The sequence below is a fragment of the Pelmatolapia mariae genome, linkage group LG13 (assembly GCF_036321145.2).
Source record: "Pelmatolapia mariae isolate MD_Pm_ZW linkage group LG13, Pm_UMD_F_2, whole genome shotgun sequence".
Taxonomy (NCBI): domain Eukaryota; kingdom Metazoa; phylum Chordata; class Actinopteri; order Cichliformes; family Cichlidae; genus Pelmatolapia; species Pelmatolapia mariae.
Window position 1 is genome coordinate 7,343,645 of NC_086238.1, and position 134,106 is coordinate 7,477,750.

At 40.3% G+C, this 134,106-nt stretch overlaps 2 protein-coding genes across 6 annotated transcripts; both read right to left on the bottom strand.

Moving 5' to 3' along the window:
• Positions 1 to 840: 840 nt before the first annotated feature.
• On the bottom strand, positions 841 to 87,980 carry adam12b (ADAM metallopeptidase domain 12b). Of its 2 annotated transcripts, none has more exons than XM_063491819.1 (23): positions 87,492 to 87,980; positions 74,873 to 74,994; positions 71,723 to 71,796; positions 51,245 to 51,323; positions 48,386 to 48,462; positions 47,548 to 47,737; positions 46,758 to 46,823; positions 45,914 to 45,985; positions 45,336 to 45,505; positions 44,771 to 44,855; positions 40,711 to 40,859; positions 28,439 to 28,616; positions 23,504 to 23,593; positions 20,840 to 21,035; positions 20,607 to 20,715; positions 19,964 to 20,162; positions 17,804 to 17,881; positions 15,882 to 15,990; positions 15,351 to 15,489; positions 14,503 to 14,611; positions 11,969 to 12,223; positions 5,075 to 5,250; positions 841 to 2,700 (listed from the first exon to the last, which is right to left on the bottom strand). In XM_063491819.1, the coding sequence occupies exons 1-23, from the start codon at positions 87,607 to 87,609 to the stop codon at positions 2,649 to 2,651; spliced, it is 2,892 nt and encodes a 963-aa protein (XP_063347889.1). In that variant the 5' UTR covers positions 87,610 to 87,980; the 3' UTR covers positions 841 to 2,648. The 2 variants fall into 2 exon arrangements, with proteins under 2 accessions (XP_063347889.1, XP_063347888.1); XM_063491818.1 differs by having other exon boundaries at positions 15,351 to 15,537.
• A 3,006-nt stretch (positions 87,981 to 90,986) lies between these two features.
• Positions 90,987 to 108,946, bottom strand: LOC134640025 (uncharacterized). Of its 4 annotated transcripts, XM_063491585.1 has the most exons (8): positions 108,768 to 108,946; positions 107,195 to 107,252; positions 103,174 to 104,287; positions 101,386 to 101,549; positions 97,727 to 97,907; positions 96,161 to 96,224; positions 95,542 to 95,641; positions 90,987 to 92,092 (listed from the first exon to the last, which is right to left on the bottom strand). In XM_063491585.1, the coding sequence occupies exons 3-8, from the start codon at positions 103,922 to 103,924 to the stop codon at positions 92,063 to 92,065; spliced, it is 1,290 nt and encodes a 429-aa protein (XP_063347655.1). In that variant the 5' UTR covers positions 103,925 to 104,287; positions 107,195 to 107,252; positions 108,768 to 108,946; the 3' UTR covers positions 90,987 to 92,062. The 4 variants fall into 4 exon arrangements, with proteins under 4 accessions (XP_063347655.1, XP_063347656.1, XP_063347657.1 ...); XM_063491586.1 differs by lacking the exon at positions 107,195 to 107,252; XM_063491587.1 differs by lacking the exons at positions 95,542 to 95,641; positions 96,161 to 96,224.
• Positions 108,947 to 134,106: the final 25,160 nt, after the last annotated feature.

Genomic DNA, 134,106 nt, shown 5'->3' on the forward strand with positions numbered 1-134,106 from the left:
CTAACTTGGTTACAACCAAGATTTGCAGAAGAACATCTCCTTTTAAAGCAGATAGGCTATAGCAGTAGAACACCGCACCGGTTACCACGCCTGTCAGCTCAGAACAGGAAACTGAGGCTACAGTTTACACAGACTCACAAAAATTGTACAATAGTAGAAAAATGGCAAAATGTTTCCTGTTCTAATGAGTCTTGTAATTTCTGCTGTGACATTTGGATGGTAGGAACATAATTTGGCATAAACAAAATGAAAACATGGATCAATCCTGCCTCATATGACCCCTTCAGACTGCTGCTGGTGGAGGTTTAATGTCTTGGCACACTTTAGGTCCTAAATGCCACAGCCTGCCTGAGTATTGCTGTTGACCACGTCCATCCCTTTATGACCTCTGTGTACCTGTCTTCTGATGGCTGCTCCCAGCAGGTTAATGCGCCATGCCGTGTTAAGCTCACATCATCTCAAAGTGGTTTCTTGAACCTGACAGTGAGTTCAGTGTACTCAAAAGGCCTCCACAGGTACCACGGTCTCAATCCAATAGAGCTCTTTTAAGTGGTGGAACAGGAGATTAATTTTGTGGATGTTCAGCAGACAAATCTGCAGCAACTGTTCGATGCTATCATGTCAATATGGATCAGAATACCTGAGGAATGTTTCCAACACCTTGTTGAATCTACGCCATGAAAAGTTAAGGCAGTTCAGTTGCTAGTTGGTCAATCGGTTTATTGCATCGTCCTTATTGGTCATGGTGGCTTCTTTGTGGATTTTAATGTGATGGGTTGCATTCTTATAGTCATAAATCAAAGTATGAATGAAATTAAAACACCGTCTTGTAAACAGGGGACATTTAATTGGCTCTGATGTCTTCTCACAGCTTAAATGTAATCCTTACACCTTTGTCATTGTTTTAAAATGTTGGAAATCGTCCAACATCATGTTTTCACCTCCTAATGTAATAGGGGCAACGTCTCAAAGCAGTTCTTTACATTTCTGTGCTTTAAAAAAAAGAAGAAAACAACAAAAGAAAAAAAAGAAAAATTGACATTTACACTTTACAATGGTTTTTAAACATGTTACACTTAAAATTTAATAAACACAGTACATTTAGGTTTTTACAGATGGCATAAACATTGAACAGCTAATTGACACAGCAATAAGACATATTTTCCAGCAGAGCGGTGACTCTGTTGAACACATCTGAACACATCCAAAACAAGGGAAATAAAGCATCATTTAGATACTACAAAAACACAATGCAGGTATGCAGGGAGTGACTGGCTTCAGTTATTCTGCAGCAGTGATAGAACAAGCACTGCATTCGGAAACACTGCAAGTACAAAATGCCTTATGCAAACACTGACACGTTGCGCTGTGAAGTTAACAATTGAATCCCTCAAGTCAACAAATAACACTGAGAAAAAAAAAGAAGAAAAAGAGCCTGACTCAAGCTCTGGGGTGCAATGAGCGCCGCTGTGAATGAGTGAGTGAGCTCGGCGTTCGACAACAGTGAAGTCATAGAAACTCCAAAAGGAATGTTGTGAAAGCAACAAAAAGAACAGGACGGATACGGTAAAACATCTCGCTGGAAAGCTCGTGGCGCTGAAGTCATCCGGCTTGGCTCGCCCTCTCAAGGACGAGGCGAGCGCAAACGTTAAACATACAAACGCCAGTATTGATGTTGAATTATTCGGTGTTGGTGTAATTCTCTGGAACACAGTCAGTCTGTCAAGTCTGTTGACACTCCACAGCACTTGCCAGTATCAGGAGAAAACATGTCTAGAGTCCAACGCATGCCCCGAGCAGTATGTCAGAGGCAGGCTGAGGTGTGTGAAAATTATTTTTTCTCTTTGTACTTTCCTGCAAAAATGAACTTATAAGGAATAAAAGAGCCTGGTGCACAGACTGTAAAGTGAGCAGATTAATGCCACAATAAAAATGTAGTCTACGTCTTAAAAGGGAATCAAATTCTTTTTATCCAGCGTTTAGATGATTCATGAAGAAAACAGCCGTATTTTCACAAAAATAGGAGATTTGAGTAATACGTTTTTTTTAGCACTGAGGCAACAAGGACATAGAGGACTTATTTGGTGTTCAGAACGTAATAAAAAAAATGAAAAAAACGGAGAAATAACATTGTGCCAAGGGCCACCAGCTATGTGGACTACTTACTGACTCGTCCTCTATTTCCATTTATCATCATCCAAGTCAAAAAAAATGTTTTGCACTTTGATCATTCAAGCAACGTGACGAGTTATAAAAAGACTTTATATTTCAGCATTTTGTTTAGAAGAAAATGTATAAAAACAATCACAGAATGCAAAAACGAAGTGTCCGTAATGACGCCTCGTGTTCGTCTTTTCCTCGAGTTTCCCACGAGGAGAATCATCCCTCATCAGAGTCCTCTTTGCACAAACCGGTAGTATCCTAGTTAAATAGTTAAATAGATAAATAGTTCACTGGTACCTGAGCAAGGATGACAAAGCACCTTTTAGAGGCGTAGCATCAAGGTTTGATGTTAGCCCCCGTTTTTACTGGGAACTCTGTGACACTTCCAACTGTCCCAAAGGTCTAACAGAGTCTCAGAAATTAGTGCAAATTAAGAAAGTCTCCATCTATTAGTCGGAGATCTACATGTCCGTGAAGTTGAGAGCTCAACAGTCCTTTTGAGTCTTTGGTGGTCTGTATGGCAGTGCCGGTGCAGGTCTGAAGAGTGAACACAAACACAAATAGATTACAACATTACAATGGTAATAATAAGTAACTACATAAATATCTCCTTTCAGACAGGTTGGTCTCATTTCTGAAAATGTATATAATCTAAAACATGATGATAATCTGTCCAGTTTGAATGGATCTCTAAATTCAGAGAGAAGTCAAATGGAAAGCATTTTTGCTTCAGCTTATCAATAATAGATACACGGAGAGATGAATGACACCATTAGGTTCTCTTTAAGCGTCTCTTTCACTGTGCACTTCAGCTCACCACCAGGTGTGAAATCTGCTTGAGAAATGGGAGCCTGGATTGCTCAGACCAGACTGGAAAAGGATAGCGCTTTTGTTTTGTAGGGTATCGTTTCCAGTAACTAAAGTGGTCGATGCTGGAAACTGGACTGACTGTGAAAATGTAACTCGGCAAAAGAAGAATAATCTCATTGTCGAAAATGACATCACTCAGAAAGAGATAATGGCATTATTTTTTACTAGATTGGAGACAAGAAGTATATTTAGGTATATAAGTTTTGAATAAAGACACAGTTTTTACAGTTTTTGTAGTTTTGCCTCTGTACAGCACCAAAGATTATTTTAAATCAACCACACACACACTCGATACGCACTAGACAGTTGACTTGACAGGCAGTTTCCTGACCACGTCTTGTTCCCTGGTTGTTTTGTGACAAGTGAAGCAGGCATATTATCTGAAGTCAATTCAAAGTTTTCAATTTATATTTTCCACTGTAATTTTAAATATGAGGCCCAAAGAGACGTCAGTGTAAGTGAAGGAGGCCATCACTAGGTTAAAAAACAAAACAAATCTATCAGTGAGACAACAAAAGCTTTACAAGTCGCCAAATAAACAATCCGGGGTACTCAGAGCTCAGTAACACTAAACCAACACAAACTCAGCATCGCTGTACAATCAAGAGATGTCTTCATGAATAGAAATATAGAGTTTACAACAAGAAGGACAGATTAGACTTTGCTCGAAAAAATATAAGAATCTGCAAAGTTAAAAAAAAGAGTCTTTGATCGAAATGAAAAGAAACAAATTCAGCCAAGCTGAATTTGTGACTCGTGTTTATTGATGATGTGACTGCCGATAGAAGCAGCAGGATGAATTCTGAAGTGCTCAAGGCTATACTCTCTGCTCAGATTCAGCCAGATTGGACAGTGCTTCACAGTGCAAATGGATAATGGCCCAAAGCATACTCCAAAAGACTCCCAAGAGTTTCTCAGGGGAAAGGAAATGGGACATTCTTCTTCTTCTATTCAACAGCCAGCTCAGTCACCTGATCCCAACAAAATAGAGTATGCTTTTCGGTTATTAAACTGGAGGAAGAGAAAGCCACAAACAAGAAGCAACTGAAACCAGCTGCAGTACAGGCCTAGCGATATTAGAGTTAAGACAATCATTGACTGCAAAGGCTTTTCATCAGATTATTAAAAACTTTCCTTATATTTAAAATTATGTCAGTTTGTCCAATTCATTTTGAGTCTCTCTCTTAAATTAAAGCTTAAAGGTTGCACTTCAATAAAACAGTGATTGTTTGATTTAAATTCCAGTGTGGTGGTTTTCAGAGGCAAAACTGCAAGAAATATGACTTTTACTAGTAAACTATGGGTCTAACTATAAGTAATCCAGAGGAATGAATAAATCCAAACTAGTGTTTTACAGATACTTATGCATTCTGCATGATGGTGACGTACAACTGAAATTTAATGCTGTTGCGTTAAAAGCATGCTTTGTTTGCTTCAGTATATCAAATCCTCCGCTTCACTGCTTTTGTGTACAGCGATAATAAAAGTGGTTTAATAAACCAGCAAGCATCACAAATGCCAAAAGTTTATGCAGCGAAAAACTATTTTTTATTTGCCCTCATGCTTTGGAACAGAAGAGGTAATAATCCTTATATAACCACCGTAATAGCCAGGCTAGCACTCCCAACTATAAGGAGGAAGTTATGAATATCCAACAGCATACTTCACACAGAGCGCGTCAGCAAAGCTGAATTTAATGAGTGTTGTGAGAGTTGAAAATGATGAGGTTGGTGAACAAATTTATCAAAAGATTCACAAGTAAATGAGTGTCCCTCGCGCTCACAACAATCATTAATTAGCCTTTAATCACAAAATAACTTGAACTCCATTAGTGATGCAGCCTGTGACAGAACAGATGACATTACTCTTTTCCCGAACTGCTACGGCTTCTTCTTAGGTGCAAAATGTCAAACAAGAACTAAGTCTCTTTAAATAAACTACCAAAAACTAAGTGACAAAAAAAGCCATCAATTTAACAGAGAGATGAAGATGTCTGAAAAGGCCTTTTAAGTAGTGTATTTTTTTGTCATGCTCCACAGACCTGCTGGGTAAAGGGATGGAGGGTGGAGGCCTTGGCACAGTGGGGATAGGTATGGGTAGGGCTGCTTTCCCGGGGATGTGCCCCCCTGCTGTTGCGACACTGTTACCCAGTCGAGAGCTCCTCCCAAGTGGGTCTGCAGGTAGGGGCTTCTGGGGTGGACTGGGTTTCTCAAAGTCCTATAAAAAGAACACAAAAAGTACCAATTTAGTTCATGTACTAATTTAAAAAACACCACAAAGCACGTCAGTCTTATCTTGAGTCAGTGCACAGAGCAAGTGACCTTCTAAGCTTTTTTTCAGTATGGATTAGTTGTGCAGCAGCTATCTGAACACAGACGCAAATGCGTTTCACTAGAGGGCACTGTGTTATCATTATCTCCTCTGAATTCCCACAGCTAACATGAGATGAATCCCAAACCTCCCCCTGCTCGTCTCCACCACCTCTGTGGCAGTGCTGTGAGAGTGTAGAAGGTTATCTGGATGAGGTGTCATCATGTGGTACTAATCTACACAGAGGAAGCGTGCAGTTGATAAACATCTGCTACCAGCTGCCTGGCTGCTATCACACACACACACGCAAACGGACATGCACAAAACCTTCCCACGACTGCCCACGCCATGGCACACGCACGCAGGTTTACATGAGCAAACTTTAAGTAATCTGCACGCAGAGGGAAAAAAAATCCCCACATCATGCAAGGATAAGACTCAGAAAGCTGGATGGTTTGAAACATTCATGAATGCAGCCAAGATGTGACCGAGTTTGTCACATCTACATGCAAGAGTTATAAACCTGTGTGTTCACTGCTGCGCAACCCAGGCGCCTCAAATGTGACAGTCTTTCATGGCAACACTAAACCGATATTCATTATTATTTAACTGCATGTATGCTTTTTTTTCTTTTCTTTTTTTTAGATAAATTGCAATAAAGAAATTCAAATGCAGTGATACTTTAAACTCACCAGACACAGTTAAAGTTTAAACTGAGCATCAGAATGAGGAAGAAAGGTGATTTAAGTAACTTTGATTTTTGGTTTCAGACAGGGTGGTCTGAATATTTCAGAAACTGCTCATCTGCTGGCATTTTCCCACGCAAACATCTCTAGGGTTTACAGAGATTAGTCCAAAAAACAAAACAAAAAACAAGCAGCTGGGTGATTGTTGATTTCAGAGGTCAGAGGAAATGACCAGACTCCTTCGAGCTGACAGGAAGGCAACAATATCTCACAAGTTACAACCAAGGTGCGCAGAAGAGCATATCTGAACAAACAACATCTAAAACCTTGAACAGATGGGCTAGAGCAGCAGAAGACCAGACTGGGTACCACTCCTGTTAGCCAAGGACAGGAAACTGAGGGTGCAATTTGCACTGCCTCACCAAAACTAGACTAAATTAGAAGACTGGAAAAATCAGGTCTGTCTGGTTTGATGTGTCTCAATTTATGCTGTGACATTTGCATGGGATTCAGAAATTAGTATAAATAAGATGAAGTGTCGCTGCATCTTACCCTGTATCAAAAATTCAGGCTGCCACTGGTGGTGGTGTGCTGCGGTGGTGTGCCTACCTGAGTATTGTTGCTGACCATGTTCATCCCTCTATGACAACAGAGTAACATCATTTGATGGCTGCTTCCAGCATGTCACAAAGCTCAAATCAGCTTAAACTGGTTTCATGAACCTGACAAATGGCCTTGAATAGAAAAGCTGCTCCAGTAAATTTATGCTATCGTGTCAATACGGACCATAAGCTCTGAATGTTTCCAGCACAACTACCACAAGGGTAGTTGTGAAGGCCAAAGGGGGTTTATCCTGGTACTAGCAAGATCAACCTAATAAAATATCCAGTGAATGTTTATATAATAGAAAAAAACCCCACAAAGTTTATGGCATGATTGAGGGGAACACACGATCCATAAAAATGATGTGAATAGTTTTGTGTGTGAGAACTGACTAGCCTGTGTATCTGTCCCTGACCTCAACCCCATCCACCTTAAATGGAGATATGAGTCAGACCTTACCTTGTCTAGTGTTAATGATTGAATGGAGGTAAATCTATGCAGGCAAGCTCCAAAAATCGTGTGTCTATTCTTACTCACCCTGCACTTTGTCCATGGAGTGTATGTTAGTGTGTTGCTGCAGGTTGAAATAAGCAAGGGGAAACTAATATTACAGCAGCAAATAACAAATGTTTTCATTTTCTGGCAGAATAATCTGCTGTTTAATTTCTGGATAAAACCAGAAATTAAGCTGGTCCATAAAATGTCAGAAAATAAATAAAATTCTCCTAACAATTTTCCTTGCCAGTCTTTTCCAACCAGCAGTCCAAAATAAAAGCTTTACAACAGCTTTACTGACATCTGCTCGGCCACAACAAGAGTCATGTCTGCAAGAAGCAGTTAGAACAAGAAGAGCTCTTTTCATTTACTGCATGTTGTTAAAGACAGTCATGTGAAAAAGGAAGTCTTCATAGGACATCATGCAGCCCTGTGAAAAACACACCCTATGGCTCAAAAGCTTATAGAACCACCTTTAGCAAGAATGAAGTGAAGTTATCTGTGTGAATTTATCAATCTGTCACATTGTGGGGAATTTTGGTCCACTCTTCCTAACAATGTTGCTTCACTTCTTTAAGGCAACTGCAGTATTTCATTCAGGCTAAGGGTCTGGACTTTGACTGGATCACTGCAGCACTTTAACTTTTTCCTTTTCGGGCATTCCGCTGCTGTGCTTGGGATTATTTTCCTGTTTTATGACCTGGCCAAGCTTAAGCCGAGAGACAGATAGCCTCGTATTTGAGTCCACGGTACTTTGGTATACGGAGGAATTCATGGTTGACTCAGTGACTGGAAGGAGCACAGGTCACGTGGCTGCAAAACAAGCCCAAATTAATGCTGTGTTTGGTTTTTGCCTAACGTGGGGCGAGTTATCATGGCCAAACATCGCCTGTTTGGTCTGGTCTATCCAAAGGACACTGTTGCTGCAGTCTTGTTGTTTGTTCAGATGCAAGGCTTTGTCTTGGCAGCCCTTTCAAACAAACTGTACTTGTTCAGTCTTTTACTAATTATACTCTCATGAACTTTAACATCCTAACTGAGGTCTGTAGAGTCTGAGATGCAGCTCTTGCGTTTTTCTGAGCTTTGGACGGTCTGAACTTGGGGTGAATTTGCTGGGATTACCACTTCTGTGCATAATCAAGTGCATTTGAATAGCACCACCTGGCTTCTACTTACCGGCTTAATTCACGTGGAAGCAGTAATAGTATACTTAAATTTTCACAGGACTGCATAGAGTTATGTGTGAAAGGTGCCCTTTTTTATGTGCTTCAAATTTAACTCCTTTGTGGCCAAAGCAGGTCACTTTGAGCAAGCACTAGTGCTTGCTCATAGGGGGTCATATGATTGTTGGGTTTTTCTCTGTATGTATTATTGTAGAGTCTACCTTACAATATAAAGTGCCTTTAGGTGACTTTTGTTGTGATTTGGGGCTGTATAAATAAAACTGAATTGAATCAAATTTCCTTAATTATGTAGTGCTTGTGGTAATAACGTGTATACAGTGGGATTTTTATGCGATCCAATTTGAGATATCTGTGTGAATATTGTGTATCACCCACTGTCCTTTCCTGTGAGTGTTGTTCCCCTACTGCCAAGCCTCTACATGAAGTTAAGTTTAAGTGAAGACCAACTCTTTAAGGGAAGAAAATCAGGCTGTTTTCCAGGGAAAAGCAGAAAAAACTAAGATGTAAATAGACAGATGCATCCACTGTAATGCAAGATTAATCCAAGACCCATGTGCATTGTAATACCACTCTTGGCAGAAAACCTCAAACTGTAACTGGAAACTTGGTGGTGTTCACATGTCTTAATTCACAATGAAGGATTGCGCCGTCCTCTGTGGCTTGAGAAAGATCTATGAGCCCTGAGCCTACAAGCACCTTTCAAAACTCACCGGAGGAACTGAAAAATGCGCGGTCGTCTTGCCAAAAACAAAACTATTTTTCTAGGTTCCTGAAAAGATGACATTTTGGAAAGGCACGATTTTCACTCCTCGCCAGCGTGACGCTGCAGTCTGCTTGTGCAGTGCAACAAAACTGATCTGCTTCATATTTATTGGACTCTACGGGTATCTGATTTGTATTTTTCCTTCAGCAAGACTAGATAAAAACTAACAGGTCCCACGCAGTTTTGTTTTCATCGCAACAAACATGGGATAGAATTTATTGCCCTGGAAACACCTTGATATTAATGGACTGCGCTCGGCACAAAGAGAAACACTGCAAGAGAAAGCGCTGTTTAAAATAAGACATACTGGCACAGAGAGCGGGGGTTGGGGTTTGTGTCAAGTCTTACAATAAACTTGTTAAACGCTTTCTCTTTAAGGACTGATGTCCTGTTCGTCCTTGTTGGCCTGCTATTAAATGCCAGCAGAACCCTGTCTTCTGTTTCTGACCCACATGTGCCATCTCTACTTCGCCCATCTGCTTCATTGCAATGAAATGAGCTGACAGATATTAGCAGGTAGCGGGATTTCACTGTTTTGGCAGGCAGTGAGCAGCCAATTTATAGAGCAAACAGTGGCCTTTCAGCTAAAGTACATCTTTAGTTGGCACACAGTCATTGCAATCAAGGGTAATATGCTGCAAAGCTTAACATGGACACCACAAAACCATCCAGAAGTGGATGCGATGCCAGGTGTTTCTGCTGCTCACTAATGCAAAAGTAGCCAATGCTTTAATATATATTTAAAATACACTTACATTGTATAAAGTAATTTACATATGTAAAAAAGCAGAGCATCTCTTGCACGGTCAGGCATTATTATGACTGAAATATAACCGTTAGTACAGAGTCATCAATGTGTAAGTGGCAGTAATAGATATTGATGGTTTTAACTACTACCCCACATAAAGTTGATCTAATAAAGGTAGTAGCTCCTTTGATTGTATATGATCATCAGGTGATTTATGGCAGAAATTTATGAAAGTTTTGCTACAAAACTTTTCTCTCGTTTTTTGCTCTTATGTGGGATAATTGTATCTTTTTGGGACAGCAAATACAATACTTGAAATAAAGTGATTTAGGAAGCCTACTGGGGATATTCCTCTATTATAAAAACTGCAGAAGGAGGCATTTGAAAGTGTTTGGCAAATCGCTGCATTTTAAAAACCTGATCACATTCTTGAGATAATCTATTTGTGTCTACTAATCTCGAAAAAACTTGAGCACATATGCTCATTTAATTTCCACCATGTTATCCTCGGAGGTATACAAACCGGACCTTTCTTCGTGGTCTGCTTTAACATCTGGGACTATGTTCTAACGCAAACAGAGAAACAGACGCAAAACGAATGTCTTCCTCCTCATTTTTCTTTTTTAAACAGACAGACACATCTGCCAATTTCCCTTGCACCCCGCTGTGGCTCACAAAGCGCCGTCATCCAGCACAGCTCTCCTCGCTGTGCTACTCCGGGAACAAATCGGGATTTGGATCCACCACCAGAGCGGACAGATGGATTTACTATCTCCACCGCCTCTGATTCTGCCGGCTCAGCAGAAAGCAGCACCTTACTCAGGAGCTGGGTCACCGTGAGGGAGACAGATTGAATTTGTTGTCGATATGTGGGCAGGCGAACCCACTGCAGTGCAGAAATCCAGCAGGTTCTGTTATCCAACATTTAGCTACAGCCTTTAAAAATGACGACACAGGTGGCTGTTCAAGTTATAGGCCATTAGCTACAATTTGCATATATTTTACATTACTGCGGAGCATTTTTTAAGGGTACATAGCTTTTCATATTCATTTTTACCCTCCAATCCATTGGTTTCTGTTACTTTTAGTAGGTCCTGAGACTTAAAATGCACTTTTCATCTGCCACAGCGAGCTCTATTTTGCTTTATTTATTGTTGAAGTTACATTTCTATAAAACGTATCAAGGAAACTGCGACATCAGATAAAAAAGTAAATCATCATGCATAACAAAATCATGCATAATGATTTCATAACACCACTGCTTCTGATTCTGATCTCCTAGCACACACATATTTATCTCAGCACAATATCTGGACCTTTCAGCTGCACCACATGAATCTTCCTCTGCAGATGGAGTCTGCCCTGTAATCATTGAACTGTGGATATTCAAATTAAGGACCGTAAGGACTTCTGATCGAGTCAGCGACTTTTTTTCCAAGGTAAAGAATGAAGCTTTTACGGATGAGGTGGGCTTAAAGTGCTTAGAAAACGTGAAATTTGAGCATCTGCTATTCCATAAATGCAAAGCAAACTTCATCTGCTGAGGAAGATTGCTATTTTTTTTTTTTGCAAGCTGACTCAAATCTAAGATGTCACAGTGTCCTTAAATGCCAGGGATTCATTGCAATTGACTGAGGATGTAACTTTAACAAAAAAAAAATACCTGAATGTTCACTGTGACCTATTTCAGGGAGGCTTCAGGTCTTGGCAGGTTACTTTGGCACTTTACTGAAATGAAATAAAATTGATGGCGGCCTAGATATTGTGGAAAATAAGTGTAGAAATGTGTGGCGTGGTTGAGAATATAGTCTGGAGTAATGTAGAGGAAAATATACACAACTTGAATTTAATGGGCTGTTGAGAATGTACGGTCCATTAAAGCTGTGGTCAACAAAAATAAATTGCAATTTTAAACTTTACAGTAACAATTTAAGACGAAGGCAAAGATAAAGCTCGTGAGATCAAAGGAAGTCCCATAAACCTGTTTCACGACAGCAATTATGCCATGAAATGGCAGGTAAACAGAAGTGTTAGTGATGATATTAAACACACTTCTGTGTGAATCACGCTGCGCTGTGAAAAAAGGGTCTGTCAGTGTTTAAATAAATAAAAGCATTTATCAACAGTTTGTTTTTTTCACACTAACCTGGTCCACTCTGTAGGATGACTGATGGCGTGGCAGGCTGAGAAAAGGTTGCACCCTAGGCGGCGGGGAGCCGGACGCGTGCGTCGGCAGGACTTTGTAGTGTGCTGGCAGAGGAGGCAGGGTGGGCTGCCCCACACTGAGAGACACCGGCATGGGCTGACTGATGTGGAGGGGCTGGTAGAGGGGCAGCCTGCGCAGGCTGTGAGAGTGGAAGTTGTGCGGTGGGAGAAGAGGCTCTGCACTCAGGAGAGATGGCTGAAAAGAGATCGCGGATGTTATTTCCAGTAATACGTAAATAGTAGTGAGCTGTGACAGGTAGCATACATAATAAAATGATCCTGAAACTAAAACTTAGAAATCAAACTGATTTTATACATTATGTTCAGGGACTGCGGCCAAATCTGGAACAAGGCATCTTTTCTCTCATGAGATCACAGTTTTTTATATTTAGTCTTTGACAGATAAAGAATGAAACTATAACTAAATTAAACTTTACCTGCTTTTTTAAATATAACATATCAAAATGTGAAAATCCTCATCTGACAGGCTTTTACCTTCCACTCTCCCTTACCAAGATTACTTTCTAAACCCCTGCATTTTAATCTTGTTGGTGCTAAAATAATTAGAATGTGTGAACCGCAGACAGGCATTTTGATGATTAATTTTCTCTTATTAAGCAAAATGTCCCAAATATTTCAGCTGTAGCTTCTGAACTGTGAGGACATTTCCAGCCATCCATCGACGTTCTCGGGTCAGCCGAGAAACGTAGCCTCATTTCCTCCCACTTCTACGACACGCTGAAATGACCTCACCTAGGAGCCACTTCGGATGAATCCAGATCCTCGCACCAGCTTAACTGCCTCCTTTTGATAAACATTATGTGTTGAAAATCTCAAGCAGCAACTGAAAGTATTTAGGAATGGTTGCCACATGCTGTATCTGGGTCAGGTTTGTATGTTAATTCTGGATCCACTTGGACTCATTAGCGAGTCTCACTGCATACAGAACATCATCAAAATATATTTCTGAGGTGACACAAAGACTACAAAATGTCTCACACACTTTGGATTAAGTCTTACTACCCTCTAGACTATATTAGATGGTGTCTTATGGCCTTTCGGCTCATGCCTCTCTTTAAAAAACAGTTATTGATGTCTGGCCCCGGTTGGTTTCACAGATCCTAAATTAAAGGTCCCATATTACACCCCTTATTAACCAGTTAATTCAGGTCTCACATGTCCCTAGAAGGTGTCTTTCAAGTTTCAGCTTAAAATACCACACAGATTGTTCAGTGTGCCGCTGCTGCGTACCCATTTGTTTAAAGTCTGCTCCAAAAGGACTGTTTGAAGCAATGATCTGTTGCTGGCCAATAGCTGATGGTTTGACGGTTATTTTCACTATATTCTGAAGCTTTCAGACCCTTTCAGACATGAAAATAATCAAACACACAATCTGCACAATGAAGTCATTAGGTGCAGCCTAATTTTGTCTAATGGTTATAAAAGCTGAAGCCTGTGATATTAGGGTGAAACTGAGGTAAAATAAAAGTAAAACCCAACTTTAGTCATAAAGTCTCATTAGCGTCAGAAAGCTGATGTCAGAATCAGCCATAAAACTGGAAAACAATATTATTAGATGTGATGTTGTGAAATTGTAAAAGTCTGACAACATGTCCTGACCAGCTGTTCACCCTCCGCTCCAGAAAAAACGAAAATAAAAAACCCCCAATAACACCAAAAATGGCCATAAAGGATTTGGCTGCTGGACAGCACACATGCACATTCACATAAAGAGAAAATGCAGATGTGTTCAAAGACAGCTGACTGACATCTGGACTTCTGACAACTGGCTGAAGTAATCAGAATAACGAGAACAGACAGACAGATCAACCTCACTCAGTTATTATATTTAATATAACAATTTTTGCACATTTTTTGCAGATACTGGTGAGTGCAAACACAAACCAGATCCACATACCCACGATAAATAAATGCATGTGCCTTTATTCTGGCACACAAACACAAGTGATAGGCAATCTCCTTCTGTGCTTATCGTTTCCAACAACCAAATCAAAGCCTATTTTCTTCCTCTGCCTGAATCAATCACCTCTGCTTCATTCTCATAGCGAAACAAACAAACAAACAACTATTAAAGAGGCTCAAATAACAACATTACAATCTCTTATAGATAGTGTAATCTTTCAATTAAAGTTTCTCCGCATCCTCTCAACAATGACACTGTAATTAATACTGCTTCGAGTGAGAGATAGAGTGAGGCTGAATCGATTAGCTGGCATGCCATCATCTTGTTTTGTCAACGAGCATGGAAGCGTTACGGCTCTACGCCGAGGCCTGACTGCATGTTAGTGAAGTGCTCTAAGAAAATGTCATCATTACAAAAGAAACCAAACGGCCTGTGACAGAAATGAGTGCGCACACCCTCATATAGAGGAATTTTACGGTTGTATGAAGACACGGTCTAGGCCGACACGCATAAAGCAAGCTGTCTGACAGACACATTATGGAGACACTGACCTTAAAAATGTTAGCCCCGGAGGGTTTGGGGGGAGGCTTGCGCTGCGGTGTGGGTCTGTACATGGACTCGCTTCTGATGGGACTGGTTGGCCTGGTAGCTTCCACGGATCTATGAGCACAGTTTAAGCAGTTTTTTTTAATTTAGACATTTATATTTATATTTCACTACATGCCTCCTGCTATGATATGATATAGGAAGGTATAGCACATTAGAAATGAAGCCTTTTCTTGTTTCTCAGTGCAGAAATATTACCCATATCAACAAAAAAAGAGCAAAAAATGATAGTTGTCTGCCTATTTATACTTCCACACTCCTGCTACCGCTACTGTATTTGTATCTAACAGTGCGATCACACCCCTGATGAAGCAGATCAACTTAGAAAATCACAGTTTCAAGTTTGTAAATCTGTTACTCACTTGCTTTTAGCTCTGCTGGTGCTTTAAAAAACTCCTGAGGGAAATATCAGCCTTGTCAGCAGTGAAATGATTTATGACATTTCACTGACTGCGTTTGTTTGAGGTTTGGTGACAAACATGTGGCATGGTGGGTAAACTGTCCAGAAAAGATCGGTGGCTAAGTTCAAATATATGCACATTAGGTTAATTGGGGATCGCTTATTGGCTGTAGGTGTGACTGTGAGTGTGAATAGTCGTCTGTCTCTCTGTTTAACCCTGAGATGGAACAGACTCTTTGCCCACATGACCCTGAATTATATAAGCAGTTAGGGAAATTGTCAACTATGTATATTTTGTGTACAAGTTTCCCATAAATAAACTTGCAAGAAAACAAGAATGCAAATTTTTATGAAATTTTCTTCTTCTTACGGGTTTTCAGAGGGAAATGTTACCTGAGTTTCTCCAAGGTGCTCTTCTTATTGGTGAAGAGGAAGCGCAGCAGAGTCTTCCTCTTCAGAAAGATGATTACGGTGGCTACCAGTAGGCTCACCAGGGTGACCAGGATTGCCACAGTAATCAGCACGCTGTCAGCTGATGCCATATATGACAACACGCACATTAATACACACACACGCACATCTACAGCACGGAACAATGACAGGACATAACGTAAAGACCGTTACAGCTAGGCCACGGCCAGCAGTTCACACAGTTCACATTTCTCTGCTCATTTCTGCTTCTCACTCTATTCCTTCTTTTTTTTTTTAAATAAAAACTGTTCACAGTATAATGTATTACAGGGTGGAAAGGGAGTTGTGTTGCACTAGGAAAGTTACACTTTAGTCCAAACCACACATTAATCCAGAACTGACTCTGCAAGAAAGAGACGTATAAGGAGCTTTGTGTTCCTGCTTATTTCTGAGTTAGTGTTGTTGTTTGTCTGCCTAGATGAGTGACGATAGAAATTAAACTGTCCACACTACCTGCAGCTCTCATTGGCCCGCTGTCAATGCTCCCACCAAAGCCGGCTGTCTCGCAAAACGGCGGGGCCCAGTGTGCTTCACAGTGGCAGTTCTTCTTGTTGTTGCAAACCTGTAAACAAGGTACTTTTAGTGTGTATTAGATGCAATATTGACTATTTCTTTTGTCTCCGGCATCAAATAGTATCAAACGGCCTTAGATCTAACAGCAAAATAACAAGGTGCAAACTAAATTGGTCATAAACCATTAAATAAAGCAATCCAACAGAGCACTGACTGTGCTTGTGTGTGTACACTTATAATAGATAAAGCATGTGGAAGGGAGAGACTGTCCCCTAAAGCCTCAAGTTTCCAGTGCAGAAGTTTGATCCAGGAGGATTCCCTGGTGAAATAACGCAGTCCAGCTGTCAGGTGGATAGAAGAGGAGACAAATAGAGAGGGAGCTGAGCAGCTGTAGGGGATTAACATAGCACAGACGTACAGTCCAGAGACTTCCCTGCCTCCAGGCCATGGACACTCCTTTGCATCAACTGATAGGGTTAAGAGGCACTTGGGGGGTTGAGAGGGAGTTATGGATTGAGCGAGATTTATATTTGTGCGAAGGGAAATGTTACCATAATGCGTCATGAATAAAAACTGAAGCAGATGTGTGAAAGATCTGTGAAATCTAAGTAGGCATCAAATTCTTTAAAACTCTGTGGGGCTGAAGATGGAGGCTCAAAAAGTAGCTATAGAGAAATGGATTACATCTCCTATTTCTGCACATGTAAAAGCCATAAATAACTTTTAAAAGTCTAAGAACATCTATGTGCTTGAAATGGTAATTAGATGGAACCACAATCAGCTACTCTGGTGCACACAGACACACATTTTGATCCGATTATTTATAGAAAACGTGGCATTCATCTGCGTTTAAAAGGTGCAGAAAAAAAGCCCCCAAAGTGCTTTTTACCTGCTAAATAAGTAACAAAAATAGATTCCAGCGTCAATACAGCGCATGCATTGTGAGATAAAGCAAGAGGACTTGCAGGCAAGCTCCTAAGGTAAATTCAGAGCATTACTACTTTCCCAGTCAGGTCTCGTACTGTGCGAGGTGTTTGACAAAATGGTAGGCAAATTATTCTTGGCAGATATTTCTGCAGGAGGGGAGATGCAGCTCTACTTCGCACAGTGGGAAAATATTTTTCTCAAATTCCCCCACAAAGTCATTTTTAATGTGATTATTTTTGAGCCAATCAACACGCAGCTACAATATTTTGTTTGTTGCTGTTATTTTCCATTTACAAGCTAATTTGTTTCACAGACATTTAGCAAATTATAAGAGGATAAAAAAAATATCTCAGAATCATAGCTTTGATTTCTTGTTGCACAAAATCTCGGTGCTTTACGATGCCGTAATTGAGTTGGTGTCTGTAAATTCATCTCGCCTGCGGTGAATGTTTGATTCACAGAACTAAACAACAAACTAAATAAATCATAAAAGCACCCTTTGCTGAATTATTGATAAGAGAAAAGGGTGATCATTTTAGAGCAGTTCGAGCTGCTTTTATGCTGCAAAGAAAATGACTATTGTGTGCAGGTGGACACCCTGACATGCTGCACTGGCTCTTCTCCCTTTGCGTAGTAAAAAAGATGATGGACAACAATTTAAGTAGTCCCTAAATGATGCTGTAAAAGTGATTGATTTAACCTCGGTGGAACAATGAAGATTGATTGTGCGTAATAGGAGAAGCTGCCATAAGTCAAAGGCTGTATCGTAAATACATTGTTGCTCTGCTGTTGTTTGCAATTACGGGGTATATGTAGTTGTTCCAAATGCAACTGAATAGATAAATACAGAGTTCTCACAGGCTTTTGACACTGTTTCAAAGGCTACGGTGTATAATTTAACACTAAAATTTGAGCTAATAGGTACTTGCACTCACCCCACGTCCACTGCACTTTCCCGAGCACTCATGCACACCAAAGACGCTGACATTCTGGCATTGCCGATTCAGGCACACCTATAAAGAGAAAAGCACCATTAAATATTTCAGGAGGTGCTGAATTCAAGAGTCCATGAAGATGAACAGAAATACTAAGAATAAGAAGAAGGGTTTATACTTCTGCGGAACAGCTGGAAAATATCTTATTTATGGCCATCATAAAGGAGCATCATTGATGCCTGCTGCTAACTCAAACAGAAGAGTGCAGCTGCCCTGTGAATTTTTATCAAACGGTCTTGAAGTTGAAATTAACATGATCAATTAAAACTACAAATGCTGCATATAAATGTGATGATTAGCCTAACATCTGAAGAGATGTCTGTGGGAGATTTACAGCGAAATAAGCAATTTCCCACTCAGGTGGAAGTGCTGAATGCTGCTCAGGTAGCTGTAATGCGGTGCGGGGCTGAAGAGGCAAAAATCACAATAAGCTTTCTATTCTTTAGATCAAACAAAAACATCAGAATGTAAAAAAGACGGTTGCTTTTATGTAGAAAATAAGGCCCGCATTAGGCAAGCAGCTCTCATCTTATTCAACTGCTATTGCTGAGAAGGCCGTGAGCTGCTAACTTAATACCCTGATTGACAAGGAAATACAAATCCTTTTTTCAGAGAACAAAGGCCCATGACAAACAGCCACCTCCAGGCCATCAAAGTTTCCAGGGCGCTAACTCATGACTTGGGAGACTGTAGCCAGGAGACAAACTAACCTGGCTGACGTCCATTTTGCACACACAGCTCAATGGGGTAGGTACAAAGGCACCAAGGTAAGTCCCCGGAGGCAACTGAAAAAGCACACTTGTAGACCCTATTATTTAGTTCCACTGCTTGTAAAAGAAACAGCCATTTGAAACACTCTTTATACGCAACCTTATGCAATACAGTAAATGTCTCCTATTCTCCTGTGTTAAGAACAACCGTGTGAAACCTGGTTATTTTCTTTTGTGACACAGCCCTCACACGTTTAGCCAAATTTCAATCACAAATGACTTTCACAAGTCCAAATCCACAGCTCTGGGGGGATTTGGTAAATGCAATCATCTAAAAATGCCTGAGAACTCCCGAGCAGGCATCAAGAATATCTGCAAGGATTTAATGCTCAACGACCTATTCTGACTTGCAGGAGCTTCACCAACCAAGTCAAGTGATAACTCCAACACCTACTATGTCCATAAAAATAATTTCAGATCATGCATACTGGCCTTAAACCCCCCCCCCCCCCCCCCCCCAAAAAAAAAACCCCAAAACAAAACAAAACAACCTGATATGACTTGAGGATCAAAAGGCATGAAAAAGGCATCGTTCTGGGGTCCAATGAAGAGTCCATGTGGTCCCAGCATGTCATTCAAAGCATTTGCTGCCAGCATCTTGGTGCCAGAAACCATGGGCCAAGCCCAGCATTTGTGATCCTGCCCCAATGGGTCAAAGTTGTTTTGGCAATATGGAAACAGATCTACTCAATAATAGGCAGGTGGGTTTAATGTCCTGGCTGATCAGTGTGTGCTCCCTCAACCGATTATCATCAAATCAGCAAATGTTGTAGATTGAAGAGGCAGTTAGGTCGGTAAGTTATCCATTCGAAAGCTATTAACCTCCTACTTGGCAGGAGTAGGGACTGATGTCAGTGATGTGGTGAGAGAAGTTTGGAAAGGAACAAAAAGACAGAGAAAAGTTGAGAGACACACCTAATAAAACTAAGACCTCAAAAAAAGTCTTATTCAGCCCTAAGCAAGATGTGCAAAAATGCATCAGTGGATTCACTCAGTTAGCTTTATTGGCCATTTTCTATAGGAAGTGAAAACCTTGCTGTTCGGTCTGGTACTCCTCAAGGGAATGCAACTTCAGGTTCATACACTTGCGAGCCTTTTAGCATCTCTAGAGAACATGAATTATAAAACTGCATCCTGTTGTTATAGGACAGCAAACAACAAGCAAACCGATACTGTAGTTAATGAAAAAAAACACAGAACAATATTATAAAATTCTGCTGTAGATACTGGGGTATAATGTTGAGCAGTACTCGATTCATTACATTAAATCTTGAATATAAATAAAGTTTTAACGGTTGAATTAAAGGCCTTTACATTACTGATCACTCACCATGTTGTCTCCACACTTTGTGCCAGCCAGCACCAGTCCAGGGTCAGGCATGTCATCGCCCAGGTAAACATGTGTTCCTCGACACAGAATACGTCCTCCTTCTTGCAGAGGGATGTTAGTTTCAATGGAAACGGCATTTGTTCCGATCACTGGGCGGTTGGCTCCACCCTGGCACTGGATTTTACCACACTTTGCATCACTGCACAGAGCACATACACATATAGAAACACACACACATAGTACAACTTAAAAAAAAACCCATAATGCTGCTCTGTCAATCACAGTTGAAGATAAGTAACTGCAGAGGAGGATGAAAGAGTGCTGAAGGGGCCTGCAGTGATTCAGTCCTCCGGTCATCAAAGCAATTACATCAATTAACAAAAAGCTTGATTACAGAATTTACCAGAAGGGAGAAGATCTTAAGAACAATTAGCTGACAAAAATAGAATAAATTGATTCATGAATACTTTCTTAATTAGCTGCTATCTTTCTGAAATTACATTATTCAGCCATGCAAACTTTAGATTGAAGATCACGTCACAGCATAATGATGATTGCCAATGACACTACGTGAGCTAATTAGCTTTGTTTTCCACAGTAATTTCTCTTTACCTTTACCACATCAGTGCAGCCGCAGCCTTACCTTGCATCACATTTGGCAAAGGAGCCTTTGGAGTCCTTCCCGCAGTTCCCGTAAGGATCGCCTGCAGAGTTGACTCTCTCAAAGCAGATCCCAGGGGCGGGCTTTGCTCCTTTATAAGAGACAAACAAGAAACCACCCCCCCACAATGTAATCATGAAAATGAAACAATGCTTTACCTTAGAAAAGCAAAGATTATGCATAAATTTCCAGCTTGCAAGCATCCACTGATTTACCTGCTCCCCACAGAGTGATGCATTGCTGCTCGTGAGTCTGGCAGATGCCATTGTAGCAGTAGCCGTCAACGTTGTGGCAGGCATGTCCATCATGTAGATAAACGTTGGCTGGGCAGTGAGGGCTGGCGCCAGTACAGAACTCTGGCAGGTCACATGAGTTACTGGTTTCCCGGCAAAGGGTGCCAGCAGGTTTGAGCTGTGAATAAATAGAGTGCTGTACATTAGACCCCCTTTTACAGTAGATACAAAATCAACACTGGCTCATTGAACAGCAGCTTTATTTAACTGTTTTTTGCTTTTGGGCTTTGTAAATGTTCCGCATAGCTATGGAAGTGGTGGACAGGAGGGCATTTCAATCTATGAAGGTATGCCACCCTGCATCAATAAAGGGTTTTAAAGGTGATATTTGCAGGTTAAGGCTTAATTAATGAAAAACGTGACCATAAACCCTGGCTTTTCTCTTGTGGATCTGCCAAACGCAAGATAATCTCTAAAAGGAATTTAAAGAAGATTTGAGGTCGACTCCAATTTAATTTGTTTTTGCTCCCATCTATTGTGTTGCGAGTTTCTGTTTTGTGCTGTAATCAAAAGTTTTATCAAGTGTTGGAAATATTGGGATGATCACTGTTATTACTGGTTGAAAACATCAAAGCTTTTGGATGCTGAAATAAAAACAGTTGTTTAACAGTTTAAAAGTGTCTGGAGAGCTTAAATCTGAAAATGAAATGAAAAACTACAAAGTCATATACATGCCCAAAAATAGCTTCTAATATAATACTGTGCAAGAGTCGTGATTAGCCCCTTATTTCTTTATATTTTACCAGGAAAATGGGAAATTGGTAAAACAATTTAAACATGTGAAAACATATATGAAAACTTAGGAAAGCTTTCTTGTAATATCTTCAAGTAGTCTTCAGGAATAGTTCTCCAGGTTTCTTGTAGGACATTCAAAGCTTTTCTTTGGATGTTATGTTCCGGGTCAGGATGATCCCACACTCCTTCAATAATGTTGAGGTCTAGGCTCTGGGGAGACCAATCTATGACTGATAGTGTTATTTTCCTTACCCAGGTATGCTTTTACTCCATTGGCAGTGTGTTTGGGATCATTGTCATGCTGGCAGGTGAAGCCATTGCCAACCAAATACTTTCCAGATGGTAATGCATGGTGGTTCACAGTCTGACGATACTTTTCTGTGCTAATTCTTGCATCAATTTTAACAAGATCTCCAACACCACATGCTAAAATGTGAAATGCAGTCCCAAACCCTGACAGAGCCTCTCCTGACCTACTCCGTCCACACTGATGATGAGTTAAACTAAAAATTTGGATCAAATATGGATTTCTCAATGACTTTAGTTGCCTCTAATTTTCAGTCCAGTTCTTCTGTAATCTGGTCGACCCCAGCCTTTTCTCCATGTTTCTGTTCCTGAAGAATGGCTTCTTAACAGCCACCCTTTCACTGAGACCATTTCTAATGAGTCTTTTGGTGAACAGTAGATGGATCAGCTGAAAGGCCAGAAGCATCTCTTGCGTTCTTAGTCAGGTCTTTGACGAATCTGTTCCTATTTCTTAAGGACATGATTTTCAGATACTGTCCATTTGTTGTAGATAGATTTTTTTGGTCGTCACTTCTTTCGTCCTCCATTTGTTTAGTTCAGGACATACTGCACACCATACGGAGGTATGCCAAGCTTTCAGCTAATAGCTCTCTGGGAATCACCTTGTTGGTGTAAAAATGCTATTTTATACCCGTCTAACTGAGATATCTTTGGCATTTGTGATTGATGTAAGTAAAGAAATAGGAGCATATTGTTTTTTTTGTGACAGGCTGCTGGTAACAAAGTGACTAAAGGTATTTGGTTAAGCTGTCTGTTATGTGCAAACACAACACTGATTCATCCTTTGGGTTGGTAACTTTTTATGCTTGTAATAATTCATAGGTCAGTGTTAAGTGGCTTAACAAACAACAACAACCACAAACATTCCTCTGAAAGCAATTAGGTTAAAGGAAGGACTGAAAATAAGTGAAAAAGCAGACGAGGTTTGACGAAAAACTTTGAAATACCTTTGGAAAGCCAGAAAAACTATTGCTCAAGACCATTTAAAAAAGTAGCTCTAGACTATTGTACAGTACTGTACTTATGCAGCAAAAACACAGAACATTAAGCTGTTTCTTGTGAATAACACTTTGCAGTACTTATATCTTAAGATATATAATTCTGCAAGGCCATCATTGGCTCTCTAAATGCAATCCTTGGAATACATTTTCAACAAGTACTTTTTTTGAAAAGAGACGACCAAAGATGATATAAAATGATTTCCATGGCAAACAAAAACCATGAATATTTAAGACGAAGCAAATCTTAGGCTATCCAACTTGAACTTGAATTCAATTGAAACCTTCCTATTATACAAATAGATATACAAATTTGGAATAAAATCACCCGAGATATGAAATTATACAAACAAGCAGACTCACAAGTCTCTAACCAGTAATAACCTTCTGCCGAGAATTAAGAGTTTTAGAAAGTTTTTATAAAAAGTGAAGCTCTGAAAAGCTATTACAGAATTTATTTGGCTCTTAGGAACATATGAGTGCATGTAAATTAAAAACAGTTGAAGGACAAAGTGAAAAAGACCAAGAACTGCATGAAATCTCTTACTCTGCAGCCTTCACAGCACTGTCCGTGGGCACACACAGCATCTTCTTTCAGGGTGCATGTGGTGGCATTGCAGCACGGGTTCATGCATTCCTGGAGGAAAAGAAAACAAAATACTTAACAACATGTGGACCTGATCACTTCCCTGAAGATCCACTGCTGGCTGCTCCCTGTCAGATAAAGACTTCCAGGTCAGGGGAGATGTCCGGAGATTCCTACCCTGACCTGCAGACCCTCAAAGGGACACATATAAACTCAGGCTCATATGTTTTGAATTTGGCAAATTCTTTAGACATTTAGAGTAGTGAAAAAAAAGAAGAAAAAAAAAGGAAAGGAACGTGTTTAATGCAATACGCCCCCTCAAAAAAACAGAAGACAAGTAAAAGATAGAAATCAGGTGAAGCTCTTAAGCGGGCGTGTGTTAAAACCTCCACTGAGATTTGATGCAGATAACAGAAACGTGTTTCAGAGTTGACAATTAGGGCATCGTGGCCAGAAGCAGAAACGGGACTTGAAGATTGTAGACACTTTACCACAATGACAAGATCAGCTTGCAGAAAATGAGCCGATAGAGCATGTGTCAGGAGGAGCTGGATGGGGAGTAACGCCGTAACAAAAATCCCCAGTGAGGCGTTTATCTGTCGATGTTTATCTTTTATTGAATCCCAAAACACATCAGCTTTGTGCAAGCAGTGCCAGAAATCACACTATTTCACAAAAACAAACAACATAGCTGTTTAGCCTGTGGGGCCCTAAGGTAATGACAAGATGTGTAGAAGGTGGAAGATGGAGGCAGGCGAGTTGTTGGATGTCTAATTTTCAGTGTATGTGAGGTTTTATGATTATGGCTGTTTACCTCTTGGCTCTGATGTAGGCCTTTTTTTAAGAGGGAAGAAGAAAGTTGCTTTCATCTCTTGGACTAAGTGGGTCGGCAGATCTAACAAGCACAAGCCCGTGTGCTGACATCACGGAGGTTACAAAGAGGTAAACTGGCAGAGATGGAACTACCAAATGGAAAATTTATGGTTAGTTTGTTGGTGGTCAAACATAACGACTTCACCCAAATACAATCTGCTGCCATCTAAATGATGGAGAACACAGTAATAACAGCACTTATCGAACAAACGCAATGTTGAGTCAGTCGAAGTTCAGCGAGTTGAAAACAGAAAAAAAAAGCAGTAATTTAATTGGAAAAAACATCAACTCGAAGACTGTCCTGGCGATTACATCGTGTCAACTTCAGTAAAAACTATTTGAACTTTTCTGCTTAACATGTCAATATTTTAAGCTTATCAGCCTAATGGCTCTATATTTGGATCTCTAGAGTAAACAGAGCTTGCGAAAAACAAGGTATAAAATCCACTAGGCAATAAATGTCATTTAAATCTACCAGATTACAGATTGTTATCAACCATTCATATCTCATTTTATAGCTACAGTTGGTAAATGTTAATTAAGCTGCCACAAAACTCTACACTGCTTCTGGCTTTTCAGCCAACTAAAGGTCAAAACTCACCTGAATGTTTGAATTTAAGTTGAAATTCTAATTATATGCAAATGTAAAGGCAAAACATATAAGCTTATGCATAAGTTCCGTAACAAAAAGAAAAAAACAAAAACAAAACATCTATATTGACTCGTCTGCCTTGATTGCTGGGAATTTGGGCTGCCAGTCTATTCTTTGCATCATTCCAGCCTTCCCACGCAGTCAAACTAAATTCTGTCGTCATCACTCTGGTCCAACCGTTTATTTCCTGTCTTGAGCCAGTAAGCCTCCACCTCATCTCCAACTGCATCAAGTCTGCCACCACCAGCTTCTGGACTCCAGGGGTTCCTGTCCCAATCGTGTAGTATGATCAGAGTTTAACTGCCAAACAGTTTACTACTCAAACTCTGTCCTTCAATAAATCACTCTGTCCAAATGATCTGTCCTTACTGAAATCCACACTGCTCAAAGAAATTAAAGGATCACTTTTTAATCAGAGTATAGCATTCAGTCAGTTAAACTTCTGGGATATTGATCTGTTGAGTTAAGTAGCAGAGGGGGTTATTAATCAATTTCAGCAGCTTTGGTGTTAATGAAATTACCACAGGTTGATTTTTTTAATTTTGGATTTGCATTTGTCACCACTGGTAACATGAGGATGGCACAGTAATATTAGATAAAATTATTAATCCCTCGGGTGGGTTCCTCCGGGAAATTCAGTAATGTGTCATTACTAGAAGGTTTGCTGTGTCTCCAACAGAGTCTCACGATCATGGAGGAGGCAATTACTCTAGGGGAGCTAGACAGGGCCGTAGAAAGTCTGTAACTCACGAGCAGCTCCTCCGTGAAAGGAGGAAGAGGAAAAGCATTGCCACAGCTCTACAAAATGACCTGCTGCAGGCTGTTGTTGTGAGTGTTTCTGATCAAAAAATCTGAAACAAACTTCATGAAGGTGGACTGAGGGCTTCATGTCCTTTAGTGGGTCATGTGCTCACTGCCTAGCAGCATGGAGCCTTACTGACATTTGCCACAGAATCCCAGAACTGGTAGGTCCACCAATATTGTCCTGTGCTTTTCACAGATGAGAACAGGCTTACTATGAGCACCTGCGACAGATGCGAAAAGGTCTGGAGAAGCCGTGGAGAGCGTTATGGTGCCATCATTTAGCAAGACTGGTTTGGTGGTGGGTCAGTGACTTTCTGGGGAGGCACACCCATGGAGGGATCCACAGATTTCTACAAGCAATTTAATAAAGTTATAAAAGTACATAACGGGCATCAAGGTTGTGGAACGGTTAGCACCACCGCCTCACAACAGGAAGGTTAGCGAGGGGATCATGTCTACGTTGAGTTTGCATGACCTCTCTGTGCCGGTCTTCTCTCCAGTTACTCTGGCATCCTCCCAGAGCCCAAAGTCATGCATGTTAGCTTAATTGGATGTAGATGTGAATGTGACCTGTACATGTACCCTCTCTCTTAAACTAAGTAAGTAATTTTTTTTTTGTAAAGTGCCTTTCACAGAGAGGCAGTCACAAGGTAAATTAAAGTAGACTAAAATACATAAAAACCACAATAAAATACAGTAGAGTACAGTAAAGTGTCACTGACAGCAAAGCAAGAACAAATTAAAGTGCAGAATAAAAGAAAAACAAGTTTGAAACTGCTTTTTAAATGAGTTATTTGTAGTAGGAGACTGTTTTCAAGTCTTGATGTCACAGACTGAAAGGCACCGCCCCCTCAGTTTCTGATTTTATGCGAGGAACAGCAAAAAAAATTCTGAGCCTGCGTTCAGCGCTGGGATCAACAGTCTGGAGCCTGTCCAGTTAATGCTCTTTATCCGAGTACAAGAATTTTAAATTTACGGATCCTAAATGCTACTGGGAGTAATATGAGCTCGCTTATTAGAACATGTTAGCAGTCTGGCAACGAGATTTCGTACAGCTTGAACATGTGAAAGAGATCGTTTATCTAAGCTGGACTAACTCATAAATCATTTTCTCCAGTTAAGCCGAGGAGAGCATTGTCACAATTTATAAGGGAATTCCTTAAGTGAAAGAAACAGGAATGAAACACAGATTTTACACGGAAGTCGAAGCCCAGAGAGAAATCAAATATTACGCTAAGATTTTACAGCAAAAGGAAGCAAGTGTTTTTTAGGATATAACTTGGAAGAGGCTATAATCACGGTGTCAGTCTGATTGGAGTTTAAAACAAGCTAATTGTTGGAGAGCCATATTAAAGGCTGGGGTAGACTCCAGCACTTATGCAATCCTGAATTTGATTAACAGTTCAGAAAATGGATGACTGAGAAGTACATCATTAAATATGGGGCAATAATATGTGCAGGATGTAGATACGATAGTTCATTTATAAGGAAAGTGCCAAGCACTTAGTGGTTCCAGCTTCTCAAGATGACTTTCTGCACTGTACAAAGATAATTAATGGACTTAGCAAATGCCTCTGAAGGGCATTTGTCACTATTTTTATTGTATATTGAGCAGGAATTTTGAGTGATATATTCCTCACTATATTTCCTGTGATTTCCAAGCAGCTGGGTTGGCTACAACAGAGTGTTACCTGCTTCCCACATGCGATTTTCACTTCCCTTCACAGGGTAGGGCATCCTGCCGTGCACACGAGAAAGAAACAATGTGTGCACGGATGCGTGCATCAGACTTCAGCTGGTACAGCCAAAGAAAATGTGTTTCAGCCTCGACCTGATTTGTTTGTTTCCTTTGTCACACCGTTATACAGTGGTTTGATTAATGGGCCTTCAGCGGGGATATGGCATCACCCGAGCGGCCTGTCAGAGCCTCGCTCCACACATGTGGGAAATCAAGAGAAGGTGTGATGTAAATAAAACACTTACACTGGAAGCCTTGGGTGGCTTGCTGGTTTTTGGGTTGGTATTTTTTTTCCAGCTTACTAGATTTCTCTGCTTTTAAGTCATAAAAACACATTTCAGGGTCAAGAGAAAGTTTAACTTGGAAGTTTGTTGTGGTTTGTTTTAGGGGTCTGAGAGCGTGGCTGAGACTTTCAGTGGTTCTGGATGATTGCTTATAGGACAGTAACATTGTTTCCATTAAGCACAGTTTGCAAGGGAAATGTCAAGTAAGACAAGTGCGCAAAAGTTGTTTTGTTTTTTTGCATTATTCATTCACACCCAGTCATTTCTTACATTTGGGAATAAACATATTGATTTGAAGACATGGTTTACTATAAGCAGAGAATATTTTGGGAGGTTTTTGGGCATCTTGGAGAAAGGGATACTCTTTTATTTTTCTGAATTCCGATTCTCCAAACTCACCAAGGGGAAGATTGACTGAAAACATTTGCTTTCTTAGCACTTTCACATTTAGCTTTACATGCCCTGTTCAGTGGTAACCACACAGGTGGAGATTGATCCACTCCAATGGTGCAGGTGTGGTTGAATGCCTTTTGCGTTGACCTTACCTCTGGCTCCCCGCAGTCACACTCTTCTCCCTCCTCCACATAGCCATTGCCGCATTTTTGGCCTCCGTAAAGCACCTTGACCTCGGGCATGTTGTACAAACACATTCCCACGCCTTTCTCCAGACTGGCGGCAAGGTCCTTCTTACTGCATGTGCTGAACACGGTTGGAAAGGGATACCTGCAACAAGAATGTAGGAACAAGGCTGAACAAAATTAAAGAATGGAGAGCATTTATACAAATTCCACAAAGATAAAACTCCTTGATGTGTGCCTTTAACAGAAAATATGTCAAGAAAAGTGAACTCAATCACTCTACTGGGCAAAAAAACACAAAGTCTTCACTGCAGCCTTTGTTCAATCTGCTCACTCGAGAGGTCTTTTCACACAAATTTAATGGTCTACTGGCATTGTATGAACTCCATCTCAATGGATTTTCTATCCTACATGATACATAAATGGTCCTTGAGATGTCCAATATAAACATTTTCTCTGGCAGCTACATTTTCAAGAGTCATATCCTGGTTAGAGAGGGACAATTTAAGCAACTGATTGGATGGAAGAGGTGTGGTGTGCTGGGATGTGGATGATTTGTGTCTGAGCATGTGCGCATGTGAAACCTTTATGAAATACCAAGCCCGAAACCATATCATTTCTACCGCATTAATTTCATTCCCTAGTATCACTTACCTGAAGTGCTGACTAACGTCTAATTTAGCGAGGAAAGAAATGGAATTTCTTATAGAAAGGAAGAAAATGTTATGACTTTAAAGATGAAACTGCATGATATGCCAATAACAGCTGTGAAGCCCGGGGAAACGGCCCCTCCTGTTGGAGTGAGTTCCTGCGACTCCACAAACCAAAGAGATAAATAGGGCATTGAAGGAGGTGAGGGACTGACACTGAAAAAAAAGAAAATAAATAAAATGCAGAAAAGTAGGACAGAGGAAAGGATTCATGCACAGTGTTGCCAGAAACAGACCAAAGGAGAGTGGACAAATAGTGGAGAAAAAAAACTAGAGGGAGATCAGGAATAAATAAATCGTGGACTAGATAGAAATATGGTAAAAATCTTGCTGTTTGGACAGGAGTGGGGACAGAGATTTGGTCAGGAGTGGCAAAAAGCCTACAAAGAGGCAGCAACCAACCATGAAGACACAAAGAAAGTGACATAAAACATCTAAACAGATCCCAAATGGCTAAAAAAGAAAAAGGCAGGGAATGACTAAAACGGGACAAACCAGTTGAAAATGACCCTCAAGATTTGCAAAACAATAAAAAATAGACATTTTAATCATTTTATATGCCCTGTGTCAAGTTTGGACTCTCAGTTAAGGCTTGAATAGTAAACATGCTAACAGAATAAAACACAACCCAGAGGATATATTGCATTACAACCCAGCATACAATAGCAACATAACCGAGACTCCAGCTACATTCTTCATGCCAGCAAACAAACAGGAACAGCATCACAAAAACACTCAGAGAAAGGCAGGCTTTGGGGTGTAAAATGGATATCTCAGAGCTCACACAGCTCATCGAGGGACACACTCGAGCTTCAAAAAAAGAGGACGAGAGGAGGATATGGGGTGGCAGGGAGCGATGGCTAGCGGAGAGGATTGGCAGACGTGGCACGGAGAAAAGGAGCTGGCATTGGATGCTTGAAAAGCTTGACATCAGAAAGAAACATGTCACACACGTACTTATGCAGCGATAGACTGACTGGGGTCTTCAAACGCAACGGGGTGTGGAGGCTGTCTGCAAAGCTTGAGGCTTGACAGGGCAGATTTGTGAAAATTCAACATTACACAGAATATGTTTGTGGAGCCTGGCAGTGGACAGAGGTGGGGGGTAGGGATGTGTGATGCTTTGCCTTTGCCTAAGGGGGATTTAGCTGATGCAACTGCATGGATATTTCACTGTTGTTAGTTGACTACAGTGAAGCTCCTCCTGAGGGGGCTTGAGATAAGGGTGGAGGCATTCAATGGAAACGGACTCTGCATATAAATATATATATATATATATATGGACACAAATATTTCTGAAGAACACAGAAAAACAGTCAATCCTGGGTGAAGCTGCTGCTTTCCCTACACTCACACTGTTCACCTTTGAATGTCGACTGCTTTCATTTCTGACACACCAGAAGCCAATCAGCCTGTCTCTGTCCACCCTTGTCTGCTCACATAAGCCACTTGTTAGAGTCTTTTTACCGCCATAAGGTACTCAGAAAACAAGCTCTGCTGTCCTGTGTGTGGATAACCATGCATGAAATCAAGGACAGACAGGCTATGCAGTTCAAACCACACAGCACAGTGCAGACCAAGCCCCCTGTAAATAGCACAGTCTGCTTCTGATAACAGAACGCAGGCTTGCTTCAGGAAAGGAGACGGAGTGTACATGAGGGGTAAGGAGAGCCTGTTCTCAATAAATTGGCATTAATGGAAAAAGCTGGGACAGTTGTCAGCAGCATTTCTTCATGGAGGAAAATACAGCTTCTCTGGATCAAATTAGACCCACATGGAAAGTATTAGAAAAACCCAGAGGATAAATGTAATGTCAAGGAAATACGAGTGAGAACCAGCGTGTCTACAGCTATGCTTTGTCTGAGACAAAAGCTTGATCACTGATTATTCTCTTAACCGAAAACACACTTTATTATCCCTGAAGCCTAAAGCTTGTGTCTGCTATCATTACTAAAAAACACTGATTAGCCCTCCCACTGGTTAAATAATAAAATAGAATAAAAACTACACAGTGAACGTGAGCTAGAAAGAGAGCCTAATGTAATCTTATTGATGGGGGTTAGAATAAGTAGAATGACATTTAAGCCGCTTAAATGCAACTCTGTGCAAGATGCGCTCCGTCACTTATAAGCTCGACTATTTAAAGTAAAGGGCACCTCGAGCGGCCATAGTGGGAGCCAAGAAATTGCTCTAAATGATCTGCCTTTAAGTGATGTCTAACGCGGCGAATGATGTGTATCAGCAGGGCTTTGATAATTGAGCTGTGACGCTAATCTGCAGCTGACATTCCTCCAGGTAACAGCTGCCCACTCCATCCTGGCAACAGATGCAGTGTCAACCCGACAGGGTGCCCAAGGATGCTGTGAGAATATCTCTGTCACCCACGGCCCGATGCGGCTCTTTATGACAATGAACAGAAACAACAAAGCGGCATCCTGTCCAGACGCAGATGAGCACGAATGCACAATCAAAGACAGAATCTGTGGCGATGCCTCTCAAGTGTTTCTGTGCCTCTGGGTGAATGTCAGCGACTTTCAACCAGAGAACGGAAATTAATTTATGTGAACAGGAAAAGAAAACATTAAATTACTGTTCACTGGGTATGTGATGCAGGCAAGAAGCAGAGAAAATGTTTCAGTGCAGTGGCTCGCTGAACTTCATGTAAAACTCCTAAAAATGTGGTTTCAAATATATTATTTCTCTTCAGTGTTAAATAAACTACGCTACATAAGAAAAAATCTAAGATCAAGTTGAGAGGAAAAAACCATCCTTAGTGAAGTTTTTAAGGCTAAAATCTCTGCTGAACTAGCAATAAATTGTTTCTTCATCTATACATTTTTTGTGCACCCTCATTGCATCTGCAGCTCTGTGTAAAGAGCACAGTAAAAAAAATACTTCAACAATAAGAAATCGAACCGAGTAAGGTCAACAGAAGCATGCAAGTAGTTTTCTGTAAACCTACTCTGGGAATGGCTCCAATGAGCACATCTTAGATTGCAACAGATCCACATCAAACGTATGCATTATTACAGCTGAGACCACGCGGCTGCTCCGCTGTCCAAGAAATTAGCCGAGCAGAGAGTGTAGGTTTCCCTGGACAATACTGGTTTGAAGCCCTGCACCCTCTCCAGGTGTAGTTTGCTGGGGTGGAACTAATTTGGCTGCTCATAAGAGTTCTACAAAATCTAATTAGTCACATGCTTTCTGGCTGTCATTACTGTTTGAAAGGCAAATATGTCACTTGCAATGTGAATACCACACACTGTTAAAGATCCTAATCTCATCAGTGTTGTACAGCCTTATGAATCTTTGCTTCTGACTGAGGAAAATACATCTCACTGACGAGCAGTAGCAGTGTCATCATCAGTGAGAGGGATGAAAACATCTAGTATTTTTATTGTGGCAAAGCAGTTACGGTTAATCTAATAAAAATCTAATAACAACACGTATAATGTTCTGTCTCATGCTTCTTTTATTATAAGAGAGGATTTGTTTATTTCTCAACTTATAGCTTTTGATTTCGGAGCAGGTAGAAGGGTTAGAAATATGCCCCCCTGGTAATTTACTAACAGGAGTCTTTAGTTGTTGCCTGGGCTTAATTGCTATTTGTTCAGATCTAATCTATGGATAAAGGCATGCCTGGGGTAGCTTTGCAGACACACACCACTTTTGCTAGACCTCATCATGCTCTTCTACCTGACGTTTTGACACATTGGTGGTAGATTATGAGATTAGAAAAAATTGAAATAACACATATCCGTCTAGCAGCACTCCAAAGACACTAACAGCAGCATCTTATCTGTTCACAGCCTCGAGATTTGAATTCTAATTTTATCTTTTGCAATTTATTTAAAGTCCTCTGTTACAAGAGATTACTTTAAGATGAACATGAGGTGCAATCTGGGATCTTCAGGTAGGTCAGGGATGTCAAACTCATTTTCCATCATGGGCCACATACAGTCCACTTTGATCTTAAGTAGGCTGAGAAGTTTAATGTATAAAGACGTTTAACTACACATTAAATCCTAACTCATATAAGAATAAGAAATGCAGTTTCAACAGTGTATCTCAGTTTTTCTACATGCTAAAAATAAATCCACTTAACATGTGCAGTGACGAGGAGCTGATTGAGGTTTTAATTCTGATGAGAACTTACTAAATGCTGCACCTGATCCGTTCTGTTGCTTTCCATATTGATCAAACTAGCTAACCTCTCTAAAACATCAGCAATTACTTTACTGTATACCAACATTTTTTGAATAGCAAGCTGGATGGATTTGTTTTTAGCAAAAAAATGTCTTTCATTACTTTATTCACTCAGGAGATTTTTCCACTTCTCTTCAAAACATTTTCTGAGCCCAGGTCAGAATAATAATTTATTTCCCAGTCCACTGCTTTTACTTGATTGTTATCAAGTTCGACTGAATGGCAGCCAGTATATTTGTGCTGACTGTACAGGTCTTTCAAGCATCCTGTAATGGTGAAATTGCCTTTTCTTTTATTTTGATCCTCCACAGTCACTGCAAATCAGATATGACAAATTAGCAAGACGGTACACAGTGCCAGGTGACTGCCATGGTCACACGTGTTACTCTACTCATTTAAAAGACTGGAACTAGCAAAGATCATCTTAGTAATCAAGGCCAAGCTAAGTAAAAGCCAGTTTATGCAATCGGCCTTTTAACTCTTGCCCTTTGACTGCAGGTAAACAAACTGTATATATAAACAAAGCATTGAAAGATTAGAAGGTAAAAAAAAAGTAGCAAATTAAGATTTTCCCGTTTCTCCAGGTGGTAACAGTTTATCTGCAGGCACTAAATGTGTGAGCATGCTGTACATGAATAAAGCATGAATCTAGTGCAGAACTTCTTTACCCTTCCTTCCTCCACTCATCAGTGTTCAGTCACTCGGTACTTAGAGGACTTAATGATGTACGTGATCCAGTGATCTGCCTTATGCATAACATGAGTGACAGACCCACTTATCAAGTGAAACACTGGATTGACGTAGAGATGCACCACAGTGATTTAGTGTTGCATTTCTAAAAAGCCTGGGGAATAAACTTCCCCCCTTACTGTGTGGTCTAAGCCTGTTTGAAGTGCAGGTTTTCATTCGTGAGAGAAATGTAGCAAAATCTATGGCTGGAAATCCAAAACAGCGACTCCTGATTACACTGGAAGATACGTCCAAGGATGGCTGATTTGCTGACTAAAGACAGCCTGCAGCAAAAGTCAAGACGCAGTCAGAAATTTAGAGCCAAATAATCCCAATGTGAATGCTGCTACGCTCCATGTCTACAAACCATCCAATCAGAACACAGCGTAAAACGACCAATTACAACGACAGACGACGCTGCTCAGCATAACGGATCATAAGCACCACGTTTTATATAAACCAAACAGATTCAAAACTGGCAGAAAAATCCATGTCTTCACCACTTCCTCATTATTTCTAGCACAATTCGCCATGTCATTCACCACCGCACTATCTGGTAGCACAGTCTGACACAGATTTCATGAGACTGATCTTGCAGAGTGTCAAACTCGATGAAAGTACAGAGAATTGTCAAAACTAAAGCAGCAAATTGACACGACAAATTGACATGTCACATTTTTTTTTAACCCAGTAAGGCTCTAGCTCCAAAATGAATAAAGCCTACTTTCCCAATAATGCAACTTAATAGCACAAAATTGGTGCTTCGAAATTAGCCAGGCCAAAGGATTCCTGGCGACCGCTGCACAGTGCATACCGATTAGATTTCTGTCGGACTTGAGCAATCAGGCTGGCTGATTTATACATGGCTGCAAAAATGATATGATTGCTACTTTACATGAGAATTCCTGAAAAACTGAGTTTACTGATTGCATATAAAGCATTTTAAACTACCCTTTTATAATTAAAAGATTCCAAAATGGCACACAAGCTGATTAGTCTAAGAAGATTTTAATCGAGATGAGATCTAATACGGTGTGAATGCTTGCCTGACTTCCAGTAAAACCTGCTGGAAACCTTTAACACAAAAAAATTGCTCACTTAAAAGGCAAGAAAAGGAGCAAAAATTGCAGCTTTTTTCATTCTGAGTTACAAAATGGTTCGACACTGTAGTGAGTTAAAGGTAGACCATCTTTAGTACATGAAGGAGCTTTTTTTGGAAGGTGGTGAGCGGATGATTCCTGCCTGATCATGTAAGAAGGTTGAGAGGATGAGGAAATGTCAGTCAGGTGCTGGACTTAGGAAGGTCTGTAGATGGAAGAGGCACTGATTAAATGAAGGCTATGAAGGGCTCTACTGTTTATGGGGCCTTTGACTGACACTGGACTGTCTCTGCTGCTCTCCTAAACTGCATTGCAGACTGACATGCATTTAGCCCAGGCTAAACAGGAGAGACATGTTTGACCTTTTGGGAAATGTTAAGCTGCTACTCCAGACGGAGCCTACTGTGATTAAAAATCCCGAAAACAAACAAAGCACAAGCCACACTTCCTACATTTACCCACTAGCACTCTTACCAGCTTTCTCTCTCTTTCTTCAGATTTTCTGTACTGTCCCACTTCACCCCAGTTTTGGACTCTTCTACTTATAAGAGAGTGACAAAAGTCACACAAGGTCCTTCGTATTATCTTGACAAAGCAGTCACCTCTTGGCCTCAAAATCCAGCCACAGTACCCCTGCTGTGCTTCATCAGTCTACCAAGTTACACATATAGACACAGGAAAGTACTTCTGAGCTTTCTGTCCACGTTCATATGATGCAACTCTTGGCTCAATTTCTAAAGAAGACACCCCTGCTTCAAAACGTCCATGTAAAACTCTCCTCTCCTCAGCACCTCAGAGTTTCACTTGTTAAGACACAAATCTCCCACGGCCAGTCTCTATGGCTCAAAAGCCCGTCACTGGTTTTCATGTTTACCCAAAATAATTCCTTCATTGTCATCTTTTTAATGTTTGTCTTTTGAGCTCACCTCTATCTCTTTTTGTGCTTCCCTTCTTGCTTTGCCACTGAGGGAGATAAAAGACAAATGAAACCGCAGCTCTCCTGCTCCGCCCGTCTATCCATGCATAAAGCACCTCTCTGCGGATCTCTCTCTGTGTGCCCTGGCCCTGATTGCAGCTGGCAGCGTCACTGATAATCACGTCATTTAGATGCAGCCTGTCTTCTCCTCCATTAGCAAGTCTAACATGAGACTATCCCAAACACACAGTCAAACAGCCTACACTGCTTTACAATGATGTGCTTAACATTCTGGAGGCATATGAACTAAGGGTCAAAGGAGGCTGCTAATATTAAAAAACAAAACCAGATCTTTGATGGGGGGAAATGAGATCTAGATTGGTTTGTGAAATTATTGGTTTTGTCAACAGGAAACTGAATTTGGGCTGATAGTTTAGGAAATTCAATTTAGGAGATAGCCCGCTAAGTCAAGCTTGAACTTGGGTAACTTCATCATTTTTATATTCGAAGCAGGCTCGCAAACGCTGGCAAAACGTTTCCCATGACAAACTTCAGACTACGAGCAGAGACAGATGCTGCAGAACAGATACTGTCGGGACAGAAATGCTGTGTAGGCAACAGAGTTAATCACCCTTAATATTACATGCAAATTAATTGGAGTCTATGTAGAAACTTTTTATGAGTTTGAAGCACTTATGCAGTTTTGGTTTTGGAAGGAGCAGAATAATAAGAAACACAATACTGATGATCCTAAACATTTCTAGCCAGCACGTGGAGAGCAACATTTATTTGGAGAAGGTAACAAGGCGACTCAACACGTCCTCTCCTTTTAGCTAAAGTTTGGTCTCCACCAAAAATAGGAGAATCTTGAGCTCTTTAGCTAATAGTTAGTTCTTTACTTTGTTTGGGCAATGAATTCACATTAAATTAGGCAGATAAGGTGAAAGCTGGTTAATTCAGGTTTTTTATAAAATCCTATAAAGAACACAATTTTTAACTTTTTAGGAAAATTTGGTTGTCATTTATTTTAAGATGTATTTTGGGGTAATTTTTGCTGAACAGGACAGTGATGCAAAAAGGAAAGGAAGGGTAGAGAGCAGGGGAATAACATGCAGAGAACATCTCAGGGCCTCTGCGGTGGCCTTGTGGGATTTGGGTTGCCTACTCGGCCCGGCAAACTAAAGCGGCACCCTGGGATGTCTTCTTTTAGAAGTCACGTTTTAACCTAATCTCATCTTTTTTTTGGTGGCTGAATAGATTTAGCCCAGAAAATAAAATAAACTACAAAAAAAAATTAAGTGAACACTTATGAGCTTGATCATCACACAGAGTCAGTTAAACGTCTGGGGCATCAGCCTGTCCAGTTGGTAACACACCCATTTAATCCGTTGCTTTGGTGCAAATGAAAGTACCCCCAGACATACAAAGGAGCAGATATTGGTCCTTCTCTGGGCTCCTCATGCAAGGGTCTGTCTCCTGGTGTCTCCTCCTCATGCGTAAGATTAGACTGGGAGACACAGCAAACCTTATTTCAGCATGTATAGGTGCTTGACAACTTGTGCAACCTGAATGGGCTCCAGGTACTATCTTATGCTACGACTACTGACAAGGACACTACCAAAAATGCAAAACTAGAGAAAATCAGTCAGAAGAGATAAGGAGAAAACATGGTCTGTAAAACCATTTTCTTTCTGGGGTCTTGTTGTTGCATGTCCAGCGCACCTGCTGTCACCTTCACTTACACCAAAGCAGATGAAATAGGTCCCTGCAGTTTAACTGGCTTTGTGTTATCCTGTGATAAACTGTTCCCTTAATTTTTTTGACAAGTGTTCATGGACACGCTTCATAGGGCGCCACTGTTACATTATTATTTTTAAAGCTAAATATTGATACATTGTGTCAGTGTATCAACACAAAATCGGCATGCAAAATGTCAGCGGATCAAGGCGTGTGCATTTTTTCCACATGGTTGGCAAACAGAGGAGTGGGTAACAGAGTAAAAGGTCACTGATCATCACTCTCAACTACTAATGTGTCTAATCTCAGAATTAAGTAACAGAGTGCTGATAAGGGGGCTGTGCTTAATTAAGTTATTTATTTTTTTAGAAAATGCGGTATGCTAATTTTCTGAAATTCTCTGCATGACATCACTAGAAGATGTTGTCAGTATGCTGGGGTCTGGCATGACCACCCTACAAAAATGCATTGATGCTTGGATTGCATTAAAATGTTTCGCTCTAATAGATGTTGTAGCACGAAACAGCAGGATGAGGCCAGAGGTTGCACGAATGCAATGTTTTTGACAACTTCTCCCTCCTTTCAATTTATATGGTAAGAGGTCATTCAAGTTTTCTGGGAACAGTTCTGGCAAACATTATACAAGTTATATTATTTGTTTGCCTGTTATCAGATTTCATGTATTTTTTTGTCTGTAGTTTGTTTCTTCTTGTCTGCTTAGTTCTAGAAATTATTTGAAATACTTTTTGGCTTAGTTTTTAATGACAAAAGGTCAAAACAAGTGCCAGTAAAATTATATAGACAAAAATTCATCCTAATGTGCTTGTTGCTTGAAACTCAGATCCCCAGTTTCTCCTGTCTTAGCACATTGCTGTTAATGCAATTTGAAATACACGACAAACTGCAAATAACTGTGTTTACTTAATCTTTCTGTTTTATGTTGTCATCCATTTATCCACCTGCAGTTTTTATTCAATTTCTTGACTTTTCTTGTGTTTATGCTGCCCTTTGCTGCAATTGTTAGCTGTGATTATACCCATATTAAACCATCCCTTCCTAATGCCCTTTCAGTGTGAGGTAATGGGGGAGGGCAGAATATTGCTGTTCTGTGTGCTGTAAAAAAAGCATTTCAAAGTTTATCTGAATCTAATTTTAAGCTTCAACAGCACATGTTTTATAAGGCTTGGCAACCTTTCCTGCAATATTCTCCACGGACAAATCCACAGCCCCATGTGTGTATGATTTAACTCCCCCAGAGATAATGTGTGCAACAGATTGGGTCATTGTCGGCATGTGGGTTTATTTTAGTTTTTTTTGTTTGTTTGTAGTTTGGAAACTCTATAAGAATATTTGAATAATAACAGTTTTGATGCATTTCAGGGTTTTGTCTTCTTCACAGTGTTGTGGAATTCATGCTGATTCATCTGTGGCTTGCGGGATTCACCATCAGACAAACCAGACTGGCACCAGACCAAGGGTGAAATCTGGTATTGAGCTCTGGGTTCGCCTTATCTACTCGCTGTTTACTAACAGTCACAGAGTCCATCTCTTGCAGCAGCTCTGTTATCTCAGTGACCCAGGCAACACGAGCAGAATGCTAGAGCAGCTGCTCTAGTCTCAGGCCAAAGTGTGTGCATGTGTGTCTCTCTGTGGATGTGATTTAAACCTTTTCTCATTCATCAACTTATAAACAATGGAGCATCATGTACAGATGAAAACGATCCCACCCATGCAAGTAGTGCAGTGAATGCTTTGTGATTGGTTCAGGTACAAAAGAAGTTAGGCTGATAAACATTTTGATCTCGTATCCCAGCCGTGGCCACAACAGACAGCAAAAACCCAAGTCCCAATTTTAAAAGTTTATCTAAATTTGTGTTTTTTCAAATTAAAAGCCACGTTTTCAAAAACTAATTTGTCAGAGAACACGACAGAATGAACACTTAAACTGTAAGTGGACAGTTAAACCACAAATCAGTTTGACATATTTTACCTCCTGGCCTTTAACAATATTTATCCATTTAGATTATTTTGGTGTCAGTTGCCCAGCTTTGAGAATATCTGCTGTGGAAATGTCTGCCTTCTCTTGATACTATTGAACTAAATGGGATTCAAAGTTGTGGTGCCAAAAATACATGAAAAAAACCACCACAACACAAACCCTCAGCAGCAGGGCTTATTTCCAGAAATCATGACTCGGTTACGAAAAAATAAAATACACAAACTTTGCTGTGAGGAGCTTCATGTCGGAACCGTTTTCTCTTTTATTGAACAATACGCCAAACATCACTGTGCAGAAGAAAGAGCCCATATCCTCACGCTGAAAGGCTCTTCCTAGTTTAAGCGTGACAGGATGTAAACATTAACCCCCACTCCTCGCCCCCACAGCCGAGCGCTGATGTAAGCTAGCCCCAAACTTCTTTAGGTTGGTGTATGTAGACAACAGAAAGAAAATAGTTCCTACATGAAACTGCTCACGAGTTTTCTTTTTTTTGCTTTTTGAGTAACTAGGTCATGATTTCTCGAAAAAAAAAAAGACATTGCCGCTGAGATGTTTAAAAGTATTTTTATTGGCACTTGGTGAAATACAAGGCAAGTACTATCTCTTTCCATTACACTCAAGAGAAGGCAGACATTCCTACAGTGAATAACTGTAGAATAACTGGGCTTCTCAAGCAAAACAGTCTAGATGGATAAATGCAGGTGCAGGGGAAAAAACATGTCATATGAATTTTGGCAGGACAAATCAGCTTAAAGCTACAATCTAAATGCAAGTGTAGCATTGTAATACAACTGAGGATTAAAAAAACCCAATTAAAGTAAAAAAGGTGGCAAAAATCTTACCCTGTGGAGGGGGTCATGATGCAGCCTCCGCGATCAACGGTCATCCTGCAGCCGCAGCCGCGCTCTGGGGTGTCATGGTTCATGCCAAAATTGTGACCCAGCTCATGTGCTAAAGTCACGGCTGCACCCAGCGGGTTGTCGGAGTGATCCTATAATGGACAAAAAAAGTGAATCCAACATGGTAAATGTGTGCAATTTCGTGCGTTTGACTATGCGTGAAGTTATTTAGGGAAGCTATAAGCGAAGAAAAACAACAAAAAAGTGAACTGAAGTGAATTATCCCTCACAAAAAAAGCAAAGAAGAGAGGAGAGTTGTCAAAGAAGACCGTTTTTAGGCTGCAGATTCAAAAAACAGTAACTGTCCACCTTGCTCCTTTTGTCCTTCTCCTATTATTCATTCTCCTCATGGAGGCCTGAATTCATCTGCCATTCCACTACCCCTGCAGACCCAATCATACCTGCTGCCAGTGGAGACAGCTTCTGCAGGAAGCCCCTATAAACCTATCTCTGTATGACTTGGTGCTGCATTGATAAGCGAGACAAGGGAGACGGAGATGGAGAATGACACGCGCGAAAGAGGGGGAAGTTTCACTTTCTGCTAGTTTTATAGACAGACTTGGTGGGAAGAGCCAGACAGAGATGGGGGGCATTTGGAGGGTAACCGAGATATTAAGTCAGTGTAGTGTATAAAGCATGTGTGCCAAGGTGAACGGGAATGGTAGTAAACAATGACAAATGACTACAATCAAAATGTGTTATTATTTTGCCAAACTTCTGCTGTTAGATAAAATACATCATTTTCAGCAAACTGTAACAAAATAAAGAAAAAAGAAAATCACTAACAGGTTTTGACAATCTCCTTTCATTCAGCGCAAAACAGACACATTTTCATACACAGACTAATGAGCAGCATACATTTCTCACAATGTTATCTGAAAAATGAAACTGATATTACCATTATGTTTCTTTCTGTTAGAAAGAGTTACACAAAAGAAAAAAAAACACTGATATCAATCTCATGAATGTATAGTACACATGATATAAGCAACAGTAACTCATAAGCTTTATTTTGCATAAAGAAGGAAAACAAAGAGAAAACAGTTCGCCTGACTCTGCCCAAAGGTAGAAAAAATAAGAGAAAAATCACCGACTGTATCATGCATTTTTTTCCAGCTGTGACTCTGAATACAGATTCCTCACTGCATGCCTATGTATGAGTGCCACTAATGCCAAGCAATACATTAACCTCTCTGCAGGTTTACACAGAGATAAGTAATGTAGGTGACTGCTGGCTGCAGATGAGCCTACGCACAAACCTCCAGTATCTCAATATGCTGTGCAACCAGAGAATTGAGCAAGCAAATTGGTTAATCCAACTTCTGCCATGAGGAGTGCTTGAAATGGGAAAGAAATGTTAGGATAAATGTTTAAACTAAAAGAAAATACAGAAATATCTGTGACAACAGATAAAACACCAGCGATGAATTTTGTAATATTCCTTGAAATGTCTGTGTGTTAATGTGCAAGATTCAGAATTTGTAATTAAGCAAACCTCAAGGAAAAAATAAGGAAGGAGAGAAAGGCTGCCCATTTACTACTGTGCATCTTACCATGGTTCTCTGCCATGCAGCTTATATGAGAAAATGTCATGCTTCCCTTGAGGACAAGGTCATATGTCAATGTTAAGGACAAGACGAACCACTTCCTGCTGTGATTAAAGATCAGCATCGTGGGGAGCTGCACCCTGCTTTTTCACAGCAAGGATGGGAAAACTTTCCTTTGCTACTGTCATGTTTACCAGTGGGTTAGTGCATCTACACTGTGTGTGTGTGTGTGTGTGTGTACGTGTAATTCATAGCTGAGTGCTCCCTCACAAAAAAAGTGTAATATCAGAGTTAACAGCCACAGCCATTACTTTGAAGCTGCTACGAGCTGCTGTTGTGATGGTGAGAATTTGTGGAGATGGTTGCAACCAAGAAATGCTATGATGGGCGTGAAAATAACTCTCAGACGACAATACTGTACCACATAAAAATCATTTACAAAAAGACTTAGGAAGAAAAAAAATATAGCATTGTGCTAAAACAAAAAAGTGAGGCTGCACTGAGGAAGATTAATACATTGTAGCGTACGGTTTGAGAAACAGTTCATCTCCTCTTACTGTCCCCTAACTGCTTACGTGGCCCTTTAATCTTGGTCCAGACCATCTGCTGTATGTAAGTGATGGGGAAACCAAACATCTGGAGAATCCTCAGTACGGCCACGGCCAGAGGAAAACATCTCCATTAATGGGGGACACATCTGGGATGAGGCATAATGGCACTGGGATGATAACCGCTTTGTGATTTGGCGCGGATATCAAGTGCTGTAAAAGGCAGAGGAGCCTAACAGGCGGCTAATTTACTACGTGTCGAAATTCAGTGCACCAGGGGTGCGACACAGTCGTGGGTAAAAATGAATTTTTGATTCAAATGCATGCTGTGCAAGAGCTGACATTCACTCACAGATAGATCAATTCATCACATAAAAATGTAAATGCGGTTCTGTTCGAAAGTCGAGGTCCTTTGATTTAATCCTGTGCCCCACCAATTCTACTAGCAACTGGCTTCTCTTCATTGGCACCCTGTTAGCTCTGGAAATTAATTTAAAATCCTTCTCCCCACATACAAGGCCTTGAATAATCAATCAACAATCTTAAATACCTCTTAGTACCGTATTACCCCAATAGAGCACCTTGCTGTCAGACTGCAGGCTTTCTCGTGGTTCCTGGAGGTTTTAAACGTAGCTATCAGGCCCCTCTCCTCTGGAAACAGCTCCCAGTTTGGATTCAGGAGACAGGCACCCACCCAAACTTTTCTTTTTGATAAAGCATATAGTTAGGGCTGGATCAGGTGACCCTGACTCATCCCTTAATTAGGTTGCTATAGACTTAGGCCTCCTACGATACACTGAGCATTGACTTGACTCCACTTGACTCTTTTCATTCCCCAGGTGAGAATGCCATTAAGTTTTTTCTTTTCTCTCACATAGTTTGTATTTTGTCCTGTCTCTTTATGCTATCCTTTGTTTTTTCTCTATCCCATCACCAACAGTCACAGCAGATGGCTGCCCCTCGCCGAGTCTGCTTCTGATGGATGGTGTCTTCCTGTTAAAGGGGAGTTTTTCCTTCCCACCATCACCTAATGGTTGCTTATAGCGGATCACCTGATTGTTAGTGTTTCTCTTTAACAGAATGATTCACAGCACCTTGTGGCAAATGCTGTTGTGATTTGGTGCTATATAGATAGAAAGTGAACTTTCAGCCTGCACTGGACTCATTCAGGAGTGACCCCTGCTTGTCATTGCAAACAGAAACTCCACTGTGCTGTAGCTCCACACACATCACTGATAAACTGGAGAGTCACACTGAAAACGTCTAGTAATTACCACATAAAAGAGCAGCATCGGTTTAACCTTCTGCCCACCTTTACTCATGTTCCCTCATTGATAACTGTCCTCTCTTTCATTCCAGTAGCTGAACTGACATTTAGCCACTGGTATCACTGAATTTCTTTCCATTTGTGATCGAAACACCAGGTCACCAAAGCTTGCGGTACCTGTCCAGCTTTAGAAGAATTTTATGACGGATTGTTGTTTGATGAATGCTGACCTTGACAGAAAGCCAGTTTAACATGTGGGTCTGAAAGAGGCATTTGAGTTGCAGTGCAAAAGATTGATTGCACGACTGTTAGACTTCAAATAGCAACAGTGTGCGTGCCTGCAGAGCAATCCTTCTAAGAGTACACATTTTACATATTGTTATGTGCAAGCTGATGTTTGTGGTAATGTTAATGTAAGGGAGGGCCAACACAAATGTCATTATGTTTTAAAGCAAGACTTCCTGGCAGGCCTGTCTGCAAGTGCCCTTCCAGCAAACAATGAACACCTTTTCTGTGTAAATCGGGGCTGGATTGTGTTAGCCTGCTGAATCTGAACAATGTCAACACTGATACAATCAGGCTACGCAGAGGAAAGGGAGGGTGGAGGCATGCTGGGAGTAGTAGCAAGATTTTACACTCACCATGACAATACCTCCAGACTGCTCAGCAGTGCACATACTCATAATGGGTGCCATGCCAATGGTGGTGCCCTGGAAGTAAACCCCACTGCCAAGGAGAGAAGTAGGAGACAGAACTTTTAGAGGAGAAAACTGCTGTTACATGTTTATAGTAATGGTATAAGTGAAAAGCTTCAATTTTACCAATTCGTTTTTCAAATATCAGGCCAGATATGATTGTTCAATCATATCACACCTGTCAGGAGAATATGTAATTGTTTCAGTTTGTCTTTTTGTTAGCAGCAATGTTAAATTCTACTAACAAATTAAATGCATTACATTTTCAATCCAGGAATTTATGCCCTAACATAACCAGGTAGGCTATCATATCTTCTTAACCACCAAATGGAAATAGTAAAAAAAGGGAAATATAATCTTGATGTGAAAATATGAAAGGATTCAGATGAAAATCTCAATCCTGATTTCTGTTTGGGTCCATGCCCTGGTAGATGTATGTGGTCTCACCCCTACATCATGCAGTCTAGGTGCAAATATTGGACTGATTACATTTAATAATTTAGATGTCCACCTTATAAGCTGAGCATTGTCGTGAGGTTTCTGGGGAAGCAGTTTGACTTTCCTCCAGTCTAAGAACTCGTGCAGGGTGGTGAAGGGATCTTGGGTGATGGGACATTTATCAGAGTCGCTCCACACCTCCAGACCCACAAGGGCCACCCGGATGTTCAGGGCCCTGTAGAACTGCACAGAAGATTTTAATAAGAATGGAAAAGCATGGAGAAAACACAAATGTCCATAAGACTGTTACATAAGTGAGACTGTTTAATGGGGTTTTACCCTTGTTCACTCAATTAATTGATGTATGATTCTTTTCATCCTAGCAAGCCTAATCAATCACATGTTGCCTTATTTTTTTTTACAGTATAAGATCATGTCTTTGCCATTTCCTTAAAGTAAATCTATCTGCCTACGCAGCGTGTAAGCTATAGAGACACAGCTCAGGCAGTGGTGTTAGGCAGACTAAAGTCAGCTGCTTTAGTAGGAAATTAATATATCACGCAGACGTGCCATTAATCTCTGCTGCCAAAAATATTTCTATTTTAAAAAGGTGATTTATCCCTCCTGTGCAAAGGGGGGAGGATGTTTTACCTTGTCCACATAATTGGCTATCTCTACCAGTCTCTGCTTCACCTTCTCCAAGTCCTTTCCTTGTTTCTGAAACTGAAAACAAAATTGCATGTAATCAGTGGAAGAAATTACACTCGCAAATTGTGAGTGTTTCATGAGGACATAAGAGACCATCATTTCCAGAACATAGAAAAAAAACCCTCAAACCACAACAAAGGACACAGAAAAGCAGTGATTTGTATGAATGAGTTGCTTGAAATATTCACTGGCACTACATTTTTCTGCGTGTTGGGCAGGTTGTCAAGCTGTGACCATCTGGATCTAGAAAAATCTCCTAGTGTTAGAGAGGCGAATGGCATGGCCACAGGGAGCAGGTATGCTGGCAGATACGACAGCTTGCAAAGCTTTGGATCCAAATTGCAGCTCAAGTCAGACCTTCCAGTTTTACCCTTCTGTGCATCCAACTGCACTGATGCTGGACTGCATATCTAAGCCTAACAACATACTTGATCCCTTATCCTTCCTTTCATTTCCTTTCCTCCCATTCAGGTCAGTGGCATTAGCAGAGGGCTGTCAGGAGGAAGCCCCACAAATAGCTCCTCAGTGCTTATGGGAGACTATTCACTATCCACATGGTTTTTCCCCGTTTCCTGTCTGCTCTGCTGGGAAATTGAAAAAAGAACTTCCTGTCAGAAAAGAGACCACACTGCTTGTCGCACACTCATCCCTCTCTGCAGCTCCAGTGGGATCTATTCCATAGTTACTACAGCTCATGCTTATGCCACAAAAGGATTGTGGGCTTTCAGTGTGTCGTCTCTGCTGGTCAAAAACTGCATTTGTGAAGAGAGGCAAGTAGGTGCATTACCTCTCTGTTGTCTGCAACAATGATCAGCTCGACATATTTGGTTGTCTTCTGAGCATGCCTTTTATGCTGTGATAAAAACAAAGATGGGAAAAGTTAGACAGTTATTAGGAAATGCGTAGAAGATCAAGACACTATTTCTGTCATTTCTTACCGCTTCTACTTAAAAGACTTAAGACGAACCTTTAAAAACTGCAACAGCTAAAAAAAGGTATTTACATTCTTGCCAAGAGATAGATGAGAAGATAACACTTAAACGTCTGTTCACTAAATATAAAGATATAGCCTGGTATCTATCCTGGTATCTGGTTTTAGCCTGCAGGCTAAAACACTGCAAATCAGGCTTTGTCCCAACTGATATTCAGAACTATTTCCTTTAAAAAAAAAACCAAAGATGAGATAATCTATCACTCAGGGGTAATTAAGTACTGTATATAGGTAAGTTTCACTTCCTGAGTCAGACAGAGTTCTTAATGCTTGGAAATAGGGGCAGATGGATGCTGCACCTGCTCAATGCAAAGCATTGGCCAAACCTTCTGCGTGAGCCCTTGACTCTGTGCTCTCAATGCTGATAAAATGAGTGTCAAACCCAAGGCAACACCCTGAGGGAACTCATCCAGACAAGAATGCTTGCCAATATACTCATCTTGGTCAAACGCCCATTTATCTTTAATCAGTTCAATGATAGGCCTAACCTTCAGACTCGCTTAATGGTGAAAAACTGCAAACCAATAATGTAGCACTGAGCTGCTTTATCCAGTGATAAAAAAGAAAAACCCAGTAATAATCTCACCCTTGTGTGGAAGGACTTGAAGGGGCTTTCAATGTGGTTTTCAGAGGCAACTGAGGACGTGTTGAAGCTGTGGCCGCAGGCTCCGGGGGTCAGTCTGAGCTCTTCCACTCGGTAAATGAAGTGAACTCCGGTGTCATCGCCAGACACAGGCTCGATGATAAATGTCTTGTTTTCAAGTGCGATGAAGCCTCTGCGGAGACAACAGGATAAGTCGCAAAACAAAACCTCAAAGCATGACCAGTCTCTCAAATGCAGAGTTTGATTAAATGGGCTCTCTCTAATGGAATACATAACAACTGGGCCAGCTCTTTTCCTGCAATCCCACTTTTACTAAAACCAGATGTTGTTTTGTTTGAGAAAAAGACAAAAAAATTTTAAAGACTCACATCTTTTAATGTCAGATCAGAAATATATACCACACATTAATAACCTAAACAAATCTAAATGGTCCTTATGGGGAAACTTAACATTTTCTATTCCCAAAATGCTTTCTTGTTGTTGGATTAAGCAGAATAGATGAAAATGTGCATGCTTAATACTTCAGTTTAAATAAAACTTTGGATTGTGGTTCATTTTGTAGCAACAGCAAGATTATAATTACTGCCCAAATGAGTCCAGACATTTACTGGATCCCACCGTGAGTAAAGACAATGAGGTGTGACATTTCACCAATTCCTACGAGTCACACCAACTCACTGACAGCACGCTTAAGGGCTTAAGAGAGATGGGCTGCTGTGCTGAGCGACTTAAGTAAATATAAACATTGGAGTGGCAAATAGCACTTAAAGGGCAGTGTAGTGATGCTGCTTGAATGCAAAATGATGCCTGAGATTCTTACCGAAGGCCTGAGCAGGTACTGAGGGTAACGTCAGAGCTGGGATGCGCCTGCACTTCCCCGTGGTAGTAGCAGTGATTCTAAAAGAGAGTTTTTTTTAATGTGAACAAAAAAAAAAACCCTTTACATGTTAGAAATAAGAAACACTTTTAAAGAAACAAAGTGTGATATAAAATGTGTCATACTAAAAAAAGCAGAAGAAGAAAGCAGCTTGTCACATTCCTCTCGCTGTACTGAAGCTCTTACCTGACTTCAAAAGAGCAATACAGTACAAAAGACACTGGGACTATGCTGATGCTGTCCCAACTCATGTTCGTTTAAATTAGCATGCTCTGAAGAAATCTGTCTACACTCCCTCTCTATAAAAAACAGGCCATTTAAAATTAATGCAACCTATAAAGTTGAAGAGAAAGCAGAAAAAATTGGTACGCATGGGAGGTGACAGTAACATGGTAATTGTTCGCCTTTCGTTAATCCATCAGACTGCTCTAGTGGAAGGAAATGGGGACATTTAAGGCTCCTCAGAAACAGTGAAAACGCTGTTGTCTGACCACAAGGAGAACAGAGGAAATGACTCTCATTAAGAGGGAATACAGACCTCCATTTACTGTCTAGTAGCACTCCAGCCCTTTTAAATCAACTGTCATTCCCCACTACACTGACCATTTCTCATTCCCTATACTGAACTCCAGTAGGAAGAAATCTGGGGTGGGATTTTTACAAAAAGATGAAGTGAAGCAACTCCCATTTAACAAGTTCACTACAAGGTAATGAACTAGGTGGAAATGGATTTGAGAATCATTAGATTAAGGATAAAAATAGAACAGCTATAAAGGCTCTGTGCTCAGGCTGTGTTTGACCTAGCTAGGTTCACCTTTTACAAAGGATAACATCAGGTACAGTTAGTGACTGTCTCTGTGTCTCTGACGTTTTTACAGCTGTAGGCAAGTGTTGAGTGACTATTACTCAAATGAAAATACAGAACAGATAATACGGTCATATGAAAAACAAAGTTTTCACTTAGTTTTTTAACTAAGCTTTAATTTGTATCATATTTCATATATCCAGGATTTTTTTGGCAACTTATTCCTTAAAACTGTATTATTTCATTTATTTAGGTGTTTGGGGAAAAAAATAACACTGATGATGCAGATATCTAAAAACTGATGCATTAAATATAATACGCTGAGCATTAAGAGGTTAAAAACATGGAACAATATCCTTTGGACATCTGAAACCAAAGTGGAGATGTTTTCTTACGGTGTTTGGTGAAAACCAAACACGGCATATCAGCACAAACACCCCATAGCAGCTGGCAAACAGTGGTGGATGGGTGATGATTTGGGCTTTTTTTTCCCACATGACCTGTGCGCTTTGCAGTCGCTGAGTTTAGCATGAATTCCTCTGTATACCAAAGTGTTCTAGAGTCAAACGTGAGGCCATTTGTGTGACAGCTAAAGCTTTGAAAGTGGGTCATGCAACAGGGCAGTGATCCCAAGCAGTGCAGCAAAGCTACAACAGAATGGCTGAAAAAGAAAAGAATCAATGTGTTGCAATGGTCAATGTGCAGACCTCCACCCGACCTGAAATGCTGGGGCAGGACCTTAAGTGTGCTGTGCATAAACCAATACCCACGAACCTCAATGAACTGAAGCAAGACTGTAAAGAAGAGTTATTGCTGGTTCTACAAGCCTTTGAATCATGGGTGTACTTATTTATTCACAGTGCTACATAAATCCCTGTGAAAACTTTCTTTTTCACATGACTGTAAATCACAGTCAACCTCTTGGTATCTAAGTTATTCATTTCCTTTAAGTTGTTAGCTGACATGCACTGCATTGTTCCGACTCTTTTCTGAAGCTACGAGATGTCCAAATTGAGTTAAGTATTCTAACCAAAGACAGACAAGAACTGAATAATGTTTTGTTAAACAGCATGAAATAATGACCCACTGCTAAGCTGCTTAAGGAGTCAATTTACATCCTAAATTAGAGGTCAGGTCAGGTTTGTTTTATAGGTGTGGACTTGCATGCTAGAAGAGTAGCAAATGTTTTTAAATCATTTGCATATGAAAAATATATAGAAATGCAGGTTCAGTACAGCACATTCATTGGCACTGAATCATGGTTAACACTTGTTCAGCAGGTACTGTAGGTCTCCAGTCTGTTAGAATTCTTCTTACATCCACCAATGAAGGATTAAATGATAAAAGTTTAAACTGTGGGGAAGTTGGTTAAAAAGTCTCCCCAGTGTCCACAATCCAACTAGGCAGAAAAAAGGGCAAGAGGCTGTGAACTATGTTAAAAACAAAACAAAACAGCTTTTTATAAAGGATCAGTTGTGCTATTTTTTTCCCCTGAGCCACATAAACTGATTTCAACCATCCATGTGTCGCACTAAAAAGCCTTGAGAAGTACTTTCTCCGTTTCCAAAGACTAGCGAGCACTTCGCCTCGCACAGCTAGCATGAACACAGCATAAAACAAGCAGTCAAGAATAAACCATCTGCTAAAAGGGGATTCCATAATAAAATCCTGATGGCAATGTTGGCTGAAAAACTACCAGCATGAAACACAGCTTATCATCAAGTAGGCCACGGGATAGAGTGTGTTCACCAACAGTGGGAGGCTTTCAAATACACACTCGACCACATGGAAGCAATAAAAAAAAAAAAAAACGACAACAAAACTCTCATTTCTGTCCTAGATTTGATTTTAAATGAGTAAAGCTGATTCTCTGCAAGAAGAGAAAACTCATCTGTCTTTGTGAGTTTTTAAAGGGTCACTTTTTACAACGTGACTGTGCAGCATCGCTGAACATCAACTTGACCATAAATGTCAAAAGCACTCCAACGCTGCCCTACCGTGAAGTTGTGAGCACCGGTGACTGCACTTCCATCCTCCCGGTAATGTGTCTCGGTGTAATGGCTGGCAAAAAGACCCCTAAGAAGAGAACATAACAAGAGCATAAAAAACCCATTTATTTACTCATCGATTAGAAAAAAGAAGACTTTGTTTTCAGACTACCGAGAGGCCTTGACCCTCAGTTGACTTTATATGTAGATTGCTTGTAAGGATTTGGGGGATGATGTGGATGAAACACTTAGCAGTCCGAGGCAGGGAGAGACTTGATTTTCTGTAAATTTATTATGTGATTCATAAGTGTCCTTGAATCCCCTGGCATTCAGCATGAACAAGTTGAACCAAATGTTGATGTAATTTCTCAGCATGCGTGAGTGTGTGTGTCTGTGCATATCTTTTCAACTGTGTGTCACTTGTGTGTGTGTGTGTGAGAGAGAGTGGGTGTGCTTTCCTCTACAGGCCATGAGCAGATGGACATGGAGAGACCCACCCTGAGCATTGGCAAAGGAGCAGCAGGAACACCCATTTTTTGCAGCTGTATACTCAGATTGACATCAGGCAGGATGATCTCAGGATGTGTGTGTGTTAGAGTGCATTAGAAGAAGAGAGGGAGGTGGAAATACCCAGAAAACCAACAATACGTTTTGCAAGTCTGACGTGTATTATCCTAAAGGTATGGCAAAAAAGTAACAGAGGAGACTTAAAAACTAGATCACACACATACCCCACAGTGCTGTGCCATCTCACGCAAATCGCATGTACCACAAACCAGAATTAGATGAGATGAGTGGCAATGGTGAGGCAATAAGCCAATAGTGTGTTTTTTTTCTTCCATTCTTCAGGTCCATTTAATGTCTTATCTGGATATTTACAGTTAATTATTTTATCACCCGTTTATAGGAAGATCAATCCTCTGTGCCCCGAGCCTGACCACATTTAAACTTCATTAAATACTTATTATCGCTTTAATGTGCCTTATCACGCCATTAGCAAGCTCTAAACCAAATCTGATAAGCCGAGCGGCCAGTAATCACTTTGAAGAGCCCGGTACGTCTCATAAAAATTTGATGACACATCAGAGGATGCTGCATGCTTCTCGGAAAAGCCCAAAATATGTATCTTAATAGTGAACGTTTAACAGTGGCGCTCGGAAACAGCCACAGCACAATTATAGGAAGGCGCACTGAAACGGCTCCGTTTGCCGTAAAGATGGGATTTGTGTCACGTGAGCGGTAATTCCAAGCAAATGCTCTCGTGCTGTATTTTTTTGGGACATGTTGGGAAAGCCAGCTTAGGGGCAGTGTGGCCGCTGGGACTGAGACACACGCTGCGGAAAAGCTGCAGGATTTACATGATGGAATCTCCCTGTAATCAACTTGTTGGCAAGAGTACACAGAGTTTATGAGGCCATGAATGTTTACTGTGCATTTGCAGAGAATTTCCTCACTGGTTATCTTGCAGCTCAGTTGGTGCGTATCTGTGTATCTTACACTGCTGAAGACTGTTTCATGCTTCTGTTTCTCACTGTCGCAGCGCTCTAATGTTGTGTCGTGTATCTGACCCAGTACGCAGAATGTTCATGTTTTTAACTAAAACACAGCTACCTAAGGAAGAAAGTGTACACTTCCATATAATTAAGCAATTTTTATTGGCGCCAACAGCCCACCACCGTCGTCAATCAGTTTTCCATGATTATGCTGCAAAAGACAAAGTGTTGACATTTTTGAATCATGTGGAAAGTAAATACATATTTTACTTGTGCTTATTCCACATGAGAAAAATGACGGCATACTGTGAGGATTGATAATTTATTCCGTAGCTGTTACTGATGAATAAGTTGCAGGATGTTTTATGCTCTGCGGGATGACTCTGTGTCTACACCACTATATTACACCTCCACAAAGAAAAACACATTTTCTTTTTCATTTTCATTCCTGTAATTGTTTAAGTCAATAACCACAGATTCTGTGGTCCTAACTGTGTGTTGCGATTCATTAGACACAGTGTAGTATCTAATTAACAGCTCACTAATGGCCGCCCAGGTTAATTGTGATAAATGACGGGCTGTTTAACAGCACCCCTGGGAGGCAGAAAATAATATTTGTCTTAAAGAATAATCTCCCATCTTACATGCGCCTCCTTAGATTTAATTTAACTTTTCTGAAATAACTGCATGAATTATTGATTGTCTCTAAAAAGCCAGATGAATAGCTTTCCACAGCTGCCTTTTGAGGCTAGAGTGCTGCTCATGCGTGTGATGTTTAAATATAATTAGGAGCATGATTCACTATTTGGAAAGGACCTTCCAGTAAATCTAAATCAAGACTCCCACATATGTTTGCAAGAACACTCATTGTGTTGCTGAAATAGCCGATCTAGCCTTCGAAATCTGACGTCCCGCGACGTCTCTGATGAACATACAGTACATTTGTGTTTCCATTCCATCTGCTGGCATAAGTGGAATGCTACACTATATCATACACAACAACTGAGGCTGGCGGAGATACGACTAGCACAATGCAGGAACAATACAGACAAGGACAGCATAAAAACTCATTACGGCAGACCACAGAGGACCCTTCTTCATTTTAGAGGCATAAAACAAACTGGCAGATGTTATTTTCTGCCATATCTGAAATTACAGGAGATAGAACTGTTGTTGTCTCTGAATTGAGCAAGTATTTTGATGAGTTTTATTTAAAAAGAACAAATCGAATCAAACAGACAAAGAGTCGCTACAACAGTGTGATCGATGAAGCTGAAACTAAATGCATCACTCGCTGTTTACACAGATCGATGTTTATAATAACATCTTTCTCTCTTGATCCAGCCAGTACGACGTTCTGTGCAAGTGCAGAAACTCATTTACATACATGTGACTGTGTCTCATGTAATAATTCACCATTACACAAATCCCCTTGAGCATGGAACCATTTGAGAGCAATGTGGCTCCTCTTGCAGCCTCTCTACTTCCTTTGAAGAGTGCTAACTTCAGTGATTTCTTTTAATCCCCTCTCCCCCACAAGCCTAACCCCTAAGCCTTCCTATAGCTGCTACTTATGGTAGCATATGCTAAACTCCAAAAAGAGCAGACTACTACAGAAGCAGAGGCAGATGAAGACGAGAGAGGAACTAAAGAGGTGTGGCTGACAAGTCTAATTCTATTTCCACATACGGCTGCGTTCCAAATTGATTTACATACAGCTCAGTGTGCCTTCAGCTAAGGCTTGGCTGTGGCTGTAGCTGTGAGTGCACCGGAGTGTACAAGCCAGCAAAACCAGAGAAAACTAGGGAGAGACAGTGGTGAGGGTGGGAGGAGTGAGGGAAGCAAACAAACAAAAAAATTCCCTGAACTACATAATTAAAGAAAAGCCTTCCTTTAATCTTCTTTACTGGCTTCATAAAAGAGTCATCGTGTCCATTTCTGCATTACTTTCATCTTTGTTGTCTCACTGAAATTTAAGGTGTCGGGTCAAAATGTTAGGCAGCTACACAGCTGAGGTGGGTGAGGATATCATTAACGTTGAGGGGTACGGAGAAATTTAAAATGGCATCTGATGATAGCGGCTGATAAAAATTCAGAAAAATGCCAAACTTATTACATATTCAACTTTGGGGAAGAGGACTGTCTGTTCAGAAATTGATGTGAGCCATGTAATAGCTGTTGAGACATTTCACACTGAAATAAAAATGACCTAAGCTGATGTGTGGGCAACATTTGTGCAGCATTTTAGAACTGTGTAATAATCTTAGTTTGTGTGTTTCCAGTGTTATTGTGATAACTTTACAGGTGCTGCTACTGTAGGTCGAATATTTTCTTCTTTAATTGCAGATCACAATGGCAGCTAATCTAATGAACTGGTACTTATATAGTGTATTTCTAGCGCTTTCTTACTTCACGCCTCATTCATCCATTCACACACACATTCATAAAAGTGCTTTTTCCTAACCTAACATTCACACACTCACACCCTGATGGGGTTCAGTATCTTGTCCTTTCCTTGGAAGAGCCAGGGATTGAACCACCAACCTTCCGATTAGCAGATGACTAAATCAAACAGACAAAGACTCTAAATCCTGAGTCTGAGTCACCCCAATCTAATCTCATTTATAAGGATTCATCACCAGGGAAAAATAAATACCTGTGCCAAACTTTGTGCCAATTCAACAAGCAGCTGTTAGGATATTTTGATGCCAAGAGGTCATTTATATGGATCAATATCCATATAGACTTTCATGACAAACTACCTTATAATTCTTAAAGTTATTAAACTAAAAAGATCCAACCAGCATACGTTGAGACTCTTACCAGCCGGGCAAAGGATTGGGTCTCATAGTAACACTTACAGTACCACCATTAGCGAAACTAAAGAGTCACATTCATGGATGAGCAGACTAAGATTTTCCATTATATATGCTCCAGCAGGCACTGGATGAATATCAAACATGCTGGCTGATGGGGCAGGCCTATTTAAATATTGACTGACCAAAGCAAAGATAGCTCCTTAATGAGTCAAGATCTCTCTTTGCTTAGGAAGAAGTCACAGAGGGAGCAGCTGCTTGACTATTAAAAAAATCCTGCAGCGAGTCCTCAGAGGTCCGCATGATGACACTTTTTCCTAAAATAAAGTGCCCCTGCACATACAAATGATTAAATCTCCGAGTGGCCGTGTCCACAACGTACAAGCAAAGTTGATTTTTCATATCCGAATACTCTTTCATCCCTCTCCGTCGCCAAGACGGTTCAGCTTTCGTTCAGACAGCCCTGTCTGTCTGTCTGTGTCCCTCACCTCAGGCTTCATGGCATTGTGTGCTCGAAGTGGCGCCTAAGGCAACTGAAGTCATCACATCAGTAAAGTAAACCTCAGAGGGAAAAACATTGTTCCCTGTGCTTGAAAGCAGAGGAGAGTGATGAATCATGGCAGGGGCACAGTTAGTAAAGGTTGTCACTCTCGCTCTCACACGCTCTAAAAATAACAGAAATCACAGGTAAAAAACAGAAATATCTCATAATAAACTCTAAGAAACTTTTTCCTGAACATGACACTTCAATGGCCATACAGTTTCTTTCATGACTGTTTGAGTTGTTACCTAAGAAAACGAGGATTGTAGGCTGCATAAATGAGGAATATCAGACATGAATAAGAGGAAATAATGGTAAAGCTGTCTTATCTGTTTCCTTGGGGAATAAGAGAAGTCTGGGGGGTTGGCGACTGATGGGAAATGGAGAGGCGCTTTAAAAAAAATGTCTCTGATCACACAAATTCATGCAGATATCCATACTGGATTGCCCCACTCTCCTGATCACTTTAAAGCATGAGTGAAAGGTGATCGTATTACTGTACAGCAGGTGAGGTTTTTAAGCACTCAGTGATAATGGAGTCACTTTCTTCATTCTGAATAAGCCTTCTCCCTCTGAAACCCAGCATGTCCTTTTCAACTCTAAAGGGTTTTATTTTCTTTTATAGCCTGATGAAGGTAACCTTATCTTTCATGCTTCCGGATATTTCTTCTTTTTAACCACCCATTGCTTTTTTTTTTCTCCTTGGCATTGCTTTTTAATGCTACAGAGTCTTAAGAAATGATAACAGAATTTGGATAAAAATGAAAGGCTGCAGGTGCAAAACAAGGATTAAAATGGCTACGGTGTCAAACCCCAAACCTTTTGATATTTCTAATGAAAGCACACTTCAGTTTGGGTGGGAAACATTGCAATTTCTGCTGAAGCTATATCACTGTTATTATTTTTCCTCGCTTGTGAACATAACGCCAAGCACCAGAGCTAACAGCGGTGAGGCACAGCAGGGCTGTTAAAGAATGAACTGTTTCATTGCTGCTGGCCCACACGTTCGGAATTTTTAATACCAAAAAATAATTCCCACACTAAACATATTTTTCCTCATAACTGTACAAAGAGCATGATGTCATACTCTCCCTGCTCCCATTAAAGGGGAATACATTTTCAAATCAGTGTGAGGGAAAACGTGCTCATCTACAGCACAGCAAGAGCGAGCCCTGTGCACAATTTTAGGGCAGTCCTCTAACTTGTCTCTGGCTATGGTTTGCTGCTAAAGTGCAGGCCCGACCTGTCCATCTTGTGCAAAATTAGCCTCTGGTGTTTGCATCTTCTCTACATATCGCGCCACTGAGGCTGTTTGTTGTAATTAATGCTCCGAGTTCACGCAGCTAAACATTAGACTGCTTGTGAAATGTGCGGCTAAAGGAGCTCATGAATTCTTTATAACCCTAACAAAGGAGTACAGATTATTTCTGGGCACGAGATGATGATGGCACAAACTCAAAATGCTTGGAGGCAAGATCTGCGCCACCAATGAGCAGCGAGCCATAAACACTTTATATCATAAGATGTTAGCAAAATATGCTTTCAGTGGAAGAGCATATAGAGATTACATGTTAAAAATCCAATCTTAACATCCTTGTGACCAGAGGATTTGAAGTGTTTTGTGCATTTAGGGAAAAAAAAGTAATAACTTTATAATGTTATTTTCATTCTACTATTTTTCATTCTGCTTTTATTTTTCCTGCTTATCCAGGTCTATGATTCAGGGGGTATCAGTCTAGGCACAAATGCTCAGACCTCCCGCTCCACAGCCAGCTCTTGCCAGCAGAGCAATATAATCTCTCCAGCGTATCATGGGTCTATACTGGGATCATACCCCAGTTGCCTGAAACACCTCATCCAGAACGTATGCTAGTCATATCCCCCCAATTGGCTCCTTTCAGTGTTGAGGAATGGCAGCTCTAATCTAAGCTCCTCCTGAATGACTTTGTTTCTCTCTCTATCTCTAAGAGAAATCCCAGACACCCTCCTGAGCAAGTTCAGTTGCCCTAGTTTAAGTCACTACTCACACTCTGTAGCAATAGTTGAGTGTAGAAATGTAGACTGACCACTGGATGGACTTGTACAGCATCTACATTAGTGCACACCCCAAAATACCCAAACTCTTCTACTTAGCGCAGCAAGTCATTCCCAACCCAGAGAGAGATCTCCACCCTTTTCCAACTGAGAACCCAGAATACAAGCTGGAGACCACCTGTCAAAGAAGTCGACAAAACTACATCATCTGGAAAAGCAAAGACAAAATGCTAAGACCACAGACACCCTCCGCCTCTTGGCTGCACCTAGAAAATTCTGTCGATAAAGGATGTGAAAAGAATCGGTGAAGAAAGGAAACCCTGGAAGGGTACACTCAGTGGGAAAGGGTCTGACTTATTCCCAACAATGCCAAGCTATTTTTCACTGAAGAGCTCCATAACAATGGACCCATACTACTGAAGCACCACCCAAAGGACACCTCAAGAGACACAGACTTCTCCATGTCCAAAAAACACCAGTAGGTTGGTTGGGAAAGAGCTGGTGTACTTACATCAGCTTTCTATAGTTAGTGTGTGCCATTTTCTATAAGAAAAGAGAGCAGGGAGTAAAACAGTGAAAGCAGAAATGTGTCAAATATATCTTACAAAACTTTATGTGAGCATTATCTGTCATGGTCCCTGTGCCTCCCCGGCCAGCCCAGTGTGGCCACAAGTGTTTGTTGTTTTTCTCTCTCTCTCTCTCCTACCTGTCTGCCTGGGCGGAGCTCTGATTGGGCTCCCGCCCTTGGCCCACGCACCTGCAGCTGATCTCGAGTGAATTGCAGTTGATCTCTGGCTCTTCTTAAGGCTGGGGCTCTGAGCTATTCGTCGCTGGAATATTGAGTAACCCTCGTCAGTATTGCCTGGCTTCATTGTGAATCAGTTGTTCCCGTGCTTGCCGCCGACTTACCCTCGTCTATGTTTATAGGTTTATCTGGACCCGCCCGTTTTGACTCCTGGACCCCGTGAGTGTGAGTGGGTTGCTCGTGTGAGGAGTGTTTGGACAAGGAGCGGAGCAAGTGTGAAGAAGTGTGTTTCCCCCAGCCTATTGATCCCCGGGACCCTGGTGTTTCCCCCCCTTCACGTGTACATAGCGCACCGGAGTGATTAATAAAGTATTGTTGAACCGTGCTACCTCAGTCTGCGCCTGAGTCCGTCCACCACCGTGACATTATCATTCAAATAGATGAGGGATAGTAGAAAAAAACCCTAAATAACATCAAAAAATGTAAAAAATGGCTGAATATCTGATAACCGATGACTTCTGATTAAGCAAAACACTGTCAAAATCTCATATTGTAAATTGTGTCTTTAGCATTTGTCCTAACAAAACACCAAAAAGCCTTCTTCAATATTCCCTCTGCATAGTGAAGCTAATAATATAGATAATGGATATACATGTACAGAAGCTCGCAATCTCCATTAAAAGTTGTGAAAATAAAATGTTCTGAACTCTCTCTGGAAATACTTTTTGTATTCCTGCCCAGAACGGCGATGAACGATTCTGAACAGTTTTTTTTCCCTCTTCGTTTACTGCTTCAATATTCCCATCCATAACAAACTACAAACTGGAACTAATGAGAGAGTAGGGATCTTCAAGGGAGGTGGCCTATTATTATTCATTGAAAAAGAGTAAACAAATGCATAAATGTTAATGTCAGAGGGTTCCTATCTGTCCAATTAATCTATGGTGGTTCCCCTGGGCAGCCTCATTGTTCAGCCATACTTTTTTTGCCTTCAGGGGAAATTTGCAATTAAGAGCTGAGCAGAAAAGACATTAAAGATGTCTTTCATTTTTCCCCTCCCTTTGATTTCTGTCTTCTTCTGCCATTTCTTTCGTAAAAAAAGAAGAAGAAGAAATAACTGGTGCATATCATCATCAGCTCCTGCTCTCCCACAATCACATTCATCCATCACATCTGGCACTTTTCCTCCTTTCTTAAATCTAAAAGTTGAGAGGAAGAAAACTTTAAACTATAAGCTGCAAGGGGCACGTGTGGTGCATTAGGCAACTACTTTATTATAACATGGTCCACTGACTACACATGTCCCAGACCATCATCTCTCCAGTCCCAGACTGCATGAGGCATTCTTCCCCTCCTCTTAAAAAACGTCTCACGTCATTAAACCCACTCTTTACACTTCCACAGATCCTATACTGATTCTCCAATAAGATAATAGCATGCAATCTTTCATTCTCCAGCCCATTACCCTGCAAACATGGTGGAGTTGGTAACTTTCACTTGGCACGGATGTATCAGTTTAACATAAGGATCGGGGTGAACAGTCTGTCACTGACGCTGATGCAGGGTAACATAAGGCGTCATGGTTGCTGGGTATTGAGCAGGAGACGCCAATTATTGTATGGGCTATGGGTGGTAAAACAATGAAGTGCTTTTAACTTAATCACAGCTCCTTTTCTGAGTTTCAGTGGTTCACTGATACCTAGAGTACAGAAAGTGAGAGCAGTCTGGAGCATGCCTGCGTTTTAAATATATTTAATGCACCACGATTCATCACTCACTGACCACAGGGTACAGACGCCATAAAAGTAGCTGTCGCTACAAAAAAACCCAAGCAAGGACGGTAAAAGGATTAAAAAAATATCACTGATCTTATATCACTAAAAAATAAATGTAAAGTAGTAATAAGCTTAAAAGATTAAGCACTGTTTATTAAGTCTTTGGCCATCATCTTCTGTATTTATATGAAACTGTCACATTAAAGAGGCTAAATTAATTGCAGAGATTTGGGAACACAGTGCTAAGATAAACAGGGCAGACTGTTAAGCATTACACAAAAATTCACTCAGCCCAACTGTAAACATAAATATTTTACTTCCATTCATTATTTCATTAAATTAAGTTTTCTAAATTTGATCAGTATTTAAAAAGGCTCACCAGCATGAAATGTTTGAGAATTAAACTCCCCAAAGAGCTTGAAGAGTCAAACTAAATTTAAAAGCTATCCACTCACTGAACACTGTGTTAGGTACACTGTGATAGTACTGGGTTAGACCCTCTTCTGCCTTCAGACCTGCCCTAATCCTTTGTGACACAGATTCAATAAGGTGCTGGAAACATTCCTCAGAGATTTTGGCCGGTATTGATTTGATAGCATCACAAAGCTGCTGCAGATTTTTCAGCTGCACGTCATTGATGTGAACTTCCTGTTTCACCACATCAAAAAGGTGCTTTATTGGACAGCGACAATACACTGAACTCAGAGACGTGTTCAAGAAAACAGCTGATTTGAGCTTTCTGACTACTGGAAGCAACCATCAGAACACGGACATACAGTGGTCATACAGGGACAGACATGTGCAGCAGTAATATACCAATAAACTTGATATCAGGCAGGATGGATCCATGCTTCCATCCTGTTTATTCCAAGTTCTGATTCTACCATCCGAATGTCAAAGCAGAAATCAAGACTTATCAGATCAGGCAATATCCTTCCAATCTTTCGTATGTAGCATAATCTCACTTTCCTGCACCCACTGTGGTCTACTGCTACTAATGTCCATCTGCTTCAAGGCTCCTTATGTTGTGGATTCAAAGATGCTCTTCTGCATACCTTGGTTGGTTGGTTATACCAATTAGTTGAGTTACTGTAGCATTGCAACAATGTATTTTTTTTTCCCAGTGAACTGCTACTAACTGGATATTTTCCCAGTGCATCAGTAGTTTCTGAAATAATCAGACCAGCCCACCTGACACCGACAACTACGACAAGTAGCATTAAGTTGCTAAGTGTTTTACCTAACAAAGTGGCCAGCAAAGACTCGTTTCTATCAATCTACATGTGTCAACTTCATCTTTTAAGGAGCCCTCTGGTAACTTAAACTAAGCTTGCTGTAACATGACACAACTCTGAGATGCACACAGTCACACTAATGGACAGGCACCTGCAGCATTATGACCGAGTATGCTCCTCATACGTGTTTCTGTGTTCACTTACTTAAAAAAAAGAAAAAAAAAAGCATGGCAGTTTTGGATAATTCTCTAAACAGTAAAAACATGCGCATAAAAAGTGCTTATCTCACAAACTCAGCTTCTTATTTGCAATACGATTAAGACGTGTCAGTGATTAATTTCTGCTATTCCCAATTCAGAAGAGAGGCTGCAGTACATGCTTCTGAAAACAAACGGCACACACACACACACACACACACACACACACACACACACACACACACACACACACACACACACACACACACACACACACACACACAAACACAGACATGCAAAGCTTACTTTTAATAACAATGTTTGTAAGAAAATGATTTTAAGTAAACTGAAAAATTTTACTACAAGAAAAATACATCTTAAAATGAATATTGAAATGAATCAGATTATTTGCCTGCATGTAGTTTTTTTTGTTTTTTGTTAACAACAACAACAACAACTTGTGTTTTAACCAATAAAAAATGAGACTCTAGTCTAGTTATTATAAGATATAAATACATTTTAAGAATCATTACTAAGAATCTACATTTAACCAAATAAAACACAATAGTTTTGAAATGCCTAAATTCTGCACATTTTTATTGTATACACTAGTGTACATACACATTTTAGAAAGGAAGACATTAAACTGAACGGATCTGCAATGTTAATGACAATACCCGCTTAAACTGCTGCACGCCTAGTGCTGAAGCAGCATCAGGAATTAAAAAACAACAACTCTATATTCCATATCTTATATTACCCGCAGTGACTGATGGCGTTCTGAGTCTTATTGCTGGCAATAAGCATATCAGATAAACACCCATGAGAGTGTAAAACAGCTGCTGAGCTGTTCTGTCTCAGTCCTTATTTCTCATGGGTCTGCTACAATTGACCCATTCTCTATTCCTTGCTGAGATATGGCATAGGATGTGAATCATGCACAAAGCAATGTCTGCTTTGAAAAAGATTTCTCATTAAAGCCTTTACACCAGGCTTTTATGGCTAAGGGTTTTGAAAGGTTGTGTGTGAAACGTTATTATGATATACTCTGCAGGTTGATTCCCCGGCCTAGAAACTGAAATCCGATGACAAACTGTACACTAATGGCTGCATCCTGCCGTAGACAAATATATGAATGTGCATGATAATGTACAAATCGCACATGCATTTCATTATCTTGAGCAATCTATTGATGTACAGTGAGGTAATGTAATCGCTCATATAGCACACTCTCCAGGACATATTTCTTGCTGATGCAGATAAATGATGCCCAGGATATATGTGGATATTATGCATCAACATCTGTAGCCCCACTCCACATATCAAAAACTCCAGCACAGATAATAGATTTTCTGCTCACCGACACCGAGGCAACAGTTCATTCCACTGATGCCCTACTGAGTATATCACAGAGCGTAATTTAAAACAAAAAAGGTTTGCGAACAAGGCTGCAAATGCATCACCCCTTTGGTCTCATTAGGAGCCTCTTACTCTCTGCAAAGCGCTCCGAAACTAAATAGTGAATCGCTTACGTTCACAGGATGCTAAGTGCTCTCCTAACTAGCTCGGTTGACAGGTGACCATTCTCTGTATGGTATGTGTAAGGTTCCACTATATCCCCTTACATGAATGAGAAATTACAATACAAAGAGAGAGAGAGAGACCAACACGACCATATTAGTTAAGTGCTATGACAACAACCTCAGCATCCTCTCTGCTGCTGCAGACGCCTAAAAATAGGTCTGCAGCAGGACCAAATAGATGATGCCATGTGCTGATATACTGCATTAGTGCATTAAACTTTTTCAGCGAAAGCCCAATCACAACAATATCTGGAACACATTTTCAAATTATTCACCAACATACCAGACTTCATCTGTTTCAGTCCAGCAACAGTTTTAGGCAGTCGATTTGTAAGATTAGTGCTCTTTTCAACAAGTGCCAGCTGCAAAAGCTACATATGTATCTACAGTGGGAACTATGTGATTTTCTTTACGCGCAGTTAATTATTAATCACACAAATTTAACAACGTACTGGAAACCTTCCTCAGAGATTTTGTTCCATTTTGAAATAATAACACGACGCAGCACAGATATGTCAGCGGCACATCCATGATTTGACTCTCCCGTTCCAACACATCCTGAAGGTGTTCTATTGGATTAAGATCTGGTGGCTCTGGGGGCCATCTGACTACAGTGAATGCATTGTCATGTTGAAGAAACCAATTTGAGATCATCTGAGTTTTGTGGCATGGTGTGCTATCCTTCTGGAAGAAGCTATCAGAAGACAGGTACACTGTGCTCTTAAACGAATGAACATGGTCACCAAAAATACTCAGGTAGGCTGTGGTAATTCAGTTGGTACTGAGGGGTTTAAAGTGTGCCAAGAAAATATTACCCACACCATTACACCACCATCACTAGCATGAACTGTTGATACAAGGCAAAATGGATTCATGCTTCTGTGTTATTTACGCCAAATTCTGATCCTACCAACCAAATGTGAGATAAGGCAACATTTTTCCAATCTTCTATTTTTTCATTTTGGTGAGCGAATGCAATTGCAGTTTCCTGTTCTTAGGTGACAGGAGTGGCACTTGATGCAATCCCCTGCTGCTGTAGCCTCAGTTTCTTGCACACACTGTCGTCTGCTGCTGCTGTAGACATTCTGCTTCAAGGTTTCTCATTTGTGCATTCAGAGACATTCTTATGTTTACCTTGGTTGTAATGAGTTACTACTGCCTTCCTGTCAGTTCGTCCCTGACCACTATATGTAAACCTAGAGATGGTTGTGTGGGAAAATCAGAGTACATCAGCAGTTTCTGAAATACTCAGACCGCCCTGACCAGCACAGCACCACGTCACAAATCATCTTCTTTTTCCATTCTGATGCTCGGTTTGAACTTTAGCAGGTCTATGCCTACATGCCTAAATGCACTGTCGCTGTCATGTGATTGGATAATTGTTGGATGACATCAAATTGGATGATTTGATGTCTTGGCTCAATACTAACCTCAGATTTCTAAGTATTTGATTGGATTGGATAATTGTTGGATGACATCAAATTGGATGATTTGATGTCTTGGCTCAATACTAACCTCAGATTTCTAAGTATTTCTAAGTAGAGGGAAAAAGTGTCGAATGTGAGAGTCTTTGAGCGAGCTTGGCTTTGACCCAGTGTTCAAAAAAAGAAAAAAAAAAAAAGAAGAAGAAGAAAAAAGAAGAAAAAAAAGCAACACCTAAAACTACCCTCCCTCTCTCTCCTTTTCATAGTGTCATTCAAGATTTGGGCAACTGTCCCCAAGGACGATCTGCATTATCCGCAAACTGTTCAGCTAACTAATTAAAGATGGCAGGAGGCAAAATGTGATTACTATGCGCTCCAAGCTTAACAAAAACTACAAATGCAATGTCAGAGAGGTAGAATTCACAATCAGATCAATACTCAAACAAACTGGATGTGTGTTTCGGGATACTCGTCTATGTATAGACCCGACTGCCAAAGTATTTTGTTTTTCTGGCTGACCAAGCAGCAGGAAAAGGGACCCATTGTTACTGCAGTTAACCTGCATGAAACAAGAGAAAACAGATATCCTGGCTCTGTCAAAAAGCAACAAAAATAACCTTCCAATGCCACTGAACAAAATAAAATACAATGTTCCACCGTGTTTAATCCCTATGAAAACAAAGTCTGAGAACAACTATTTAACTGAATGGAGCAAAGAAAGCCGCTAACCCAAATCCTCTGTAGGTGTTTAACCTAATAATGCCTGAATTAATTGTGACAGGCACAACAAAATGGCTTGGCATCCAAAGGCAAAGTCATACAGAGAGTTGGCACCAAAGTACAAGTACACATGCGTTGGCACCAAACAGCAGCCTGGGGTCCAACGTTTCCCACCGGTGGCTTTGACAGGGTCTCAGGTTGCGTGGTGACAGATTAGCTGCCACCAGTGAAAACACAAGCGAGCATGTGGGGAGCGTGGGAGGAGAGGATAGCAAGAGATAGCATAAGAAGGGGGTGTTTGGGGTTGGTGGCAGTGGGGGGACCTGAATATAGCCAGAAAAACAGAGAGACATGTGACAGGAAGCAAGCATCGCTACAACTCGATAACAGACTCACTGGAGCAGAGGAAGTGGGAGTGATGGAAGAGTTGGTGCAGGAAGAACCCAGTAGAGGAAGTGATGCTTGTAAAGTTTGCTGCTGTTTTCAGCATCCAGGATCCAGTTTCTGACCCGTTTACTGACCGTGCTTACTTAGAATGCCTGAAAACACATTATTACTTATTATCACTGAGTAGTTACACATGCAGTCCCTAATACAGGCCTGCTTAGGTACCAGAGCCCACACCCAAACACATGGGTAAGCCAGGTTTTCTTTATACAAATATTGAGTGAAAAACAGAACTGCATAAAGTTCAACTTATCTCATAGTCGACAGTAACCTGGGATCACTCTCTTTTTTCTTTTTTTGCCAAAAACTCTCCACAGTGAATGGACTGGGTAATAATATATCTTCTCTGTGGTGCACGGCGAGAGAGATTTTGGCATTGTCAGCTGTGTTATTGAAATAGAGTGCATCTTCTTTCCCCTGGAAAACACACTGAGGATGTTGCTATGGGGATTTTTTGTCAAAAGCATAATGATGTTGTTTAGATGTGACCATGTGTTTCAAAAGGCCTCTTTCCTCTTTTCTTTCCTGCCAGAGAAGAATGAAAGGAAATGTTCTCAATGGGAAATGCATGGTCTTGTGTAGTGAGCTAGTTAGAATATGGACACATCAAGCTCATTGTGTTTCAAGAAGAAAAGCTGAAAAGATGTATTTTATTAAAAATCATAGTGAAGCACAATAAGCATGCATAGCGTATGTATTCACTCTTTAAATTGTAAAAAAAAAGAGAACTCCATTCTCTAAACAAATGTATTAAATCACTTTTTGCAAAATGTCACACAAAACTTACAGATTTGATCAAATCTTCATGCAAAACTCTAAAAACACACTCACTAAAACAGATTATGAACTTGTGATACATAATGTTAACCACATGCAGAAGAATTTAAACATACAGCACATAGCTTCCACACAATAGCTCAAAATTATCCACAATTGTTGCAAATGATGTCACGAACCCAGTTCAGAGTCCACAAACAGCTCAGTGATTTGAAGACTGACCCCAGTGATGATAGAAGCAACCAGTGTGCAAGAGGTGATGGATGATGAAGAGTAAGAACAAGAGCAGCAATTTTAGATAAAATTTGAGGAACTGCGATACACCTCGCTCATGGAATGACAATGAAGGAGGCAGGGCAAAGAGTGCAACCCAATCACAGCTGATTCTCCGTGGCCACTACGAACAGGAGATCAAGAGAAGAGAACAGGCCATTTAGTTTGTGGATCATCAGGTTTTTACTGACGCTTCAGTACATCATGTTGCCAATATAAATGTGTGCGTGAGTGCCTGCGTGCGTCCTCTTTGTCACTGTTCCCTTTTTGTAAATAGCCACATAATGGTACCATGTCCTGAATGCCATATTTTCTATTTTTTCCAGTGAAGTGCGCCATGAATGTTCAGTAGACTTTTTTCCCCCCGTCTGCTTCTTTTATTTTTCTGAAAAAAAGAGTCGTTATGAGTGATTCACTGTTTGGTCTAAGCGGTTTTAGGAATGCAGCTTGAAAATTGTGTTATGTGTTTACTCCTTAAGAAAAGGGCCCAAGTGTTCAAGAAAAAATCTCTTCTGAGTAAACTCCATTCAACAGCATCGGAAACCTTTCAAAATAGGAAATATTTGAATTTCATTGAGTACTTGTTTTCTCAACAACTCTGTTGCAGGTCAACAGTTTAGATTATTTGGCATTTTAATATTCATACATTTACTTGTTCAGAAGACGGAATGATCCAGTAACGAAATCCTCAATAGGTTTTTTTCTTTTTAGAGAAAAATTAGGGCAGCTGTGACATAAACGTTTCCCCTTGTGGTGGTCTGGTAAATGTGGTAATCGCTGTATTTTAAGTTTAACTCATTTTCCAAAAAGACAACACAAAATACACAGTAATACATGAATCTGACTCTTAGTTTTCTGCATATATAGTGAACATATACTGCAACAGTCCCAACACCAACTAGTCTTTCAGTTATGTATCCATGACTTCAGTGACTTTATGACTTCATTTCACTGATTTGCATTCATTTAATGGGAACGTACTTTATCTTTAATCAAAAATCATAAATACTACTTGGTTAACATAATTTAACCTCAAATTTCATCCATGCATTATAATTATTTACAATGCAGCAACATTTGTCTCCATAAAATGGTAAATAGAGTGCTGGTTATAAAGTGTATTTCACATATAAAGCTATAATTAGCTTTAATATTCATACAGCACTGTATCTTATGGCTTTATGAACACGTGTGGACTGGAGGAACCAGGAACAGAAGCAGTAACCTTCCGATTGTCAGATGATCCTCTCTACCTTCTAACCCACATCCCCGTAATGCCTCAGTCACCAAAGCATGAGTAATACCTAAACTACAACATACACACACACACACACACACACACACGCACGCACGCACGCACGCACGCACACACACACACACACACACACACACACACACACACACACACACAGAAGTATCTTTGTCCCCCAGACAGTGCTATTGAAGTCTTTAATCAAGACTAATGTGTAATGTCCCATATGACCACCATTAATCATTTAAAGCCGGGCAACAGTGCTATTGATCAATGCTATACTTCAAAGCAGCCACTGCTGGCAAAGGTGTGCATGTCTGTCTAGCACAGTTTGCTCTGTACAACAGGTCAAGCCTTAAATATCATATATGATGACATTCATGTTGCTTTTATGAAAATGGGGATATAATGTCTCCTCTGTCTCTGTTTTACTGCCAACTTTGAATGAACTGTGATGGAAAAGAAAAATGATATGGTATGGCATTCAAGGGAGGCTGAACTAAATCTCTGATATATATGTTGCATGGGTACAAAAGTAATAAAAGCCAAAATACAGTGTACAGTGCAAAAGTACTAAGATTTCCACAGAAGTGACACTTTTTTTGGAGCCAATATTCACAAAGAGGAATATTCTGAAAATAAGCTTTGCAGGGCTCTTCTTTCGAAAGCTATGATGATGGTCTGACAAAAGGCTGTAAAATCTATGCTGCTTACAGTTTGGTCCCCGTGGCTGGCAAGAACACAAAAGAGATAGCCTCTAACATCAGGGGAAAACAAATTCAGCTGAAGCTCAGGTGTTCGTGCAGTAACACTTCATTTACAAGTTGTACAATATAAAGGGACTTTGACTCTGCATACAGGCATTGTGCATGCCGCCTAAGAAATACACACAGGCAAACAGAAGATCTCCTCTGATTTCTTCCTCAGTAGATTTGTACTTGTCCTGCTATAGCCAAGTTTGCCTGGGACAGCGCCAAGCAGCTAACAAACAGCAGTTTATTAATTGGATCTGGTAGCTTGTTTATATTGGTAAGGACTGAGATCATTTCACACTTGCCATGGAACAGGTGTGCTCTGCAGCAGTGCCAAATGAGCAAACTGCACGGGCTCAGCACACTGAAGCAAAAAAATAAAAAATTAAATAAAATTTAAAAATGAGCTTTCACCAAAAACATGCAATAACTCAGCAAAAAGAGGAAACACTACTGAGATCTAGGGCTCTCCACATTCAGATGTATCCGATTCCTGAATACCAACACTAAATTGTTCTTGTTCTTATTTGCTTCATTCTGGAAATTTCACTCCATTTAACGTTTTTACTACATTTTCCCTCTAATTAAATTCAGTTGTGTGAAGGCTTGCTAGACGAACCGCCTTTACTTTGATTATAATCTTCAAACCTTAAGCGTGATTTTGAAAAATTATACAAAAGACTAAATTTCAGATGCACTAGACATGAGCCCAAGGATATTTCCTGGAGTTTTTTGTTAAAAATCATTATGATTTGGATAGAAATGAAAAGGCCCTGAGGGTCTAAACATTGCTTGGGACAGACACTGACTGCTGTTTCTGAAAATGAGCTATACCTTTAAACAGTCATATCCTGATGCCCCCTATCAGAGACAATCACAGAATAAATATCTGCAAAGTTCAATCCTATTTCTAATCCTATGGCCTATGATGACTATCCGGTGAAGAAATATGTACTGACAGGCACTATGCAGATTTGGGTAAAAAAAAAAAAAAATGTTAATTTGCACAGCACCTCAGAAGCGCATGTTGTGTCTGCCTCCACCAAACGCTGGAAGCAGAGACGATGTGTCTGAATCTTAAATATTGCTAAAAAACCTCAAGGACTTCACTAAACTCCAAACATACTTTTTGTCCTAAGCGCCCTCATCTTTCCTCCTGCCCCAGACTCAACGGATGCGCCCTCGACATAACAGGCACACGTAGAGGTCAGAGACCACCTGTTCTGAGCTGGCTGAACTGCTGAAGCGATATCAGAGGACACATCTGGCCTGACACGCCGGATGGGAAAGGCAGCTTGCTTCCAGGCTGGTGACAGCCGGTGACGGATGACTCACAGCTGATGCTGAGGTTTACAGGAGGTCACATGGTGAGCAAGGAACGGAAGGGTTAGTTCGGACAGTGTTTTTCTAAGGAGGGTTTAGTTTCTGGAGAGGAGCATGAGCTGATTTCTAGTTTGTTTTGCAAGTGCTTTGAATTATCGAAGCGTGGAGTGGCAGAGTACCTAGGGGGTGTACGCTAACTCATTTGTTCATCTGCTCACATAATAGACCACTTGCTGAAATCGCTCCTTAAAATGGAGAATAAAGATGTGAATCAATATTTGATTTCTAAATTTCGACAACAGTTATTGTTTTTCATTTTCTGTCTCGCACACAGCTCTGCATTTTGAATCTCAAAAGTCCAATTTGAGTTTGTTCTGAGAGTTAGCAGTGACAAGGGGCCTCACCAGTTCTGAACAAAGTCCATCAATTCAATGTCAATATCCGTATCCCAAAGCAGCAGAGTAAAATATTATGTCTCCACTCCGTCTGAATAACAAATATTGACAGACACAAGACCTGAATCGGTAATGCCATCATTCTTGTAAGATTCTAAATTTCCCCCGGACATGTAACCTGGTTTTTCTTTTGGCTTTACAGCTATCCTTCTTGCCTCTCTCTATATATTTCTTCTCAGTGTATTTCAGTTTGTGCGTGACTTTGTGTGGCTGTATTTACATATTTATGAACTCTACATGATCCTCACCCCTCGTTTCAGAGTTCACAGCGTTATTTTCCACAGTATGGAAGGGAGAGAAGTGATGAGAGATGCTGAAAAGCAAAGAAGGGGAGGACGAGCATGTCCTCTGAGCTCTGTTCTGCCTTATTCTTTATCAGCTTTCATCTCTTAGCCCTTCAGAGAGACTGAACCATAAAAGAATCCAATCACAAGGGGACATATTATTTTCTCCCTCCTTGAATACACTATACCGTATCCTAGACCCACACAATGTCTTGTCCTCTTGCATATGTAACTCGAGGAAGCAATAGTCAGGAGCATGGTTTATCTATTGACTCTGTGTGTGATTACATACTAAACGTGCAGTTTCTTCTAACCCAACGCACACGGTGAGTATTAAAATGAATCGTAAGAAAAAACTCACTCATTTTTCTCCAGCAACAGGATCAGCTGTTCACCTTCTGCAGGCACCAGCAGCTGCAGTGATGCAGGATATCTCTGAAACACAAAAAGATATGAGGTCATGCCCAGAAATCACCAATCCTGCCTGTGGACGTGCGTGAAGGTTCAGCTGACGTTTTCGTGCACAAAGCAGGATGGGGCAAGGCACAATAGCGCTAGAGGAACAGGAAGAAAACTTCCACATCATTCACTTCCCAAATCTGGAATCAACTTCCATTTATACCATGACAATCCTTAAGCCTTTAATGGAAACACATCCACTGAATAGAATTACAATGAATAATATATAGCAGTCAGTGTAGGGATTTATTACTGTTACTGAGGAAACAGTTTTAATGTTTCACAGCATATTGAGACAACTCAGGAAACAGTGTATTTTTCAGCATGAAGATGTGTCTAAAAACAGACAATGTTAAGATGCTTTGACAGTGGATTGGTTTAGGTTTTGCAAAAGAATAATGGAACAAGGAGGAGGACTAATTAATGGTGTTGTGTGGGAAACCACATGTCACTCAATGACATGTTGCTTCTTTGCTTCTGACAAGGTTTGTTTGCAATAAATTGATAAAGACTCACTTGAAATGGGACTTTTTGTCACTGGTGTATAGAAGCACAAAATCGGCAATAATGTATTTTGACAGTATTTCAGACTTGGTCCCCAATGTAAGTGTGATTTTTTTGGAAGAGAAAAAGTGTCGCAACAGCTGTAATGATTACGTGACGTGAGCGGTTTGGTGTTAATGACGAATGGCTGCAAGTGTCATTTAAAGATTGAATCCTCTATCAAATATAAAAATGTCAATTTCCAAAATATAGCTTTAAGATGAGTTAATGCTTTTCTGAAAATTAGCATCGTCCTTAAGACAAAACAGAGGCAAAGAAGGTCAATGCTTTAGAGCCTCAGTTTTGTAAAAAAGGATTCATGAATGTAAGCTAGCAGAGAGGAAAAAGGGTCAGACATGTTCACACTAAGCAGAAATTGATTTATATTTCATCAGCTGATATTTTAGATGAACAGAGTGCTCTCTCACAGTGACATTTCTTGGGATAGCTGACCGATGCCTTTGGGGAAATACTCTGCTGGCCAGTCTGAAGCTGTGTGTCTGCAAGTATGTGTGTGGACAATTCATGTCATGTCTACTGTGCAACAAAGAAAATGTGTCATAATTCTGCAATACCTTACAGCTCCAAGATAACTTCTACTTGGCACACAAGGCAGATATACAGTAGCTGACCATTTTACACCTGTTCAGCTGCGTATCGACACAAATGTGTAATATACATCTAACCAAGCAGAGACTGAAAATGCCTGTGAGAATGCCTTGTTGACAGCAGACGTCAGATGTCAGAGGACTATTACCAGCAGTAAAATAACATCTCTCAGATGGGCTACAGCAACAGAAGACCACAAGTATTGTGACTCCTGCAGGTAAGAACTGGAAACTAAGGCTACAATGCACAACGGCTCCCAAAACCTGAGCAATAGAAGACTAGAAAATATTGCCTGGTCTGATGAATAGATTTCTGCTACAACATTCAGAAGATAGGGTCAGACATTGGTATGAACAACATGAAAGCATGGATCCATGCTGCCTTGTATCAACAGTTCAGGTTGCTGCCGTTTGCATGATTTGTGGGAGGAATTTCTGGCACTCTTTGGGCCCCTCAGTACCAGCTGAGCTGCTTAAATGCCACAGCTTCCTTGAATATTGCTGCTGACCATATCCATTCCTTTAAACCACAGTCTACATATCCTCTGTTGACTGCTTCTAGCAGGACAACACACCACATCACAAATCTCAAATCATCTCAAACTGGTTTCTTGAATATGACAGTGAATTCAGTGCAGCCAAATGGCCTGCACAGTCATCAGCTCTAAATCAACAACAGCATCACTGTGAGGTGATAGAAGAGGAATTTACATCAAGGCTGATAAATCTAGGGCAGAGTGTGATGCTATGATGTCAATATTGACTAAAATCTCTGATGAAATGATCAATGTTTCCAACACCTTGTTTAATTTGTGCCATGAAGAATTTAGGCACTGCTGAAGGCAATAGGAACAGCAAAGTATACCCAACAAAATGACCAGTGTGTGCATAAATCTGCCTCTGTGCTGTGACTTTTACTGCAGTCTCCGATAAGACAATCACAAGTTACCCTTGTAGTAAGTTTAATATGGGACAGCAGGCTGCTTTAACTATTGTCTCTCCTTAACAAAAATGCCTTACATCAGCAGTAGGTGATAGAAAAATATGGCTAATGTAGCTAAAAATGATTAAGGCTATAAAACGTAGTTTCACTTCCCCACATGCCCAAAGTATGTGACATTTTTGTGATGACTGACTGTGAGGCAGGCACATAACGCTGGGAAAAAAATCCTAAACAAAACAAATCGTTCAGATGGTGACTTCCCTGCATGAGGAAAAGTGTTTGATTGCTCAGGGAGTTCTGAACACCTACACATTTCCCTCCTCTGGAAAGTTTCTTTAAGTTGTGGTAGAGATGCCAAATTTCAAACATTTCCCTTTCCAGCTGTAGTAAGTGGAACAGACAGGGTTTCATAGCCTGAGAAGGCATGTTTAGAAAAACCAGAGAGGGATGATTTGTATATATCTTTTAATCTAGCTTATAACGTGTAGTACATGAACGAAATGACACGCTTTACAAGCTGTTACAGACGGAGTTAAAGCTTCCAAGTCTTTAGCCATCAGGTTAGTGACTTGTAAAACTGTTGAAAGCCTGACTTTTAGGAATAATTTCACAATATGTAGTGCCTAGTGTAGTGCGGCAAGCTCATATTTAACAAAGAAATGAGGACATGTTCAAAACAAAGGCGAGCGGATGGAAGGAGAAGAACCACAAAAAGGGGCATAACATGGAGGGAAAACATAGCAAAAGAGGGGACTTCTCTACCAAAGGAAATTAAATAGACAGGCAACAGATGGAGGCAACAGAGGAAGGAATCATATACTGTGGTTATGTTAAACAAAAAGCCAGACATCTATACTTGGCTGCACTCTGAAAAGCACACTGACATTAGCTCAGTAGCTGGCTGAGTCAGCTTATTACCAATAAGCTATTTCTGCTAAATGGTTTTGAGAGTATTTACCCCAGATGTGAGTTGGCTGAGAGGTCTGCGCTCTTTGCCCTTCAGCAACAGAGGTATGGCGGTCTCATAAGTTTGCGGTCTGGTTGCCTCCCCGCTCTGTTCGGCCTTGTCTGGACTACTTCCTGTGAAAAGATCATCAGCACAGATTAGCTTGAAATTTAGCATCACGCTACAAACAATACAGATTGCAAACAAAGGGGTCAGAAATGTGGGTCAAAGCTGCTGTGTAATATCCTCAATAATTCAAGGACACCATTAATGCAACAAAAGCTTGGAAGGCTCAGACACACAGCAGAGCAGAACACTATTAAAGACTGTGGTCGGTGCTGCAGAGAAAGAGTAAAAGCTCACTCCTGTTCCTGCGAGTAGATATGCTATCCCCCAAAGGACCCTTGCAACAAGACCATAGCCACAGACAGAGCATCAATAATAGATGCTCTCACGCAGTTTATAACTCTTCTTCTGCAATATTTCCCCAGATGGGAATGTTTTTTTTTTCTAAAAAAGGTAGGATGAAATTGTCTTTCCCATTTCTTAGATATATATATATATATTTATTATCTTTCTTCCTATCCAACTTTGTATAGTAGGTCAGGAACAAGCACCATACTGTGCTGTTTCCTCCTCTTTTCCACTTATCATTTTACTTCTCTTCCAAACTTGTAATAGAGTTAAATTACCAAAGTAAGAAACTGGTTAAGCTAATTAGTTTTTAAAAGATTGCTCTTTTGGGACAAAAAACCCCATACTGTATATAGCATAAGACGACGTATAATAAACCATATCAATGCTTGGAGCAAAATGTGGGGATCAGTCACAATTCCCTCTGCTCTCTCAGTGTCTCTCTCAGCTCCACAGAAGACTTGGCTGAATGGCCTTACAGAGCATGTGTGTGCTGTTGCAAGCCCAGCAGGTTTCCTGTGTAGCCCAATAAATGTTACAAACCCATAGAGGATTGAATAGAGAGTGTTAAAAGGGGAGGGGAGAGGCTGTTTGAGGTTTCACGCTCCCGCTATCAACAAAGTAAAACTGAGAGTGAGTGCGCCGCCTCTATTTACTATACATCTAAAGTCTCGGCATATTCTCTAATCCCTGGAGATTTGCAGTAAAGCATCCGCGTGTCTGCATGTGCATGTGTAACATCATACACAGTGCAACAAGAGTTCAGCAGTACACTGAGCAGAAATGCTACAATCCTACATATTTTGTTGCTCCTCCTCCCGCCTGGAGGTGTTTTGATTTTCAGGTACGTTTGTCTCTTCAAAGTGTGACGATTCTTGTCTTTGAAGACTGACTTCTGTGCCATCGTGACTGCACTTCATACAACTTCAAACTGTCTGTGACGGCGGCTTGTCTGTGTTCTCAGCGTGGCCCACACTCTCAACTTAGCCACAGTACATAATAAGCTAACAAGGGCATAAAAGGGACCTCCTACATTTAATGGGATATTTGAACATATGCCGATGGTAGTTTGTTGGTTTTAGTGGTGCACGAAAACCACGTTAGACAGACGGAGCAGCATGACTGAGACCACAGGCTGCGGCTGGAGTGCCATTAAAAAAGAGCTATAAAAGGAAAGTCAGGCAGACGTCTTGTTAATTAAAGACTTCATCACTTCCACCAGGGTCCCTCACAAATCATTTAGAGCTCTCTGACACTAAATGAGTTTGTGATCCTTAAACAATATCAGTTTGGAGTGGAGACTTCAAGCCTGGGTGAGCTCAAAACAAACTAGTTTGTACAATGTGTTTTCAGCCCACATCTAAGCGTTTCTAATTCTTCTGTAAAGCCACATTCTAACGTGCGGCGAAGAGCTTGCCATCATAAAGAGCAACATACGGAAAATCTTTCCTTGAAGGCATCCATCTCGTTACATTTGTCTCTACACAAAAAGAGACAAAGGGAGTTTTGTGAAATCTAATCCTGCCCATTTTCTCTCCTCCACACACATGGCCAGTCTCTGGGTAAAGTAAGCGTGCTCACTCAATGTTGGACGTAGCCTCCCTAATTCGGGGGGTTTAGATGCCGTTTGATGTTCTGGTAAGCGCTTTGTTTGAAGTACAGTGACCCCTTTAATATGTGAATTAATGAGTTTTTGTAGCATTTTGTGTGTGCTAGGCTTCAGTTTGCAACATCTGCCAAAGCAAACTTAAAAGAAAGTTCCCTTCAAACGGCAGAGAAATATGACATTCATCATCATTCTCACGGGTTTTATCCTCTTTGGGAACCTTTTAAATTCACACTAAAACTGGGTTAATCCTGTATGTTTTCTGAGAGCTCCATGACTGCTAAGCCAACCACAGTTGTACCCCCATATTGGACACAAGGCAGAATTATCTGTGGGTCACACATGAAAAACACAAGTTCTGTTTTGCAGCCAAGATCATCTTTCCCCCACGCTCTCTTTAAATAGCCTCATAACCCAGATTTCTTTTAAAGACAACTCTGTTTTGATGATCTAACAAATATATTTTTCTTTCTGCCACTATTTCATGATCTGCACAGCTGAATATTACTGGTAGGAAATGGGAATTCAAACAGAGGCCGATGTCCACTTTTCTCAGCAGGGCAGTGAAACAGCCAAAAACATAAACAAACAAAATGAGCCACAATTACTGCAGTCAAATCGAAGAGGCTGCTGGACTCTGGGCAAAACTCTACCTCATTACATAGACTTGGTATTTTACCTGCTGCATCAAAAGGCTTCTCTGATAACTTTCACATCTTTTTGTCCATTTATCTTTTTGATTGAGAAAGGTGTTTATATTGCGGAGTGATTTAAGCAAAGCAGCCAAAGCAGCATGGATTACCTTTTGAAAAATGCATATGTCTGGCTGCTTTTGTATCTGATCAACAAGCAATTTTATTATAGGGTCCCTCTACTGAGATGGACAAGAGAATACAAAACATAAGGTCAAAACCAGTTTATGAAGGACATTTAGCAATCTATAAGCAAAATGTTCAAGGAAACACAAGAGAAGATGAACACCACAGCGGGACTTGAGAGACCTTCTGCAATCAGATTAGCGTCAAACAACATATGCATACAAACTATGTGTAACTTAACTTCTTTATGTTTTGCTGGGAAAACGGGAAATAAGGCTGTGTTTGCCTTTTTACCTAAAAAAAGAGTTTATACAATTCTAACACGCTTGAAAGTCAATATTTGGTACAACCATCTTTATCTTTAAGGTACAGTAGCCACAGCTTCTTAGTCAGAGTCTTCTATAAATAATTCACTGCAAATCAACTTATTATTAGGTTGTGTATTATATATATTATATGTTGTATAATAAAAAGCTATAAAAATATTCATTATTATGCAAACAGAAGAATCACAAAGTGAAGAGCAGCGAAATATTTCAGACAACGTGACACAAAGAGAAAAAGTCATCAAGCAGGAACTCTTTGAGCAGAGTTAAAAATAAAATCAAGAAAATACAACAAAGCCCCGAAGACATGACTTCAGTTATTTCTCAACACAGAGAAGAGACCTTTAATGCCAGCTGATCAAAGGATAAGAACTCCGATTATGGATTTGATAATGGTGAAGATTTATTGGTCAATATCTGCACAGCGGCTGTAAAACCAACCCTCTAAGCCTCCAATCGTCTGTAAATGCCCTCAGAAAGGTGAATCTTGGCCAACAGTGAATCACTGAAGAGGCTTTTAGCTTGAAAAAGGAAAATGACGGTACCAAGCGCATACACAGGGACAACTGCCAAAACGCTGATAAGAAACACACAGCATAGGTGAGTTCAACTGTTACAATTGGATTTGATGGAAATCTGGATCTGATCCAGAACCATTTCTGGGAGTGACTACTGTATTGACTTTCCTTATTGATTACAAAATGGTAAGACATTGACCCAAACTAAAATCCCTGCGTGAGCGTGAGATGAGTGTTGTTATAAGTGTAGGCAGCCTGGCTTTTTTCATCCTTAACTGATATGAAATTAAATAAAGAAGTGTTTCTCTGAATGAAATACCGAGGCCATTTCCACCTTTGCGCATTACTCATTATAAGCTTTCAAAGAGTGATATTTTTCATTTTTTATTATGTATTTTTCATCTCTATCACGCATGTACATTTACACAAGTACTAAAGTAGTTCCTTTCCTGCTTAGAGTTAGAGGAAGGCATCAATATCAATCTCATCTTTGTTAAATATGAAGCTATAACCAGCAGTTATAGTTATATATATAGTAGTTAGCTTAGTTTAGCTGAGTGGACTGGAGATCAGGGGAGTGTGAAAGGAATTAAACCAGGTGGTTTTACAGAGTTTCATGTGTGAGACAATTTCTTGGCCAGACGTTGTAATGTCTTATGGTCCTGTCATCACAATGAGTTTGCCTGGAAAACAGGTGTGAAGTTACCATGCACAGCCAAAAGTAACTCCCCTTAGAGAGCCACAGTGTCTTAGTACTGGGTCTTTGACCCAGTGTTTCTATGTTTCCGGACTTAATAGTATTTGCTGATTTCTAAATATATAATTGCTTGCCTAGAAAGAAAGTGCTTTATAAAAAGGTGGATGAGGCTGCTAAACACAATAATCAGTCTCAATATAAAGAAATACATTAAAAAGTGAGGTTGTGCTAGCATTTATTTAATCAGAAGTTACTCAGAAAAATAGAATACCATCAATATATCTTTGTGACCGTCTACCATATTACAGCTTATTCAGTAAGACTTATTGCAGAACTCAGCACTACAGCTTTTATTTCCTTTTACAACGCATTTCTTTTTAACACATCAAAGGGAGCATTTTACAGTTCCTACTTCAATATTATGTTCGTAGACTAATAAAAGACATTCAAAAGTAGTAATGGCATTGTTTAAAAAAAAAGGAGCGCTGTAGCTCTCGGAGGTGCTAGATACTTTCCTGCATATGAATTAATGTTTGATGGTGGAAGCAACTTCAAAGAAAAGACTTTCAATGGAAAATAAGTCACTCGGTGAACAGACAGGCTTCTCTTATAGAGATTAATGTACAAATGTATATTTCAATTTGGTGTTTTATCTTGAGCAGTATAACTGGCCTGCTTGCTCAACATTAGTTCACATTGTCCCAGAATGGAAGTGCATTAAACAAGAAAGCTGAAGCTACAGCATAATTTCCACACATTTGCAATGTTCAAAAGCAAACTATGAAGGCCTTCCTAGAAATTACACTTTTATCTTGAAGAAAATGTTATAAGTTATAGTAGTATTTAGTAAATAAAAATGTCTTTACACACACACACACACACACACACACACACACACACACACACACACACACACACACACATATATATATATATATTCTTTTGTGCTTTATACCCAGTAAACAAGCCCTCTCCCTGCCCAGTGTGGTAGTCCACAGTCGGCCCACACTATGGGCTGCCCCACTGGGGCCTGTCTGGTTCCACAGTGAGCTACCAACTGTGGATAGCATACCCAGAGTATGCCCTGACTTTAGGTGAAAGCTGGCCTACTGGGACCCCACCCGGGCCCAGCAGTGCAGGGCCTACATGTGCCACTGCATTTCACGCCAGTACTGGGGCCCACAGTAAGCTGCCCATTCACAATGGGTCACCACAGCAGGTAGCACCACATTTTGGATTTGGCAGATTTTTACACTGGATGCCCTTAACAGTGTAACACACAGTGGATTTGTCGTTCCTCCCAGACTTGGACTGGAGATATATCCTTGTTAGACAAACATGTATTTGTCTATCAAGCACTGTCCCTAACAGTCTAATATTTTCCTTTGAGTTCTTTTGCAGTATATCAATAAGATCCAGTCTAACTTCCAATTTACTGAGGTTTTAAATCAGCTGCTTTTTCCACTTCCCTGTATAGTGTTTTCTTATTACAAACAGTCTTGCAGCAAACATTCCTGTGCAGACCCACAGTGGGTGGTGTAGATGAACGGTGGGGCTGTGCAGACAGGGAAACCCATACTTTTCACTGAGTGGGTTTGCCCACACAGGTCAGACAAAAGTTAGGCTTTTAGGTGCCCTATATGGGTTTTCTATGGGCAAGCCCAGAAGAGGTTGCTCAAAAAAATCCTTCATGTGGTCCTGTGGGGTAAAAGTACTATGGGGCCTGCATGGGCTAACCCACGGCATGGCCAACAAGGATTTTCTGTGGGCAATCTCACTATGGGTGGCTTTGAACCCAGGATCTTGCTGCTGCGCAAAGTACAGCATACAGCTGAGACAGGCAGGACTGTCCTTACTTTAGCAAGTACTTTTAGTCATAATCCAATCCATCTTGGATATATAAGTCGATGCTGTTGGTGATATATTCCACTGGAACACTTTGACAGCTCTTGGTGTAACAGTAAAAAGTGATTGCATCACTTGTTCTTTTGAGCAGCATTGATATCTGGACCACAGGTCATGGCAATTAAAATGCTGTCATGACATTTTACATAAAACTAAAAAATGTCAATCTCATGGTACCATTATAAAAAATGTTATTATAACATTATAAAAAAAACTGCCTAGAGGTTATATCAGCAGGATGTAACCTCAAGAGCCATGAAAACCGCCACGGGACTACAATCAGAAAACCTAAAGTTGTTGAAATATTTTATTCTGAACCAAACCAGTGGACCAAATAAATAATGAAAGGACAAGCCAGCATTGCTGTAACTAGAGCCATGCCTTGAGCATTGGTTAAAAAAAAAAGACTTCAAAAAAACAAACAAAAAATTCTTTCAGATCAAAATAAGGCACTGATATTCTTTTTACAGGAGAAACACCCCCCCCCCCAACAAATTTCTGTTTAAACAATGCATCAAAAGATTTACCCAGCACTCTGAGTAAGACTGACTAGTTTTTCAGCCCTGCAATTTTGCTCCTATGATTTCTAAGGGAAAAAATAAATGGGCTTAAAATGTAACAAGGAGGAAAAGCATTATGAGCTTCTTAGACACAGTGAAAGAGACCACTCTAAAGTGTCCCAGGGTCTTTTGCAGGGATAAATAACAACAATGTTACCTCATTACCAACAATTCAACAGTGCCTCCTATCAGTTCCCACACTGGGCACTCTTCCTGTGATGACAAATTAGTGCTGAAGGTGTTAATCCTGGATGTGGGACCTCCTAGATCCATTCCAAACATACATCACTATTGTTCTGATCGAGCAATCACTGGCTCAGAGTGAAATGATGGTAATACAAGATTTCTCAGCGTGGGTTAGTGAGATTTACTCGTGTGTCTTATTCACATCCTGTGGGAGCAACAGTGGAATAGCCAATTCCCGTCTTGTCTTGCACAGATTTGGGCATTATGTCTCAGAGCTATGGGGATTTCAGCTTGGGGGATTTAGGGATTAACTGGAACTTATCACACATCCTGGGTCACCCAAAAGCCATCAGCAGGGGAGACAAGGTTTAACAAAATATCAGTAATGCTAGCAGCTTGTTATTACAATGATAATCTTAGTCAATTGGTCAGTCGGTCAGTTCCTTAATCACTGACCCTATTCCTGTCTACAACTACTGAAATGATTAATAGTAACCAGAGAGCGAGTCTACTGACTCTGGTGATCTCCTGACTTTAATCTCCAAGCACTGCTTCAGTGAGACCGTAGTATAGTATATAACATTTAAATTCTATTTCTTCTGTGTCTTCGACATTTTTAAATTTTCCTTTATTGGCTGTCATAAACGCCATATATATGGTACCACATATACCAGCAAATATATACCAGCAAATAGCTGCTATCTATAGCTGTATTTTTTGGGGCTCTGACGAATACGATGACTGAGCAACATAAGGCTAAGGCTAACTGCTTAGCAGCCATTTCAGCCTTTCAAAATAAGAGCGCGGATGCTATCCCTCTCAGTTTCCTTTTTGGATTGTGTCAAAAAATCTGGTGTAAAATCCCAAAACAAACATGAAGAGATACCTGCTCTGACGACCACTTGTGACAAGGAAGCAGCCGAAAATAACTTTTTATGTTGCGTTAATCTTATGACACATGCATTTTGTTACCCAGTTATCCAGCTCATGGGGCAATTGGAGCCTTTCCTAGCTTCTATAAGATGAAAGGCAGGCTACACCCTGGGCCCATCACAGGTCTAACATGCAATTCTTTCAGATTATTAAAAAAATAAAATTTCAGACATTTCACAGCACATATTTGGGTGGCCATTAATATACCTAAGCAGCCCACTCAAATAAAGTCTGCTATGTGTGGAAAGGACTGAATGATTGTATTCATTCAGAATATGCAATTATGTAATCAGTGATTCAACGTGTGCTAAATTTGTACCCCCCAAAAAAACACTCAGCAAAACCTTTTGTGTTCTTGAAGGAAGGAAATTCAAGTATGGGCACTCCAATAAGACAAAGATCAAGAGGTTCCAAATTCTGTGGAGAAAGAGGAGCCAAACTCTGCTTCACATGTCTTTCTCTAAAAAAAAGTGTTCACTTCATATACTATTCTCTCAAAACACCTTCAATTCCTTCCATGAAAAGCTTCAGGATATAACGGCTATTGGCTGAAGAGCATGACTGGATCCAATAACCAACATCTCAAGGTAAACAGACTGACATGGAGGTGTGGTGACCTTTCTGTTGTGAAATTATTGATGTAGGGCAACCTGATGGTTCAGCCTGCTGTGCAGCTGCGTGAGTCTCAAACCTGAATCATGTTGTTGCATCAGTCCACTTCCTTGCTTCTCTCATCTGAGTGAAACCTAATATTTCTTCAGAGGGATGGTTGGTCAAAGGAAAAGAAACAAACAAGGAACTGCTGCTCTCAAGAAATCATATGTTCACCAGCTCTTTTGTACATTTCCCATTTGTGCTACACTTCCAGCCAGCCACGCATTCATTATGGACGCGAGCAGAGACGACTGCATGTTTAAACTTCTCAGAAATCTGTCATCCTTCTGCATTCTAGCATAAATAACAGCTCGCTGTTCACAGTGGTGACAGGAGCGACTCCATGTTCCCATCCTACTTTGCACCTATTCAGTATTCCTTTCTTCCTCTCTTTGCTCCACTATAAAGATTTTTTCCTTCAGTGCAGGGGAAAGTGTCCCACTAAAATATGTAAGCATCACAGGCGGTCTGACACATCCAATCACTGCGGTAAATGTAGGTGACTGACTGCTTTCTCACCTGTCTCAGTGTCTTTTTTTTGGTTCTCTGAAGGATAATGCAGACTGGAGAGAAATGCACCCACCCTTATCCATCACACACATGACTGACTGCTGTTTGTCAGAGCTCTTTAGGTGGTGGTCTGTAGCTCTGATGCTGTCTAACACCCAGATTTCTCACAGTTTCACAATACATCGCTCACATATTCTCTTTTTTTTCACCCTGTTCTTTCTTAATAAAATCAGGAATTATTCCATGTATACATATTAGATTCCGAGTCGCTCGTGACTGCTGTTTTTTGTGTACCGCTGTGTTAAGTTGCCTTCGCATGACATCAGCATATCTATTATGTATCTGTAGCATCCACAGGCAGAGCAGGAGGAAGCTAAATCACACTGATGGCTATAATGACCAATGATGCTTAACAGAGGGAGACAACTCTAACTGTGCGTGGCCTTCCCTCGCGGCCAACAGATCAATGCCAGCCTGTCCTCAAAATGTCAAGTGACAGCTTATGGAGGGGCTTGAGAGACAGACCAGGATGAGGTTATTTCCTAAATGGATTTTACAGAAACCTGTTGTTTTTTTCCCCACACGGATGATAGTCAGCATTCCACCACAGACTGGAGAATGGGCTAGAGTTACTTCCCAGGAAACTGTGCTGAAAGGTGACCGATGCTCCTCAGAGACCAAGGAGACTGCGCATACATTATTGTGTGTTTCAGGGCACTCGGGGTAGGTTTTATTCTCCCCGCTGTCTGTTTGTTTAGACAAAACAGACATTTTAATCTTTCTAATTAATTCTGTCTGAAGCTGCAGTCAGTCTGACCAGCTGATATCCTCAAATCTAATCCAGGTCATTTGGTTCTGTCTCTAATTATTTATTGAGTTTCCTCCACCCGGAAAAAAGGGGAAAAAAAGACCCTTAGAAAACCAGTTGATATGCAGACGAGAGACAAAGAAAGTCAGGCAGAGAGAGAAAGCAATAGACAGAACGATTCATCAAAGATTTGTAAACACGGCCTGCTTGATTCTCGCCCTTATGGGACTTTTATTTTATTTTTGCTATAAAAGTTCAGAAGCCAGCTCAGTCCTGAAGGGCCGTAGCACTTCACACAAGAAAACACAAATGGTTATTCAAACATACTCAATATTCCAGTCATAAATATAAACAAGCTTTCCGAAGGCTAACAAGCAGAAGGCTGAGTCAACTACTGATAACCTGATTTTTACTTTGTAGGCTTGTTAAAGACTGTGCAACCAAAATTTAATTACAGCTACTTTTACAAAGAAGCTGATCTTCCAGCTTAAACATGAAATATGTTACTATTCTAATCACTTCCTGAGCTGTCAGTCAAAGTTTTAATCAGAGGGGATGGGAGTATGACAAAGCAAATGATTATACAGTACGATGAAAGACTGCATTCATAGCACAAAACCTTTAAACAGATTAATTTTAATCTGCGGAACTTAAATGTAAAGTTTTTGACACTTTTTCCCCTACTTTCTGGTGACTATTACTATTTTATTTGTAGCACATGTCTTCAAATATGTATTATTACTGGCTTCAAAGCCTTGGACATGCTCACTCAGGCACTTTCAAAACCACTACAGAGAATGTCCTCATTATCTAATGCATCACTTATTTCACTAAATGACAACACAACAGTTTCTGAACTCTGTCCAGGTAGCTGATTGCAGCTGAGTGTTGGCACAGGAAGGCCGAATGTCAGTCAGTGCCGATCTGATCCATATAGGGCTGCCAGATTTGGCAACAGAGGTACTAGCTGCAGAGTTTTTTTCGGGGGGTACAGAAAAGGATTGAGTCAGTTTCAGTCAGCAGCAACACTAAGGCTAGCACTGGAGAAGTGTGAAATCACTGCACTGGCGTAAGTTTGACCGATTCTGGCAGGGCTCATCACAAATCTGGCTTAAGTCAAGTATCCAGTTATGATGGATTTAGGCCACTGTTAAGCCAAACCATTTTGACTAAATGGATATTTATGACATGATTATTGTGTCCGGCCAATGTGACAATCTTTTACTGACAGTGCACGCCTACGCAATTTGTTATTTCCACATAAGAACAACAAAACAGGACAACATTTCTTTACAAAAAAAAAGAAAAAGAAAACAAAATAATCGTTTAAAGTGGGGAGACACTAGTTATGGTTAAAAGAGATTCATGTGACTGTTAGGAAGTGGGAAGCAAACATCAGCATCCCATGTCAAAGGTCAATATTTTGTCAACCCAACCAGTTCCTTCTAAATCCTTCCTTTCTGGACTTTGTAGCTGTATAACACCTTCACACTATTTCCTTTTTTGCTACCAATCTGAGAATAGACATAACTTTTACAGCTACTGGATGGAGAACATGACTACAGCACATCTGGTCTTCTTTTTACCACCATAAATAACAAAATAAATTAAAAATTCAGAAGTCAAAAATTGTGTTGTGCACGTTTATATCACAATTTTTAATAGGATAGACCAAGTCTATCCTAGTTTATCCCAAGTTTGGGAGAACATGAAAAGAGTCTGCCACAAAAAAACCCCTCTCTGCCTCCATTCGAACAAACTGTAGTATAACAGAAGCGCTGTAGCAAGAGCCCCCACCAAGGTGTGGGGAGATTGTGACAAGCATTTCACATAGAGGCTGAAGTCAATATCCAACATTACTGTATCTGACTGCTGCCATCAAAAGAGCCTGCCCTAGTTCAACGCTCATGCAACCCATTACAACTGTTTTACTCTCTGCATTTCTATTTTAACTAACCCAGTGTGTGGCAGCTTTAATGATCCAACAGCTGGCTGATGTGGACAGCAAACAACTCCTGAGCTGAATCTTTCTACTTCTCTTTCATGAAAGCTTATTATTGACTTGTTGGCACTATACATCTGTATTAGCTGCTCCAGCTGTGATGGTAGCATGTAGTATTGTTTCATTAGTGCACTTTTAACCTTATGTGGCCTGTATTTTCTTATTTATCACTTGAGCAGGCTTGATCACCTCAAAAATATCTATATTTGAATAGCTCCTTATGTTTAACAGTTGGTTTGCACTTATTTTTGTTCCTTTTCCTTTTGTCTTACTACATCCACACGCACAAATTTGTACTGTGTCACGTGCTCAATCCCATACACAGACTGCCCCATAATCAGTGGCTGATTCATTCAGGAGACATCCTGTTTGGGTTTATGTTTACAGGCTGAAGATGAAGCTGCATCCTCCTGGATGTCAAACTATCTGTTCATCCGCAGCAGTCTGACTTCCTTTTATTGTTTTTCCATCTGAGTACGAAAACTGATGTTAAAAAAAAAAAAAAATCAATTTCCTTTCTGCCCAGCCTATGTGTAAAATGCGCAGCTTGAGAATAGGAAACGAACAGAAATAAATAAAATGTGCAAACACTGAAAATCACGTTACCAGACTGTGGCTGAGCATCTGCAGCTGTACATGACAATGAGCCCTCTGAGTGATAGCACTGATATTCACAATAAAGATATCCACTCACCCCTCTGTATGTTGTAAATCATGCTGTCAGCATGTTTTGCTGCCGTGGACAGGCACCAGACTCGGAGAGCGAGGATCAGGAAGCCAAAGTTCTTCCGCCGCCTCCAGGTTCGCATCATGCCCGGGTTCGGTAGGGTGAAATGAGGAAAAGCGCTCCGGTCAGACTGCGTTATTAGCGTAGCTACCACCAGATGCTTCAACACTGGTGACAGGATGGAGATACGGGTCAAAGCAGTTCACAGTGAGTGTGAGGGGAAAAGAAGAAGGGGAGGAAAACAGACTTCACCACCCAGACTCCCAACAAGATGCGGCAGGCTGTCACTCCAAGAAAGAAGCTGTCAGAAACTTTTCCATGCAACACCAAACATATGGTGGACAACGGTGAGAGGGGAAAACGAGAAATAAGCGGCAAGTGTTAGCTAAATGTTTCTGGGAAAGGGTGTTGCTGATGTGAGGAGGGTGTTAGAAAGCGACAGCACAGACAGAATGAGAGGAGACTGTTGGAGAGTATAGTGAAGCGGACTTGCCATCCCCTCTAGACCCAGAGCAGCTACAGTTTGCCATGTGCTCTTCACACGCCTCTGGGTCCTAAAGTCCATCTGCGTTTAAGACTGCTGTCGTTCTTTGTTTCCCTTTACCTACAACGGAGTCAAACCTAATCCATTGACCAGTGGTTCTTGAACTTTTTCACAATAGAAACCGAAATGAGTTCACCCGAAAACCAATCATTAACAATTTTAATGAGTTTGCTGCCAGCCCACTGAAATTATCTGATATTTTCTCCCATAAAAATCATATTCATTCAACTAAGTCTATTCTGGACATTCAAGGACATTTTTTTAAGCAGCAATAGCCACTTGTGAAACCTGGAGATTAAAAAAATAAAAAATAATTATATTAGCATAATCTTTTATGAAATCGGTGATATATAACACTGTATAATAACTGTGTATTTTGACAGGTGAAAACAGCTTTCAGGCACATGATTGTACACACACTTCTGTAGTATACCTTCATGCATCTGTTTTTCTTAGATTTATAGTGTACATATTATTTATTAATGCAGTTTTCACTACTCTCTCACACAGTGTTAGTTTTACTGGTGGACTGGGATTGGCCTATATAAGCAAATATATTTACTAATAGCAGTATCATATACGTTTTTGCGCTTTCTGTTCAGAGAACATTGCGAGTGGATAATGTAAATCAATGAATGCATAGATTTTTCCCCTGAACTCTGCAGGGGGGATGCTGGTTAGTTATAGTTTTTCTTTCTTTCTTTCTTTCTTTTTTTGCCCTATATGTGTTTGTGATAGTTAATTAGCTTGTTGTCAACAAATAGTAGGTGAATTTAAAGAAAAAAAATAAAATAAACATTGACATAGGGCCAGCCTTACAATGACAAAACATGTTATTCAGGAAAAAATATAACTAGAGCGGCAAACGAATAAGGAGAAAAAATAAAATAAAATATATGAAAGTGTATAATAAACAAATAAATGTGAATTTACATAAAATTGTGAAATTAATGAATTGAGTTACAAGTCTAAAGAAATCAGACAGCCTTGTCTTGAAACAGTCTGCTTCTGAGAAGGAATGTGCGTAGGCTGTAAAGAAAAGATTTTGCAGAGAATATAATGTAACCTACTGTGCATATCTTCCTCTTATTATTATTAATCTTCAAGCTCTCTTTTGCTGGCTTCTCACAACTTAACAGGAAACATAAAAACCAGATCAGTGTGTTTGATTTTCTGTATATTTCTCAGAGCATGTTACCAGGATACACAAATGTGGCTTTTCTCCAACCACTTCTGCATGGAAGTAATCTGCACATTTAAACATTTCTTTATATGTCAGCGACAAATAATTGCAGACAGATTGCAACCAATTAATTCCATGAACACAACAAATATTGATCTTGCTTATTTAGTCTTAGTCCTCCTACACATCCTTGAAACACAGACAAATGCCTTCTTTCATCTAGCGGGTCCAGGGTGAATTACGATGACTGGCTTTTTTCTGACTTTCTCAAGCATGTGATGGATACAGCGGCTGAGATACACACAAGTGAGATACAGAAATCAGCTCTGAAAAGGGCAGGGCCCAAGGGGGGTTAGCGAGTTTTACCACAGCATCGCTTGGGATGTAATTTGTTGGAAATGATCGTGAGAAATTCTGTGATGAGTTGTGTAGAAGAAAATCTTTGAATGTAGACTCATGTGGTTTCTGAGCTGACATTTTTAAAACACTAAGCCTTTTAAACCTGTTGTGCCCTGATTTGCTCCTATAAGTTTTCTTTGTCTTTTTTCTTTTGCGTGGCAAACTTTGAAGTAAGAGTTGAAATAATGTGGCATTAAACCTAGTTATCTGCACAACTTATAATTGTAATGACTGATGGAATAAATGTAAGACCTTGACTGAACTAGCATGATTCAATTTCTCAGAACAATCTATATTAAAAAATATGAGTCACCTCTTATTTCATCTCCTCTTCCTGTTTCACTCCGTCTCTGTGCCCAGGCACACAAACCGCCATAAATCAGGCCCCATCTGTGTTCTGCACAGGCTACCTGGTGTGGTTTAGCCTAATCTTTTTTAGTGAGTGTGCTGCAGGCAAAAAAGTCACAGATGTCTCTCTGCGCAGGCGTCATTTCACTTCACATTTCCACTGAGGTTACAAACTGAAAAAAAAAGAAAAACTGAGAGCAAGGGAGAAAGAGGAAGAATTTCATCGCTTTGCCTGAGCTGACTGGAGTTATGTCTGCGTTAGGTCTTTAAAAGTGTGTCAGACAGTGTCTGTAGATTTTAATTTTCTCTGAAGAAAATGATTGAACCCTGTTGAGCTGTTGTTGATGCATATCTATAGTACAGAGCTGATATAGTTTTGTCTTTTTAAATGACTACCTATTGTTCAGCCTGAGATTCTTTGATGGCTTTAAAGCCTTAATACACCTAAATATAAAAACACATGATGTCATTGAGGCTAGATGTCCAAATAGTATGCCTGCTAGGGATATGCCTAATGACTAAACGCTTGTAATGAGTGGCTTTGCATGGACATACACATTTAGCACTGTAAGCTCACTTCTTTCTAAGCCTGCCATATCAGTCTTACCCCTCAGGGCACTTGAGTCAGTCAAAGCCATTGGGAAGCCAGCTGAGGGGCCTCAGAGCACATAGTACACATTCTGCGGAGATAACGCTGTGACATACAGACACATGATGCCTCAGAGAGAGACGGGCTGACTGACAAGCACTCGTCTCCTCTTATACGACTGCCTGTCAGTATGTGTTCATCAACTGGAACCAGTCTACATGGCAGGAGGACATTTCTCCCGTGCGCATTACTTTTGCAAAATGGCTTTGCTGGCCTGACAACACAGGCAGGAGTAAAGTCAGTAGTTATTGATGCTGTTTACTGCACCTAAGGGCCTTAATTAATCACTTTAATCCTAGTGGAGAATGAAATACAGCAGTAAGCAAATTTAACCTTTATTAAACATTTAACGTAACATTTTGCATTTACTCCAAAGCAACTGACTCACCAAAGAATTTACTCTTTGAATATACTGTGTTTTTCCTGCAGCACATGTCCTTCCCGTCTTCTCTCCTCATCCCAGCAGACACTGTTTAAATGCCACAGAGTTGTCAGTCACCTTTACAAGGTATATGTGGTCTGCGGTCCCAGGCTGTGCTCAGGAGTCTCCTCTCTTATTACAATGTCATCTTTGGTTTGGAGCTGTGTGACAAAGGCCCCTTTCACGGGTGCTGCAAGTCTCCTGAGTTCGATTAGCTTGAAATTCCACTGTTCCGGATGGGAGGTTCCACAGGCCTCGAGGCACATGTGAAGTCAATGACGAAACATAGCCTCCCTCTCCTGCTTTATGAACACCTACTGTACAGAAACAATGACAGCCAAGGTTTTCTGGTTAAAGCACCAAGGCTTGACTTCCTGTAAAATAACTTTAACGCAGAATGTCCGAGGGATACATTCAGTTTATTTTGCAGCCCTTGAGCGACATTTGTGGAAAAAGATATATCCAATGAAGAAAACCACCAGGAAAGAAACTGGTCAATTTAGATGATTATGTCTGTTTTGTTTGACTGCTGCATGTTTATTTGACCAGCAAAAAAGACCTGACAACTGATAAACTCATCACATTTGTCGGTAATGAGCAATTGTCGGTGGTAGGTGGGGTGTGTGGGCTTTGTTATTGTTTGCACACAATTGATCTCACACAGATTTCACTTCATGCAATTTTCACCTGCAGACTACTTTTACAAAATTGCCTATTTAATAATAATCTGGCATCTCTGTTTAGTGTCAGATTGAATCATATCAGTAACAGATAATAGCCAAAATACATTATCCTCAACTAATAAAAGCCTGGTGACAATATCTGCAATATCATTTTTTTTTTGGGTTACAGGATGCAAAAATACAACATCAAATGACATAGCATGACTTAAGTAAGAAATTAAAGGAGTTATACAGTAATTATTATTGCAAAGTGTTAAACTTGAAGATTCAGTGACTGGTCAGTGAAGTATCCCCATTCGCCGGTGTCTGATTTATCTTTGCAGGACCTGATCCAGAATTTTCTGCAAGACAAGAAAAACAACAATCTCCTGAGAAACAGATCAAAAACATATCTGTCTACTCTTAGACCTCCCTTCTCTTTTAAGAACAGCTCAGCGTCACTCAGGTAAGACTCAGGCTGCCAAATTGGCTTTCACTTCCATCAGCTTCACCCCTGAGAAGGCTAAGCTCAGGTAGGGGGAATAATTATAGCTTGCTTCCTGACCATACACCCCTGCTATGCAATCATGCTTCTCTTACAGTACTACACAACAGCTGAAATGAAATTTCAGCCAGCATTCACAACCACCCACCCTCTACACTGTGCTATCAGACCCTGCTGTGAGTCTTAGCTGGGCTCCCCCCTGTGTGTGCATGTGTGTGTGTGTGGGTTGGAGAATTTCTGATGACATGAAACCTCTAAAGCACACAGTGTTTGTTAGGGAGGAACACACTCCTTTTCTCTCAGTCTCTGTGGTTGGGCCCAGCTAATGGCTTCATTTGAGAGGTGGGAAGGTCACACTGGCATCATAACTGCTCCATTTCACCAGGAAATAAAATATTCTCTTACAGAGCGATTTGACATCACACTTTCTTCTACAGTTGCTCGCTGTGTCAGTAAACCACACGACTGTGATTTACTGTAGATTCACAGTTTTCTTAAAAATGAAAGGGAGGCCTAAGGCAAAATGGTTCCCAGCGTGCCTACACAGTGGCAAAGGAGAAATAAGCCTTTCAATTTTAGATCATATTGAATAAGATCATGGAAAAACATGTGCACACACCGTTTCTCTCTCTCTCTGTCTGTCTTTTGTGCGCACACACACACACACACACACACACTGAGACTGTCATAATTGTGTAATTATCTGTAAGAGATTGGAGACATCTCTTCACATCTCTTCACATTTTTCACATCTCACCTGACTGACAGTGAATTCATTGTTCTGGTTATGTTAGAGACTGAAGGCTCGATCATAAGGGAAGCCGAATGGATCTGTCTGACACCGCATGTCCTAAATATATCATTCATTCGCCACAGGCCCCTAACAGTTGGAGGATGTGGATGCCTCCACATCCTTCATCTGTGCTGCATCATGTCAGCATTGCCTAATGGATATAAGCTTTTGTAGTGCTAGATTTTTCTGTAGCAGTGAAAGCCAAAACGACATGGTTGTGTAAAGGATGAAACAGGCTTAGCTGTAATGCAGTAATGATTTTGTTCTGGCATGACTGATAAGAAGGTTCTTTAATGCTTTCTGATTTTTGAACACACCGCAAATAACAGATTTCAAGCAAATATGAGGATTTGTGTTTAGATAGACCTTAATGTTGAATTCATACACTGGCGATACTCCAGAGTGAGAAATGACAGAAACATCAGCAGTTGAGCAGTGACCTCTGGTGGACAAGGATCAAACCACGTTTCATTTTTAGATGCGGACACTATATTCATTAATCAAGATATAATTGCAGATGGTTAAAGACATCTGAACATATATATTATAATTTGTTTAAGTTGGTTTTTCTGTGAAATTGTTTGCTTTTAGCTTTTCTGAGAAATATGCTAAAACATGCTAACATGCTGAAGAATGACTGGCCTCTTGTTTTTTTGGCTGTGTGTGATTATGTTTCTATTAATTAATCCAGTCAAATACAACTGAAAATACTGAAATATTACTTGAGTATACAGTACTGTGCAAAAGTCTTGAGCCACCCCTCATTTATTTATATTTTGCTTTAAAGGAGCCAGACTTGTAAATTTTTTTGAGTGGTCTTGAGCAACAGTCCTCCACGCTCTCTGAAAGACTTTAAAAGCTTTTCTGCGGACGGTGACTGCCTTTTTTTTTTTTTTTTTAACTCATTTTCAGTCCAGCAGCTTAACACTTACCTAAGAATCATTCAAAACGGCACCTAAGTCAAAGGATGAACCAGGGTTATGTATACATTTTTGCAAAGAACCAATTTTAAATAATATCTTTAGGCACTTTGTTACTTGACACCTGCCATAAAAGTCATACCTTGTTTCTTTTATTGAAAAGATAACACAATTTGACAAGCATAAACATGTATTTTTGGACCAACAAGGTGAATCCTAATGAGCTATTGTCTGAAAATGTGTTATATCTTAGCATGATGTGCAGTGTGTCCTTAAAAACCGAGAAAACTGGACAACTGGAGGACAAAAGAGAAAGTGGCAGTTCTGAAAAACTACAGTAGTATCTGAAAATCATGACCTGAAGAAATACGGTGAAAAACATTTACAGGACCTGAGAGATGGACCTACACCTTCAACCGTGTCAACAATCTACTTTTCAACAAAGTCTGATTACAAATGGTCTCAGTGAGAAAGAAAGGGAAAACAGGGAGACAAGACTAATGTATGTCAATTAAATTGGATTGAAAATCAGTGGCAACAGGTCTTATGGAGTGATGAACCAAATTTTTACACTTTGTCTCAAACAGTTAATATGTATGGAGGGGGTCAGGAGAGAGATACAACAGTGAGTGTCTCCATCTGTAAAACAGAGTGTACGCTATGCATTTCAGTACTTTTATTTTGATCCACCATGCAAAACCATCCAGAAAGCATCTGAATGGCTACAGCTTCTTTTTTCAGCATTACAATGATCCCGGACACACTGCCAGCACAATAAAAGCATAGCTGGATAGAAAAACACACAAGTCCACAGTCACAGATTGGCCTCCAAGGGACTGAGCTTCTACATTGTTGAAGCAATGTGAGATCATCTTGACAGAGAATAGAACAAAAGGCAGCCAACATCCAAGAAAGAGCAAAAGACCTGGAGAACTATTCCTGAAGACTACTTAGAGCGATTCAAAGAAAGCTTACCTAAAAGAGTGAAGGCTGTGTTGAAGAATAAAGGTGGTCATACCAAAAAACTGAATTTTTAAGCTTGTTAGAGCTGTACAAACTCAGTTTTCAGTTGCCTTCCATTTATCTTTGCATTCGATTCAATACATTGTTGCATTTGTAATGTTAAACAGCACAAAATATGTATTTAAAAATGAGCAGTTTTGGGGTTCTATGGGTACAACTATCAAACTAGAGAGTGGGGCTGGAGCCTATCCCAGGTGGAGTTGAGCTAGAGGCAGGGTACATGCTGGACTAGTTGCCAGTCCATCCGTAGGCTAACACAGAGAGTTCCTCACAACCGCAGCCAAATTAGAAACACCAATTAATTTCACGCAAATGTCGCTCAACTGTGGGGGGAAGTGAGGCTATCCAAAACCAGAACAAAAACTTCCCACCTGACTAGCAGGTCACAATCCAAAACCTTCTTGCTGTGAGTTGACGCTATACTAATCTGTGCCCCACAATGCCATCCTTTGGATCAACCCTTCTTGTGTTTTCTTTTGTTCTTCGGGAGCATTTTTAATGTTGACAGTTTTCATGCACAATAATCAGTGTTCAGGACTGATTTTTATACCAAAATCACCCAAGCACTACCTTTTTAAAGACTTCGGCCCGCAGTCTGTTGGTTTGAGATACAGCCCTTCTTTTTTCCTCCTCCTTTCTCTTTGTCACCTCTGGCAGCATGTTGTAAATCCTACAGACAGAAAAAGGCATATTCATACGCAGCAGGGGAATATAGTATCAGAAGTTTGAGGGTGGCTGAGCCATGCCAGCAGACTGGCATACTAGAGATGAGGTTTTATCTAGTGAGACCACAGCCAGTGAAAAACCTGGATCCACTGATAAACAGGTCTCGCTCAGACTCCTTTTTCATTCCCGCAACTACAGCCAATTTGTCAAGAGATCCTCCAAGCCAGATAATGTTGCTTTTGAAAAAAAATTACAATGGGCAGCCATCATCTGATCAGGTGTGCCTTTCCAGATAAGGGAAGAAAAAAAAATAGATAAGGTATACAGAGGAAAGCTCATATCTCCTGCCAAGACATTTGGGCGTCAAAGATCTATTGTATCCATACAGCATGCATATGTGTGAATGTGCATTGTGTGGATGCATCCAGATATGAGGGTGATGGATTGTGCTGAATTAAAAAAAGCACAGTGCAACAAGAAGAAGAGTGACAATGTCTGACTCTGGTTTGATCTGAGAACTCACCGTCTGGACCTCAGCTGCATCTCTCTACTCGATATAGACCTCTCTCTAGGCTTGAAAAGGTTATCTAGGACACCCACACACACACACCCACACACACAGACACACACACAGGCAATAATATGATGCACACACACACAAACACACAGGAATAACAAATAAGAATTAAAATGTAAATGAATCTCACATATGTAAATGAACACTGAGGGCTGTGTGTGATCTCTCTGTTTCAGACAGTTACACACACACACACACACACACACACACCTCTGTATTAGTGCGAGCACTCACAAACACACATACATGGACAGATATCAAACCCACACACATGCCAAGCACGAGCATATCTAGTCCTACTAACTCTGTTTATAATTAGAATCCAAACTTCAGTCAGAGATGACTGTGAGCTATTCATGGTTCCTAATTTCATGACCCCGCCATGACCTTCCAAAACAAAATTCAGAGCCGAGAGATGATCTGAAAACACATCCCTCCTAACTTCAGAAAAAAACAGGCTGTTATCCAGCAAAAAAAGCCACGAAATAATTATTATGTGATGTGTTGCTACTCTTCAAATTAGGATGCATTTATGAACATTTGATATTATGTGACCTGTGGAGAGCTCATATTCCACCAATGTAATAAAATCCCACATTTTTCAAAAGCACAAACTGGAGATTAATGCTCAGAAAAATGTATATAGAAGCCAATTTCTTGCACAGTGAACACCTTTATGAATCTTAAATAACCCAACCACAATTAAAAAAAAATACACATCATTATATGTATTTAAAATTATACTTGGCATTGCATATGAATGCTTTTTTGACTAATCTTTTTTTTAACTTGAAATAGCACAAAACAAAACTAAAGGATTATTATGGTCTATTTTTTGAAACCTTTTTATTTCCTGCATGCAGAAAACAGTGCTTTAACCGATCTGCAGTACCAGATAATGTCCAGCAGAGAGCAAAGTTGGATAAATGCCACTACACTTTAAAGGGAATAAAATGTAATGTCGCCCCCCTTTGTTTCAGTCCACCCCAGTTTAGTTAGGTTAAAAAGAATTATTGGAGAAACAATTCACAGTTCCTCAAAATGCCAGCAAAATTCAATATGGTATGACCACGAGCTTCTTATTTAATTATTTCTCACTCTGTGTGTTAGAGGCTGCAGTGTCTCCAGAAAACTACACTGACTGGAGGAGCTTTCATCCTAGTGCTTCATGGATTTGATGAATGTTTCTGTCTCTGTAGAAGTGACAGAAGAGATGGGATACATGGTAAAAGATCAATGTAGGAGATGAGGGCCTGCTCTGGACTGAATCCTATCTGATCTGCAGTAGCTACACTGTGGATTGCCTGCTGTTGTTGCAAGAGCTCCTGCCTTACTTTTACTTCCACAACCTCCAGGATCATTCGCTGTTACTTAGAGCTCCTGATGTGCTGCTGTCATTTTACAGCAGAATCAAATCATTCAGATTGGTGGGCCAATAAGTATGTGACATTATATTCTACTAAGTGGCTTACTTCTGCTCCAGGTTTCGACATGAGTTATTCAGCTGCTTACCGCTAAGTGGATCTGGTGTGGTGCAGTTCCTCTTTTGCTTGACACGATTTTCCCTAAGGCCCTGCACCAGGTCTGGATTGGAGTCCTGCAGTGATTTCCTTATCCTAGCCCTCTGCTCCAACCTCCTCAGTCTACCCTGAGATTGGCTGATGAAGTCTGGTCTGAAGAGCTCCAAAGCCTCCTGGGGTTGGGTGGGGAATATATATACAGTAAGCTGCTTGTTTGTTGGAAGAATACAGTACATCTCATATACACTAATCCTGTAGAAAGAGAAAGAAAATCTTCACTGGGTTGAAATCTATTTTGAAAACATCCCTAATCTACATCTTAACCTTGGAAAATCCTCTTCACAGCCTTGTAATGGCTAGGAGGTGGAGGCAACATGGAAATATTATGCTTAGCTTTAGTGGAGATAAAGGTAGAAGAGCCTTGCTCACAGGGGGAAGCGGAATCCTTTAAAAAGCTTCACAGAACTCATTGGATCTTTACCCATCACAGCAATAAGATAAAACTACAAAAATGCTTTCAAATAGCAAAAAGAAAAAAGGGAAACTGTAATTAGTAGTTTTTTTCTTTTTTCTCCTTAACTTGTTGAACCCATGTGCCAAAATATGCGAAATGTAAAGATGTGGGACCATAAGCACAAAGCTGGGGGCAGTATAACGAGGATTTAATTTCGGCCAAAAACAGAAGTACAAAATAAGTCTAAACGCAAAGAATTAAGCAACGAATAATCCAGAAGCACAATCTGACGAGGAAACCTGTGATGACAGGTGGTATAACGACAAAAGAGTAAGTAAACTGATGTAAGGAATCAAAGAAAACCAATCTTCAAAGTAAAACAGGAAATAAAAGACAAATACTAAGAGTCTCATGTAAAACATGATGGCGAGGGCAGTACAGGCACGATCAGAAATTAGAGACAGATGGATGAGAGACAGGGAAAACACTGAAATGCAAAAATAAATAAATAAATAAATATACAAGAAACAAAGCACTGGATTGCAAACAATAAATCTTATGAGTAGGAATCATAAAGTAAGACAGCAACAGAACCAGAACTGGGTCTATATAGATATAATACAGAAATCAAAACATAAAGCTGAAAGACATAAAAAAAAAATCTAAAGTTTTCAGAGAAACTCAAGGACCAGGACTGAGGACCATCCTCATCAAGTTTTTTGAATTTAGGATCTTATTGAGCACATTTGAGTTTAACTTTTTGTGCCTTTATTATTCTAAACGTGAGTTTGATTGCTTGTGATCTGTTTGAGTCTTTGTCTTCTGTTTTGTGATCCTGTGTCTGGGTTCATGTATTCATTGTTATCCTGGTACGCTGACACTTTTAGTTTTTCTGTATTATGTGAACTCTGGTCTGTATGGAGAAATGGATTCCTGTTTTTTCATTATTTTTTTCATTACTATTCTAGTATCTTAAAGTTTCACTTGGGTATCTTTGTGTTTATGGAGTTTGAATGCCTGTTAAAATGATTTACAGTCTTAGTTTCGGGTTGTGAATCCTCGGTCAACTTTAGTTTCTCAGCCGAGCTGATTATTTTTCACGAGTGTAATTCCCTTAGTGTTTCTCTGTTTCTTCCCAGTCCGTCTCATTTTATTGTGTTCTCCAAAAGTTAGGTTATTCATGTCTTGGTGTTGTCTTCTTTTAATTGTTTGTTAATTTACTGTTTTATTCTGATAGGTGGCTTTCTCCATTGATTAGAGTTTTACTTCCTGTCTCTTTATTGTCCTGATTGCATTTGCCTACATCTCATTTCTCTTCTGTTTCTCATCCCCAGCCTGTTTTCTGTGTATAAATAGCCCTGCCCCATCCTTTGTTGGAGTGTCTGTTTTACTTTCTTGTTTCCCTTGAGTAGGTCTCTGTGTTTCAGTTTCAGAGGTAGACTTGATAATAAAGCTTGCTTTTATTCTGCTTTGTGTTTGAGTCTGCAAGTGGGTCCACTTTTGAACTAAAATGTAAAAATGAGAAAAACAGCTAAAGTAATAATAATAAAAAAAATCTCTCAAATCACCCATTGAGATGATGCAGCTGTTTACAGATGTTCATTTCAACAGGAAAACAAATTAACACTCTCTGTGTGGGAAAGCTTAATTGAGCAGTGTACATATGTAAAACTTGACTAATGAGGATTTTAAAGGTTACACATGGCACATATACTGCCCTCTTCCATCTTATGTGGTTGCATTGTGACAATACCAAACTGCTTTTTGTAGCATTTTCTTCCCTCCAAAACAACCTTTGTATTATTGGTCATGATTCTGTGCCTTGTAGAATAATTATTTGTGAATTTCTATCCACAGTAGCTTCACTCACCTTCAACATTTTTCTTTAACTTTGATGGATCAAAAGGAGTGGAAAGAGAAGAAATTTGGAAGTCAATTTGCCACTGGAGGGTCTGGTCTATTTTTTTTTCTTTCCTTGAAATTATATTTAATAATATCTTACACAGCTGAAAGAGTGCCTGAAATCATTTCAGTAAAACCACCTACAACACCCTTCAAAAAACAAAAAACAAAGAAACAAAAACTGGGACACTGTGTAAAAAATAAATAAAACAAAATGCAATGCCTTTCAACCCATTTGAAACCCTAAATTTAATTGAAAATGAACAAACACAACATACCAAATACTGAGGCAAAAATTTTGGTTTTTTATGACTCATGTGCTTATTATAAATTTGATGCCAAATTTTGGAAAACTTGTGTAAAAACTTAATTTACAAAGTCCTGAAGTATAAAAACACAATTTTGCATTTGAGAAACAAAGTCAGCAAGGCAAAAACTGAGTTTAAATGTCAACAATAAAGTCAAACATTTGAGAATAAAGATCGATAGATAGATAGATAGATAGATAGATAGATAGATAGATAGATAGATGCATATATTAGACCATGTTTTTCTATAGCCTTATGTAGATACAAGATCTCTTTAAATTTGTAGAAGTACTGATGCATATGTGCAAAAAAAGTGGAGCATTAAGTACTATTAACTGGTTACAATTCTGTCATTTAGGCCAGTGGTCCCCAACCCCCGGGCCTCGGACCGGTACCGGTCCGTGAGTCGTTTGGTACCGGGCCGCGAGAGTTGAGGCTCAGGTGTGAAATGTATGGTTTTCAGGGTTTTTATCGGTTTTCAGCGTTATTTTGTAATCGTTTTTATCGTTAACTGGGTTTTCCTCGGTCTTTTCACGTGTGTTATGAATAAATCTTCTTTTTTCGGTACCGGTACTAGTTTTATTTTGTTGTATTTATCCGCGACACCTTAAAGGCCGGTCCGTGAAAATATTGTCGGGCATAAACCGGTCCGTGGCGCAAAAAAGGTTGGGGACCGCTGATTTAGGCTATAGGGAAATTTGACCCCTCTGGCCATTTGTGGCATTGCAACAACAAACAGCTCTTGCAGCCAATAAAGCATTTTTCTGGGTATCACCAAAAATAGATATCTATGAGGCTGTTGTTCTTAAACATTTCTGTTATGATGTGGGACTCCATGGAGGTTTCATTTCAATAAAACCTCCCAAAAAAAGGTCAATATAAACTCTGAAGTAGCTTTCTTAAAACAAACAAACAAACAAACAAACAAACAAATCAATAAACAAACAAACAAACAAACAAAAAACAGTATAGAAAAATGGCTCATACTTGGAGGCTGAGAGTCTTGGGAGTGCCTTCTAGAGAACTGGTCTTCAGTTGGGAATCATAATAACAGGTCTTATCCAAAGTAGGAACTCTTTCAGTTTTCTGTGGAACAGTCATCTTTTTGCCCTTTGCAGGTCTCTCTTGCTTGCTCCATGTTTCGGAGACCACTTGACGGACACAGAAAAAAGTGAAATTTAATTTGGGGAGTCTTGTCAATCAAACCCAAAGTAGATTTCAAAGAGCAAGATGATTTTCCCCGTTTCACAAGCAAAAATAATTTGAAGTTGTGTTTGTGTTAAGCAGTATCTTTTGCAGTTTGTTCCAGTTAATTTCTTTCCGTCACTGTAATAAAGATTTCACAGTATGCTTAAGCTCCAGCTAAACTTTTATAATTTGCAAAGGGATACACACACACACACACACACACACACACACACACACACACACACACACACACACACACACACACACACACACACACACACACAGATAGATAGAAAAACCCAGAGGGAACACGAGTGTGGCCCATGAATAATGTAAAAGATGGCAGCGCATCCATCCAGCACCCGTAACCCCATTCCTGTAGCTTTTGTAGAATATATATCTCCACTGAATACCCTGTCATAAGCATATGGCATGTATATAGAGCACTATTACAAAGTAGCGTCACCGGTCAAACTATTTCTATAGGAGGTAGCTTTCCCTCTTGGCTTCACTATAAATTCCAGTGAAAAGGAAATCATCCATTAACAGCTTTTCATCTTACATCAAGTGAAAAATATAAAATGAGTACAAAGAACAGTCACTTGGAATGTAAAACAGTGATGAAGTAAAAACCAGAGGAATTTCACCAAGGAGATGATTATTTGTCTAGGACCTCAAATTTCAGTGCTATAGGCCTACTGGGCTCCTGCCTACAAGCAAGTGAGGCTTTTTAGTCAGTTTTAGAAGTGCAGATATGTTGATTTTTATACCTTTGTACACATCCTGTTTAACTGCTTCCCCATTTTTTCTGTCTTAAACTAAGATAAGATATGTGGCTACTGTAACTTCATATTTAAGGATTTATTCAAACATTGCACAGATAAGACTACCTCTCAGCAGTGTGTGTTTTAAGATGGTGTTTGAAGTGAAATAGTTGGTCTCCTACACCAAAAGACCAAATTTTGCATTTAATAATAGACCATGTTGTAGTGTGACACTGAAAATCTCACATGTGCTGAACAACTCTGTTATTTTGGGGCTGGTTTATTGTCTCAATTGCCATCTAAAACAGGAAATTCCTCTGTGGCATAAATAAAATTATACACTTTTTCAAATAATCCTTTCATAAAATCTTGTCCTGACTTCTTAAGAGATTGGAAGATTCTTAAAATCCTCCAGTTTATTTTAAGTCTATTGTTAAGATATGCAGCAGCAAAGTGTGAAAAGTAAAAGGAGGATGAAAGAAAGTGTTTGCACTTTAATAAAGCTTGCAGTTGAGCTGAGTGTGTGCTTGTATCAGCTGGGATTTATTTAAACAATGTGAATGTACAGTAGGATAAGTGTGGTAGGTGTGTGTGAGTCTATTATCCATGCATGAAGTATAAATCAAAAGGTGACAGGCAGAGTGAAAAAATGAGACTTTCTACCCTCCAAGACCACATTTAGATTACTTTCACACCTACAGAATAATGCAATCTTATCTACAGCAGCTTTAGAATATATAAGGCAGTCAAAGGAGTATACAGATCAGTTGGCATGGCCACTTTAAATTTTTAGACTTGTGAATCAAGGTGATGAAATTCATACCTGAGCCAGTTTCGAAAGTGTGTTGCCTATGCCTGAAATTTCTCCATGCAGAGAAGCTAGCCTCATCTGCATTCCCCTTCTGTGTGCCAGTCTTTGTGTTTGAGGGACCTGGCCCTCTGAATGACAATAATCCCAAAGTATTACTGAGGCAGTGCATGTCTGAATCCTCATTCTTGCTGTTAACACCACAAGCGGGTGGTGTTCGGTTGAACCTGTAGACCCCGTGCTTTGATAGAGGGCCTCTGCAGCGACCCGAAGAGCTCTCTCGGCCATTACGTTGGTTGCTGTCCAACACGGCTGCTCTGGATTTCACATATCCCTCATTGCTTTTGGCTGGTTTGCTATCTTTAGAGGATCTGTGGCAGGACGAGGCACCAAGGCGAATTGACAAAGTAGACCTACACAAAGCTGGTTTACGTGCTCCTTTCCCCTGTAGTTCCACAAGGGAAATACAAAGTGGCTTGTCCAAAAACACAAAGGATCTAGTGCACCTCAGAGGCACCTCGTGATAAACACAAGACCGGTAAGAAGGCTGTGAGGAGAACAGGTTCTTTACTGAGCCACCAATCACTTCCTGCTTTCTGTCTTCCTCTGTATAGCTCAGTCTGCAGTGCACAAGTTGTACTTTCTTCTTTCCGGGATCTTTCACTGCCAATCCATCAGCTGGTGAGTAGGCCCGTCTGAAGTCACTTGGCATCAGGTAGGTAGGATTCGGTCTGCACACGTTCAGTTGGGAAACTGAGACTCTCATGGTGGGTTTAGATTGGGCTCTTCTCCCAAAGGTTTCTGCCACTTCTGGAGGAGTTGCTAACTTCACAGGTTGTGTTGGCGTGGATATCTTGGAGACTTAAAGTGATGGTAGGACCTTATGGGCTCCAGTGAAGAGGGAGGAAAATGTCTCTGTGGACTCTTTACAACCACCTCTGGGGGTATCTTCAGTCCGAAACAAGCTGGAAAGTCCACTGAAGATATCCAGTAACTGTTGCCTGAGAATAGACCGTCTCTGCTGTTGCTCTAAGAGACACACTCGCCTCACACTTGCCTCTTACCCCCACCACACACCCAGCGACAGGACATTTCTGTGCAGTGAAGCGGTGATATCCGTATTTGAGGGCTATGAAAAGACAAAGAAAAGAAAAATGTCTTGTATCAGAATTGTGCTCCAAGTCTTCATTTATTTCCCCTGCAAACCAAGAGGTTCTGTAGTTGAAATGAAACAAAGAAAGACTGCAAATACAAAGATATGAACTGCTGTAATGTGACAGGGCAGACTTATCATCTGCTCTCCTGTGCTACTTGTTTCTTTATCTGTTGCTGTTTCCATGACAATGTGCAACTTGATGGACAGCATGTGGGGACAAATTATCCACGACATTTAAAATGAACAATCCAGTTGGTCCTTTGAAAAACAAAGATCAGTGCCTTCCCTGTTTCTATTTCAAACTTCAACTAAAAAAAGAAAATCAAAGATCGAACAGGACAGTTTCCTACTGTCGCTGTAAGGATACTTTACCGGTTAATATATTTTTTTCTTCTGATCGTCTTTGAAGGGCAAACTATGAAACATCTTCCCCAAACATCCCTTGTGTTGACTCACATCCTCGAGAGCTAAATATCAGGAGACGTTTGCACAAATATAATTTGGATTAATGAATGACATTTCCTCTTGCTTGAATGTTATTATAAACCAATATTAAAGAAAACTTTAAACATAATTAGTTTAGAGATTCAGCAACGTGGAATTGCAGATCGAAATTATGTATAAACATGTTTGTTTTTGCTGGATATGTATCTTTAGCTGACAGTAGGTTGCTGTCCCAAATCATTTTTAATCCTCAATTTAAATGCTTTTTGTTGAGAATTAAATGTTAAGATTTGATTTTCCACTTACATCTTAAAGTACAAAATACCACAAATACACAGTGAAAGATCGCACTGTGCAGTAGCGAGCTCAGCGATATTTGCAGACACGGTTTACGTCATCGGTCTAGGTCACAAGACCTCAAATAAGTATAACAAGAGCTGTTCATTGCTGTTAACTGTCAATAAGTTTGGAAATCTCCAGCTGTGGAAACCTGCTGACATCGACCAGCTGTCTTATAATTCTTTCATCTGTCAGCTCAGTACAGAGACAACATTAGCCCACTGCGGTTTCTGATTTTGGCTGCACACACCATGTATGACTTAAAAGAGAAGTCCACTTCAAAGGCACACTCCTCAACATAAAATACAATTATCAGACTTACCCACTCATCACAAAAGTACACCTATCCTGTCACAGAAAATGGTATTTCCGTTAACACTTCGATATCACATTATTCACTCCACTTTATCATGCCATCATTTATTCCACGCTCGGAGCCATGCTCATTCCCACCTAACAGCATCCAAAAGAAAAATCTCTCTCTCTTGCTTTCTGCTTCCCAGCTGAGCTGACGATGACTCTCCTAACATAGTTATCTGCCTGCTTGGCTGGCACATTTTGGATAATGTCTTGACACCATACAATAGCCTAAATGTTTTGTCCTATTGTTTCAGAAGACAAAGAAAAAGGCTTAATCAACTCATTTTATTCACCACTGAGCATAGTTCAGTTTTTTAATCATGATACCCCAAGTGCACTGCTCTCTAAACAAAGCCCAGTGCAGTTATTACAGTCAATAAAACTGAGATTATTATGAATGGAGGCGTAATTTACTCTTTAAATATACTTGTCAAGCACACAGAGCATTCATTCAGTGTTATACAATGCTACAGTGAGACCTTGCAAATATAAGTCTCGCTGTTGGCCCGTTCAGATGTTTGCATGAATTGTACAGATCATATTATACAAGGGAAGTAATTATGTTTACTGTGTGTGCTCCACTTTGAGGTGAATCACTTGGGAACTGAATGCAGGCCCGAACAACAACGCTGAAATAGAAATTAATACATACATGTTTTCAGCCCATTTTCCCTTTGATTTATTTTCTCGTTAGCCAACAAGCGTAATTGAAATTATTTGAATATGCAGTGTTTTTAAAAAAAAAAGATATTTAAGAATTTAGATCATCAGGTGAGTTTTTTGACAATAAACATGGTAACATGAATTAAAAAAAATGAAATGACCAAAAGCCTAAATTGATATTACTCGGCCTGTGTAGCTGTTATACTGGAAAACACATTCATTATTGACTATCTCTTTTAATGGACCAGACCCTTTAGGGGTGCCAGAATTTACTGATATTGATGATGACTGATATGTTAAAGATATAGAAATATAGATATCATGTCTACATTTTGTAAATTATCAAATACTTCAATTTTTCAACTACTCATTAATGCAAATATCTAATCTGTCAATCACCCTCCAGTTCACTGAATTAAGGCACAAGACAAGACTCGACTGATGCTGAAGTTCAAATGGGAAAGAAAAGTGATTTAAGTGACTTTGAATGTGGCGTTGCTGTTACCATGTTTCAGCAGATCTGAGAATTTCAGAAATACTTGATCTCCTGGGATACACAACACAACAATCTTTACCGTTTACAGAGAAAAGGCCAAAAAGAGAAAATACCCAATAACAGGCAGTTCTCTGGGCAAGCTTTGTTGATGCCAGATGCCATAAGAATATGGGCAGACTGGTTTGAACTGATTGGAAGGCAACAGTAACTCAAATAACCACTGAAATAACCATGGTATGCAGAACAACATCTCTGAACTAATGACAAACTTTGACACAGATATGCTACAGCAGTAGAAAGACCTAGCAGGTGCTGCTCCTGCCAGTAAGAACGAGAAACTGGGGCTACAGTTCACCAAGGCTCACCAAACTTGGACAAAGGATTTTGGACAATTTCTCCTGCAACGTTTAGATTGGTTGAGTTAGCATTTGATGGAAAACAATGGGAAAGCATGGATCCATTCTACCTTGTATCAGTGGTTGAGGATGGTGGCTGTGTGATGGTGTGGAGAGTATGTCTTTGGCACACTTTTGGACCTTTTAGAACCAAGTGAGCATCATTTAAACACCACAGCCTACCTGAGTATTGTTGATGATCATATCCATCCCTTTGTGACCTCAGTGCACCCATCCAACGCTACCAACAAGAAAATGCAGTAAGTTCAGATAATCTCAAGCTGCTTTCCTGAACAGGACAATGATTTCATTGTCATTGTAGTCAAATGACCTCCACAGTCACCAGGTCTCGATCTACCTTTGGAATTTGGATGAATGGCAGATTCACATGTTTATAGTATTTTAGTACCGGCTACAGTTTCTCAAACTTGTATTTTATGTATAATTTAATTGCCAAGAAGAATGTAAAATATATAAATGACTGATAGCATTAGCATGTTACCCCTACTTCATACTTTTTTCTGACAGCTAGCACAAGCGGCTGAAAAGGCTCCAGAGGAGCACTGCCTACTCCTGCATCAGAAATGAGTATCCCACTCTTTTTGATTTGTTTTATGTAGGTTTTAAAAAAATGAAATTAACTAAGGTTAATGAAGAATTGAAAGAAAGACACACTGTTGGTCTGCCATGTCTTACTCTATAGAATAGAAGCCAGTCTTGTTCTTTAAAAGTAACCATTAAGCATCAACCAGTCAGTCTGTGAGAGATTGGAAGAAAATACGCAAGCTGCATATGTGAGAAAAATAGCAAGGTGCGCATGGAAGACAGAGTGACAACACACAGACAGTGAACAGGGTTTGAACTTGGCAGATGTAAATATTTGCTTATTGTTGCATGCATGGAAACCAGTGATTGAGTAAACCTTTGTGTCCCTGACAGTGCCAGGAACACAGAGGGAGGCAGTGGGACCTACAGCTGGTTAGGAAGCAGACAGGCTGTGCAGAACTGTGGGCATATGAGAGATAAACCCATCAGCACAGCCAGTGTTGAAACGAGGCTTACTGAGAGAGCTCTGAGAGACAAAATACTGGTATGTGTGGTTATTAGCATAGGTCGTTTCTGTCATGAACTAGTGTTATTACCCCGGCCTTCCACTTTATGCATGCAGTGTCTTTAATTTCTCTGCAAGCTTGCCTTACAATGCAAAACAAAACAAAGAACCCAGCTATTTTCCACTCTCTATTAAATTATTAGTTCAATTATTGTTCGAGCACACATTCAATATTGATCAATGTGTCACGGATTATGAGGAAAACATACACGTTGCATTCATGCGTGCTCCTCATTATGAGCTGTGGCAGTGGCATACTTGTTCCTGGATTAGTGGAATTATTTCAAAGTGAGTCAAGCATGCCGTAATAGTCCTGACTGTGGGACACTGGAATGTGGTCACATGGACAGTAATTAGTTCAAAATCACAATAACAAAACATGCCACTGGCCTCAGGAGTTTTTTATGGAAATTAAAACCCAAAAAGCCTCCCAAAAAACATTTTGAAGATTAGTTTTCCAGAAAGTCTGTTCGGTTTGGGTAGATTGTATCGGTAACTCCTATGACCATATTGTCTATCATAATATATTTTCCATAAGGGTAAAAATTATTGACCTAACATTTACTTTAAATCCAAACACATTTTTTTAACAAAATTTCATCAGTCTGAAATCTCCTGTCCAACCATAATGTGGAGCCTTCTTACCTTATAAAGAAGAGTATCTGTGTTAAAGAGGTGACTGTCCAATCTTTCCTTGGAAAAGATATAACCCCTTTTTCAGCAGCGGCCACTGTGTGAGCTGTCCTGCACTCAGCCAGGAGTATAACAGATCTGTGTAGTCATCAGGTAGAGCTGAGAGTGCTCTGTGGTATTTTCTCAAGCCGTAGTGGAAACTCCTCTCAGCTGACAGGGGCTCAAGGAGAAAAGAAAAACCAATCAACTAAGTCAATATGTTTATAAAAATTAGCCAGTGAGCTTAAGTTAGCCAACTGAGAGTGAACAGCCGATTACACTGTGCAAACAAAAAAGAAGTCCGTGGTAGAAGTTTAACCACGATGGCTCTGGTGGACACACTTCACTGAATTTTAATATTTCCCAGTTACTTCTCTACAAATGCCTCTGGTTTAGTTGTGCTGGTTAAAAAATAACCCCCGGGGATTTATGAAGCTTCCAGCACTCCTTTAGGCCTTGTTTGAGTGGAGTCCTTCAGACAGACAGCTCAGGATGTCCTTTCCTCCTCCTCTGTCCCCAGAGCCCAGGCTCAGGTAACAGAACAGGTGACTGGCTCTCAGGTTTCAGGACATGCATAATAACTCCCTAATGCACAAGTTATTAATGGAGTTAGAAGCTGTCCACAGCTCCCACAGTTCACTTTACTGATGCAGCAAAGACAAAAAAAATATATAGGAAAAAGTACAGCTGTTTGCACCCAGTTTTACTCTTTCCAGTGCTTGCTCACACCAACGTGTTTTCCCAAAGCTGCTTTGAAAAGACAAATACATCTTCTCAGTATAGGCCGACCAGGACACAGACGAAAGAACAGCGCGGGTAAAGGCAAAACTATAAATAAATGTCTAGATTCAGTACAGCGCTGAAAGTGCTGAATATTCACCTTATTGTTTCTCCCTTATATGAAACCCAGCCAAAATAGGTTGGCATTAAAATCACACTAAAATGCAATAAGTTTACACTTTCTCAATGATAAATTACCCAGTTACTCAACTAATACAGCAAAAACATCGAGGAATATTTCACTATTGTCACTGCTCATGACCCACTGGTTATACTGATACATGCGCTGAATGAAGTGCAGTCATGATCAATGGCTCATATCTCCAGCGATTAATCAGAGCCATATGGTGCTACTGTATTAAATAGGTGTAAATACACAGCGATCATTTTAAAGTCATTCCGTGAAGATGGGGTTTTTTTTGGTTTTTTTGCTGGCCTAGCAAAAGGCCAGCAACAATAAAAGCAAGGCCACACACAGAATTAGGGGACAAAGAGTTGTTTATTGAATCCAAATAGGCAAATTATTAAACATAAGTACGAGGAGGACCCAGTACTGTTTGCGGTGAATGGGAAAGGGAAGATATGGTGTGCTTGTGTTTTGTACTGGGCTATAGATAACACACAGAATCAGGTAGGCTGGGGAGGATGCAGTTAGCTCTGGGAGAAAGGTGCAGATGGCCCAGTAGGGGACCCCTTTACACTCTACAGGCCCAGCCCAGATGTTGCTGGTTCGAGCAAATGAGCCTCTCAGCTATTTTGTCTCACTCAGATGAATGTTGAGCTATTTGTTGAAGCACACTTTATGGTAGCAAAGAAAGAGTTGCTCAATACGTTTTCATCTGCAAATTGCTTAAAAGGTTGTTTCATAGTGATTTGTCAGTTAAGTAAAAAAAAAAGTAACCTCAGTCAGTTCTTTTTAAAAGCATCCTGGCATCCTTGTTCCTAGTCTTATTTCTTCCTGTCTAAAATTTTGAAATCAGTGTTCCTGTTTAAACGCTCTGAGAAGGAACCTGGAAATAACTGTGAAATAGCTTTTACACACCACGTCTCAGGATATGTGCAGGGGAGTCTGTTCTGCACTAATCCTATTAAAATTCTCTTGTAGTACAGTACGTTCACCCTAAGTCTTCCAGCCATGTCACTTTTCATTTGATTGTCACCGAGCTTCGTGGGGATTTGTGCAATCAATACTGGGCTCTAACACAATGCCATGTTCATTAGACAAACTCTGAGCAGATTCTTTTCTCACTTACCCCGAAGAACTCCTTCGCCTACATCAGAAACACCATTGATATATTGTACTAAAGCCATCTTCAGCCCCGGAAGAACAATTCTAATCTCAATCTCTCTCTCACACACACACACACACACACTCGCGCGCGCACACACACACACACACACACACACACACACACACACACACACACACACACACACACGCACAAATCCCTTGAAAACTCCAGCTTCATCAGATCACAGAAGATCGTCTTTTTATCAGTGGAATAATGCCCTTCATTTTCGTCACCATGGCTTTCTCCTCTAGATTTGTCGCTTAAGTATTTCTAAATCTTGAGATGGTTAGACCAGTGTAGCTGTAGCGCTATCTGCACTTACTGTGTTGTATGCAATTAATAATTCAAACTGCCTACTTTGTAGGAATAGTAAATTTGGCAGTATATCAAATTTTCACAGTTCTATTTGTGCACAATGGTGAAACGTAGGAGCATCATCCTAACACAATGACCACTATCAGTTTTTGTCAGCATCCACATTAAATGAAAAATTTCATTTAACCGATAGCCTGTTTCCCCATCAGAAATAGTGCACACAGCAGCTGTTATCAGGTTGTGCAAACAAATTAAATCTTGTATGTCGTCTTAAAAAAAGGGAAAAAAGGTGCTGTTCTGGTGCCTGCTGGGCTTGTTTTTAAGTGTCAGTTCTTTCTTTAGGTACTTTCTTTATGATTTTTGGCCATTTTATTAGGCTTACATTCTCATGTACCACATTATCTGCTGATAAATAAAAATGCAAGCTGATTTTTTCATGCATTTTTATCATAATTATGGTATATCATCCATTCTTGCTTCTCAAAGGATTTTCATTAGGAATGGGGCAGGAGGGTGAGCAGATGTGGTTTTCTCCAATTTTTGCAACAGTTCTAAACTCCATAAAATGCTGCCTCTGAACTTAATCCAGCCAGAGATTATGTCTGCCAGTCACATATCTGGGAAAAAATGAAACACAATTAGTCATCCTGAATATTCAAATGTATTATAAGTCTTATTCTTTGTAACATTGCTTAATTTTGTCGATAAACGTCGATAAACACAAATGATCGGGAAGGATCGGGAAAGCGTTTGTCTGGAGACAAAATGTGTCTTGATTTTCTGATTAAACCTGAAGAGGAAGCAGCTGTGAACTTCATTTCACAATACTTTGCCTGATTTTGCAATTATGCCTGAATAAATGCAGTGTTGGACAGAGCAGCATTAGTCCATGCTGGGATTAAGGAGTTGTGAGAAGTGCTTGCTCTAATGAAGCGTCAAAGACAAAAATCTCAAGTTTTTCATCAGATGAAAGTTGCCAATTAAATAATAATAAAAGATAATTTTATGTGAGACTTCACATGATGAAATGATTACTTACTGTAAAAAACAAAGAGTACTGCTTCATAAAGCACCAGGTAGAGAAGAGATAGAAGTCCCTGCCAAATGTTTTTACTTAACAATTCACCTCATGAAATGTAGCTGACATTATTAAGGCTTGTTAACACAACAGATTTACACAGATGAAGAAGGAAAAAAATCAGCACATCTATAATGAAAAGAGTAGGTACCCATGATTCCATATTAAGGACTTTGATGTCTGATTTGCTTGTTCACAGACTGAACAAAAGGCTTAATGTGCAAGTTTCAGTTAAACATCAGTTGCAAATGAACTTAAATGCCTCTCAGATGTATCCTGGATGGCACATCAAGCCAACTTCCCCTTTCATAGTGAACCACTGTTTGCTTTGAATTAGAAGAGTGGCATTGCTTTATTTCTAAATCAGCATAATTAAATCAAGAGTTACTAATTCTATATTTCTAGTTCCTGTTTCTCTTACTTACTGCTTTATTTGATGATCCTTTTTCATTGTGCTTCAGTTTCTGCCATTTCTCATGAATTTCATGTGCCACTTGTCTTCTGTCACCTCAGTACTCAGCTGTTGTTCACCTTTCAGCTGCCTGTTTTTGTTTCTTCTTGTGGTCAAGCATTGGAGCTGAATTCAAGTTTGTGTTCCTTATGTTTTGTCTCTAGTTTGATCTTCTCCTTGCGTAATTGTATTTTATTGCGTTTCAATTTGCCTTCCCAATGTAAGGTTTTCTCTTTAGTTTTATGGACCCTACCTTTTTGCCAGCAACTTTCCTATATTGTTTGCTTTACGTTTTGACCTCCTCTGTATGCATTCCAGACTGAACAATTTAATTTTTATTTTTTTCTTTCACTTAGGTCCACTCTTTTCATGTCTTAATAATAAGTATGTGTGCTGAATGTGTTGTATTTAGCATGAAGAGCTGCAGAAGAATATCATTAAAGACTAGATTTTTTGTTGTTAATGATTAGCAGAAAGTGTCACCATTGCTAAATCACAATGAACTACATTGCATGACCACAAAGAATGACTTCTGGAACAGTTGTGTTTGGAAAGGCAAGGACAAAGTGAAGATGTTTGTCCATAATTCACAGCACCATGCAAAAAACACAGCAGATCAACATGAATGTTAAGCATGGTGGTGGAGGGGTAATGATTTGGGTTTGTTTTGCAGCCATACCTTGGCACCTTGCAGTCATTGAGTTGACCATAAACTACTCTGAATACCAAAGAATTCTGCAGTCAAAAGGGAGGCAGTCTATCTGATAGCTGTAACTTAGATGAAATTGGGTCATGCAACAACACAGTCATCCCAAGTACAATCTACATCAGACTGGTTGAAAAAGAAAAGAATCAAGGAATTGCAATGGTCCAATCAAAGACTGAAGTGGTGTAGTGGGGCCTTCAGACTACTATGCTTAAAGCAATGCCTGCAAACCAGAACTGAAGCAACACTACAAAGAAGAGAGGGCTAAAATTCCTCAACAATGATGTGAGAGACTGAAGAAGTCATAAAGTGATTACTTCAAGTTATTGCTGATAAAGGTGAGTCTCCAAGGTACTGAATCATGGGGTGTATGTGATTTTTCACAGGACTAGTTAGAGTCTGGTGAAAACTCTTTTTCTCATGGCTGCAGTACTTCAGGAAGTCTACAGCTACTCGGCTGCTAAAACGATTCTTTCCTTGTTCTTGACATCTTTTACGCGTATTATTTGACTCCTTCCCATAAACGGGGTGAAAACAGTAGGGGTATGATGTTAGATGAGTGAGCCACAGAGGGCACGTGAGCGTTTAATGGCGGTCTAAGGGTGCGCTATATCCACTGTATAAGTGCTCTTCATATCAGGACTGAAACCAGTTTAGGACAAAATCAATGTCTGCTGACCAGACTGTTTTGCTGTTATGGCTGATTGCAGCAGCCTCCACTGCAAATAATATTGTTCCACAGTTAGTGCTCATTTTATTGTCTTCCATGATGAGCTCAGTCTCTGCGCTATGATGTGGTTCAGCTGAAGAATATAACCTGATCAATTTTATTTATTTATTTATGCATGTGTATATATATATATATATATATATATATATATGTATATATATATATATATATATATATATATATATATATATATATATGTATATATATATATATATATATATATATATATATGTATGTATGTATGTATTTACATTTTAAAAAAGTACAGTGTTTTTGCACTGCTATGAGGTTGACACAAAAAATAAATATACAGCCCAACATATAATTGGAAGCATTTATGAAAGCAGTTGACAGACACAATTCTGGTACTGGTCCTAAAGTGGAACCAGTTTGTGACTCCTATTGTCACTCTTATTATTTGGATGGGATCAATGTGAGGTTTTTTTTATTTCATTTTTATTTTTTATTTTTATAAAGGCAGAAGAATGCTTTGCTCCTCTTTCTTTATGACATACTATCAGAATGCCGTACCACTACAAAAGCCATCTGTGTATGGATTGATTATTTCAGCCCCAGAGATAATGAGTGTCGATTGAGAACCCAACGGAGAAGCAGTTGCTTTCCAAAAATCAACAATCTGTTTGGCTCTCTGTCTCCCTCTAGCAAAATATTGACTGTAGCAACTGTGTCTGTGCTGTTGTACCCCTCAAAACCCCTGCTACCATTTGTCACCATCCCCCTGGAAAGCTGTGTGTGTTGTGTGTTGTGTGTCTTTGTACATGTAGCTGGTCATTTACGCAAAATTACTTTTCCTGAATAAATTACTTTACCCACCCAGGTCCGTAGCGTATTTGCCAGTACAACTCCTCCAAGATTGTGTGTAATAGATTAGGCTCCGCTCACTGCACTGTAGTAAATGCATTTCCACAGGATTCCCCAACAGGGCAAAGCAATAACAAAAATAATTCTGTATCATGAGTTGGTTCATAATTGTTGTGATGCAGTATTGATAAAAGAATTCACGTTAATATAATCACTTCAAGAGAAATGAGAAAACTACCCAATATATGATCAGTTTTATGAAAAGAAAAAGAAAAAACAGAGAAGAGAAAGATTTGTATGCATTACGCTTTAAAGAGTGGGTTTGGAGGCATACAATGATGCAGCTTGGTGAAAAGATGCCATTTGAAGCCCGTTTTTTGTTGTTCGTATTGCTTTAAATTAGCGCTGGTGCCTTTGCTGGGTGGAGGGGAAATGAAAAGGTAGACATTCTTTGTCTTACAATGAGTTATACTATCTGAAAGTGGTTTACAAGATTAATACTTGGACGGCAGCTTTGAGAAAGATTTTGTGAGCAGGTTTTACACACTGCTGCACCCCCCCAACTCTAATACAAAAAGCTGATGTGTGAGAAAACTAGTGTACATGTCATCCATTTGCTCTCCATTGAACAACATTCCTGACAAAAGAAAGAACCCGGCGGGGAGGAGATATGGCAGGTTGCTGCACTGACCTGACAGCTTTGGCAGAGATGACCTAATGAACTTTCAAGGAGAGAAATGTGAAAGAAATCACAAACAACACAAATACAATTTAAAAATACACTTTTTGTAGGCTATATGGCTTATACATTACATCGATGTGATTTCTCCCCATACTTCACACCAGGAAGTCACATTGAACACAGTTATACGTATGACAGCTTACAGTAGCATTACATTTTGATTCTATTGCCACTTCTTCTACAGATATTTCTAATCTGTACCGTGTATACCATTCAATATTATTCTATTCTTATAACTAGTGCTCTGGTAATTGCTTTAACTTACCAGATTAGACATGGTGCACCTCCTCTCCTCTGCAGACAGACTGAGCATCTGTTGTTAACACAGATAAGAAGCGTGGCATTGTGAGCGGCTGACAGAATTGGCTGTCATTCCAACTCAAAGCACATGGCATGTACTGTGTGTGTTTGAATTGGCTCAATGGAGGCTTGCTTCCTCACCTGTGACAGTCGCGCCTACTGCATGAGGGAGGGAGACTCAGCGCATACACGCATTCAGAATCATGCCAAGCCTGATTGTTGGTGTCCTACCTATGAAAATGAATCTATAAAGCCTTGTATTAAATGATTATGGTGTACTCATTTTTAAAAAAATGCAGTAGTACAATGATGAGCCGCTTTGTCAGTAACAATTTTTATTTCAATAAAGGGTGGGTTTGCATTGTAAAAGAATAATTTATCAGAACTTTGCGAAGTAAATGTGAGTGTTATGTTCTTTAAAAGGTTTATATATTTGGCAAACAATAGCAAAGCATCAGTGATTTCTGGTGTCTTGGATGATAAAATGTCTCCGATTTATACTAAAAAGATTAAGCACCAATAAATGTGAAATACATGACACAATGGAAGGACATTATTGTTGCTTTGCTCATGGTGATATTCTTACATTATGTTCAGCAGTCAGTGCCAGGCTGACAGCTCTTCCAAAAAAATGCCAATACAAAAAGCGAGTGCGTGTGCAAGCCGGTGCCAAGACGGCCCGGTCCTCTGTATTCGTTGTTCTATTAACAGAAAATGTGCATGAAATGCAATGTTTGATAAAAGCAGAAACGTGCCAAAAAAATGCTTGTGCCTAAAATGTGGAACCTCACCTAGTATTAATCACATATTTCCACGGGCCAGGGCCAAACCACATTTCACTGAAGTCTAACCTGACGTTTTTGCTATACCCTGTTAACGACTGAAATGACAAACAAATGTGACTGTAAGCATAACCTCAGTGGCAGAAGTAATTACACCCAAGGTATAAGGGAGGGAGGAGAGCTCATAATCAGTTTGTCAGCTCCAATAAGATCTCGCTCCCACTGAGAAGAAGTAATCTACTGGAAGCTGATTTGACTGATGAACCTCCAAACAAACCACCAAGCCAGAGAATTTATCATATTATACAGTGCATTATTTCAGTGTTATTATGGTGATCACAGGGGTTACAGCCTGTAATAATTCAGGCAGTTCATATGGTAATATTACACTATATTATTTTATACATGCAACCATTTAGTGCTAAAATTAAGTAGATTACAAAGAGTCCTGTAACAGTAATTTGTCGTCAGGGTTGTTAGGGTTAGGGTCAGTGGGAAAGTGTAGTTTCATCAGCCACTTTATAGTATACCATTTCAATTGGTGATGCTACAGTCACACAATAGATGAGACTCAAGCATGACCAAAATTATCACAACAAATTAGTTGCCATCTAATTATAAAACCACTAATCTTTGTCTAGTCGCAAAGAGAATGCAATCCTATTTTTACTCTGACTGACTAAGCCATAACGCAAACATTTAATCAGCCAATCACATTGCAAATGCATCAGACTGAACGGTGATTAAAGTGACTCTAAAAGTGGCATGTTTGTTGGTTTCAGACAGGCTGGTCTGAGTGTTTCAGAAACTGTTGATCTACTGGGATTTTCCCGTCCTAATGTCTTTGGGGTTTACAGAAAATGGTCCAAAAAATGAGCAGCAGTCCTCTGGGTGAAAATGCCTTGTTGATTTCAGAGTTCGGAGGAGAATGGCTGGACTTCTTTGAGCTAACAGGAAGGCAACTCAAATAACTATTCATTACAACCAAAGTGTGCATAAGAGCTTCTCTGAATGAACCTTGAAGAAGATGGGCTGCAGCAGTGGCCCCCAACCCCCGGGCCACGGACTGATACCGGTCTGTGAGTTGTTTGGTACCGGGCCACGAGAGTTGAGGCTCGGGTGTGAAATTTATGGTTTTCAGGGTTTTAATTGGTTTTTAGCATTATTTTTTTAATCGTTTTTATCATTAACTCGGTTTCCCTGGGTCTTTTCACTTGTGTTATGAATAAATCTTCGGGTTTTTTTGGACCGGTACTGGCTTTCTTTTGTTGTATTTATCCGCGACACCTTAAAGGCTGGTCCGTGAAAATGTTGTAGGACATACACCAGTCGTTCAACCGGGCCTTGTAAGGTTGATGAGCAGAAGGTGCATTAAAGGATAAAGCTGTGGAATTCCCAGTAACAGTATGCTCGTGTGTTCTTCCAACTATCCTGCTAAGTGTTTCCTCTCAACCACTGAGTACAACCCAGCGTTACAACAGCTAACCTGAGTATTGTTGCTGACCATGCACATCCCTTTATGACCACAGTGTACCTATCTTCTGATGGCTGCTAGCAGCACCATAGGGTACTCAAAGCTCAAATCATCTCAAATCGGTGTCTTGAACATGATGATGAGTTTACTGTACTTGAATGGCCTCAATCTAATTGGACACACTTTTGGAGTGTGGTGGAAAAGCAAATCATGCATGTGCAACTCGCAAATCTGCAGCAACTGTGTGATGCTATCGTGTCAACGAGGACCAGAATCTCTGAGGAATGTTTCCAGCACCTTGTTGAATCTATGCCACAAATGATTAAGGCAGTTCAGAAGGCAACAAGGGTCCAACTCGGTACTGGCAAAGTGCCATCTAATAAAGTCTATAATTAATTCATTGTCATAAAAAAAGTTAATCTATAGTGTTTTAAGAGTGACCTGCCATGACATTTATGAAGATGTCAAAGACTGACTTTGAGAGTAAGGGCCAGATGATATGATATTTAAAAAAAAATCTCCCTGTTTCCTCTTTAATACTCGCAATGTTGGTAAAACACTGTTCTATATTATGGTTATAATGGGGCCCTGCGTATCATAATTACTTAAATGATAATACAGAGACCACTGCAAGGGCTTGCGCAAAATTAAGAGCTAGCTGAATGTGCAGTGTAACATGATAAACATGCAGTAAAGGGACCATCTGTGCATATGGTGGGAAATTACATTATAGCTCCATCTCTAAAATGGTGATTGAATAGAAGAGAGCAATACAAAGACAGACAGTGGCAGGTAAACGTCCCCAGCGGACACTGTGTTTTATAGGATGATTCTAAAGCTTTACTTTTCTACTCATTTAGAAGCATCTGATTTTTTTCATGTCAGTTGATTCAACTCTTGTGCACGCACAATCCAAGCCTTTCACTGAGACACTGATCCAAGTGAATGGGACTTGTTAGAGTGAGAATGTCATGTGGCAAATTGTGACAATTGTTTTGCACAGGGCACCGTTGCCCCTGTCCTGGCAGTGTTACACAGGACAGCCATCTGCATCCCACATGTCAGAGAGCAGCAGCCAACATGGTGACAGATAATTGGTAAGGGAAGAGGGCTGGAGTGAGAGCCAGGGTCTAAACCTTCTGAAATCAATTTGCACAAACTAAACTAACAAAACAGTCACATTTGTGTGCATGTGCACTCTCCTGCAGATGCAGAGTATGAGCACATTACCATTTACATACCCACCGTGTACTCTATAGTGTAAAGAACCCTTCAGATAGATTCAAAGACTGTGAAGGTCTCTGAGTTATTCATGCCTCGAGGGCGCTATCATTCTAATATATTTCACTGCACCATCTGCTTATATTTAACATTACTCATGTGATGTAATGACAAAAGTCAATATGTAAAAAGAAACAAGCCATGGATGTAACGGTGCTGTTACCTTGCACAGTCTGCAATCACATTTGTACTAAAGTGCAGTGCACAATGCCGTTGCATTTAATTAAGCATTTGCATAGTGTATGTGTTCTGTGCTGGCCCAGAATAACAAACCATAACGATAAATAATAGATTACCCATGTTGTGTTAAAACTGACTCATGTCTTCTTTCGAGGTACTTTTTAAAGCAAGGAAATGTTTTTTTTTAGTTGACATTTTTTGTTGTTGCGTTTGTTGTTGATGGAATATTTTCCACCTTTTTAAAAAAGAAGCTCCAGACAAACACACACAAACACGAGCTTGCACTCCAAACTGACACAAACTGAATGACAGACAATCTGTCAAAACTTTCATACGTCTCATTTGTCTGGGAATTAAAGCACGAAGACAGCTGAGGAATCTCAGACAGCAATCTATTCCTTAGACAATATGCTTCCACTACTTGTATGAGCCAAATGATTATTTAGCGCCTGCTGTCAGCACAGAAAGTATGAATAAATTCATGCGAGTGCTTTGGACTGCATGAGGTGCTAGAATTAACTTGCCCACTGTCCATGCATGCATTTGAGATTATTGAATCACAGATGAGAGTCATGTTCTCTATTTCATCTTCCAATTACAAGTGGAAACTCATCTTGTACAATTTTTTATTTGCTGTTGTTATTTTTGTTCAATATTTTTTTTCTTTGCCTAGACTACAAATAATTTGTTTTATTTATTCAATTATTTTATGATTTGAACCTGTAATTTCAAGATTCTACTTCCTGCATCTTTTTCCATTTTTTCACCGAGTAGCCATTAGTGTTGTTTTCTTTTTGGCAGCATTGCCAGTCTTATGTTGAAACGACAGTATCTTGGGTCCAGTGGTCCTCTTGAGGGTATGATGTCTTCCAGGTATCAGTGATGACAGGCAGAACAGTAATACATCCCAGACAACAAACTTTCATCATCCAGCAGCTCAGGGCTGCTTTCACCCTATAAACAATACCTGGATGTCAATAATTATAACAGTGCAGGCAAGGGTTAAAATATATAAATATTCACTTTATCCCCTAATCTGCTTTTTAATTTTTTAAATTCTTTTTTATTTCCTGTATTTCCTCTCTGGCAGGAAATACAGAAAACCACAGTTTAGTAGGAAAGCAAAAGCTGTTAGCAAGTCAGGGGATTATCATTTGTGACGGTGTCACTAAATTTAGAAAGACGCAATCCTGGTTTCAGATGTAATCTTTTGCTGTGCTGAAACCCACAGACCAGATGACACTGAGTGCATTGTAATGAGGTGATATGTATATAGTGTGTAGGAAAAACAATCAGGATGAATAGATATTTCTCAAAGTGAGAGATAACCTTGAATGCATTTTCTTTTTAAGGTCATTTAGAGGTATTTCACTCTAATAGCTCTATATATGGAACCCTTCACTGCGCTGCTTGTGATTTTTCTGTTTATGCTGCAGGAACTATGTACTCTTCTGAAAGTCAGCCAAAAATCTTGTTGTGTGATGTTCCCTTTATCACAACTTGCAGCCATTTGATAGAACAAATGCAAAGCACAAAGAGAAAGAACCATACTCTTCACATTGTGGATTATAATCAACACTATACAGTGACTTCTGGATGCATAAATCTTATACTGCTGGTGTATATTCAAGGGCAACCGTTAAGACTGCAGTTATCTGTTATGGCATTCCTGATTGTCTGGTAGATACATTTCTTAGGCTGTACATAATAAGTCAGGATTGTACCCATTCAGCCTTTAAACAAGAAAACACAAGAACTGCATGATTTTTTTAAGCATTTCAAATTTCTGCATTTACAATAGGTTTACGATTTTTGATAATTCCCACCATCATGAGCAAGTTTACAAAACAATATGATAAGTATGCTGACAACGTTATACCATCTTTACCACAACAATTGCATTTTAAGGGGCACCTCAGTGCATCCTTGTGAAAAAGTATTGCACTCATAATACTTGGGATAGTGCATATGTTTCCGGGGGGGGGGGGGGAGAGACAAGGAATGCTACTGTCATTGTCATGAAGAGAAAAAAAAACTTCCTTATCTACTTAAAATGTGTCATGAGGTGACCAAATACCTGAATGTTTAGGGCACATACCACATGCCAGTTGGCCGAGTCATAGCTTGCTTGCTTGCTTAAATCCCTGTCTCTCTTCCTGTTTTCTCTTTGTCTCTTTTCACTCCAACTACAACAACAGAGCCCCAAAACACAACAAAATGAGCTTTAGGTACTTATTTTCTAACAACCTGACTTTTATATTTTTTGCTTGTAGCGACGGTTAATATGGGTAATAATTAAAAACTGGACACTAGAAAAAATGGTTTTGCAGACAGGTGACAACTAATCATGGTAAACGGTAAATGTAAATAGTAAATGGACTGGTTCTTACAGAGTGATTTTCTACTCTACTTCAGTGGTTTATTCAACGTGCCTCATTCACCCATTAACACAAGTAGTTTTTCTACACCAAAGTACTTTCTATCTAACATTCTCACACATTTATATTCCAATGAACATATCAAAGGGCAACGTGGGATTCTGTACCTTTTGGGATACATAGGCATGCAGACTGGAGACTGGAGCAGCAAGGAATCGAACAACCTTCTGACCTATAGCCCCCCCCCCCCCATGTGACATTAAAAGTCTTACATTCTGGACATGTTACAGTCATGTTGACAATGTAGGATCAAATGATAAGACACTAGTCACACAGGCCTAGATACTGGTCCATGACCAGTGTGGTCTGCGGTGCCATATGGACGTACCTGCACGGCATCTGCAATCATGCCCGCCTGTTAAAACACGGGGACTTAGGGGTTGGTGGGTTATTGTGGTGTATTTGCGGCTGGCAGTAATAAAATGGCTCAAAACACTGATCCCTGGACCCGCCGTGTCTAATTCACACCACACTGGTGCCGAAACCCACGAGGCGGCACGGAGAGTCCTTACTGGAGCCAGGGAAGGGAGGAGCTGGCCCAGATGGTGGCCGAAATGGGGGCCCCCCAGTGGGAGCAGGCGGCGGAGGTGCGAATGCCACCTAGGGAGGATGGCGGAGCTGCTCCAATCCTGGGTGACCTTGTCGCCGCCACCCCCACCGGGGTATCCTGATGGTGGGAAAGCAGTGGAAGAGCTGTGTGGGGCACCTCGGCAGCAGGAGGTGGTGGACGAGGCGCGCGAGGGTCTGCACCGGCCGGAGGAAGAGGAGCCGCATTAGGGGTTGCCTGAGCTGGGAGCGGCGGCGGTGGACCTGCCGTGTCTCCTTCACACCACAACAAGTCAACCACTGGTCATGAGGAGAAAAATGAGTATTCCCCAACCAGTTGCACGTAATTGCTGGAGGTTGATGGTGTGGTTGCTGGGAAAGTGACTGCTAAAGTCCTAGTCAGACAGGCTGACAGGCTGGCCAGTGACCCTCCAGGCAACCATGTGTTGTTAATGAAAATGGATATTTCACAACCAGTTGACAAAAACCTCCTTGGCATTACTTTGACTACTAGCATGTAGCTACAGTCGTAGTTTTGCTGGAAGTGACAGACTTCACAAACACTGGCCAGCAAGCTGTAGTGAAACACTGAAAAATGGAGCATAAACTGGAAATGGAAACGGTTTGCCTTCAAAGTAAAATACTGCAGAAAATTGAAACACGTCTGCAGCACTCAAACTTTTACTTTGAAGGTGAATATTCTCTATTTCTGGTTTGTGTCAGATTTTATGAAGTTGTTCTACTGCCCACCTAGTAGTTAACGAGTGTTTGCAGAAAATTATGATAATTACAGGCAACCATGACAATCTGCCACGACCAAAGCAATCACTTAGAGATTTTTTAGTTCTGGACCTTCTTTTTAACTTGTTTCCAGTGAGAGTAAGAAACCTCTGCAAACTAGTTGATACTGTAAGAAACTTCAATACAGCCATTAACCTCTCTGAAACGTATCTGAGGCAGATTATTTAGTTACAACTTTCGTAATTATTAATTTAGTGGTAACTTCAAACTCTCAAAATATCTCTAGGTTTTAGTGTATTTAAATCATGTCTTTTGAGTGATCACTTTACACTTCCTTTTTAAAGAAACAGAAGCAGCAGTCCCAACCTTAGTAGCTGCTTCCAGTAGTGCCCTCAGCTCTGAGCTCTTTGACAGCTGTGCTGAAATATGGATGTAGTTCAAGAGAAACATAAAGAGAAGGCATTCATTGTCTATCCCAACATCAGTTCAATACTAATTCAGTCAGAGGCAGAAGGTAATCCTACTATATTGCAGAATAGAAACCACACACACAGTAAGCTCATCCTCTAGCTTTGACTAATGACCTACCCTTTGCTGTGGCCATTCAGACGGCTGCAGCATATGGATGAGAAAGGTTCACTGGGGATTGTGTGTGTGTGTGTGTGTGTGCGTGTGCGCGCGTGCATGCCTGTTTACATGTGTGTCTTGACATTCTTTCACCATATGGTAAGAACTATATCTAGCCATGGCTTTCTGTCTCTTTTGACATGTGCTATATGTTAGAGGAATGACCAGGAACAGAATGGGTTCTGTACTTGCCTTATGTGACACTTTCTGCAAATATATTAGAGTGGATTAAGGGGGAGACTGAGACTGATAAATTGTCTGTCATAATTTGTCAAGACTCATTCTTCAACAAAGTTCAGAGTTCTTACAAATTACAAAGATTCTCAATGCTTAAAAATACCATTTTAAAGGTCTTATAATAAAATTTTATAAACAACGTTATAATATTTAAAATATTTTATACAACATAACAGGTGTCATGGTCCAGCAGTCCTCACCACTCGACCTGCCTGTTGTGTTCGAGTGCGGTGTTTTGTGTTTGTTTCTACTCCCCTCCCGTCTCTCTCCCTGTTGTGGGTGTTTTGTGTGGGGCATTCATATCCCCGGACGTTTTGGCGGCGCGTATTGTTCGACCTGGAAGTGTTCACTCGCTGGAGTCAGCCACACCTGCGGCTTGTCTGCCACTCATAGACGGAGCTGATTACAATCATTGGCAGCATCCCTACTTAACCGTGTGGTTAAGCTTCAGTCGACGCTGGATCGTTGAGTTAAATTCATTGGTTCGGCCGTGGATTACTTTGAGAAAACACTGTTTATTAGAGGATTGCTTAGTCATCACTTGTGTGTTTTTCTTCACTAGGAATCAGGAGCGGAGTTGTTTTCACGGGAGCGGAGCCACTGCTAGGAATTGGAGTTGCTGTTTCACGATTCACACCACGGACATGAGCACTGTGGGATTTGGGAGAAATTGCCACGGCAGCCACAGTGCCGGGACTTGTATTTTAAACTGTTTTACACCGTAAATAAATTCACTGTCTTTTCTTGGAGGAGTTCTGTGTTTACCTCTGACCTGACAGAAGGATCCACCCAGTGATGGACCCAGAGGACTTGAGCCCTGTTCAGTGTGAGTTATTGCTACAGGTGGATTTGTTAGAACGCCACGAGAAGATGTTGCAGCACATCACTAAGGAACAGAGCGCGCAGCTCCAGGTGGTCACTGACCCTAAAGGTATGTTTCAACCTCACTGCGGTGGAGCAGAAAGTGTTTCATCTTCTCTGCCTTCGCTAAGTGTTGCTGCTGCCTGCCCTCTCCCTCCCTCTCCTCCACCTCAACCTCAGGAGCACCCACTACCGGTGTCGGAGAAATTCTCAGGGGAATTGCATAAGAGCGGAGGTTTTCTAGTGCGCTCTGGTCTTCAGGCAGCAGAATTGAGCTTATGCCACAGATTGTGCAAAGATTTCCTTTATGGTTGAGCTGCTGACGGGACAAGCGCTGAAATCATGAATTTCAAGATCCTGTACTTTCCTATCACGTTTTTCTGTCTTAGTTTCACTGTGTTTTCGACAAAGGTTCCTGCCCTGACATGACCACGCATCGGATGTTCACCCTCAAGCAAGGGAGGAGAACCGTGGCAGATTTCTCGGTGGATTTCTGGATTTTAACCGAGGAGACCGGCTGGGAGGAAAAAGCGCTCTGTGGAGAATTGTTGAACAGCCTGAATTAGCAAATAAAATATGAGTTGGCCACAAAAGAACTGCCAAAGACTTTAGATGCTCTTATTTATATTTGTGTTAGGTTGGATGACCTTATGCATGAGTATGGGAAACGAACCAGTGACCCTCGGTGGGCTGACAGAGAATCGAGCTCTTGGACGGGGTTTCAGTTCACAGAATGGCATATGGTTGAACACGAGCAACCTGATGATGAGGAACAGCCCATGCACCTGGGCTATGCCAAGCTCACCCTCTCTGATCAGAGAAGAAGGCATGTGGCAGGTTTTGCCTGTGGGAAAAAGGGATATTTTGCAGATGCCAATCCTTCCCAGCTAAAAGATGCTGCCTGTCAGTAGCGGTAGGGATACTGACGGACGCAACTGACAAAACGGCATTCAACACTCATCTGGGTCAGTTTGAGTATCTTGTAATGCCTTTCGGTCTCACCAATGCTCCCGCTGTGTTTCAGGCCATGGTGAACGAGATTTCATTGACCATTTTGTGTTTGTCTACCTGGACGACATTCTCATTTTCTCCAAGAATCAAGCAGATCATGTGAAACAGGTCTCGCTCGTCCTGCAATGACTGCTTGAGAGTCGTCTGTTCGTGAAAGGAGAAAAACAGAAATTCCATGTGCAGACAGTGTCCTTCCTGGGGTTTATTGTGGAACAGGGGTGGATGCGGGCAGATCCGGCCAAGGTCCGGGCCATGGTGGAGTGGCCCGAGCCCAAGACCTGGAAGGAACTACAGAGGTTCCTGGGATTTGGGAATTTCTACCTGCGATTCATAAGAGACTACTGCAAAGTGGTAATCTCCTCAGTCAGCTTACTTCTCCTAAAGTGTTGTTTCACAGGTCTTCCTCTGCTCAACAGGCCTTCGACCGTCTCAAGCAGCTGTTCTCCTCCTGTTACGACCCGGCTCTGCTAGGCGACAGAGGATGTAACATAAATGAGCCCAGAGGCAGGAGGGTTAGATAAAAAGAAAAACAGGTTTATTACCACAACTGAAAACCGTTAGTGAAACAACTCACTAGGCAATGGGGTGATTTAAACAAACAAAAAAACCTCATATATTCAAATAACACTAATAACACTAGTGGAACACTAATCATCTAAACATCTCACAGGCAGCTACTCAAAACAAAGGTTCAAAAGGCAGCAATGCAAAGGCAAATGCAAATGCAAAGGCAAAGGCAGGAGGGACAGTCTGCACAGTCTATTCAAATCAACAAGTCCCCCACGAATGAAGGATCCTCAGCCTTTTATACTCCCAGGTAAACACAGGCAGCCGCGTCATTGGTCCGCCGTGTTCAAGGATCCTGCAGCAGGCAATGGTGTGTGTGGACTGGCACACTCCGATCTGCATGAAGTTGGGTGGGCATAGGTCCCTGGCCAGCCAATCACCTGCGAGTCCTGGAACGCTTGGATTTCCATAGAGGAAGGCGAGGCCACATGAGGCCAGGGGCCGTAACACCTCCGCACCTATTCTGGTCCAAGCAGACCTCAACTGACCCTTTGTGGTGGAGGTGGATGCCTCCAACTAAGGCGTGGCAGCCATCCTGTCTCAACAAGTAGGAAGTAAATTACATCCCTTTGGCTTTTTCTCCCATTGTTTCACACAGGCTGAGCAGAATTATGACGTGGGGGATTGCGAGCTATTAGCCATAAAGCTGGCCCTGGAGGAATGGTGGCATTGGTGGAGAGCAGTGAGCACCTGGTCTTGATCTGGACGGATCAGAAGAACCTGGCCGTATCTGAAGGCGGCTAAGCGCCCGGAAAGCCAGGTGGGCGTTGTTTTTCGCCCACATCAGGAGTCATTGGAGAAGGAAAAGCCCATTCTGCCTTCTACATCCATTGTGGCTTCCCTGACCTGGGAGATAGAGAGGGTGACCCGGGAGGCACAGCAGCATGAACTTGACCCGGGGTCTAGTCCCACCGACCGGTTGTACGTTCCCACAGCTGTCTGGGGTAAGGTCTTTCACCCAGGTAAGAACCGCACAACCCAATTCTCCCAACGTCTGTTTTGGTGGCTGTCACTGGTTAAAGATGCTCAAGAATATGTAGTGGCCCGCTCGGTTTGTGCTCAGAACAAGGTGCCGAACACCCTGCCAGCGGGCCTGCTCTGACCACTGCCTACCCCCAAGAGGCCGTAGTCACACATTGCTCTGGACTTCGTCACAGGCCTGCCACCTTCTTCAGATAACACCACCATCCTCACCATAACTGATCGGTTTTCCAAGGCGGCTTACTTTGTTGCTTTGCCTACCTGCGGCCTTGGAAATGGCTAAATTACTCATCAATCATATGTCCCATTTGCATGGTATCCCATAGGATATTGTTTGGGACCAGGGTTCACTTCTCGGGTGTGCAAGGAGTTTAATTTGGAACTGGGGGCCCAAGTCAGTTTGTCCTTTTTATACTATGCTTGAAATAAGCGATTTTTGTCTCTTCCTTCTTCCTTTTAGATTGTCTTTTGTAGTAGTAGTAGTAAACATGAGAGTTTGAATAGTGTGCAACGCAGTAGAAAATATTTAATAGTAACACATAGCAAACAAGGCCAGGACACTTTTAATGTTGGTTTGTTCACACCACTGGTTATTAGATAGTTAGCATTAGCACCACAAATGCCACTGATGATGCTTCCTGCTCTTAGTGGCTGGAAATCTGTTGGTGCTCCCTCCACTTTCACAAAGGAGAGCAAACCAAGAGAATGAACATTTATAATGAGATACAGGTTTTTTTTTTTTAAATTTCTATTCCATGGGGACTACACTCTCTGAGTAGTCATTGTGCACTTCATTTAGCCATGCATTTCATATGCCAGTTAGTCTTGTTTCTAATGCACATGTACATAAAAATCAATATGTGAGAATGCGATCATGAAACTAAACTGTGCTCTCTATGATTTTTGTTTTTTTACAGTTGTTCACACAAAATTCTTAAATGCACCTATTTAAAGTGATATAATTACTCATTTATAAATATTCAAAGTCATGAGATTGACTTGGCTAGTTACAGTTATTAAAGTGTCATAGAGTAAAAATTTTTATGACACTTTAACCACAGAGTTTCATATGAACAATACCCTTATTTGACCTAGTTTAACCCCAATTAAGTGCTTCTCTGCATGCTGAACAGGGTGAGCTGTAAATCTCAGGGTGTAATTGTTCTCATAGGCTTTCCCAGAACACAAAGATGCTGAAAACTTTGCCAATTATTACAGGAGCAGCAAGCTTGTGGAGCTTGATGGGCTACTAGGAAACTTTTGTACATCTGAAAAACGTCAGCCAGGATTTACTTAATGAGTACAATGCAATAACTATGCTGCTGGACTCACTTAGGCACTAACCACTTTCACCTATCATGGTAAAAGCCAAGTGAAGTGGTGTGTAGTGATTCGTTGTGAAACTGGCTTTTTATTATTGTCATATGGGGTATGGGCGGTAAGCTAAAACGGGAATTGGGTAAACATGTTAAAATGTGCCCCTGAGAATGGGATTGTCAGACTTAAATAGGCTTATGTTTGACGCTTGGATGGTGCCTTATTTGACACATTTCTAGGTGAATATTTAGACAAGTCCTTAATCATAGTCTTGTTGCTTAGTTAGCCTGAAGCCAGGGGGAACGTATATGGGGAATTATTTTTGATTGAATTACAAATAAGGCAATTTGCAAAACCCTACACATGAGATAACAAAGTGTTTAGCCCATTCTGTTATTCTAAAAAAGGCACACAGGTACATCAATTGCTATAATTCCTAACCGGTTAATGCAATAGTTTTATTTTACCCCATGAAATAAACTGGATGCCTGCACTTCAATCACATCTCGATTCTTTGATTTGAAATCAACTCTGGTTGTGTGCAGAATTACAAAAAGTCATTGTTGTCCGAATACTATCTGTATTTGACAAAGAGCTAGATTAGTATTAATACACTTTCTGTGATTTGTTCTAAAACGATTAACAATAAATACTTTTCACTACATAGTGTTCTCATTTTTATACACAGTGAAACACAACACTCAAAGGAGCAGATGAAGGAAAGCATTTCTCTGAGCGATTCTCTTCCATCAGTTCATGTGCCAGTTGGATACCGTTCTTTTGCCTCCAGACAATGTGCATGTGGGAGAGAAAAGAAAACGAGTTGGGGAGTCTCAGACGGTGAGCAAGAAATGAGAAGAACTGAGGGGTTTGCGACTGAAAGATTGCACAAATCACAAAAAGATGGGCCTCTGCTGCACTTGAAGCCTCCCTTTTCTCACTTAGAAATATAATATTCCACAGATGCTGTCTTGATTTCAAGTCCCTTTTACCAATTTATCTACTTCTCCCCTTGCTTGAGTAAATTTACTGCCCCTTTGTGCCCCCTGTGTCTGATGACTTGGTAAGTGGTCTTGAAATTAATTTGAGCTCCACAGCTTTCATCCCTCCAGCTTCTCGCTCCTTCCTGCTGGTTTCTCCTGCCGTTTTGGAGGGTTAAATAGTTTGAGAGATTTCTGGCAGTAGCAGAGAAGTATGCTGACAACGGGAGGCAGAAACCAAGGGCTGGTATGATAGGTGGGGTGATAGGTTGCTCTGTAAATACTACAGTGATGCAATCATTTGATAAAGCCGCTTACATATGGTTCTAAACGCAAGCCATGAACAAAAAGCTTGAGAAATGACCCAGGATCTCCTGCTGACAGAGGGCAAAGAAACTTCTGGTAAGCAGTCACATGTATGAGACTAGCGTACATTCCAGTATTATTTCACGTTGATGAATAAAAATTGTTCCAGCTCATGCATAATTTAGAACTGCTTATCTTAACATTAAGTATGATCATACTGTACGTCCTTACATATGGTCAGATGCACACAATGATAAGCACAGCTGAGAATCCAGCTTTGCATTTTTATAAGAATTACACATAATAAATTAAAATAAATTAATTATGCCTTTTGGAAATTTCAGTTCACACTAATACATCAAAACATTCTCAAAGGCTCACATTTGGTACACAGGCTTGGTCAACATTACAAGTTTAATCCCACTGGGTCTTCACATTAGAGACACCGCAGATGTGTTTGTCCATTTATTACAGGCATTTCAAATGTAGAAAACACAATATATCCCAGGGTCACAGCAGAGCAAGGTTCCTGTGTTAATTAAAACAAAACAAAACAAAAAAATCTAGCGTATTAAGTAATTCTTTCTTATTACTCGTGTTTCAGATAATCTGAAATGAGAATTTTTCAATGGTTATAAAACAATCTACAAGTCATATTATTAAGGCTATTATTTTAATTACATTATTATCATTATAAGCTGAGTCAATTGCTTTATAAGAAATTATTTGTCAGGTAAGTAGAGTTCAGGCACAGTTATCTGTGTAACCCAGTGTTATATGCAGCGCTGTTTACTGTGAGCCATCGAGTCAAAACTGAAAATTGGGAGTCAGAGATTACATCAATGTGGAAAAACTGAATGAAATAACTAGTGAATAAACAATTACTTCTTTTACAGCCTAAATCAATGCAATTAAAATAAGGCTAAAGCCTGCAGATTAATATTTGGATTAGTATAGAAACTGGAAAATGAGGCAAACAAAAATTCTTGCTTGGTGTGAGGAAAATCTGTCTGTCAGCACCTCTAATGTTTATGGATTTCTTGTTCAATTTATATATAACATACAAGCTACAGTTTTACAAGGAACTGCACATGACATTTCATAGGTGTCACAGTCAGCAGAGAAGCTGACTGTGTGAAGTGTGAATAGTAGACCCAAACGTATCTTGATTTAACAAAAGGCGAGCCATTTAATAAGGCTGATGAAAAGGTACAAACAAAGGGCAAGGCAAACCGATGCAAACATCAACCTTAACTGGGTAACTAAAATAGAACTAAAATGAAAACCCTGACATGGACATGAATACATGAAACCTGGAAACATGGTGTGAAACAACAGACTACCTGACCATGAACGCATGATAGCAGACCACATAACTACACACAAGGGTGACGAGGGAAAAGGAAACGCACGGGGAACACAGCTGACTGGAATGAACATAATGATACCACAGGGGAAGTGAAACTAAACACAATGACCATGGGACACCAGACCTCTTCAAAAATAAAACACGAAACATAATGGGACGCAGACATGGCAACACGAGCCTGATGACATAGAACACGCAGACATGAAATACATGACAGACTAAGATGCGGACTTAACAGAGGGAAAAGGGGACTGGAGATGAGACATGGACATAACTAAGCAAAAACGGAACATGATGGCTGGGGGTGGGACACGTGACAGAAGAAATGGGTCACAAGGGGTAAACAAGAGGAGGAGACGGGAGACAAAAACATTACAGAAACACATGAAGGGCGAGGGAGACTTAAACACAGGGAGTGAAGACACAAGGGGAATCTAATAAACAATGGACTGTAACAGGGCAACCTAGGGAAAACAGAATGAGCTTAAGATAACTAAATGAACTTAAACATAAATCATAACCATCAAAATATTTTCAAACTCAAAGTGCTTGGTCAAATGATCCAGGACCGTGAAAACAGAACTATTTCATAGGGAAAGTCGACCCTTGCTGGTTCATTAGGAATTAAGAGGATACATGGCAGTCAGGTGCTGCTAATCAAATACACTTAATTAAATGACCATCATCAAGTTTGAGCACCTCTATAAAAGCAGACATTTCAGCAGTTTGCTGCTCTGGACGTTCAGGTGTGTGCTAACACAGTGCCGCAATCTTACCAGGAGTGGACGTCCCAGCAAATTTAACTCAAGGTCAGACCATGCAGTGCTTGGAGAAAATGAAATAAAGAGCTTCAGACTCAGGCCTCAGTTAGCTGTTTAGGTTCATGAAGGTATAATTATAAAATGAACGAACAACCGTGGCTTGTTTGGCAGTGTTCCAAGGAGAAAGCCCCTTCTCTCTCTCTAAAAAAGAAGAAGAAGAAGAAGAACATGGCTGCACAACTTGCAAGTTGCATCTGAACAAACCACAAGACCTCTGGACCAATCTCCTTTTGGACAGATGAGATCAAATAATACAGAGCACCACACACACCAAACACAGCATATCTGCTCAAATGCCTCGTACCAGCTCTCAAACACGGAGATGGAATGATCATGTTTTGTGATGTAAGACTCTATTGTCAACTTGTTTAGCATGTTAGAAATGAAAGCTTTAATGCTGGAGAGGGAAACTCCAGCCTTGTCCAGTTTAATAAAACAACTCCACCATGACTTTCAGATTAGCATCTGTGAGAAAAATGTGGTTAACTAAATGTGGAAAGTGAAACCAGCTATTTCAATAAGACACCAGCTTCATTTTTCATTCATTTTTAATCTCCCTGTAGATGTATACAGATAACCATGTTGCACAGTACTCAAGTCTGTTAATTTAATTGTAATTTTTTTATTCATAAATATATTTAAAACACAGTGTGTCTCTTAGCTGATTAAAAGCTGCCGTAGTCGTCACAGGACAGCCACTATAAACATATGATTTTATAGAATATGATTAATTACTGCAGATTAAACTATAAATAATATAAAATGAGCACAGTCTCAATCATCTGGAGCAGTAATAATGATCCAGCACAGATGAGGAACACGTTTCTTTAAATACTTTTATTTTTGATACTTTATGTCAAATTTGCCCATAATATAGTTTTCTGTGTAGTTAGGTGATTTAATAATATGTTACTGATTCTTTTGCTAAAGCAATAGTTCTATAAAAGTAATCTACCACTCGTCATTGTCACCTGTTAGTAAATAGTTAGATAACTAAGAAATTAATAGTTCTTCAGCCAGGAAGGAGTGGCAAGAGGTGAAGACTTCCAGAAAGTGTAGAAAGAGGCTGTTAAAAACTTTCCTTTTCACATTACTTTATGATGTAATAAATGGTATCGTTATTTCTTTAGAATGATCTCCTTCAGATGCTACATGATGTCACAGGAATCTGCGGTAGTGTGAAGCAGAAGTCACTGTTTGGTCTCTGCTCACAGCGCACAGTTAAAGGGGACAAATAAGCAGTGAAGTAAAAATAGCAGCTGTGCTGAGATCTGTTTGGATATGCCCGAAAAGATTATCAAAATCATCTTATTATGTGGAAAACCAACCGGTTTAACTGTTCAACTTTAATTGTTGAGACGTTCTATTTGCATTATTTATTTTATTTATTTATTGCAGTTTTGGAGACCTTCTGTGAGACAGCTTTTTAAAGCTCTTTAAAGATCCTCTGTCATGTCAGCTGTTAATTGTTATAGAAACACTCAGTAAAACAACTGTATGAACTGACATCGATTTTAGGATACACTTTATCCTCAGTCAATGAGCTGGAAGAATGGTTTTGACTTTTCTGAGGTATT

What these genes read in the sequence shown, in the direction of transcription:
- adam12b (XM_063491818.1), bottom strand. Translation starts at nt 87,609, where the DNA reads ATGATGCGAACCTGGAGGCGGCGGAAGAACTTTGGCTTCCTGATCCTC. An exon ending in GATTTACAACATACAGAGGG is followed by an intron (nt 74,995 to 87,491) that starts GTGAGTGGATAT and finishes ATCTTTTCACAG; the next exon opens with GAAGTAGTCCAGACAAGGCC. An exon ending in AGTGCTGTGAAGGCTGCAGA is followed by an intron (nt 21,036 to 23,503) that starts GTAAGAGATTTC and finishes ATTTATTCACAG; the next exon opens with CTCAAACCTGCTGGCACCCT.
- LOC134640025 (XM_063491586.1), bottom strand. Translation starts at nt 103,924, where the DNA reads ATGAGAGTCTCAGTTTCCCAACTGAACGTGTGCAGACCGAATCCTACC. An exon ending in ATGCAGCTGAGGTCCAGACG is followed by an intron (nt 95,642 to 96,160) that starts GTGAGTTCTCAG and finishes TTCTGTCTGTAG; the next exon opens with GATTTACAACATGCTGCCAG. An exon ending in GGGCCGAAGTCTTTAAAAAG is followed by an intron (nt 92,093 to 95,541) that starts GTAGTGCTTGGG and finishes CTTGTCTTGCAG; the next exon opens with AAAATTCTGGATCAGGTCCT.